Genomic DNA, 144,179 nt, shown 5'->3' on the forward strand with positions numbered 1-144,179 from the left:
GTGGTGTTCGTGCTGAAGAGGGGTTTGAAAAGTTTTATCCCCCTGTCAATAATTCCTCCTCATGGCTGACCTGCTCAAAGCTAACATCACCTTTTGCTTTTATGCACAGTTCAGCGACGTTACAAGCTTGCTTAGAGTTGCACTGTTTAAGATCAAATATAGATTGACCTTGTTGCCATATATAATAACAAGAGATAACACTAGATGCATTTGGAAAGTGTGTGTGTGTTCTGAAAGTTAGCAAGTTAACGATGCCTCAGGAGAAAGATATCCAGTTACTGACATGTCGAATAGTCATGAGCTTTATTTTAGTGTGATACCCTGGTGAATTCAATTCCATTATTGTCGCTCTCTTTAGTGCTGGTTTGGTTTTCAATAACAACACGAGACCATACTTGCTACTGCAAGCTCGCTTTGTCTGTTTGCCTTTCGGTCCTGGGCAGATACAGTGACTTTAAGTGAGTTTTTTTGCTAAGGTCTCAGACTAAAGTAAGTATTTCCATTTCAAGCAATTCAAAAAATGAGTAATGATCTTTAAGATGTGTTTTTTTTTTTTTATGAAAGAATATACCTTTTGGAAATGAATATTTTTTTTGCTGTGTGATCTTCTCCAGGCCTGTGCTCCCTTTCTGGCATAAACCGCTGCCTCATATAACCCAGAATAACATGTAAACCTGACAATGAATCATGCTCCTAGTTTACAATGTGCATATATCTCGGCCTGATCATCCTCTTTGTCCAACTCAATTGCTTTTTCATTGCAGGCTAAAAGAGCACGATTTGTCTACATCAGAAAGTGCCTGTAGAAAATGCACACGCTTAAACAAGCTCCCTCCATCTGAGCTGTAGAGAGCACTTATTCATTCTCTTGCTGGCATATTTTCAAATCCCAATCCATTAGGATGGTGACAGACTATATCCGCGATGATGAACACATCTCTGACAGACAACTACACCTCCTCAAAGTGTAGTTGTGTGTGTGTGTGTGTGTGTGTACCGTGCTGGCTGCGTGTCTGCACGACTGTGACTGTGCATGTGACCCATAGTCAAGTGTCTAAAATGCCTCGCTCCTGAAGTAGGAAAAATGGAGGGTGATGACAACCTCAGTTGTGCTCGAGGCCGTCAGTCTCTTGGGTGTTCGCATCACTCCGCGCCACTCTGACTGTGCAGGAGACAATGAAGGAGTGTTGGGGTAAAATGACGGATAAGCACTTGAACAAGAGAGGGAGAAGCTGGCAGGGATGTATGCACAGACGTTACGCTATAGCACTTGAGCGGGCGACACCCTTTTGTTCCACTGACAGCTGCGCACAGTTTGGTCAAACTGATGTCCAAGTGGTTGCTGCCTCTTTTGTGCGACACGCTTACAAAGAAAGGCAACAACACTTAAGTGCAAAGTGAGATTTGCTGAGCACGAGTGGTGAGAAGGACGTTATGCAAATCATGCGGTTTCATGAGTCAGGTTATGAAATGTTGTTAGGATTAAGCCCTTGAGATAGAAAAACACGAAACAATGAGAAGAGGAAAAAAAAAAAAACCACAACAATTCCAGAACACAACAAACGGAGAAAAGCAATGCCTGACTACAACCTCTTTATATGCCCATAAATAGCACTCAGTGATCAGGCCCTATCATATCTCAAAGAGCTGATTATTACTTATGACCAAAATAGACTACTCCACTCTGAAAATGGAGGATTGCTTGCGGTTCCCAGAGTCTCTAAGAGAAGAATAGCTTTCAGATACCAAGCTACTCTCCTGAATACCAGCTCCCACATTGGGTCCGGGAGGCAGACACTCTCCCTACATGTAAAGTTAAAGTTAAACTTTCCTCTTTAATAAAGTTTATATTTAGGGCTGGTTCAGATTAACTCTGAACCACTGCTTATTTATGCTGCCACAGGCCTAGTGCCAGCACTCTCACACTCACTGTCTCTTTTAGCTCTGTGTCTCTTATTTTCTGTCTCTCCCGGTGTCCACATCAAGATCTGATCGTTATCCGATCACGGAACCCATCCCCTCCCCCCCCCTTACGTCAGCTCCCCCTCTTCTTCTGCAAGGATTTCCAGCAGCAGACTACAGTGTCACATCCCGTGCGCTGCCATATCAACAACAACATGTTAGCCACACATGAAAGTCTCACTATTGTATGGGACGTCATCTTCCAAAAGTGGAAAACCAGCGCTTTCACATTAGCTGTGCTTGTAACCACTAACGTATTTCCACTCCAATGGTACGGAATATATATCCAGTAATAAGGGGCAGCTTTGTAACTTCAATCACAAAAATATGACTAAGCATATTTAAAGAGAATGAAGAGCAAGTTCTTGAAAATCGCAGCCTTCGTTCTGCTCAAGGCCACAGTTCATGGACAATATTTAATGTAGGAAACAGATAACAAGTGTTTGATTGATGTGCTTCATCAGATGGTCACCATCCATCAGTGCTTTCTCAGTCACGTGTCATTTCACCTGAAAACATTTATCTAACTTTCCTGCACATGGCGGCTTTTGATAATGAGCCATAAATATTATAATAGTGTTTGTCTGAACATCACAGACGACTGACTGTTAATGTACCAGAGCAATCAGCGCGTGTGTGTGTGTGTGTGTACCTGGTATTGCTTATGTTGTGGGGACCTAAATCTGTTTTCACAGTCACATTATGGGGAACAATCAAGTCCCCATAACATATATTACTGCATTTTAAGGTGAAGACATGTTTTAAAGTTAGGCTGAGGTTCAGGTTAGGATTGTAGGGTGAAGTCAATGCAATGTCTTCTGAAGTCATGGAAACCAGTGTGTGTCTGTGTTTCTACCTGTTATGCAACCAGAACTACCATTTAGCCTATATCTTTAAATGGAGTGTCATGCCTACAGGGACTTTGATGTAAAAGCATACATATGGACGGACACACAAAACCTCAATGTAGGAACGATGTCCCGGTAGTATGTGCATTTGTTGACATGCCGTTGAACTCTGAAGCAAACAACCACCATGTCTTCAGAACAAAGTAAATTAGCCTATGTTATAGCATTTTATACAAATATGATTACGTAGTTTTATTTTTCAATGTATTAGAAACAAAAACCAACCCCCCAAAAAACGGCAAAAGAAAAATATTGCCATAGTTTGAATAGCTTATGTTTTCAACCCAGCTTATATAAAACTATTGCTTATTTTATGCACATTTTTGTGACGAATGCCGTAAAGTGCCAATGCAGGTGATATAGACCTGCTCAGGATTTAGCAGAGGTGCAATTCACTCTGTCATGAGTCGATGTACCTCTGTTATTTGAAGGCTGAAATCCTACATCGCGTCGCTTTAATTGGATATCACATTTACGTAATTCTCACAATGATGTGTTGTATTTGGTGATTAGATCGATCTGTGCCTCAAAGGCCACAAGTTTGGCTTTTTTTCAGGCTGAACCAGTGAATTATCTCTGGTGACAGTTTTAATGAGAGCAGTGTGCAATAGAAGTCACAGAGTGGAAATGGTAATGAAGTGCCATGACAATAGTAATAGCTCCGTCACTAGGAGTAGCACAGAAGTCATGCACAGGGTGCAGCTTTCTTTCACAGTCCCCACATCATTAAATCCCAACGAAGTGAGGGATGCTCAGATGAAACTAGAGGACATTCACAGATAGAGTGGGTTTTTGATTAAGGAGGCAGGGATTGACAGACAAATGTCCTCGTGTGGAGAATTTACCAGGCATGTGTGTGGAGGTGGTGAATACACATGAACCAGAAAGTAAGACCAGAGACAGAAAGATGCTGCATTGGGATTTGTCATCCATCTATTCTGGGATCCTTCCATCAAACATGAGGTCAACGGTGTTTGTTCAGCAGACGCATATTCAGAGCGGCATGTTCACCACTGCTATGACAAAAAGCCACTTAGGCATTATAAAAGAACATTTTTATGGCTCTGAAATCAGATGGAGCGGTCCATCAGCGTCAGTATTTGCCACAATTGTTTGTTCAAAAAAACAATTTTTCTTACACTTACATCGATCAACAAACCACTTACTGTAATAGCTGTTTGGTTGTAAAAATGTGGTGATTTCTCACGTCTTTTACGACATGCTCATGTTTCTTGCTCTGTCGGTTCTCAGCAGTTACTTTATAACTCTATTATAGTTTGTAAATGTCTTATTTGACTATAATCTTCGTTGTTAGAGAACAATTTACACAAGAAAAAATACCATGAGTGTAAATGGGATAAGGAGTAATGATGTAAAAGGGTCTAAAAACACGACATCACCAGCATTCGGCTTTACCTATGTGCCTTGTTGTTGCTGCTGATAGAGGGAACTGAGAGGCATTTGCAGTGACTGTGCATTCTGGGTAGAGCAGAGTCTTTTTTGAGTCTGAGTCCTGAGACTGATCCAGCTCGTCCTCACAGCCCAAGGAGATGAAAGGGGACACCTCTTAGCTACGGCCTTGTGTTGTACGTAATGCTCAGCATGCCTTCCACTCACATCACCCAATACGATCACACCGTCAAGGACAACATTGTCTGTTTCCATCTGTCCTTAACTCTTGCCAGTTGTCTCACTCGGCTTAACTTTCTCAGTATTTCCCTCGCTCTTGTTTACTTGTCCAGAGGTTGTTTTGACATATCTGCTGTTTATATTCTCCACAGACACAACTATCTGTGGCTGATCCTGACCACATTGTGATGTCCCCCAGGCGGGAACCTATGTTATTATCGTCCAGAGCAATATTAGTGTAGTGGAAAGTGATTGTCAGGACCACAACTACACCGGTTTCACATTAGGGTTGCAGAGGGAAGCACACACAACCCCATCATCCTGGCTCCCCGGCTCTTGGTCGGTAAGAAAACAGCAAAGGCAAATGGCGAGCCTGTGCAAGGATGGGTCTGCTGATAAAGATCTGTCAGTGGCGCATTTCCATCTGACACAGCATTGGAAGGAGGGAGAGTGATGCATGAATGGACAAAGAGATGAGAGTTGAATGCATTTTTGGTGCAGCGAAAGTAACCAAAGTATTACATTTGGGGGAAAAAACTCATGCTGTGTGATGACAAACTAGCAACTCCAAATGAAACACGATGTTCTGAAGCCGGTTGCCTAGCAAGGAACTTGGAGAATGGCACAGATTCCTCTGAGGGGCTGCTACCTTCCTCCACTTTTCCAACACCACACCCACCCCCCAAAAAACCTTCCCCCCATCAGCCCATCTTACAGAGGTGGAGACAGACTTGAACTGGCACAGCCCCAGGTTGATGATCCTCAGGATAGTGATGTACAAGAGCATGAAAAATCCTTGCATATACAGGCACCTTTCATCAGAGCAAATTCCATGACCATGGTGCCACAAGTTGAAGGGAAATGCATAAACCTGTGCCTACAAGTGCTGATAGTACAAGCAAGCCAGTCAGTCAGTCTGGTTATCTGGTCTTTTTAAGCCCCAACAAGTCTGTAAAAAAGGCATGTGTTGCCTGCAAGTTTGTCTGGCCTCATTTTTTGCAAATGTATATTTTTTTGTGGCGGAACAAAGCTGTTGATGGTATTTTAGTGGAGCAATATGACCCAGCATTGAATTCCACAGGCACACATTAAATTACAGCCTAGTGCTGCTGAAAGCTGCACAGGATTGCAGTTGAAGATGTTACAGCACTGTTATGAGGGAAACAGACACAATCCACTGGGTTGGCCCTCTGCAAATAGTTCCCATTGCCAAGTTAAGAGTGGATAATGCTGTAAAGGGATTATATCCAGGCAGGGTGAAGAAGAAAAAAAATCACAAACAGCTTCCAGGCAATAGCTCTCAGCCATTTCAATTCTTAAGCTTACTCATGCTGAGTGAATAAATTCACTAAAATTTCAGTATTGGTTGTCCAAAAGGAGGTGTCAACAGCCCTGTTTCCTCCAAGTGGCACAGTTTGGAACGCTGTTTGCATTTCCATTATCAAATGTTGAAGTGTACTAACAAACATTTCGACATGTCCCAGCTTTTGGCACCCTTCCATTGGGGTATCAAGCTCATTGGTTCATCTCCTACAGGGTGGAGTTCGACACACTGCAGTCTGAGTAGTAAAAGAAGGCGGTGGTTTTTTTCTGTGCAGTGTGCCTCCTCTCAAACAAAGCTGGTCTTCTTCTTGTAATAACAGGCCACGAAGAACATGGTATGATGTCCTCCATTGTTGCTCTTTGTTTACTGTCACATTATTCTTCTTTGTGGAATTTATATTTATATACATATATATATTTAAGTGACTGCGTAACTAGCTCTATAATATACATATCCGGGCCCCACCTTGCTGTGGAAACAAAAGGCAGATGGCGGTCTACTATTCCAAATGGCAAACCGAACTGCAGATTACCGCATGTTTGAAATGAGGCTAAAGTGCCGCCAAACACTAAAGTCAGATTGCTAGTTCTGACTGGACAAAGTCTGACAGATCAGACACAAGAAGAGAAGGAGCTAATCCAACCCAAGAGCATCAGGAGTCCTCAGAGAAGACAGAGGGAAAGAGGAAGGAAAAGAGACATTAAAGAGAGAAAGCAGAGGTCCTCTCATGTTCCTTATCTGGGTAACATAAAGAATCTTAATCGTAGTGCAAGTTGTGTGCTCTGCGCTATCTCACAGGCGACAGAAGACCGGGCTGGGGAATGCAGCGCGCCTAAAGGAGCTTCACTCCTCTGCTGGGGAATTAATAGCAGAAGCCCTGCGATATCTGGGATAAGACTGAGAGGCTGAGGGAAGACACAGAGATGGAAAAAAGTCTCTGGTTGTCCTGCCTGGAAGCAGACAAACCTCTCTTAATCAGTAAACCTGGGAGTGGGAGTGTGTTGCATACGATCAGCTGGTCCCTCAGACGTTCCCCTGCACATGCACAATACCTGCAAATACTTCCAAATTAACCAAATGTTGATGTCTTATTGTACAGATATAGAAGCACCTTCATTAAACCAGCGTTAAATGTAAGGACACAGGTAACCTGCGAGAGTGCTTATTGTACTTTTATAAACAAAACCTTCATTTTATTGTCATCATATTTCTATCCATGCCTATTTTGGGGGGTTTATTCACCTGTATTGTGACATCACAGACATGCCATAAACAACAAAAACTTCACCCTCTTTGTCTCTCAATCAATCATTTAGATGATCTAGTGGATAATATTAACTATTATATTCAGCACTGATCCCAGTTTTAAAAAGTAAAGATCACTACAAACATTAATGCTAATGGCTGGAAGAGCATGTGTAGCATTGTACTAGAAATGGCATCTCTGACAAAAACAAAGTATATGAAGACAAACTGAACGTGCCGAAACACATTGCATATGTAAACTGTCTTCTGGGTACAGGGAGACACCGCAGCAATCTCACAATTTCTAAAGCTAATTAATAAGTGCCTATATCTAAGAATATCTAAGAGTACTAATGGTGTCATCGAACCATTCTTGTAAACATTTCTAGCATTAACCCTTTACCCTTTAAGTATATTTGGTAACCCCCGCACACATCCGAAACCATGCTGCCATGCATTACCGCGGCCATCAGCAGAGATCCAGTTACATAACAAAAAAATGTGACCAATCAGCAGAGGCCTGCAATGCTCAAAACGACAGTGCAGTTCCGGAAGGCAAGAAGTACAGTCATATGGCTCCATGTTCTCCTGTATCTACGGTAATATCGCAAAAACAGGTGTTTTGGAGCATCTAAAAATGCAGGACAGGGGCCCCCAAGGGTTAGATGGGGTTAGTTAGATGGTTACACTGTTCTATAATGTTCTGAAATAATATTCCTTACATTTTATTTGTTTTTCTACTATATTCTTATGTATACTCTTTTGGGATGTTTTTTTTTTTTTTAACCACAGACGGGCAAGGAATATGGCACCTTCATGGACCTTGATTTTCTAAATGGAAATTAAAAAAAAAAAAAAAATGCAACAAAAGGAAAAGTCTTGTTATATCATCCAATAACACTCCAGTGTTGAAAAGTTTAATTTCCAAGTATTTCATACTCTAAAGGATTACGGTTGTCTGATTTTCATTCAGGTGAGACTTAGACAAATATACGTGCTCATACCATGAAAAATGAAGGCATTCACCAAATGTTTGAAGGGGTTTATTGCATTCCCTCCTGCTTAGGCTGTGGAGAGATGACAAACAAACGATAAACCCCAATAGAGGTGTAGGGATGGAGGCCAACAGCAATTACGTCAAGACCTACTGTGTAACAATTCCATAATTACCATGCTTTATGCAAGCCTGCTTTCTCTTGTTTCAGTGTTTGTAGTTATTTCGGGAGAGCTTGAGCAAGAGCCAGTTAGAGACTACAAAGGCTTATTGTGGCATGTCAGTTTTAATGGTCTAGTAGTCACAAAATGTTTGATCAATGAGCCAAACAGAAGGCAAAAAAGCATGTTATTGTGGCAGCACTTCATGTAGAGACGAGTGGGATCTTTCAGATACAATAGAAACCAATCAGGACCAAACTGACTCACTGCATCTGCAGCCCATGAATAAGCTTATTTGGTTTTGTAATGTGATGCCATTTGTCGTTCTGTGGCAGGTTGCTCAACAATTTGGGTTGACTGAGTCGAGTTCGGCCTTTTGGGGCTATGGAATGACCAGTGGTCCCTAATTGGCCAGCAGTGTTTGAGTATGGACAGCGGCCATGTGACTGGTCAAGAGGCCCAGCTGCTCTGTTGACCAATCCTGCCTTCGCCTTCAGCCATCAGTCTCTGTTCTGGTCACTTGTTTGTTTGTTTTCCTGCCTTTGTTTGGACTAGAGATTTCCTGTGTAAACTCAGAAAAAGAAAGACACACACACACACACGCCGAAATTGTTTTGTTTGGTTGCATTGAAGAATGTTGGTTTGTTTTCTCTCTTTGTGCCAGCAAACACAAATCCATTAACAAATAATGCAAATGGGGTTAGAGTGAAGTTTGTTAATTCAATTTGTTTCTGTGGTATATATCTTTTTGTATAATTGTTTTTATGTTTTTTTTCACCATTGGGTTTTGTTTACACTGTTTTACAACCTATATCAATGAAACATTACATAACACATTTATTTTGTGTCAATACATAAGCAAAATTAAACCTTATCAAGAAGTCCCTACTTTGTAGTGAAACAAACAACACTTACACAATCAAAACTACACAAGACAAAGACCCTCAATCTATATCACACACATCTAGGTCACAGGAAGTCAAAGTCTGCATGGTTTGAATGAAATACTTGCAAGTGTACACACAAACTGTAACTTAATGACTGAGCGCCAGCAAAATGCAGACATACAATTAGAGAAAACATGTAGAGCAGAGCAAACCTCATGATAATGACCACACTAACACTTAAATATCCTCACCCAACCTGGCAACCAAAGTCATAGTGATATCACAGACATGTATCTCCCAGACGGCTAAATTACTGTCATTTTGTGCCAAATATCAAATAACTCTAGGGGTGAACATTTTACACATGGAGAATATAAATGTAGCTGGAATACGCCAAACCCACAGGCTTAATAAAGCTGGGTCTTCAAGTCAGTGGCGTGACTTTGAGAAATGTCCTGTTATTGTTTCTGCACAGCTGAAAACACATGGGCTCACATTGGGAATTTTCTTTCAATAATTAATAGAGGAAATCCTCCAATAAGGAATAAAGTTCAACTAGATACAGGCCGAAGAGCGAAAAGAACACACAAAGAGTTGTGCAGTAAATGGGAATTATGAAATAAATCAATCAATCTTTGATTAAAGCCGATTTGTAGGTGAGAAGAAGTTGGCTTCGGGAGTTTACCTTGGCAATGGGACCTAAGGTCCTAATCTCTAAACCAACACATGCGCCGCTCTTCTGTCACACTGCATAACAAACACAAAACAGCTGTGGAAGGAAAACTATTTTGGTTTGATCACCAATGGATGCTCTGACGCTCAGCTATTCCCCAGGATTACGTTTGATACACAGCAATCAGAATCGAGTTCTGTGTCATTAAAATCAGGAGGAAAAAGAAAAAAAAAACATGCCACGTGAAACGTGTGATGCACTTAAAAAGTATGCTGAGCATCTTTATGGTTCAAAGCCATGCGAATGATGCTTCTTTTTTTTTACAACACCGCCATAAATATCCCATTAGATAAGCTGGAGATAATCTCTGAAGAAAGATGAGATAAGTGACATTCAGGTCTAGCCAGTTGTACATCTTGTTCCAAGGCAAAATGGCTCCTCAAACTAATGAATTGGGCTGAAATGATAGTAGCTTCAGTGCGGTGTTACAAACGCACAATATACACACCTCACTACTCAAATCCTCCTCAAAGGGGCAGTAACAAACGGTTCCTCATCTCAGTGAGTGTGTTAACATACATGTTGTAAGTCAGATTTCAGTTGAGCTAAGATGATAATTCGGTTTCTTAATGTAACGTAAACAAGCTAGTCTGACTAAAATCGAGCTAGTCTTAGTCGGACTAACATAAGCGATTCATAGTCCAATTACTCCTGCATGTATGCGTTTAATCGGACAAGAGACTGACTTGCAGTTCTGCAGAAGGATGGACGACATCATACCATGTTCAGAAGGAGACGACGTATAGGCTGCAGTACCGTTGCCGGAAATCATACAGCAGTGGCGTGTTTGGACAACACAGCAACTACAGCCGCGCTCCGTATAATTTGTCTCACAGAAGCACGGCACGATCCATCTCACCATTTGCTTGTTTGTTTTTCTGTGACATAAAGGTCAACAGATTCAACATGCACTAGCTTATAGAGAGATACAGCGCCATCTACGGAGGCAGAGTCAGGCGTAAACACGGCCAATGAATCCATTTTCTCCTCCACATGTTTACTCTGACTCTACAAGTTGTTCGATTGCCTGTCTTAGTCGGACTACGGCCTCAGCTCGATTAAACTGTGCATGTAAACATAGCGCAGTGCTGCCTAGAACAGAATAATCAAGTCCAATATCAATAAATCCATGTAAAATACTTGGCTCTGGTGTTAAAATGACCTGTATTGCACATAGTATTTTTAGGTCTGCTTGACTATGTGTGTGTCCTTTGTCACTGTCCACCTGAGGTGAAGGATGGGGTGTGAAAGGGGGAAGAGCCCCACACACTTAAGTGTAAAAATGTGGAAACTCTTTAAATGCGGGGCCATTTTGAGTTACGCTGCTCACAGACAGACAAACACGGCCAAAAACATAACCTCCTTGGCTGAGGTAATTATAAGTGTAGCGCTGATAAAGCTGAGTGGTTGCAGTGAAGTGTTATAATAGTAGCTGAGAGCATCTGGTCTGCATAAAATCTGTCACAGTGCTGAGTTCACTTGCTTAATGCCCAGACTCCGTAAAGAGAGACTGACAGGTTTGAGCTGACTAAACCTGTTCTTACTTAAGACACATTCACGCACGCTCAGACATTTGTGATGGTCACTCAGTCGTAACCCGTCTCGGCTGGAGATGTAACGCACTGTTTTCCGATGAAAGAGTGAACCATGAAGGCCAAAGGTCACACATTAAATCGATGGCAGCCGGTCAGATGGCTCTTTACAGGTCTGCCAGACAATTTGTTTTTGTTTTAGCTTCATTTATGTTGTCATCACATCGGCTAAGTTGCATCACTGATGTGCAGAAGCCACAGGAGGTGAGTTTAATACTTTGGATCGCGATGATGTAATGAAATGAGCGCAAACGTCAGGCTGAATCAGTGCAGAGAAATCTACAGAGAGCAGCTGTGCCACACAAACCTCAGTCTTCAATACTGTATTGTGGTAACTGATTTATGGATAATGGCTATTTTTCTCAGATCTTTGATCATCCTAGAACATTGTGTCAGTACGGCATCTTTTCAGTGGATTGCCTTACCTTCCCCTCTGTACCTGGGGGGTAATATTACACAGACTGTGTGGGAAAATATAATGTGCATTGTCACAATACCCTATTGGTGGCAACATGGACAAATGGGAACACATTGGATCCACATGCTTAGCATTGTTCTAAAAATCTAATCTCTAGAGCAGGGGTGTCAAACATACGGCCTGCGGGCCAGAACCGGCGCACCAGAGGGTCCAATCCGGCCCACAGGATGAATTTGTGAAAATTTCACATTATGATTAGAATCTAATTACAATGAGAAGTACAATATTTTTCAGTTCCGAATACCTGTGACTAAATGTTTTGTCCCTTTGTAGCTCCACTGTGATCTGTACATTGTAATGCACATGTGTAAATGGTAAACTTAGGCGTAATATTGTTGAAATTGCACTTGTTTTTCTCAAGGGATTTCAGGTTGTTTATAGTGTGTTTCGTAAAAAGATACTTCATAGAATGTAAAACAAAGGGAACAAGGCATAGACAGCATGCCCAGCTCAAATGGACTCACAAGACACAATTATTTAGAAATACAGAGTAGAATATATTATAAATAATAGTAAACAAATGAACATTCTTGATGTTTTTTTCAGACTTTGGGTTTTTATATTGATATAGGCTAAGGCCAAACGTTTATATGGAGGTGAAGATGGTCTAAAGGTTAAGACAACAACTAACTTATTATTTCCCAGGCGCTTAAATTACGCAAACAGTTCTCCTTCAACTCCTCTCTGCAGCAGCAGCAGCAGCAGCAGCAGGCGTTTAAAACTCAGTCACAGGAGCATTTGTCCGCGCTGTGCCCCACAGTGGTCCGTCTCTCCACGATTGGTGGGAGACTGCTTGTTTAAGCCAATAGGCAGGGCGCACCGATAATGTCATTTCACTGTGACCGCCGAGAGGAGCAGCGCAGCGCACCGTGCGCCACTGGGATCATGACTGGGATGTGGTGACAGAGTGTGAAGCCAGAGCAGAGACCAGCCTCCCTCTCCTCTTCAATGCAGACAGTATCAGGGTTTCAACTAATCGCATCGCACAGCACTGGGTCCAGCTTTGCGGCACAGAAGTGCGCCCTCCCGGGACTTTGCACCTCATGCCAATGAGAGGCAGCGCGATTCGCCTTTCTCACTTCAGGAATATTGATTCTGGATATCCGTTTTACTGAGGCTGATCGCTTTGGAGGTGAGTAGATCAAATGTTGTTGTTGTTTTCTTTTCTTTTGAATTGTTGTCTTTGGACACCGATTTTGTACTGATTTTGGTCAATGGGTTTTTAGTTTGAACTTTATTTTTTTTAAACTTTTTACGCTATAAAATTGCTCTTAATGGACGCAAACGATGCTGTGATGAGGTGACCTACATTTGTGATGTAGTTGTCGAAAGTGTTTAAACGTGAAAGGCATGAACACAAGGGATGGAGCAGTATAGAACAGAAAATACATCTATTTTACATGTCACCAATATCTGTGCGTCAATATGAACATAACGGCACAGAAAACCACCCATTAAACTCACCACGAACTGAACTGACACCATAGGTGTCTTAATGTCAGCCCAAAAACGTACAAACTGGCTTTAATTCCTTCGTGACCTATGTTGCTTTGCGCTTTTACGCGTGGAGCGAGAAGAACCTTATTTCTCTGGCCATGGTAAAAGTCAAATAGACCTACATGGGCTGGTGAAAGTGTGGAGTCCCCCCGGGCCTCCAGATGTATGGACTCAGCTGTCGCCTGTCACTTTAGTGACAACTGGTCGGTGCTCAGTGACCGCTGCCTGTCCGGGACTCCATAGCTGTCATGAGGACTGTTGAGTGAAGGAGAATGTGGTCACACCGCCCACATATACATTATAACAGTGTGTGGCATCACTCTCACTCACTTCACTCCTAACCTTAATGGATGCGGTAAGAATTTTTTATTTTTTTAACACAGGGTCTGAGTCTATGTTGACATATGTCTTGATACAATGGCTTTAGTTTTAAAAGAAGGAATGGCTCAGCACCACTAGTTCTTGTCCATTAGCAGTTTAAATATCACACCCTGGAGTATTTTAGTCATCTGGAGTAATACCCAATCCTAATTACTAAACTGCTCCAACATAATAAAACACAATGTTCCAACTGTATAATAAAAGTTCTGCTCCTTTAAAGAATAAATAAATGGCCCACATTTCTACGATGGAAATTTGTGGGTTTTGGATCTTATCGGATTTGTGGTTTTTTTGGTGATTTTGACCAGTATTAGACCGATATCAATACTGGGTGCCCGGGTGGCCTTATTCAGATGCTCATCTCTGTGGTCTTTGAATGTAATTACAAAAAGTACTGCACCCTACTTGAGTGCACTCCTTGTGGAGCTCTCACACGGCTTAACATGCCATGCAGCATTTTTCTTCTGGAGATCAATCGTGTCTCATTTAAATTCTCAGCTGTGATAAAGTGTTAAAGCTTACAAGACTCAGGAGGGCAGACACTGTAAAAGAAAAAGTCTAAAATTATATTTTGCTCTCATTAAAGCACAGTAAATATCACCATAAGCCATTAAGTCTCGGGGCTGCTGTCCTCGTGGGGTTTGACTAAACGACAGACCCACTTGGCTCTGACTGACAGCAGGAGCTGAAGAATTTGACTGGCCTGAAATCTGTCACTTCGACCACAGGTGACATAAACAGATCGAGTTATAGATGACAGAACGGACCGACGACATAGCCACAGACTGGATTCAGATATACAAGATTGCGGAAGCAGTTAAAGTAGGACAATAAACGTGAATAAAAGGGGGGGGGGCATGGTTATGGTAACATATTTAACCCCCTTACTCCAGACACTGTCCAGTGGAGGAAGAGGAGTGTGAGGAAAGAAATACATGACAATGACTGTGAGCAGAGGCAAAAGAGGCACAAGGAGGAGAGTGAGAGAAAACACAGAAACAAGGTGGTAGTGTCACCTAGTGGCTGGAGTGGAGGTAGACGGCCTCACAGCCAAGGATTCACAGAAACAAACCTGTACCGTTGTGTTTACTACTACAGCCAGTCAGATTGTTTTTGAGTATGAGGCCTCACTTAGTAAAATGTGGATTCAGATTACGGTTCATTTGAATGGTTTGCTGATAAAAAAAAATAAAATAAAAAAAACTTGTTAATTTAGTACTGAGCTGCTGATACAGATAACTCTGCTCTGTGTTTTGGATGAGCACCACATGATGCCGTTTTCAGCGAGAGAAACTAGATATAACATGTGCTCAGTTAGTGTCTGGCAAGAGAGGAGGAGGCAAATCAGAAAAACATGAAGCCAGCGTCAGACATTAACAGTGTGGTATGCTGTGGTGTGCGTGTGTACTGTCATAGACTACATTTGGAGACAAGTCTCAGGCTATAAACCAGTCAGTTGGGGATGATTGTACATTGGGGAAAACAAATCTATGTCTTTATCAGTGAATAAGTTGGGTTTTAAGTCTCCTGCACTTCACACTATGATGTTCTAAGAGATGGTGAACATAAATAAATAAAACGAATAAACCGATGCAACCGTGAGCTTATTTAAGTGTCCAAAACATATACAAAGAAATACAGTTCCACTCTAATTGCTCTAACTACGATAGGTGCTTATATAAGACATGTGGAAGAGGAGCCAATAATAATATCCTCAGTGCAAACATGCACTTTACAATATGGTTAGAGCCACATGGCGTTGCAGTGGCTTGTGTTGTTGCCTCGCAGCAAGAAGATCACTAGTTTGGATTCTGGTTTGACCGAGGGCCTTTCTGTGTGAAGTGTGCATGTTCTCCCCATGTGTGCTTGGGTTCTCTCCGGGTATTCCAGCTTCCTCCCACATTTCAAAAACATGCTGATTAGGGATTTGGTTAATTGGACACTGTAATTGACTGCAGGTGTGAATGCTAGTGTGAATCGTTGTCTGCCTCTATATGTTTACTCTGCAATGGATTGTCCATGGTGTTCCCTGCCTTAAGATTTTATGGCCTCCTGCTTCCTCTGTTGGCCCTCCATCTATGGTACACATCTAGGGTTGAGGTTGGCGTTAGGGTCAGGCAAGTGTTATGGCTAGAGTCAGCGTAAGTGTCCCGGAAAAGAATGTATGCCTATGCAAAGTCGAAACCACCACAGTGTGCGCCAGTATTTGTTTGTGAGAGACACAGACGGAGACGAGATGTTCGGCGATGTGTGTGCACAGATTCTCCGTCGCAGATTCACCCAGCTGAGAGTGAGTGAGCAGAATCTAAGACCCAGTGCCCGTCTGTATACGTTTTCCACTGTTGATTTAAAAGCCCAGTACCAGTGAAATGTACACACAGGCCTGTTTGTGCAAAGCTAGAATGAATCACCCTCATGTCCGTGTAAATTGCCTGCAAGCCAAACACTCTGGCAGCCTTTTATCCCCAGACGTGGTCCAGCTCACCGCAGCAGGGCTAAAAGCAGAGCGGGACAGGGCCGTGTGTTGTGAGGAGCTGTCAGAGGAGGCCAGTCTTTCATGGCTCAGGACACAGAGATGTGGCATGGAGTCGGGTTGCCATAGACAAACTCCAGAGAGCAGAGCCCATTGACTGTAAACTGTTTGTGGTAGGTTGGCAGGAGGCTGGATAAAATATGGCTTGTTTGAACGCCGGTGGTCCCAGAATCTGTGGGCACTTTGCCTGGCTGAGTGGACGGTGGCCCTGATGGTCAAATTTAGGACAATGTTACACTGTGGTTTGTGTAGAATGGGAAAACCACTGTCTGTGGATTATTACTTTGTGCTTGCCATGTGGTAAAGTTCCCCGTCTGCAGCTTTCAAACGACATCGTATGAGAGTCAGTGGTATTTGCCCAAAGCGGTGGCACACATTGGATCCACATGCTCAGCATTATTCTAAAGTGATTAAATGTAGTTAGTAATTTAGTGCCTTCAGGCACAACTCTGTTTATTAGGAGCTGCAAGATGATGTTAGAGGAAAACGGCTTTGGCTCGCACAGTAGAGTTTAGTGCCCCAGCAGATCTCTTGTAACCACACGGCATAATTGCGGGACCAACCATCAGACCACCGCGATGATGAAAGCCATGCTCCACGCACATGTTTCATTATCACTGTCATGTACAGACACGACGCTGGGCTCTGACCGAATACTGGATAATAACCATGATGCTGTGACACCGAGGTGGTTATTTAACGTGTCTGTCTTTGATAAGGGGGAATAACATTTGCGAAGATGACAAATGTCAGCAACCTTTGTGACGGAGTTGTCGAACAACACAATCATGGCGGCCTACAGGTGGCCATGTTTGTCTGTCCTTCACATCCAAACAATCACAGCATCACAGAGCTAGCAGCGAAAGAAAACATATTACCCTGAGATAGTCATTAAAAAGCACAGCTCATTTCCCCAGCACACAACAGGGGATTCAGTTAAAGCTTTCCGGACCTTTGGCTGGAAAAATGTAAAGTACCCCCTCCTCTCTGTCTCTGTCTCTCTCTTCTCTTCCTCTTCCTGGCTCTTGTTCCTCCTGCCCTGTTGGCATTGTCAGACGGGTGGAGTCAGTGAGCGTAGATGATATGGAAAAGGTCAGTGGGGGTTAAAAAATGGGCTCTGCGGGCCAATGGATTTTTTTTTCTTTTGACTGACAACAAAGGTTTTTCAGAAGTGTTAGCGATGGAGGGAACAGCTGTTGGAAATCAGCCCAAATCTTTCTCTCAGAGCATTTATTCTTTTAAACTACCTCAGAAATCAGGTTAAGAAGTGTATGCACAATAGTTTAGGGCACTTGCCAAAATCTAAGATAAATTATATCTGTAACGTTATCCTCAGTTCATAATTTAAGTTGCTTCTGAATTCTGAACAGGAATCACCTGGATCTGTTGGGATCTGTTCTGGAGCCAAGTATATCCCCGGTTAATCTTGACTTAATGCTTTACAGATTCTGATAACAGCAAAAGTACTTTCATGCACAGGAGGAATCAGAATCAGTGCAATTTGAAACAATACTAACTTGTAACCAAGGTGATGTACACAACACTGTTTGCACAGAGCTACCGAGGATAGGTAAATTCAAATGTGTGGCCCGAACCACAAATATTACATTCCAGACATGTTGTCTCTGTCTCCTTCTTTGATCATTTTTTCATCGAACATTGTATTCAAATGCAGTTTTCCTGCACTCGTGTTCGTCTCTCAAATGTACAAATGTTTGATAACTGTAATTAAGTTCCCAATCACTATAGTTAATGTTTTTTTTTTTTGTTCAGCTCACTGTAATGTTCTTTAGTTAATCTCAAAAATAATGATCGGAGATGTTGCAGCACATAGTTGGGTCAATATTTACAAAGGCCAGCTGAGGACATGTCTTGCAGATCTGCAGCCTGAGCCCACACTGAGCTGACACAGGAACCGTCCATTTGGCCACACAGCAACCTGACTGCAGCTCCTGGTGAGAGGCCGGTTGAAAGAGTCGCGCTCTTGTTTGCTATGTTGTCCACTGTCTTCCTGTTAGGGGCCGGGCTCCCAAAGAAAACAAAAGCGGTGGCTCTCTCCACCAGATGTGGACATCAGTGCAAACACGTGCACTCTTGACTATGACGGGAGTACGTTTTATGGTGTTTAACGGGAATAAAAACTAGAAAAATGGGAGAGGTCCCATTTTATGGAAAGTACTGTTTCTTTCAAAACACACACACACACTCACAGTGTGTACACCTCTACTGTGTCACATGTTCCTTTATACTGGCTGAAAATGGTACTGTGTCATTAGTGACCTCAGTATGAGTCGGTCCAAAAATAACACACACATTACATCCAGTATTTCTCAGAATAAGGGTTGCCCTGGAGGACTGGTGTCCCGGCGAGTGGGGGGCAATGATAAGGCAGCTAGTTATGTCCTCTTTTCCGTTTTGCACATGCACGCACACACACACACACACACACATGCACACCACACAGCGTGTCAGGTCTCTATATTTGTTAAACTGACTGACGTCACCACTGCCACTCTATATTTTCCTATTTGCATCTGAAAGCTTACATTTGTGTAAAGAGAGCCAGTGAAGTTGTGCAAAAATGTTGTCAAGTTACTGTTAAGAGTTTAGATGTGCCGATCTGATCCAAACATTTTTTCCACCGCCAGTCACAGTAGCCCCCGGTCATAAAATAAAAATAGAAGAAGAATTTCATGGAGTACGGTGTATAGATTTCAAACTTTTTGGAAAATGAGAGAGAGCAGATTAGATGAGTTCAGATAGAGAAAAGGTGAGCGAGTTGCATCCAAATGTTACTGTAAATATAAGCTCTGTGTTTGTTATTCAAATCGGACTTTAGTTTTTTACCAAAACAACATGTGTTCTTAACTTGGAGTCTGAATACAATTAACAATAGACCAGAACAGTTAATGCACCATGCAGACGACAATCATGCACAGTGCACATTGGCTTTTAATCAGCTCATTCAATCGTATATTTGTTTTTGGAAACATTAAGTATGCTCTTTACATCAGACTAATATCAGTACATTAGAGATCTAAACCAGTAAACATGTTGAATTGTGGGGGGGAAAACTGCTTTACCCTTATCAGAAATATGATTGAATTCTCAAACTAAAACAAATGCTGACGGCACGCTACAAACTAAATGTCCAGCTCACAATGAAAGTAAATCAATGGCATTTTTTTGTCCAGTACATTTGAATGTAAGGAGGTGAAAGGGCCAACAACATCAGAGCAACAGGGAGCCTTACAGGAGAGATCATTGGGCCTCTCCTCTGGTCTTTCTGATGTTTTTACTACCACCTTAATGACTTAAATTGTGTCCAATTAAGCAGATCTAGAAAGAAGCGTCCCCGCTCTGAGTTCCCTCTGTGCTGTGGCACTGGAGCATGTGTTTAATTAGAATGCTCTAAAAAGACTGTTACGGAGCGATTCTCCAGGAATGTTAATCATTAGTGGGATCCTGACTGAGCAGCTCTTAAGTGTTTTAGAATATTGTTAGATTCCATGGTTTGCCTTTTGAAGCCATGCGGCTCAGAAAAATGCTTCCACGTGTGGGAATTGCCAACTTTTCCTTCTTCTTTTCTTTTTTTTTTTTTTACACTGCATCCTGTCCTTCTACAATGATTTTCTCATAGTGCTCTTGGCTGAGTATTCCCCGTTTTGTTACGGTGTGCTCGTTCATGTGTCTGTTTGAGCCTGGGGCTCTAAATACAGGAAACAGTTTTCTTTCCATATGAGGGATATTCTGTTGAACTTTGAAGAGAGTTGAGGAAAGAAGCCCAGATGTGCGTGACGTTTGAGGTTTAAGCGTCGCACGAGTTTTCACTCTCTGAAAGTGTAAGGTCATAAGCGAGAAATTTAGAGAAGTGTCAAGGGTCGCGACTGCTGAACCTGGACATCGATGGGGTAATGTTGCAATTAAACCCTTTTTTCATGGAAATGAGGCAGGGAAATGTTGGCCGTTCCCCTGTTAATGGGGGAAATGGGTTTTACTGAACACAAAAATGATGGTGAAAACAGACACTTGTTGGCTGAATTCATTGGCTCAACGTGTTGGTCTCACTGGTTTGTAATTTTTATGTCTACATTCATCCCAGTTTTGTCTACTGAGACCACACATGACAGGGTTTGTCCTTTACTGATCCATTGCTTTTGTCAGTGCAAGTGTGTAGTGTCAGAGCAGCCCATTCATTCTTGGCCAGCTCTGTGTGCAGACAGCCACAGGCTTTTGTTGAGTTATAGTGTCCCCAAATAAAGGGGCTTCCTCCCGTTAACTGCCCCAGGAGCTCTGTCGCTCCACTTCCCATTGTTCCCAATGAGGTTCAACTTTTACAACTAGGTGAGAGGATGTCAAATTGAGGGTAAAATATGACCTGTCTTGATTGTGCATCTCTGCCGTGTTTAGAAAAGCAGTTAGTGAGCAGTGTACTTATGACAAAGTGAGGAAACTGCCAGTGTGCTGACACCAGGTGTTGTTCAGGACAGATGTGTCGTGTATCACAGGTGTCACTGTGGACTGGACATTCATGTATTCCATCTCACACACACACACACACACACACACACACACACAACAGAGCCACAGCAAATTATCTAAAGCCCAAATAAATGGGTTGCAAGTTAATACTGTATGTTTATTGGCTGCTTTCATGAAAGCAGGGCCATTAAAACTGACGTCATGTGCTTGGTAATTATTGTTTTGTTTCCACTCAAAAGCATCATATAATGCAGTTTAATAATTAGATACAGACAGCCTGGTTATAGGCTTAAGATTTGAGTCACACATTGTTTTACTGTGGTTACAAAATTAGATTTTCAGTTGGAGTTGAAGAGTTCAAATGCAAGCGTATCTCATTACCAATTACGACACGGATGAATCTTGATTTCTCTCTGTTTTCCATTTTGATCGAACCTATTCAGCACTCATGAAGACCACACGAACTTTCGTAAAGTGTCAAGTCTTTCATTTTTACAAATGTCTCTCGTCAGAAACTGAGCTTGGATCGAAGCCTCAGCATCATCTGCTTTTAATGTGTCAGGGTGAGACAGTAAAAAAAGGGGTTATGTGAGGGTTATGGGGCTAACAAGCCCACAGTCTGACCTGAGTTTGTCAGCGCCAATCTAGCTAAGTCAATATCAACGTGCAGACTGCTCCACCAGTTGACCTTTTCCTCCTTCTTTCAAGGCGTAAAAAAAAGGATTGTTGTTACAGTAGAGTGATAGGCTTTTATTGGCCTTTATAACTGAGGCTTTTGTTGGGCCTGTGTCCTGCTAATACCCGTTGGCAAGTCATTTAAACCTTGAGAATGCCTACTTTTTATAAGGAAACTCACACACCGGTGAGAGCTATTCTCCACAATGGTCATCAATAAAGGTAAGTTGGAGACAGAAGCTCCCTTTGGCCCTTTGCCACCCCAATTTATGGGATGTCTTAGGAGCAAAACTCCATTGGTTTAAACATATAACACAAGGCTTTAGTTTATGCTTGTGTGTCTGTGTCTGTACACTTTCAAACTACAGGATTACATCATTACTGTGGGATATACTTAGCACCCAGCGCTGACTAGATGCTCTGTTTTATGGGTCCCCCTTCGTCATGGACATGTTTGGACCAGAGAAGAATGCAGCTTTATTGTTTCTTGGGTGTTGGTTCTGGTGATGATCATCCCTGTCTTGTTACTGTCAGGGCATGCTGGTCATGCACTGCTTTGCTCTTGGTGTTTTTTTTTTTTTGAGAAGGTGTAGACCAGGTGTGAGGTGCTGTTCAGGTCGTTGTGGCTATGACAGGGGGAATGGGCTGTAAAGCCCTGAGGCCATAGATTTATGGGTCATCTGGTGCTCTCTGCGGTCAAGGGTCAGGGATGCGTGACTTGTCCATCTTAATATATTATTCGGCTATCTGAGGCGAACCTTGAACTGTGCAACCTGCAACTTCTAACTATGGATTCTTACAAATGCTTAATGATTTTCAGAATGTTGCTCTTCTGATGCAGGTTTCCCATTGGAGAACCTAAATATAATCCATGCAGATATCTTTAAACAGTTGTCTATCCCTTATTTCATTGTCAAAGGCCGTCTCTCTTGTGCAATTACAGCGTAAGAAAGCATCACATTTGTGCCTCAAAGATGTCATCACTGCCCTGAAGTTATAAACCTTTCTCAGTTGTGTTTAAAATGACCAACTTTTAAATGTATCTTAACTCCTTTTCATTTAAGCCTTACAGTCTTGCGTGGAATAATCAGGATATGTAACTCGACCTTTTTCAGCCACTGAGAAGAATTCTGTTACTCTGGAGTTGCCTTAAATATACATCTTGCAACATTTGTCCAGGTTGTTTACCATCTCAGCTTTGCATATCATTAATGCCCCCCAGGACAGGATGCTGAGTTTCCCCTCCCCTCAAAGACTTGCTAATGTAGCAGGGTGCTGAGTACTTTGGTGCAGCACAAAGGCCTCAAGTTTGCTGAGAATGGCTGCCTCTCCTCCCTGGCCTTGGCTGCTACAATGGCATTGTCCACACAACCACAACCACACACATGCAGTAAATGTAACATTCAGAATTATTTCACACTGGCTGCCAGTTTGTTTACTTATATTTGTTCCTTTTTAACCACATATTGGGGGAAAATGTGAGTTTGTGGACATACAGAGGACGGGGGAAAAGTGCAGATGCTGCAAGTCATTCCGAGTTTAGCTTTTCCTCTGCGTGAGTGACACAGTATGTGTGCTAAACAACACATGCTAATTATATTAAAACAAGCACAGTTTTAAACATCCATGCTCTGATTCAAGGAGTAAATATACTGTGGATGTGTGTGAAATGGTAACAGCATTGGTAGGTTTTACCACCGTTAATGCCATTAGAAGAAACAAACCATATCACTGCTAAACTCAATAAACCCTGTTCCAAAAGCCCACTGTGTAAATGCCTCGTGTGTTCAAGTTCACAGAATCGCATCCTGACGTCATTGCCACAAAATTCAAGAGCTCCTAAAATGTTTACAAAGAAAGCAATTTTAGCTGTTTAATAGATTCCTTCGCTTGCTTGTAAAATGCTCCACAGCTTTTCTTTTTTTTTACGGTCTTAAAGTATGTTTAAACCCCACAACAAAAACCTCGCACTGAAAAGGACAAGCTTGCAGTTATCTAAGTCTCAATTATGTATGCAATAAACCATGCCCTTTTGGGAGAGAGTAACTCTTTGACGTTGCAATCCAATCAAACCACAAACTGATGCGAAAGGTGCGACTGTCCAGGATTTGACCTGAACTGGCCACTTTGGTTCTCAAAAGCAATAGGAAGGGAATCACGTTCTTGCATGCCTGCAAAGGTGAAGGAGAGGTAGAGGTCAACCGTGTCATTCCCAGAGAGTTTCTACAACAAATCAGAATGTGCCAGAATTGCATTTATTGTAAGGTTTGTTTTCCATTCTAATGAATTAGGTTTTAGATGATGAAAACATCTGAATAAGGGCTGTTTCCAGAGGCCAAATGGACATTTTAATTTCTATCATACGAAAAATGCACTAGGTCATCACATCAAAGAGGAATGAACTAGTGCATTTATGCTTTGGAAATAATTCAGTCAGTTGGCTGATCACTGTATGGACTCAAAGTGTACGTCCTGACCTGAATATAATGTAGTTTCTGTGGCATTTCTCTGAAGTCGGCGAGTCCACATATGTTTTCAGGAACCTCGCATTACATTAAGACTCCACAGATGCCCCGTAATACATTTGTGTGGACACATTTTGTTCAACTTAACAAAGTTGAGCACTTTTAACCCTCATTCAGACAACTTTAAGCTGATGATAACAGGTCTGTGGTGGTACAGGATTACTGTGATATCTTAAAGCCGGTCTCATCCAGACTTGCTGACATCATATTCAGTTAGAGAGAAGGGTTATGTGAGGCTGAGCCAGGATGTTGTAGATGGTCGGAAGCAATCATCTGAAGGGATAAATAAAACATCCTTTGTTCATTCAAGCCAGCAGCCTCTATGTAATCATAAAGCTGTAGTTAACAAACAATTCTCTGTAACTTGGTGACATTTTGGGGTGTAAAAAAAAAGAAGACAGACCACCAAATAAACCGAAGCCTGTCTGTAACATTCACCGCCCTCCCCACATCTCTGAGCTGTTGATAGTGACGGAGAAAGAAGAATGTCATGTGAAAGCTGTTGTGGATATGGGGTGGTCAGTGTGGTTAAACTAGCTCTGCCATCACTGATGTACTACTAAAACGCACAGTTCCTGTAAACTGGAGCTCCACCAGTGGTTCTTATTTGGAAGCATATGTTTCAAGTATGAGGGGAGGGTCAGCGTTAGAGAGAGACGCCTCTCTCTTCCATGCCCTGCTTCGACTGGCTGCTTGGAGGTGAAGGGGGTGGGCTGAGGGAGGGAGGAGGAGGAGGAGGAATGACCATCTGGTTGTGCTCTCCTCCATGAACACGCACGTGCACACACCCCTCTAACACTCTCGCCCACGCGCTCAGACAGACATCACCCTGACTGTTCACAGCCTCAGCTTTGATATGGACTGTTACTCTTCTGACAGCTCTGGTGGAGAATGCTGGCTGCTTCTGTCTTGGATTTAGAGCTCTGAGGATCTTACACAGATATGGAGCCCAGAGGCTGGTGAAGAATCTAGGGCTGGATATAGTAGTAATAAGATCCATTTACCTGCCTACTCCAGGAGACTTGGCCTTCACTGAGGTAAGACCAATAGGGAAATTAAAGAATCAAAGACGGAAAACTTTGGTACAAAGTTGGGATATCAAGTAAATGTAAACGGAGTACTTACGAAGGAGTCTGAGTTCAGTCTGGCTGGATCATGCAGGTGGTCTCTCTTCTGCAGATCTCTTTAGGGATGTCACTCTCATCCGTCCATGCACCACCAGGTCACAGATAGTCTTAACACATCTGATGTGGTCCGCAGTTTTAAATCACTAAGTGCCTACAATGAACAAGCTGTGATGTGATTTGTTTACACAGGTAAAAAATTAAATAAAATACCATCTATTTGTTTTGCAGTTGAAATATATCTTGTCTGATATAATGTTTTCTGAGTTAACTCTCAACGAGACAAGGAAAATCTTGTTTATCTCTCCATCTAGAGCTTGTCTGGCATCGCAGAGCTTGCAGGAGCCAAGTTAAACATGTTGGGCCAGTCCAAACTGACAGAGAGCACTGTTTGGTTGTGTGCATATCCATCATCTACTTCCTTGAGGAATATAGACAGTAATTCAGACCAGAAGCTGCTTATTTTTCCTGTGCACTCTCTCCAAGGTTGTTAAGCCGTGGCTCCGGTGTCTGGATTTTGGGGTGTTTTTGTATACTATTTTAAATGTCACCGGTGGCTCTATTTTTGGTCACAGTATGGGGTCTGGTGAGAGATTTGTATTTGTAAAGGTGATTAATAACAATACACTTTAGTTTGGACATGTGCTGAGTATCTACTTGGGTTTCTTAAGGATCATTTAAAAAAAAAAGAAGTTTAATTAGTTATTTTGTTTCCAAATTAAACAAGTTTAAACTCAAGTGGTTCACTGAGCCTCTGTTACATACAGCTAATTGCAATCTAAGCTTTCTGTGAAATTGTGTGTTACTTTTTAAGACGGATCGTCATTATTTGCAGATAGCTGTGTGAGGCTTTAAAATCTTCATTCACTAAAAACCTGAGCTTCTCTCTTTCAACCAGCCACAACTCGAATTTCTTCCCTTTTGTGCAACAAGACAAATTAACACTTACATACATGTCAGCTACACCGTTTTAGCTCAGCCTGATAATACCCCCACACTTCCCTCTGGCCCTCTGTGGGTAAATGAGTCAGATATGCAGGCCTGGAGCTCCCAAAGTCATGTTAACAAGCACTTTTACAAAAGAGCAAGGAGCTGTTAAACATTCGGGACTGCAGGGGTCTGGCTAGAGTGGGAGGAGGGCAGAGCAGGGGGAGTGGAACAGTGAGAAGGGGATAGTTTCAAAAGTAGTCTCTTGTTGGGAGGAAAAACCTTAAAAGCTTGCACAAGTGCTGAGTCAGTCAAATTAGCATCCGATCAGATTAAGGGCTTTGCCCAACACTGGTGGTGTGCATGTTGTGTATTACTCTTTGTGAGCCTGGCTGAAGATCAAGCCTGACATTCCTGCGAGTCAGGTTTGGCTGTGTTAGACATCCTCACGGAGACTCGGCTCGCATGTAAAAGCAAACATCTTTTGAAGAGATACAGTGCATGAGTGAGTGTGCCTGATAAAAATGTGAAGCCGTGAAGTCGCAGTCTCTCGGCTCTGACTGGACCCGCCTATAGTTAGCTATCTCCCATGTGAAACCCTAGCCACTTTCAAACAAGGACACATTTTTGCAAGTTATTTTTGGTCTCATTTGAAAGTCAATAGACATGACAAGAACAAGAGACCGTCTTATTTGTCACCCCACTCTCCAACCTGACAGGTTATCTGGGTTTGAGGGCTTGAACTATCATGCATATGGAGATAACACACCACATCTTTTGGACAAAAAAAGGGAGATAAAGAGGCTCCTGATGGAACAAGCCTTTACTGGATTCCTTCACAGAGGATCCATTGTTCAGGACAACAAGGGCATATTAATGTGACACGCCATTAACTAATACACCTGACTTGACACTTTGTGGTCATGAATCCAGAGCCTTGCCAGTGTTATCATTCACACTATCATTAACTCAAATTGTCTTTGACTGGTCAACTTAGATGGGGGCATGTCAGTAGTTGTCAGTGGTGAGGCCACTGGGGCTACATTGTCCTTAAGGGAAGATGAGTTGATATGAATAGCCAGAAGCTGCCTGGACTGTCATGCGGCGTGTGGAGCGGTAAGGAGGAAAAGTTGGCTTGAAAAGGCCTTTATGACATTGTTACCTGTGTGGACCAGCATAGCCTACAGTCGCCTGTGTTTATATGTCTGCACACCTGTGTACATGTTGGTTTCAGCGTAAATGTGTGCATTTCCCTTTTTTCGTGTATGCATAGAAGCAGCACACTCCCAAAGGCCAGCCAGGGACATATATCATTCCAGGAGAGAGCACAGATATTCAGGCCCCTTTGCTGTCACCCCTGTGTTCAAAGGCTGCATTGGAGTGTGTCTAGTTTTCTCAGCTGTCTCTCAGCGGCCCCTGTTGCCCTCTCTGGCCATAGGGGGTGGAGGCTGTGGGGGAGGTGGTGTTAGAGCCAGGCTGCTGGACACTGGCTGTGCTTCCATTTGATCTCAGCTAGAGCACTTGGCCTGTGAGAAATGACCACAACTGGACACACATTCATCATCTTTGCATCTGATTGGCCCTGCAGCAGCTCAGAGAGTGAAGTTTGAGGCTGTGTGGAGTGATTTAGTCAGGAACTGATGTATTTTTTTTTACTTGATCGGTTATTAACCTTGGGTAACTTTTCCTTCTGTTACACAGGATCATTACACTCACCAAACTAAAAAATAATAAGCAACAACATAAAAAACAATAATCATTAATGATTTTATCCAGCTAGACTGCAGCTTTTTCCCATTTCTATTCTTTGCTACTGCAGTAGTCACGCATTATTGACTATTGCCACCACACACATTGTGCCTGTCTTTAATCGCCTTGATCATTCTTTTCCCTCCTGTTGCATTGTCAGTGTCCAACTGAGTATCAGTTGACCCTATCCGTTCCATCGCCTGTCTGCCCATTCCTCCCTATCCCCGTTCTTCACCTGTCTGGCATAGCTCTGTCTGTCTTAAAGATGAAAGGATGATCAGACACTCACTGTGGCAGGTTGGAAAACAAACAGTCCAAAGGAAAAGGGGAGATGAAGGGAGAAACCAAGCTTGTGGACATTCTCCATATGTTTGGTCCTGTCTCTAAGGCCAGGCTTCTGTTTATACAGACCTCATTCTCAACTGATCAGGCCAGCATTAGATCTCATGTGGTGGCCCTTCTTTGGACAAAGTATGACGCAGCACCTTAGCAGAATGACTCAATCAGACCTAAGCATGACAGATAAGCAGAAGGAGCTGCTCTCTGGTGATATTCTTACTTTGGTGCCGGTGGCAAACTAAATTACAGCATTAAGAAAAAGGAATGTGAGGTCTGTGCAACATTCCCCACAACTGGGATACACAAAGAAACCCTGACTTTCCGGTGTGTATTTATGAATAGCTAACTTGTTGTTGTCATTATAATGAGATCAGACATCACCTTGTAAAGGTTTGGGGATTTCCCAGTGCTCCCTGTGTTCTGAAATGCCACATGAGGAGGGCACATGTCTCACTGCCACCACAAAGGCAGTGAAAGAGTACAGTTCTTTTTATGAGTGAATTTATGAAGTAAACTCATCACCAGAAGTGAACCAAGAAAAGCTTGCTCAGCCTCCATAATTGGCTTTGGGGGGTGGCCTCAAGAAAGAGACAGTGGTGTGATTCAACTGGCGGTTAACATTTAGTGGAATGGTACTGGCATGAGAGAAGATTAGATGGAGTGAGTAGAGCATTAAGTGAGGACTGGCTCATGTAATGGCTTGTTAACCAAAATTTCATTTCCTTGCCCACTTCAATGCTCCCTTCTCTTCTTTGTCCTCACCGCAGTTCATTCTCTGTTGCCCTCATTCTCACATGTTTTTGTATGTCTTACATATTGTGTCTGTGCAGTAAAAAAGAGTGTCTGATGAGCCTGGCGAGTGCAGCAGTGTCGGCGGCGAGCTTCCAGGGCGGGACACGCCAGAGAGACTTGATGATGGAGCACAAAGTCGGTAAGCTGACCTCTGGCTTTCAACGCAGCTCCACATCCGATGATGACTCAGGCTGCGCACTGGAGGAGTACGCCTGGGTACCACCTGGACTTCGGCCGGAACAGGTGAGCAAAACGTTGCTCACAAAGAGCCGTCCTTTGTGCTATTATTCATGAAATTCATGACAGTGTTGTGAGCAAGTTCAAGCAAGCATGCCAAGCCTCAGAAAGACGTGAATCACAATATTGTACACTTAAACCAAGGTATCTATTTCCCTTGTCCACAACTCATTAATTCCCTAAATCACAAAAGTGAACCATGGTGTATCCTCTGGACAGAGAATAAAAACAGCTCTGACCTGATTCTACCTCCCATGTAGCCCATTTTCCTGGCCCAGATAAATGCTATTCAGCACATAACTGAATAACTTCCGAGCTACAGTCTTTGGATATGGGACAAAGTATTTAATAAAAAAAAAAATGCTTAGTTTAAGGCAGACCTATCCAGCTTCACCAGGCAGCCACTTGCAAGCAGGACGAGTGTACATTTATTTACTATCTAAATGTGGTAAGTCTGCTTGTGATTATCAAGTCCACGGTAAGGGGGAGGACTCGATGGGTTAAGCTTACTGCTGCTGGCAGGATGAGGAATCAAGGGGCCAACTTCTAATAAGCCTTCTCCTCCACAAACACAGCCAGGGCTTTTAGTTGTGTCTGCAGGGCAGCCAGTGTGATGTGGCACTTTTCCAATCCCTGTTCACTCCTCTCCTTTTCTGTCCATCCTGCTCCCCTTGTTAAACAACATGCACAGAAGCAGTGAGGAGGAGGGGCTGAAGGGCAAGACGAGATGGGTTCACAGCAACGGACAAAATGCATTGGTCAACTGTAATGCCTTTACTGCAGCCATAGCCCTGAATAGACATATTATGGCTCATCATTACAGTGAAGAAACACATAGGGCCAGGGTGATAGCCGACTGTTTCCCAGCCCCTAAGGAGCTGGATGAGGGGTAATAGCAGCATGAAAATGTGCATAATTTATGGTGGGGGGCAAACTTTGGCTTGATTGTCAGGGTAAATTGCTGTTAACACCCCCTCACAGAAGCCAAAGCTGCAGGAAACCCACTTACACACAAGACAAGCACATCCCACATCTTTATCTGCCTGGCTGTAATTGGCCCTGCCTCATAAAGTTTAGTTTTTAGTTGCCAGCCCCAAGGGTCAAAGTGCCACTGCAACAGGCTGCTTTGTCCCGTCCTCAAAGAAGCGTATGCCTGGAAAAATGCAGCCTTTAAACGGATTTGACCCGCTGACCTGTTTGGACTTGTTTAGTCCAGAATAAAATGATTCCTTCAATGCCATGATCAAAGAGAGCTGCTGAGAACCTCCACCAAGCAAAGTCTTCCTTTCATTTTTGTGCCAGGTTGTGTCTCATAACAAGTTATTGTGTTTGATATTTAGTGCCCGGAAAATAGTGTATAATGGCTGCTCTGTCCAAGATAATAACAATATTATATTTTTCATGGATAAATATAGGTGTAAAAAAAAGTTTGATGTTTGTACATTCTCATTCTCTGGGCAAGTTTTACTTCAGAAAAGTCTTGATGTTAATTGGTGTCAGATGGGTGTGCCTAATACTTCATGTCACTTCATCCAAAGGTACAGTTATACTTCTCCTGTTTGCCGGAGGATAAGATCCCCTATGTCAACAGTCCAGGGGAGAAGTTCAGAATCAAGCAGCTCCTCTATCAACTGCCACCACATGATAATGAGGTGAGAATATATTTGAGTGCATGGTTGTAAAATGACACGCAGTATCAGAACATTCATCTCCACAGGTTCTCTGATTTATGTCAAGCTGCAAAAATAATCCACTCTACATTTTGAGTAGCTGGAGCTGCTGCTGCTGCTGCTGCGGCTGCTGCCAGCTAAACCCACAGCACTGAGAGCCTTGCAATTAACATGCCATCCCACTACTGTGAGTCCTTGGCATTCAAGTTGACATCACACTAGGGGATTTTTGTTTCACAATGTTGTAGACATGTAATGTGGGCACAATGTGACTTTTGACTTGATGATTTTATGATGTTTGCTGGGAGCCCCCACCAGTAGGATTCCTGTCATAGCACAGTTTTTTTTACGAGGACTGCTCAGCAGGCGACAGGGATGCTTGGCTGAAAGAGGCTTTATGTGATGCCACTACCACTGTGGCACCACAGTTCGGCTGGGTTGTCTTTCTTCTTTTGTTGCCCATCCTCTAAGTTTCTTTCTAAACACAGCTCTTGTTTGTGTAAACGTCTGCTTTTCCTCTTGTTAGGGCTTTGGGAAACATCAAAGAAGCCTGTTGTAAAAAATGAGATTCTCAATCACGGACTGTGGGTGGAGATATGTAGGGGGTTGTAGGAAGGGCAAGCTGGGGTCAAGAGTTGCCTTTGTTCAGCATGTTCTGGTATGCACTCTGCCCTCTTATACTTACCAAAGTGTCTTACATATTAGTCCAGGCTTTTAATTTGATCTCACAGGGAGCACAACACAAAAAGTCACTTTAATGACTTCATATCACACTCAGCAAATCAGGGTTGTTGTTGATGATGTTCTTGATGTGAAAGTTCGGCCATCTCCTTAACCATGACTTATCACCTTTCTTCCCAGGTGCGTTATTGCCATTCCCTCAGTGAGGAGGAGAAGAAGGAGCTATATATGTTCAGCATCCAGAGGAAGAAGGAAGCTCTGGGCAGGGGCACAATAAAACTGCTGCCCCACAATCTCCTGAACAGCATTTGTGAACATGTATGTCCCTTTACACATAATCTTTTACAACTGTAAATATACAGATCATAGGTCAAGTAACAGCAGGATGGATTTGTCTCGAAGTGAAGAACAGGGTAAAAGTTAGCCACACCTAAAAGTTTTTTTTTTTTTACTCTTCCTTGGGTAGTTGGCTGATCCATGGCCAGGTTAAGCCAGTGTTGCCCAGAGGGAAAGCTGAAATAAAGATCTCAGTGTCAGCCATGCTTTTTAAGAGATCCCTGAACACAAGCTGGATTTAGTGGCTGTATTGGCTCAGTAGTGTTTTATTTAGACTTATCGGTAATAGTGGAGCAGTCAAGTCGTGCCCACGAACACTGTCCCATTGTTGCAGATCTTCTCAAGAAATCCATACTTTTTACTTTTAACTGTCTGTCCTTTAAGTCCCTGCTGTTGATTTGATAAGTCATGTCCTCACATGTATCAGTATGCAACAATTAAAAGGATAGGTTGGTGTAAATGGCTGTGGAGGATTCACGTAAACTTTTCACAAAAGCATTTGGAACGACAACTCATGTGCAATTTCATGTTTGTATATTTTGCAGTGTGGTGAAAACATGAACCGTGGGGAAATGGCAGTGTTCACCTCAAGGGCAGGACCCACGCTTTGCTGGCATCCTGCATGCTTTGCCTGCTCCACATGTAGAGAACAGCTCGTGGATTTGATCTACTTCTATCACGATGGAAAGATCCACTGTGGAAGGCACCACGCTGAGCTACTCAAACCACGCTGCTCAGCCTGCGATGAGGTAAGACCACAAGACTGAAACAGTGAGAAAAATAAAGTACCATAGAGAGAAAAACATTCAGTCTAAGGTTTATTTTTTGTTTTTGTAAAAGTTCCTTTGGAATAGCAATAACAGTTTCTTTAATTCTCCACTTACTTGAATTACTTAATTGAACTTAAAGGGGACATATTACGCAAAATCAACTTTTTAACCATTTTAATACTTATATTTGGGACTCTGGAGGCCCTACCAGTCACCAAAGTGTGGAAAAAGAATACTCCGTCATGTTTTCGTGGTTCCCCTTAGTGTAAGTATAGGCGATAAAACACTCGATGTTGAATTCCCTGCGCTTATGACGTCATAATGCGCATTTCACCGCGAATGTTACCGCCCCACCAGTAAGTTTACTTCGAGAGCTCCACCTTAGCTCCACCTTGTCCCTGCGAGAGTGCAGGCGAGGGAGGAAGAGCGGTATTATGTCAACGCGGAGGGACAAGTGTGCTGTTGGTGGCTGCACAGTGGAGCACAGTGTTTTACACAAACTTCCACAGAGGATTTGATATATGACGCTAATGTGCCGGATAAAGTCAGCAAACGTGTGTTTGTGTGTTCGCACTAGACTGCGGTCGCTGTATTTAGTCAGGGGACGTATTTCACCGACGTACAAACACACACACGTTGTTAAGAAAAGGTCACATAGATCTCATAACTGACCATTCTGACACGTCCTAATTAAAAATATTTGTTCAGTACGTCCTCCATGACCGGAGCACAGACTCAGTCTGATACAATCACATATACAGCGGCCGCTCGCCACTGGCGATCAGCGGTGCTGCACTCTCTGTGCAGAGGTGCTGCACTCTCTGTGAAAATCAGCTGATCGCCACCGCTGATCGCCAGCGGCGAGCCGCCTAAACGGCCGCTGTATGCGACTGATCGCCAGCTCCGGTGCAGACCGGTGACTATGCTCCGGAGACCTCGCCACCGCGGCACCGCTGATCGCCACCGCGGCACCGCTGATCGCCACCGCGGCACCGCTGATCGCCAGCGGCGAGCCGCCTAAACGGCCGCTGTATGCGGCCGTTTAGGCAGCTCGCCGCTCGCCGCTCGCCGCTGTGACGGCACTCTGGCTGTTTTCTGCGCACGCTGCCATGTTGATATTGTCGGAGAACTAGTGGAGGGAGGGGGAGACGAATAGAGCTGTAAAGCGCTGTAACGAGGACAAATCAGAAACCCCCTGGAAGAAGTGGGTGTGTGTTTGCCTGTGTCTCATTTGCATGTAAAGGGACCATGCACGAAAACCGAGCGTTCTGAAAGGGGCGGGCTTAGCAGGGTTATTGAACTGCTATGATGCTTCATCCTTATGGTATTTTGACCAAGGCATGTCACTGACATGTTCATTAGGACACCAGGGAACTATTTTAATGGGGGAAATAGGGTATAATATGTCCACTTGAACTTAAACCAAACTGTTGACACATTGAAGGGTCACTGATGTGTATTCTCTTCTGTCAACAGATTATATTTGCTGATGAGTGCACAGAGGCAGAGGGGCGCCACTGGCACATGAAGCACTTTGCCTGTTTTGAGTGTGAGACAATTCTGGGGGGTCAGCGATACATCATGAGGGATGGCAGGCCATACTGCTGTGGCTGCTTTGAGTCACTCTATGCAGAGTACTGTGAGGCTTGTGGGGACCACATTGGTAAGTCAATGATTTTCTCGTCTTCTAAAATAAAATCCTTGTCATGACTGTCTAGCCTTTATATTAGTATTGCTAACAATTTCATCTGTTCCCTTTTTTTAGGTGTCGATCATGCTCAAATGACCCATGATGGGCTCCACTGGCATGCAACTGAGGGCTGCTTTAGCTGTGCTTACTGTAAGAGCTCTCTTCTAGGTTGCCCCTTCCTGCCACACCAGGGCCGTATTTACTGCTCCAAGGCCTGCAGTCTTGGGGAAGATGTGCACGCCTCAGACTCTTCCGACTCAGCCTTCCAGTCTGCACGCTCACGCGAATCCCGGCGCAGCGTGCGCATGGGCAAGAGCAGCCGCTCAGCTGATCAGTGCAGACAGTCACTCCTCTTTTCACCTTCTGTTAACTATAAGTTTCCTGGCTTCAGTGAAAGCACCTTGACCAATAAGCTAGCTCACCTGAACTTGTACGATGAGCATTTCTGGAGAGGACGTGGTGAAGAGACTGAGGCGCCTGAGGACCAAGAGGAGGAGTGGGCTGAGCATGAAGACTACATGACTCAACTGCTGTTAAAGTTTGGAGAGCATGGGGTCTTCCAACATGCCAATGACTCCAGACCAACAGATTTCTGGACTGCAGAAAAGGATGCAAAGTTGAAGCAGGAATCAACTAAAACCAGTGGTGCCAGTGGAGAGGGAAGGGGGAGCCTTGCCAATAAGAAATACCAGGCTGATATGTACTGGGCTCAGTCACAGGATGGGCTTGGAGATTCAGCCTATGGTAGTCACCCAGGCCCAGCGAGTAGTAGAAAGATCCAGGAGTTGGAGCTAGATAACAGAGCTGGAAGTGGGGTCCAGGGAGAGGAGACACAATGGTATAATGATTCTATGGAGTGTATCACAGACGAGTTCAAGAAAACAGGTCAGAGTGTTCGAGACTCTATGGACTCACTGGCTCTTTCCAATATTACTGGTGAGTGTCCCGATCAAATGTTCAAAGAAATATTTTCCGAGTTGTCCGTGGTTTGTTGTTGATTCTTGAATCCATGTGCAGACATCCCTTGACTATTTTCTCTCTCTTCTCCAGGGGCCTCAGTAGATGGTGATAGTAAAGATAGACCTTTGGTATATTCTCTGCAAGGCTTCCATGAGCTGGAGACAGAAGACTGTGACAAAACCAGTAACATGGGCACCCTCAATTCCTCCATGTTACACAGAAGTGCAAATTCCCTGAAGAGCCTTGTATCAGAACAAGATGAGGTGGAAGAAATTGTTCCAGAAGGTGTGGTTGCTCTGCCAGTGAACAGTCCAAAACCTCACGTCCCTGCTCTGAGGAGGACACGCTCCCAGTCTAGGCCTCAGCAAGTCAAATTCTCTGATGACGTGGTGGACAATGGCCATTACTGTGAAGTCCCAGTTCGTCAGCCCCCCATGAGCGAACGGACTCGGCGGAGAGTTTACCACTTTGAGGAACAAGGTCAGGACCCTCAGACTGGTCGCCACCATCACCACCACAGGAGGCGTCGCAGTCGCAAGTCTCGGTCTGACAATGCTCTTAACCTCCTGCCAAAGGAGAGAACACAAATGTGCTACAAAGTGGACCACAGAGGCAATTCCAAGGGGCATCAAGCCATCCATGGTCAACCCAGTTCTCCTGCTTTGCCAGGCTGTGGGCTACAAGGCCCAGCCATGGGGAGGTTTTTGGGGCTTTATGGGGATGATGATGATGACTGGTGTTCTACATGCTCTTCTTCTTCCTCTGATTCTGAGGAGGAGGGCTTTTTCCTTGGTCAGCCCATCCCTCAGGCCAGGCCCCATAGACACTACTACACAGAGGACTTGCCCAGCCCTGTAGTAGCCATGTCCTCTTCACCCTATGGCCAACGGACTAAGTCCAAAAAGAAGAAAGGGCACAAGGGGAAAAACTGTATAATTTCATAGATTTTCATTTCTTTTTTATGCTCAGCTTTGGGTGATGTGCTGCCATACAGCCACCACTGTTAAAAATCTAACAAGTGCTTGATATGAAATGCTTCACATTTCACAGTGTGCCATGGTGGTTGTGTAAGACATAAGTCCTACAATTTGTTATCATAGGTGCCTGCTTCTGTAGCATTAGAACCATTATAAAAAGGTATTTCCAAGTCATGTGTATTTATAAAACATCATCTGAACCATGTTTGACAGTGCAGATATTTATGTATATATTGTAGAATAAACAAATTAATAAAATGGCTATTTTTTATTTTTATACCCTTGAATTAATGACATGCTTAGTACCACAATGCCTTTAGCATTAACTACTGGCGAACGGTACAGAGACATTTTCCAAGAGAGTGGTGGAAATGTAATGACAAATCAACTATGACTCAACCTCCTCCAACGTGTTTCTTCTATGCTTGTGCACCACTTACTATAATAAGAGAAACACTGAGTGTATAAAAAGCCCAGGTCGAGTGGCGTATTTATGGTTCACTGTATTGTAAGCAAATCATTGTAATCTGTATAAATGTACAAACTGGAATATAAAGCTTAAATAGATAATTATAATAAAAAAATTATCAAAATATCATGTTTTTTTCAATTGGAAAAGTATTAAGAGAATATATAAATACAAGTGGTAACTTACTTCAATGGCTTAATTTTTATTTACAAACAGAAGAGATTTAACTTAAAAATGACACGAATGTATGATGTACATATAATGCATGGTCATCTCTATACAGAATACAGATGCTTAACAACATTTAGACCCTTCAATACTTCTTTGATATAAAGGCTAGTAAAAGTAGAAATTTGTGATGAGAAAACTTAATCCCTTAAGCCCCTAACTGGTAAAATGGTCAAACTTAAATCAAATAATAAAAATTAATGTAATACTATTTCCCTCATTTCCAAAACATGGCTCATCAAAGATCTATATGAAGTGCCTTTACCTTCCTATAGATCCATTCCTTTCATTTGATAAAAATACCAAAAGTAACATAATCCTTATGTAAATACTTACGCTGGTGCGTATGTTCTCAAATTATGTTGCACCATGTCCTTTGTTTATGACAATAATGGGTATTTTTGGTAAATCATTCTCAGCTTCTATATTAAAAACACTAAAAAATATTTACAAACCATCTCAGAAATCCGATTTTAAGACTCCATATCATTACTCCTGTGTTTTGAGACTTGTAGCTTTTGCCGAGGCGTCCGGTTGCACTACAGACTCGTCCAGATCTTTAACAAAGTGCCTTAGTGAGTCCAGGCAGCGCTGTTTTATCTCCAACAGGTTCTCATCCAGTGGAGCCTGCAGCAGATTATCCAAACTGGGCTCCTTTGCCACCAACATCTTCACAACCATGCGAAATGTCTCACAGTCTAGCCTGTAATGCTGCACATAAAAAATGGTGTCAGGAACGTTCATATTCGTTTAGATGTATACAATTAATGATAAACCATACACAAGCATCAATAAAAGCGTCACTCGTGTTTGTCCAAGCCTCAAAAGGCACTCAAAATATTTACAGGTCATTCTGAAAAAAACAGCATTATTGGAACATTTTATTTACCATTAAAAATAATGATTTTGTATTTTCCATCTGATAATCAACAACATAAGCTATGAAAAAAATCTCACCTACCCACATCTGCGGTGCATGCACACATAGACATGCACAGGCTTTTACACATTTACACACACACACACACGTGCATGTTCTTCTTCGAGCCAATGGCAATAAGAACAGTTTAATGCATTCAACTGTAAGTGAAATCCATAACTTTATGATTTAGTTACATTATTTAAATGGTCCATAAAGCAGTAATTGGAACAGCCCTCGTGAACAAGTGAGCAGTTCTTTGAACTCTACAGGTGGATCCATGCAAGAACCCACTTCTAGTTTATATTCCTTGAAAACAGGTGTGTGAATGTGTGTACACAGCCTATACCAGCGCCTGTCCACCCGAAGCCAAAGAAACATGAGGCGTTAGAGTATGTTACTGGTGCTATTGCATTCTTTCACAGCTCATTGTAACAATCTCTCACAAGCCTCTCGGATTTTACTGCCAAAAAATGGCTGTTAAGTTCTTTATTAGAGTCCCAGGTGCAAGCTCACAACATCTTTATCACCTGGGGAGAAAAAGGCTTAACGTGGGGCCCTATGCTGAGACTGCAGAGCGATTTAGGGCTCCACTTGGTTGGTCAGGGGGCACAAGGTGACAACAGGGTCCTCCACTGCTGAATTTAATGCAGCCCAGACCGACAGCGTCTGCAAATCAGAGTTACTGAGGCAGAAAGAATGTATTTTCTGTATTTAAAAAAAAACCCACTCAATATTAGACAAAAATTATTAAATAACATCTTCAAAAGGGCAAATATGCTTTATGTATCTAAAGGGTATACTTAGCTTCATAAATAATGTTCATCTCATTTCTATTAAGTTGTTACAAAATCAAATCAAATTCCTAGAAATATTGTATTATACCTGGTTCATGTTGGACTGCCCACAGTACACAGCTATTTTAGGAATGAGGACTGTGCAGGCCTTTATTGTAGAACAAAAATGAGTTGACAGTATCTCATTTAACATTTACTTTTTGTTAAATGCAATAAAAAAAGGCATCGGTTTTGGGTAATTCTGACAGGAAAAACACTGCCTGTCAACTTTAATCAGTGTCCAGTCTTAAGCAGAATGTGAGGTTAACCAGTTTAATGGTTTAATTCCAGGGTTCTGTCAGTTATGGGGAAAATGTTAAACCGCAACTGCCATTTCATTGCCTAGACACACATTATATAACATGTATCGCGGCTAACTCGTGATCATGTGTGAGGTGAATTTTAAATCTGTCCCATCACAATCACATAACCTTTACTTGATGAAAGTTTCCCATGGGTTCATATATCGGATAATGTAATGAATCAACATTAAGTGAGAGAGAGAAATCTGGGTAAAGCCCGAGACAATTGCAGTCAACAGCTTTACAGCTGATTTATTAATCTCTAGTCAGGAGAGGAGAGGAGAGGAGACACGGAAATGATGAAGCAGGCAAATGGTGGTCACAGTTATCAAGGGCTCAAATATACTGTTTATAAACGTCCTTCATACCGTCCTTATTTAATTTGGACATTTGGAATGTGAATACAGCTATGACAGGGTTGTCTGGAGCAAGCATCTGTGTTAAAACTGAGTGACAAGATAAACAACTGCTGCAGTTTATGTATGCTGCTGCCAAATAGGTCTTTTCAGTTTCCCTTTTTCTAAAATGAATACAGACTCCAATCACCTGCCATTAAGGAAAGTCATTTTCTCTCACACAAGAGCAGAATGCACTGTATGTGCTGGTTTCTCGTCGTCTGCAGTCGATGCAAGTGCATTCTGCGCAAAATCTGAACGGACATCAGTTCACCATTACTCTTTGATTTACTGCCCCTGATTCCGAGTGTGGGATTTGCGGACGATCATTAAGTTACACACTCCTCACAGACTTCCTACCCACTCACCAAACATACACAGAGGTTCAGGTTGCAGAGTGGAACGGAAAGAGGTGACCCAATGACCTATCAAAATTATTTTCAGTCTGAGGAAGGAAGAAATGTACAACGGTCAGTACCAAGGCGGTCTTTTCTAGGTCATTGGGCGGGGGGTTTGAACCCAGAAGAGGTCAGAGACCAAAATACTATGACATTCAGTTCAATCAGTTCTCCTTTTTGTTTACAAGCAAACAAAAGAGTCAAGCTTAGAACGCTTAAGGATGACAAAGGCTACTGAGAATACCTTTAAAAAAAAACAAGACTTTGTTGCGAGTCTCTGACTTCGACAAAAGTAGATTAAAAACTACTACCATAATAATTATTGGACTAAATTAGCAACAGCATGTTCCAATAACTGATAATCACTCATATTTTTATTCCTATAACCTTAACCTCAGTCGGAATAATTTGCACTAGGTACAGGTAGAATGCATCAAATGTCATGGTCGCAACAAATAACTTTTAAGTATTTTTAAGTATAATACATATTGTCATTGTACACATACACGAAAAAGGCAGGTCAAGAAAATATAGACCAAAATATCCCAGACTGTGGGAGATATTTGGACCAAGGCTGATGCTTTAATGTCTGCAGATCATGTCAAGCGAATGTCGTGGCTTCACATAATGACAGGCCTAACCGCCGACCACAAGGAAGTGAGAGACTCACGACACGTGTGGGCAGCTGAGCTTAGGGTCAACTTCACTGAACAAAACAGGTTTTGTTCTCTGCCTGCATACAGTAAAAAAATTGTCCGCCTTAGGTTATTCCCAAGTTTTCCTAATGCATTTTCTTAATTGAATTAGACACAGCCACAATTTCAGGTGGGATAATATGGCCACCCCCTTTGCGGATGCAGATGTATCCTTTAAAAAACGTTTTCACTAAATGAGTATTATTACATCTTTCAAAACAAAACCGACCCAAGCTTTCTCATTCTGCAGCCAACATCGACAATGATTTAACTACATTAAATCCTATTTACACAGATATACACACTTAAGTTTCTTAACAAGATAAGAAAAGACTGGGAAAGGTGACCTTCGTGACCCATGAACTCATATTAACACATACAAGATAATTGTGCTGAACCACGAGTGTGAACTTGATTATGAAAATGCATGTACATTTGTTTTAGAAGATGAGTATAACCACACATTTATTAAAATACTAAACAAAGCAGTGACTTCAAACAGCATACTGTTTTTGAGAACACTGCTCCAATGTTACTTGAGCAAACAGGAAGGGTGCTTTTGACCCGAGTGTGCTCTTTATACTGTGAGAAAGAGGTTGCAGGAGGTTCCCCTTCCCTAGAGTGGGAACCATGAGCTGATCTTTAAGCCTGATACTAAGGGGCCACACAGGATGGCCAGGAGCCCCCCAAGAGAAACAGCAACACTGAGGCCCTTAAGGAGAAGTCTTAAAAAGTGGGCTTGTGTCCAAATCGGATGTTTGTGGAGGTCCAAATTGTGAAAATACTGACATGAGTGTGCATCTGGATACCGTTGGGAGGTTTGACTGAGATTTTGCATAAGGCACTCACACTGATATTTTGTGAGGCTCTGTTCAAATGAGCACTGATGCAGGCAGGGGTGCTGCATAATAAGGGAAGTAGGATAATGACTTGAGGGCTGGTACACATTAGGGGATATTAAAAGGGCCATTTTAATCACTCAAGCTGCAAACCGGACCTCTTGATGGAGGGGCCAATAGTTGAAATGGATATGTTTCATTTGCACTGATTGAGATGATGAACCAGACTTCTCTGATAATCACTACCAGGTACTTAGTTTCAATCTGACAGGATGTTTTTGGAGCGCCTTACATGTTTCAATTTATTCTGTGGTCACTCCAAAGAGTGATAAATTGTCCATTTGTTATCTGTTGCACCGTAAAGAAAAAGAGGTGTTGTGATTATGGTTTACAAAACAGCTTGCTCATCATTATGGCATTATGTACAGTGTCATAAGCAAGGATGTTTACCGTGTCAGTGATTTTGTTTGAGGTTTTGGAGTTCTTTTACAGCCATAATAAAACCCACAGAAAGTGTGCTATTTCAAGTGCTTGGCAAAAATGTTATGTTGGTGTGACAAATCAATTTTCAAAAAGGAGCCAGCTGCTGCTAGCAGGCTGATATACACAGTATGAAGTACTTACTGAAAATGGGATTTAGAAAGACAGAAAATAAACAAAGATGGAGCTGTAGTTGTGTATGTGGCAGACTTGTATTACAGTAACTGCTGTTAAATGAAACATTTTCTTCAAATGCATTCAAGAGGATCTGAGGTCGAGCTCTGCCCTCTACCTGATCCTCTGTTTGGCAATCACAGCAGTGATGGATGGGGCAGATGTCACAGTAAAGTCGTGTACCACGTCTGTAGAAGTATTTGAAAATGGCAGGGTGAGCATGTGTGTGTGTATGCCAAGAGACGTACCACACTGTGGGTGGGCCACATGCATCCTGCAGGGCAATTCCTGCCCTGTTTTAACGGGAACAGATAAGTGGCACTGTAGTGAAGGGCTCTGAAGGGGAGGGGAAAAAGAAGTGCAACTCCAAATAGTAGGCCACAAGAGACGTTTGACTGTTCTGCTGACTCATCCTTCTCCTCTATACCAACAAGTGCTGCTCACATGCAAAACTCTCAGCCACGCCATGAAGCTAGTGTAAAAGAGTTGTCTGGACAATGATCCGCCCTGATATCAGAGGGAAACTTGCATGCAACAAGGGCAACCACATAATGTAGTGAAGCCACTAAGAACCGTTTAGTCTTTATTAATTAGTGCAGTACCCATACAATGTGTTGTATTTCTTATCCAAAGAACATCAAGGTCGGCAGTGCACACACTGGTAGCCTTAGTAAGTTTGAAGCCTGTTAAGTCACCCGTTTGACAGTTATGCAAGGAACAAACAGATGATTTACTAATATCTCTTGGGTTTCAACAAGAAAAGTCACCTCAATAAGTCATCTGTCAAGTTTAAAGCCTATCACTAAATCCCAGACAAGTCTGGATGGTTGTAAAGGACAAATCTGATTGTGCCTTTAAAAAGGATCTGATTGTTTGACAAAATGAAGAAAAGGAAAAAGATCTTGTTGTGTAGACAAGAAAGACAACTCATTGGCAGATTCCTCACATTTATAAGAAAATACAATTATTATCTGGGAATGAAATGAAGCATTTTACAATATGTAAGAGACATGGGCATTTTACAGCAGAAAATTACCTTCTCAATTTCCAGAGCCTTTGCCTTAATGGCTTCCAACCGGAGAGCCTTCGAGTTATCATCCTCTTGTGTCACCTTTAGCTCCATGCTGGATGCCACCACCTCCTCTGACTGCACGACAGATGCTGGAGTTTGTTCCTGGCAGGCCAAAGGTTAAGGGTTAGAGCCGAGGTCAGCAAGTTTAGAAACTGGTTCTGATTTCAAAATAGAGACGACTCTTCTCTACTACGGGTGTTGAGGTCTTGTTTTTGTACACATCTCATTATGCATGCCTCCTGTCGACAGCAAGCAGACCGTACCAAATACAGTGGCACAAATGTGTCAGTTACACTTGAAATTGAACGAAGCATGATCTAAATGTTCCTGTTTCAAGGTACAGTTGTTGCCATTTTATTAGTTTACTGTAGTAACCTCTACTAGTCTTAATCCCAATGAGGAGTACATTTATTTTGGAACTGTAACAACAGTAATAGCATGTAATTATAGTATAGCCGTGCAAGTGGAACAGATTATTCCACCTTTTTAAATTCGGATCAATAATGTCGTATAGACGTACTTTTAATTTTATTTTGATTTTATTCACGCCTTTTACCTTTATAGCTTCTGTGCTGTTAGGAGAATCCTCCCCAGAGTCACTGGGAATGAGGCTCACTGGCACACTGGGCTTTTCTGGAGAGAAAAACATCAACAGCTGGAGTTGGAAATGAATGGAACATAGAGCAATCAATTAATTGTGGAAAATACAATGTTCTGGTAAAGGGAAACAAGTATAAAAAGGGGCGGTGTGAAGAATAGATGAGGGTAACCGTAGCATTGTTTTATTTAGTTTTTCTCAGTCCTAAAACCCTGGGGGAGCATACTGATGGGTTGGTGGTCTGGGACGAATGCACAGTGCACAGTTCTTCTAATGACGGTAAAAGGCCAAAACATGCAATTTTGAAAATACAGCAGGGAACAATTACTTTCTACTGTGAGACATTAAATAATCAATTACTTATTCTGAACCAGCTAATGCCAAGACATGATGCAGCAGCTGAAATGTATTAAAAAATATTTTACTGCTCCTTCATTCTAGCCTCCCACACAACAGTGGTTAAGGAGTTCGTCAGTGCTTTAATTAAAATAGCATTCCTTTTGCTGGCTCCAATGTGTCTACAACAGACAAATATGGTCAAGTTATTAGATTTATATGTTTATTTCTCCCATTGTTACTGGAGTGAACTTAGCCCACACATTTGAACTGGGGTGTCTCAGTGGGACTATGGCGTACACACAAACAGTGTTTGAGGCTAAAAACAAACCTATTTACCTGACGTTGGGTCAAAAGGCAAACATATTTATACCAAACATAGGAGACTGAATAATTATTCACATGGGAATAACCGTCAGCTGCTCCTCAAAGGTTCTCATGGTGTACAGACAAAAAGTAAATTAAATAGTTCCAAAAAAAAAAAAAATTATATTTCTGAGTGTTAGTTGCAGTTCACTCTGTTACATGGAGCAGTATAGAGGGTATTCCTTCTTTAAAAAGAGAAAAACAAAACACAGCAGAGCTAAACAGAGCTACACTAATGAGCCTTAATGTCAAGTATTTGATTCTCTCCCCTGGGAAGTTTACTGGCTATAGTTTTTTGGAATTAATGTTCAGGGACATTAGTTATTGAGAGGTTTAAGTTTGTGGGCCTCTTGATAGAAATACCCCTCAAATAGTATTCACATCGTAGCCAGTTTTCACCGGAAGAGTCCAGCTCACCAAGGCCTCAAATGCCTTCAACTGTACCCAACAAAAAGAACTTAGAGAGGGGTAGCAGCAATATGTGGCAGCAGCTGCAGTGTTAATACCCGACAACGGTCATTATCAACTAAAATTTGTGCAAAGATGTTAATAAGAGACTGTGAGGCACAGCCTAGTATATATACACCATCAACAAAACCCTGTCTTTGTATGCTTTGCTCTGCTGTCCTAATTAATAACCCAGAGGGAAGCGGAGGGGGAGGTCCAACTGCTTTCTCACTATTTTATAGCAGCTTCAAAGGGTAGTACGATACACGGCTGTAGCAATAATTTGTTTATGCATCCAAGAAATCAAAGCACTCAAGTTTTTCATTTCCGTCTGTTGTATAATAATGCTTACATCATATTACTCTGATGCAAGTGTTTGTAAAAATATGAAGGCATCAACTTCTTAGTATTGTTAATTTATTAAAGTTCTGGAGCCTGTAAAAAAAGAAATATGACTCCCACTGTGATTTTGGAGACAATAAATCTAACCATTAATCACTTTCTCTGTGGAGAAAAGGGTCAGGTTCTGAATCCAAAGCAAAACCACTCCAATAAACCAAGGGTATCCTTTTTCCCAGCCTTCTAAAAAAGGCTGGTATTGGTGTAATTAACATCCTAACGTGTTTCAGCATACCTTGACCCTCACACTACACCTCTAAAAACAGATGCTTCACCTGGAACGGCTTAATTCCTTTGCACATTATAATTATACACATGTTTCAAATGGGAAAATTAGGTCTCTCTCTCTTTCTCTGGCTGTCATTAAGCAACAGCTGCAAGTACAAACACTGTATGGGATAAAAGGTAAACTTACAGCTCTACCAGCTACCAGCAATCTCATTACTGTGCTCTTTCAGGTTTTCCATGCTGTAGCCAACCACAGGCTGTCATGTAGTTTAGTGTTATACTATGTTACGGAATGTCATTCAGTCCACTAGTGCAGCAGATCAAACAACTATTACTACTGGCTGCTCCTTCTGTATGTCCTTTTCTCTGACTTTCTTTTGCTACTTCCAGACATGCACTAAAAGCTGCACATTCTGTAGATGGGTAAGTGTGAATGCATGTCCTCAGAAGTCAATTAGGAGAGTCTCCAGGGATTTTCCTGCTCATGTGAGCCCACAGAAAGAGAATGGGTTTCCTTCCTCCTATACACTCAAGCAAGGCACCATCTCCTTGTCTGGATCCACCAAAGAACATGTCTCACCCAGACATTGTTCCGCTGAGTTCATCATATGTTAACAGTAAACTATGGAGCAATATAGGACCCAAATCTCTGGACACTTCCAGGATTTCATGTCTGAAATGGCTAACGATTAATGAGAAAAATTGTATTGCTAAGCATTTGTTTTGCTCGTTGTTCACTCCATTAGGACTTCATTTCAGCTGATCTGAGTGCAAGGTTGTGACTCATAACTTACGTTTCTGCAGGGCCTGATGGGGTGTGCGGTTCTGGTCGTTGTCAGGGGAGGAACTCTTGTTGCTGGTGTTTGACCCGGAGCCTCCAAGGGTAAGGCTTTTGCTTCTTGCAGGGGAGCGATCCCGTGTGATGATAGTAGAAGAGATCCGGAAGTCTTGGTCACCTCTACAACAATTGTCACAAATCGGGAAGTTCAGAGGTCAAATTAATACTGCAAAATCATAAAGATAAAAAAGGTTCTGTGCAGCATGTGCAGAACATTTAGAGGGTACAATATATATATATATATATATAACATTTATATGTACTGTATGGCAGTGTACTGATGTTTGTTTAAAAATGTTGCACCTTTAAGTATTGTAATGTTTGTTTTGCACCTTAAAGTACTAGGTTTGCTGAAAGATAAAATGTTCCCTTAAGAAAATAGCCTACAATCTGGCCACTAAAAACAGTAAGAGGGGGAAATAAATGTGTGTGTTTGAATATCAGCTAAAACAACAACTCTCGATCAATGCTTTATAAACTGAGGTTGTCAGAACTGACTGGTCGCTCACAACAAGTTAAAAACTTGACATCTGATTTCATTTCCACCCTGTTCATAGACTTGGTGGTTTTTAACTGTAGTACACAGAATAAAACCACATGGATGTCAGGGGACTGACTTGTTTTTTGTGTCCACCACTTGTCTCCGACGAGGACCCAACCCTCGGCCTCTGTTGCGGAAATTGGGACCATGTCTGCCAGGTTTTCTGAAAAACATTAAAAAAAAATACAGATAAATCAATCTAGCAAAGCTGCGGCAACATTGCTGGTTTATGAAGCAGACAGTGTTTAACTTCAAATGGATAATAAAGACAGAATTAAAGACCTCAAATCTGAGCTGTGGCACACTGATCAATTTGTAGAAATGGAGGCAATCTTCTACTCTGGCACAGGCAATATCTGACAGTTGGACCAATTTTGGTCTTCCATCATTAATGGCAGGTACAGCTATGACTATATATAGAACTAAGGTAATAATGAACTCATGCAGTCACTCTACAATGACAAACTTCTCTGCAGTTATGAAAAATGTGATGGCTTACATAGTGAAATTTCACTGCCCTTAGGTTGTTTTATGATTCTCTACACTCAAAGAAAAAGTCATCTGTGAACAACCTTTAGGTTCTCAGGTATAAATGACCCAGCAGCACCTGGTTGTCATGACCTCTGCCTGAACTCAGGCCACATCTCAAACAAAGAGCAGGTCTAACAAGGCCTCCAACTTTTACGACTCATGCTGTGTTTGAAGTGGCCTGCCATTTGCTACAACACTGAACTGCCTTCCATGCAGTACAAAACTAACATCAAAGGATGATACAAAAAGGCTGTGTACTTTATTTAGCTAAAGCTCAGGTCTTATCGAATAACAACAAATAAATAAATTAACCTAACAAAAGGTGTTAACAAATAATTGAATAATCGAATAATCAGTTTGAGTGTTTTTAAATAATTAAAACAAGCTCTCTGATTTCCCTGCTTGAATATGTTTTGTTTTGGTTTCTTTGCTCCATACTACAAAGAAATTATTGAAATAATTTTGGCTTGTGTTTTCTTAATATTAACAGTCAATATACTAAGAACTGAAAATGTCAATGAAATAATTTGGTATGCAAAAAATAATGAACAGGGAAATAAGAAACAATTACTATTATTTTCATTGTTATTATAAGCTGGTGTAGCCATGAAGCCCATGAAGCTTCACTAATACCGTCCCATTAGTGGGTGTCCTGTATGGGCTTACAGAGCCTGCAGTGCTTGAAATGCATTGTCCTGCATATATGTTAAAACTTAAGGAACTTAAGCCTGAAGCGTTATCCGTCTATTGCCAGTATACCAGGTGTGAGAATCCAGAACAATCTGGAATGTTTGAAAGCACCGTCACAGACACTGCATCAATGAAATGTGACCATCACCTCAAAATCCCCACTAGTGCATGTGCAAAACTGTTGGGAGGGAACGGTCATTTTTGCAGCGCATACAAATAGTGATACCACAAGAAACTCAAGAACAATGGTATACTATATGAGCCAACATTTGCAGTTAAAGATAGACAATTGTTAGATATGATATTTTTGAGAAGTGTGCTTCTCTACACTTTCCTACATGCTTTAAAACCAGGAGTATGAAATGCTTTAAATAATTTGACCAATACACAGCAGATAGATTTCAATATATTTTATTTAATCCAGAATGTGTATGCTGCTCAGAATATCTGAGACATGTGTATGTATGTATGGGTTTGAATGACTGAAGAGGGAGTGGTCCAGCTGTTTTTCCTCACAGGGTGGGGTGGTGGGTGGGGGTGGGGTTGTTTGGCAGAGTGAGTAGACACTAGTGCCCTTTGTCTGTCCCTCTCTCTAGCCTGGTATGACTCCTGGAAAAAGGAGGCCTGGGCCTATTAACTATAAACTTTAAAGTAAGAAGAATGTTGGTGTAAGACTTTTAACTGCTGGATTCCACTGCTACATGTTTGGTTAAGTCCTTGAGCTTAGTTTAAAAGTATTGGGGGTCACAGATAAGTGATACACGCTTCCAAATATAAAACAAATTTCTGCCAATGCATCAGTTTTCCAATCATAAAATGTTATATCTCTTGGTGCACTGGGGAAAATAATCAAACATTTTAAATTACTAAATGCTTATCATGGTTTACATTTTTCCTTAATGATATTACATAGAAAGAATAGGATAAACAGTGGCCAATATATCTATCAGGCCAATATTTACTTTTCAGAACACAGACCTCTACCTCTACCTACTGGTCAAATTATGCATTACACAACCAATTCAGTGACAGCTGCCAACATATATATACACACACACACACACACACACACACATACACACATATACATACACATATACACATATACATATATATATATATATATATATATATATATATATATATATATATACACACATACATATATATATATATATATATATATATACACACACACATACATATGTATATATACACTGCCTGGCCAAAAAAAAATTCACCACCTGGATTTAACTAAGCAAATAGGTAAGGGGTTGCTGCAGTTGGTCAGGTCTAGGTTCAGCAACATTATGTGCCCAAAGAATGAGGTCAGCTGATTACCTGAATATAATGAATTACCAGATTATTCCATCAATGCATTTTTTTCTTCCCTGATGACATGGGCATATTCCAAGATGACAATGCCAGGATTCATCAGGCTCAAATTGTGAAAGACTGGTTCAGGGAGCATGAGACATAATTTACATACATACATACATACATACACACATATACACACATATACACACACACACACACACGCACACACACGCGTATAAACTTACCTTGATTCTCTGCTGTGAAACTGATGGGAGTGATGGCCCTCCTGAAAAGATAATCACAATCACAACAATAACATTAGGAAAGGCTGATGGGAACTACAAAAGGCTTATTTAATTAGCCATGTTGAGATCAAATTTATGACATATATTAGTTAGTCATGCACATTGCTAATCCATCTGTTAATGGTATTTGGTCTGTAATGCTATGACTTAATATTCATTTTCTGAAAAAAATAATAATACTAATTTAGAACCATGGAGGAACAAGTTATTCTTACATTTTCTGGAGGTGGGGGATTTCCGAGAAAACTGAGATAGTTGGGGTTCTCATCACAGTAAGTCTCATTGAATTGGTAATAGCCCTCCTCACAAAATTCACGAGAATCACGGTAATTTCGAGTTCCACTGCTCCACTGGTTATCTTGAAACCGTCTGTCATAGTCCGCCTCTTGCCGAGGCATTTGATTCCTCTCATCAACAATACTGACAAGTCGATGGACAGTCACCTGAGTAGACACAGTATCACATGTTATATTTGCTCCTACGTCTAGTGAAGTCTGTATCATCTTGAAGCTGGGGGCATACTATGTACAAATTTAGAACTGTAGATGTCAACCCACGCTTAACACTCTCACGTAAAGACAAAGCTCATGATTTGTGCTCACACTGCCCACTCCATCGTTAACCCATGGCCTGACTTCTCACACCGTACTTCTGGAAAGCTTCTATGTAGTGTATGTCCATATGTGATTTCCTAAGATGTAGCATCTTATTCAAAGCAACTGCAATGAGGAAAAGATAGTCCACTAGATACTTTGAGGGATATTATGATTGTGATATGATCCACAATTGTGAAGACTGATCATCTTTGAATAATAACTATCTTGCTTGATAAAAAAAATTTGGCCCAGTGAATTTCTGCAGCACTGAACAATTTGATCACACCATGGTATCAAACAATTGAAGTGTCGTCCAAAATGAAAATAGCACTAGGTTGTATTGCAGTTTATTATGTCATTAATTGTATCGTCCTAGTGGCCACACACAGCAAATAAGATAATAAATATTCCCCTCCCCAAAGAGCATATCCATCTTTTTAGTTGGAAATTTCTGATTGATGTCTCATCACAATAGCTCACTTTCAGGACACAGTGGTAACTAAGAAACAAACAGATTATTCTGGGCTTATCTGCCTAACTTGTTTGATATATGGGGCACAAACTAAACCAAGAGACAGAACAGTACATTTGTGTGAACAAATTCAAACTGGTATATCTTGACTATGCAAGAAAAACTTGACTTACTTCTCTTGCATCGATTCCCGAAAAACGTTTTTCATATGCATCTCTTATGCTTCGACCATGTCGGTATGCCACTGCAAGAAAGACATTTTCTTCTCAAACATGAACTGGAAAAACATGATTCTGCAATATGAGGGAGCAACTTTGTCATCTCTAATCAGCAAGGGAACAGGCTCTCTATTTTACTTCCTACTCCAAACAATTAATAGTCAAATAGAGACAAATGGGTTAAAGATCTAAAGATGAGTAAAGACAGTTGAAAATGTCGGCTTTTATTTTCTGGTACTTAAATCTACATGCGTCAGCCACTTTAGGACATTGCACCTATTATACTTAACCACGTCATTACAAATGAGCAAAATTAATTGAAAATACAGTTCTTTAGTAATTTGAAGTAAATAATGAATTAAAATAATATACAAGCACAAGAACAACCTACAAAACCCACACAGAACAAAGTTTGGCTGAACCAGGGTTCAAATTCAAAACCTTCCTGCCATGAGTTGACAGTGCCCCTAGTTTAACACATTAACACCCAGTTAGGTTTAGTATCTCAATATCGATGTAGTTACTTGTATTTCTTATGCATATTTATGATTAATTGAGCTTCCAGCAGCAGGTCTCCTGTAGAGGTGGTGATATAACGGCATCCTTCCTTGTGCAATACAATAATTGATACAGCAGGGCAAATATTGAAACTTTAATAAATAAATTAAGGCGCTCTAAAGTAAACCGTCCGTGCCAGTTTCACTCACTGAAAGTGTCTACTTTTTGTCTCCTTGTGGCAGTGCTGCTCAAATGAATGAGGGAAACTTGGGCAGAAGTTACCTGGTCGAGGAAGAGTTTAAAGTGGAATAATGGCGGAGAAAGCTACGTTAAGAGATGCCCCATACATTATACTTCAATATATAGACTGTATGCACGTGGTTCTATGTTGTGAATAAATAGAGAAATCCTGCACTTTTCATGAACGTATTGCTTTCTTCAATTAGATAGTTATTGTGTATCGCTAAATGAGATTGTGTTGCAATATATTGATTATCACAGAATTGTTGTGTCATGGACTATTTATTGCATAGTATCGTGAGGTACCCTGTGATTCTCCTAGTCTTCTGATATGTGATAAAGATTGAAAAGGTAATCTTTCACCAAACTACAGAAAAGCAAGAGGGATAACAGACAAAACATCACAGGAGGCAAGGCAGCAACTGATAGATAGATAGATAGATAGATAGATAGATACTAGACATTCTGATTGTAAAATGATACAACTGCCCTGTTTTAACTTACTGATGAGTAGATGGGTTGGTTCCTTCAGTAGCGACACTTCAATGGTGTAATCTTTACACCTCAGAGAAAGACGAACCTGAGAGAAAAATTAGAACATTCATGTATATCTGGCTCAGTATACCTCCCACCCTAAACCAAACAGGTACAACGCAACTCACTTCACTTCAAATATACATTTTCAAACCACACAAATTCGGGCAACAACTGCTGCGCTTTACTATTTACACTAACATGAAAACATGGATTCGCATGTTGTTAGCAAACCCAGCTGTTAGCTTCTTAGCAAAACGGGCAGTGTAAAGAATCTAGCCCCCCTCAAATAACGATGTTACCCCTTACTACGACGTGTGTCTTACATATTTCTCAAATCAGAACAAACCTTTAATTCGACATCTGAAGCCAGTGGTTACGCAGCGGTAAAGCGCTCTCTATGCTCACAAATGAAAGCAACCGCAAAGACCATCGGACTTGCCGCGTTTCTATTTCTTCTTTTTTAATCTGGCACACTTGACGCTGCAATAGCTCACTACTGCCCCCTTATTGTGGACTACTACTTCTACTACCACTACTACTACCACCACCACCACCACTACAACCATTACTTCTTTTTGGTATTTATGGCGGTTCGCAAGCAACGTTTTGGTACATTACCTCCACCAACTGGTATGGGATGTGGCTCAGGACTTCTTTTATTCAAAATAAATAAATAGCTTTAAGAAAAAAAAAACATAAATATATCAAATGTGTTGTCTTGAGAAGTTGAAACAAAAATATATCATAATTGTGAATAAAATGTATTTGCAAAATAAATCTTCATTTCATTTTGTTTCTTGTAATCCTCTACATTGTACACCTCACTGTAGGATGCTTCCCTATTCTGAATGTTCAATAATGACCATGCATTTCCAAACTGCAATCTTGATATTACAGATTATCCCTTCCTTTTCCTTACAATGACGCTCATCTTATCCACTTTCCTTTGTGTTTTATACAGACTGAGCCAGTCCCCAGTTGTTGATTTTCTTCTCACTGCTTTTGACACTGCTATATCAATGATGTGGACATCTTCTGGTGTGTTTAAAAGGTTTTCATCGACACACAATGTAAAATAATTATACTGAAAGATACCTCTTTGGAGTCCATGTCTTGTCCTGGGTTCTGCATCATGAGGGGGTACAAAGTCTGTAGGAAACTATTAAGTACAACAAAATTATTATAACAAAATCACAAACTGCTGTGTGTGATAATTTTGAGTTAAAGTCATTCTTAAATAATGCCAATATTTAGTGCTGTCTTTTTTTTTTTTAATGGAAACAAAAGTTGCCTCATCAGAGATTTTTAAAGGGGCCCCTCAGTCACTTAAACCAGGTGGGCCTGTTTTGTCCCAAAATGCCCAACTGAACAACGAAATCCACATTGCAATCGCACATGGAACGGAGATAGAGTTCGTTTAACATATTCTACTAATGTTTCTATTGTTTACACGAGCAACCGACAAAAAAACTAAGTTTTCTCACGTGTCAACTACTTCTCTGTGCATTTCACCGTCAGAACGCCTTGTGTCACATTATCAGTGTTCCCCTCTGTTGTGATTACATCAGCAGTGATTGGCTGAGGCAGTGTCACGTGTCCAGCCCTGGAGTTTCCACCACCACAGCTGAGTAAAAACAGCTAAATGCGTCTGCTCACCTGTAACATTCAACCGTTTCTTCTCCGCTGAGCCCGAATTTCACCACATGGGAGACAAGAAGAGTCCCACAAGGTAAAACTGTCGCGGGTGTCGTTGAATGAGGACTTACTGAGCCGGTTGAAAACGCAAGCTTGGTCAATGGATGGAGCTGTTTTACTCAAGTGTTCATGGCGGCTGGCTGTTGGTGTAACACGGGGCAACTGCTAGTTTATACTGAAAGCGTCTTTCCCAGCGACTGTGGCCTTTGAGCTGAAAATAGTCAATTTAACTGTCTCTTCTTTCCGGTTACAGTACCAACCAACTTGTCTCTGGTCATTGCTGTCGTTGAAAACGGTGCCGCTACCAGTGTGTTTTTGTTTGGTTTTTGTTTGAAGGCCAAAGCGGCAGTCCAAGCCATCCTCCGACGATGTGTACTGGGACTGTAGCGTGTGCACGTTCAGGAACAGCGCTGAGGCGTTCAAGTGCATGATGTGTGATGTTCGGAAAGGGACGTCAACACGGTAAGGGCACTGCACCCTTCGTTTTCGTTCGTTTTAATGTCACGACATCAAAACCTCACAATGCGACATTACCACTGTGACAAGTCCGCGGTAGAGGTAGTCTGATTAATCAGCTAGTTGTTTTACTTTGTAATAGTCGACATCAGCTTATTATTCTTTAAGTAATAGGCCAAATATGACTTAAGTATGAACATTTGTGTTGTCAGAGATTTGATAACTGCTATCAAATGCACTAAAAAAAAGTTTCATCCAAAAGTTTATTTGACAAATTTTAGTTTTTGTGATGACAACCTTATATTTAATTTAACTGGTGTTTTTTAGTTCCACTTAGCCTTGATTGTTGGACTGTTAACGTCTATTACATTGTAATGATCCTAGCCACTGTATTTATGTAATTGTAGAGTAAATGCTGTATGCCACACACTTCTCCATGTGAGGCATATTTGTTTAAAAGAACTGCTAACCACATCATAGTGACTATGCTGCTGTGGTATTCTGAACCCTCATAGTAACTAATGAAATGAAGTATTAAAAATGTACGTATTTACGTTACAATGTCCCTTTATGTGTTACTCCTTAGGCCTATGATCCCCAATGTATCTCAAAGGAAACACTGTTTTTTGGGAACATAAGGAGAACATGTATTACTTCTTCTGACTATCTCTGGAAGATACCCACTTGATATTTGATGTTGTTGGGTTTGTGTTTTTTAAATGATAATCCACCCTCATTCGTATGACTATAGTTGCCAATAAGACCGATAACACTTTTTTTGTCTCTTACAGAAAACCACGACCTGTTTCTCAGCTTGTTGCACAGCAAGTAAATCAGCAGTTTGCACCACCCACACACCCGAAAAAGGAGAAGAAGGAGAAATCGGAGAAAGATAAGAGTGATAAAGAACCAACACTGAAAAAGAAAATCCATAAAAAGATGAGGTGTTTAATTTATTTTTGACCTTTGTTAGGTCTTTTTATATGTAACTAACATATTTACTATCCTCCAATGAGTTTTTTTTAACCCCTGTTTATTTCTCTCCCTACTAGGCCCAGGTTAAAAAACATAGACAGGAGTAGTGCCCAGCATCTAGAGGTCACAGTTGGAGACTTGACTGTAATAATCACAGACTTTAAGGAGAAAGCCAAACCCACATCCACTTCAACAAGTGCTGCTTCAGCAGACCAACACAGTCAAAGTGGCTCGAGCTCTGATAACACTGAACGAGGGGTCTCCAGATGCTCATCTCCCGCGGAGAAGGCTCCTCAGTCAATGGAGAAATTCACTAACCTTCATATACCCAATTAGCACAACTTGCTCTTCTGTACTCGCAACAGCCACAACCAGAGATTACACTTAATGCACACATTTTAATAATACTATAACTAATGGTATGATGTCAATCACTTCCATTTCAGGTTGGATTTTTCACTGCCTTCCCATAGTGATTAAGATTTCAGGTGACGGGACAGATCAGAATTGTTACAGAAAACCGACCATGATAAACTAAATTGCACTCTGTACCACATGTTGTGGTGTGGTGACTTGTTTTTTTAGCACCTAGCATCAAACTGTTGGTCGTTGCTGCTGAGATGCATTATGAAAAAAATGTGAAGAAATCCTCAGAATTGTAGTTTATCCTTGATTGTTGTTTTTGTTGATGTTTTTTATCATTATTTGCACTTAATGGCATCCTATGTTCATGATAACATGTTTTAGCATTATCTCCATTTCGCCATTAACAGTAAATTCATAACACTGTTATTTGCCTTATCATTTTATGCAATTGGATGCAATAATACTTTCACTGTCTAACATTTGAGTCAAAATATTGAACAGTTATTCTAAGTATGCTTTTCCTTCACTTAGTAGATTCAAGCACGATTTAATCAATAGAATGGTTTATATTGTAAAATAATGTTAAATAAAATAAGCTGTAGATACTTGATATGTTTTTTTATGTCAAGCAGTATGTAAAAACATGGAAGTTTGCATATAAGGGTTTGTATGTTGAATTTGTCAATGACTGATTTTTACATCATGAATGGTATGTTCCATAAAAGGACAACATGACAAGGCAGCAGACTCTCAACTTGCACATTTTTCACTGTGCTCTGTTTTATTATTACCCATTACCATTTCACACTTGTTGCAAGAAGTGGAAAAAAAACATCGCAAATTGTGTCTTAATTTAAGGGTCATAAAAGCAGTGGCTGAAAAGTAACCCATTGCATTCACTGGCCTACTGTTTTTTTTAAATCACATCCTTTGTGTGTTTATGTCTCATTAATGGACAGCTAAGTATTTTGTATACTAAACACTAAAAATGTGTTTTGGAATTAATTAGAAAATTCAACAATAATAACATCACTGAATGCTGTGTAACATCATTTATATACTGCTCCAGTGAGTTTTCTATTGTTGGGCTATTTGAATCATGCATCCACCAAGTGTATGATTGTTCTATTCAGATATCCCTTTTTAAACTTAAGTAACTCACTTCTAATGTAGCATTGTTCTCACTATCTGGTCACAGTTATTGAGTCACTCACACACAGGTTTGCCCAGTTTTTCATATTATCATTTTGACAGCCTAACCAAAACCGTATCCCTTAGCTTAACTGTAAATTAACTACAATTTACATCTTAACTCTTATTTTAAAAAGTCAGAAATTAGGTGCCACCTCTTATGGACTAGTGTTTCTACCAGGTTTTCACCTATTAAGTATTTTTATTTAGTGTGAGGAATTTGGGATCGACATAATGAATGTAGAGCTTAATTTACCTATATATATTCTCCATATTTTTTCTATATTAGAAATCACTTGAAACTTGACATGAATAATGCCATTGGAGTTTTTGTTTTTTTTGAAATTCACATACGAAAGTTTTTTATTTATTTTACAAATATTTTACAGTAGGAAGAGGCGGATATCATTTTTAGATCAAAAATAAACACTCACATGTAACGTGTTCAGGAGTGGGTGGGACAGAGAGGTGTAAACAGCAACTGTGCTCTTCGTCTTACATCCTGACTTGTGAGTTTGATGGGAATTAGTAGTCCATCAGGTAGTAGCACAGATGGACAACGATGACGCGGTAGCGTATTAAAAATTCGTATCACAAAATGCGATGCTATTTCCACGCATTTTTCCTTTGCGTGGTCTTCACCTTCTGCTCACTGCTATATGTGCTCAGTAAAGTAGCCTCTTCCTTGGAGGAGGGAGAGGAAGAGTCGAGTGTAAGAAACCGGAGAGTACCGCACAGGAGCAGCCATGACGCCGGGCACCTACTCAGGAAAGGCCCGGGACTGTTAGGCCTTCGACAACCTGAAAATGAGCTTGACAGGTAGCTTAGCCGGCTTTATTGTCTCATTAAATTCCACACGTTGCACTAAATGCACTTAAAGTTGCTATTTAGTTAAATATGAAGTAGAACTAGCTGTCGTTATGGTTCACTTGTTTTATTTGCGACGTCTGACGTCATTAAATGTTACAGTCACAGACCTGACGTAGTTTAGCATAACCATTGAGCTGCCAAGCTGGATAGATTTAAAACTGGCTGTTAAAATGTGCTTCTGCTACTCACTGCTCGGGTGTAATGTAATGTGTTGAGATTCAGAATCACCATTTATATCTTTATTACTTCAATTAGCTACCATGAATGACTTAGCATTTACAGAATCATTGATTAACCATGAACACTGATGCTTACCAGTTTTGTGCCTCATTAGCTTTTGATTTTGGCTGGATTTGAAGGACGGCCATCTGGTGAACTACTAACCCTTTAGTCGCTGCAGCTCAGGGCAGATCTAATCCTGAAGCATGAAGCTCTAATTTGTAAAAATAACTTCATTTTAAAGTAACTTTAAATGATGGCAAAGCTCACATTTTCATTCTGACAGGTGTAAATCACTGTCAGTTTCTTACTGGAATCCATATTGGAGACTGCCTGCTGATGTTTGTGGAGTGAACTGCTTATTGGAATCTACTCTTGGGTATGACTGGTTTATTGAATCTCTCTTAATATTATGAGTGATCATTGTTAATCCGTGAGATTTTTATTTTATGCCTTTGTATTTCCACACTTTATATCCCATTGCTGCCCTTTCTGCCCAGCTGTCAAACATGCTAACATCTCTGTGACATCACTTGAATTTATCAGTGTAAAATTTACTCTGCTAAACCACCTAATGATCACTTGCATAATATTGCACTTGACAGCCTGTGCAAACTGTAATGCCACACACAGTAATTCAGTCTCAGATGGAGCAGTAGCTATAGCCTTTCTTGTATTACAAATCTGTTTGCAAATGAAGAGACAAAACACATAGGGCTGCAACTAACAATTGTTTTCCTTATCAATTTGAGTATTTTCTTGATGAGTCGTTATGTTGTTTGGTCTATTAAACCAGAAAAAAACTTCCTAAACTTCTAAATGATGGCATCCTAAAATGTTTTGCCCACAAACCAAATATATTTATCTTTCTTCATCTATTCACTTGAAAAGGCTGAAAAATTAATTATTTTTTATATTTAGTTAAAGAAAACCTCTCAAACCAGTTAAATAGTTGGCAATTGAATGAGCAATTGATTATTGTTGCAGCCCTTAAACTCGGTCTTACTACAAGTTACTACTTACTAAAGCAACATGGCTGAAAGATTGTGTTACTGTGTAATGATTTCCGAACCAGTTTACAAAGACACTTGGAGGCACCACAAATAATAACCCTGTTCTCTATCTCTTCATTGAATCTAATGGCAGTTCCAACCTCAAAGGACTTCATTCAGCTGAGCTGAGCCTGCTGATATAATGACTTTGTTCTCTTCTGTGCATGTCATAAAATCCATTATGCATTACCATTATTAATAAAAGCCAGGGTCAGTGACTTAATCATTTAATTTGTCTTGGTTCTTAGAGAAAGGCCAGACTCTGCAGTCAAGGCACATAGTGATGAGAGGAGTCACCTGGCTGTGGTGGCCTGTGGCCCCAGGCTAGAGGAGACTCTCACTATGATGAAGTCTGCTGTTCTCTTCAGCCAGAAGCCACTGCACTTTTACATCTTTGCTGAGGACAATCTACATGAAGGATTTAGACATTCTGTAAGTGTCCTCCTGTTGTCGTCCCCAGCATTTCTTAAATGTTCATTGACTTGATTTCCTACATTTTTTTTGTTCTTATTTGATCTTACAGCTGGATTCTTGGCCCAGCACAGTACAGACCAAATTCAAGTTTACACTGTATTCCATAACATTTCCTAAGGAGAATGCAAATGAGTGGAAGAAGCTCTTCAAACCTTGTGCTTCTCAGCGGCTCTTCCTGCCAGTATGTCTAGAGTCATCTTTCATATACATGACGATTATACATATACGTGATGATTATATATTTGCAACATGCCCTCATTATTTTTTTTTATTGCTGTCTTTTTTCCAGCTGATCCTAAAGGAAGTGGATTCTTTGCTTTATGTAGACACTGATATCCTCTTCCTGAACCCAGTAGAGGACATGTGGGCTCTGCTTTCACAGTTCAATTCAAGCCAGTTGGCAGCAATGGCCCCAGAACATGAGGAGCCACGCATTGGCTGGTATAACCGCTTTGCCCGTCACCCATATTATGGCAAGACAGGCATCAATTCAGGTGTCATGCTTATGAACATGACTCGCCTCAGGGAGAAATTATTTAAGGTAATGTGCAGGTAGATTTTGTGCATGTGTGTGTGTGTGTGATTTGTTTAGTCATCTAGTTCAGCTAGTTTAGTTTAATATTGTTGTCTATCATTATGGCCATGATATCATTAAAATACAGAATAGGGGTAAGAATTTCACATGCATCAATGTTATTAATAATATCTTGGAAATTTGTTGAAAGGGAGTTAACCGTAGTAGCTGTACCACCAATTCTAACCAGGAGATGTCACTCTTGTCATCTCTTTTTAAAGCCTCACAATGAGCATTCATTTTGTCAAACAAATACAGTGTTAAGGTGATTATGGTTTCCTGAGGCAAACAAATACGAATGTTTTCTGATTACCTTATTTTGTATCTCCAGAATGACCTGACCACAGTTGCACTACATTGGGAGCAAATTCTGATGCCTCTTCTCCAGAAGTATAAACTCAACATCACCTGGGGGGACCAGGATCTTCTTAACATCATATTTCATCATAACCCAGGTTTCTGCAACCACATACACATATTTTGAGTCATTAATGCTCAGGACAAGAGCAAGGCTTACTTAAAGACATGTTGGTTGTTGGTGTTAGCTTTAATTTGACTGTTAATGTTGAATAAACATATTTTCCATTATCCTCATCCTCCTAACAACTGCACCTCTTGCTGTGTTACAGAAAGCCTGTACATGTTCCCCTGTCAGTGGAACTACCGTCCAGACCACTGCATGTATGGCAGCAACTGTCAACAGGCTGAGCAGGAAGGTGTCTTCATTCTCCATGGTAACCGGGGAGTGTACCATAATGACAAGCAGCCAGCATTTCGAGCTGTTTACGAAGCCATCCAAAAGGTAGAGAGTGCCTCAGCTTGTCAGCCGGCTGGGGTTTATCTGAGCCCTGCAGTAATATAATAAATATAAAAAAAATCTATCAGAAGGTTTCTGTATAAAATAGAGAATATTCATTATTTTAGGAGTCCTCAAGACAGACACAGGCAATAGAAAATGTAACTATTGAGTGATTATTTTATAGACTTTCTTTCTGTTGCCTGTCTCTTTAGGGGACAGTTGTGGAAACAGACCAGGCTATTTGGGCAAACATTTACGAGTCATTATATCATCAATAGGCTCTCCAGACCATTGCTTTCCTCTCGTGGATGCTTCAATCCACCAGTGTTTTAATCAATAGCCTGTTAAACATTTGTCTTTCTGTCCAAACCAGATAGATCAGCCTTACCTAGTTTCGACAAGGGAATGGGTTGCTTGCAAATTTGTTGCCCATGTGATGCATCCCATCCGATCATTAGCAACATGTTAGCATTGTGTTGTTCTAATCAATGACAAAATGAAGTTAACAAAAATACATGTATTCCTAAGTCATATATTTCTACTATATATAATACTATAATAACTTTTCAAAACAGCATTACAAAGTGCTGCACAAAGAAAGGTGATAAAAAGCAAGGAATTTGTATAGATGTATATGCAAGTCAGAAAAAAAATAACTGAAGATAATTAACATGAAAGTAATCACACAGTAGCTTAAATTGATGGTAAAAGAAAGCTTCTAAATAGGTATGATAGTATGTTTATATAAAAGGTCATTAATAAAGTCAAACTTTTGCAAAGATTAACAAATTCCTTGTTTTTGTACATTGTATGTAAAATCTAAACAATTTCAAAATTAGATCAATAATTGAGTAACAGATCATTGTCACTCAAAAGAAGGCAGCATTTAAAAAAAAAAAAGTATGTCATCTGTCTCACACTTGCAGTGACAGTCAACTTTTCCTGCTCATCATTAGTGACAGACTTCACTGATCAAGCAAGTCAGCTGGAGAGCTCTTCGCCTTCGATCTGCCCCTGTTGATTTCAGCACACTGGTCAACGTGCAGGCGGAGGGAGGGAGCATCATTAGCTGGTCTCCATCTATTACTGCCACAAGGCTCAGCCTGGCCACTATCAGTGCAGGCAATGTTCTCAGCCATTAAGTAAACGAACAGGCTTCATTATGGGGCACTCGGCCCCCGTGCCTCAATCAGTCTCTCTGACAAAACGTGCTATGGTATTTTTATTTTTTTGTTTTTGGAGTCGAGGGATGTTTAGGAATGCTGTGGTTTGTCATTTGTTTTCCCGAAACATGCCCTGTGTAAAGTAGATGAATGTGAGCTATGTGGCTTTGTGTTAGAATTAGCTAATCAGAGTACAGGCTGGTGTAATGGAGGAGGGTGTTTTTTGTAGTTATAATCTAGTCTTTGTTGAAGCTTTTATCAACCCTTACTGTTGCTCCAGCTCCTCGGGCCCCCTCCCACTTTGTTCCACTCAGTCCTGTGAGGACAGCACCCTGAAGCCTGGAGGAGGCAATTCTGAAGGAAACTCATTTCTATCCCACTAGGAGCTCCTTAGTCAGTCTGGCTCCCATGACTGGCTCTCTCAGCCAGCAAAGGAGCTTGCAATAAAAGGCACTACCATTACCCAGCCAAGCCCACAGAAGAGTTGTAAATTTTTAAGTGCTGATGCTAGTTTGAGACATGATGGCTGTGTGGACAACGCACCAGCAGCATCCACATAAAAATCAATAGGAGGCTGTTAATGGTGTTTTATTGCCTACTGCAGTATATGAATGATAATAAAGAAAGTGTGCTTTGAGTAAACTAATGTCGGGGAAAATTACAGTCAAATTAAACACTAAAAAATTGTGTTTTTTCTAGAGTGACAGAAGAAAGGTTTACTTCTCTATAAAAACAAAAGTCCTGCTTCTTGATTTATGAACTCACGTGTGTGACAAAGTGCTGTGGACAAAGTGGTGGAACAGCTAAATTATATATTATTTCTGTTTTACTTGTCACTAAATGATAAGGCATGTGTGTAATCCTGGGAGTCCAATGTATCGTACAGTATCGCCTGATTTGACAACTGTGTTAAATACAGAATGTTATTTGGGTGAATTTTGAGTGACAAATGCCATAATGCATGATTAATTCAAATGATCTGAATGTAGTTAAAATAAGAGGTTAAAGCATGAAATGAAACGTGAGTGCAGCCACTGGTGACCCCCGTATAAGTGAAATCAAATCGTTCATACTTGCACTCTTGTCTTTCCATCGTAGTACCCGTTTGGCGAGAACATGGAGGCTTTGCTGCTCGAGCCACTCGAAGAGTCGCTGCAGGCCGCCACACACACCTACTGTGGAAGAGCCAGTCATACTTTTACCAGGAGCTTAAAACAAAGTGTCACGTCTGTTCAACAGGATGTTACACAAAGACGACAATCAGGTCACCATATTGAAATCACTCCATGAATGAAGGTACACTCCTGTGGAGCAAATACGTTGGAGGAGAAATGAACTCGGACTCACATTGATCCCTCACCTTATGATGTGACACTAATGTTGTTAGATGTCTGTTCATTGAACACAGCCAGGTCACAAAATCTCTCTCGCCATGCTGAAGAGTATCCTGTGATTCCACTTTGCCCTGCAGAGATTTAAGACTTCATAGTTGATGAAAACGATCAGCTTTTTATTTTATGAGAAAGAACCTACAATCATTAGTATATTTTATCTAAGGTCTTAAGGGGGGAAAAAAATCCTCAGCAGGGTACTTAATCATTTAGAGTATTTTTAATTGGAGTTGTTTTGATAGAATTTGGCATAATGGCTTTTTTAATGCATTTGTCTATGCAGAATAACAGAAGAGTGGTTGTTTTCAGGTACTTGTTAGCGATACAAGATGAACAAAACCTGTTCATTAAGCATACCTCAAACCCGTAGAGTAGAATCTGACCAGTATTTATTATTGATTAACATCCGTGACTGGAAGCACTTTTGATGTTTTACGTGTATTATGGTACCACACAGAAATCTCATGACACCTCCGCAGATTTTCAACAAATGTGAACTCATCTCTGACCCCATGTTTACACATGTTCATCCAATAAAATGTGGCGAGCAACTGGCCACATCAGTCCAGTAAAATTGCACTTTATTATTCGAGGGTTATAGTCGCTGGCAGAATGTACAGTAAGTTTTTGATTTAAAGCCTCTTTGTAATTTTACACTGATCAAATGTTCTGTTTCACTGAGAAATGGACATCCGAAGGGTCGGTCTGCTTTGACCTGTGTTTCACTGGGAATATAACATCAAAGTTAGTGGTGTGAGCATTCAGAACATTTGGACATATACTGTAGCTAAGGTGTGCAAAGAAAAGAAGGAGGCAACAATGCATCATCCACGACTGCTGTAAAACACCAAAAAAGAAATAAAAGACTACGCTTTACTACCAAGGACGTAAGAAGGAGACTTTTATTTTTTAACATAACTGCCATCTATAAAATAATTCACATTTTCTACTGTTAAGTAATTATTTATTGCACATTTTGAAGATGGATTCATTCTGAAATATACCATTATCACCAACATCAGCACTTTTTTTCGTTCTCCAAGACAAAGACTATTAGAATTTAAATTTTTTTTTACTGGAGATTGCAAAATCTGTAGATTTAATGATTCCTGGAACAAAACTGTTGCACAAAAGTCTCAGGCTACCATTAGATTTGTTGTTTTAGCAATGCTATAATGTACACCATACAGTGTATTATTTGCCAAACAATTAATTGGAACACATCAAGAGAATATGGGAGACATGTATGTAGTTTTAAAAAAAGCTTCTACAGGTTAAAGTGTTGAGTTTGTCCTACTATTCGATGTCAAAAAATATCAGCTGTAACACTGGGTTTAATTAAGACACATTAGACGTTAGACTCAAAAGCAACTTGCTAATTTTTTATTTTTTTGCATAGTACTATAGCTATCTAATCATGTGTACAGAATATTTTATAATAAACTTTTAAAACGGATTCCTGAAGAATGGTCAGTACTTAATAATGCTTGGGGTGTGGTTGCATTTGAAATGTCACAGCATTTCAAATACAGCACGTGTCACTGATATGCTTTGTAGTTTTAGAAAAAGAAAATATGCAAGAAAACTACTTCACCTTCCTAAAGTGTTGCTGAAAAATAAATGGATTAGGCCTGCAGGCTACTTGTTGCCCACTCACTCCGCACAAATGAGCTTGAGCCATGTCCAAGAAGGCAGAGCAAGCTGAAAATAAGAAATCAATGTGTGAGTATGAAGACTTCAGAAAGTGTTAGATGTCCAAAAAAGGAGCTGATGTGTTTGAGTCGGTAGCCTCTGGCTCTTCATTTCACAGACAGATTGACAGACATGACTGGAATAGGTAATGTGTTTGCATGAGGAATAGCGGTGTGCAATGGTTTTGGAAAAACGTTTTCAATATTTTAATAATATCAATGGCTTGGTTTGCAAAGCCAGTAACAACCACAGCTGAGGTTTTCCATTTTAGACAATTAGTGGTTTCTTTGCAATTTTCTGAGCAATAACAGCGAAGGATTTTATTTATTTTGGTTGTGGTCAAAGTGGCAGATCATTTCAAGCCTCAGGACATTTTACTCCTACTCAGACTTGGGAGATCTGCTACAGTTGAAAAGGTTCAGGAATAGCCTCCAAGATAGACCTTTTTCAATTGCTCTGTCCACACCCACTCATGAAAGCATCTTTAATGGCTCAGCAAGTGCATTGTATGATTTGCTGTGTGGTATACAAAACCAAAGTGCACAAACAGGTCAATTTATTTCTCATGTAAGGTGATTATACATCTGCCGCGAAATGCTCGGTGATAGTATTGAACACCTTGGAGCACAATCCTTAGTAAGATAGATGCCTACAACTTCAATAACATGCAAAGCATATTCAGTTTTTAGGTAATGCTCTTACTGCCAAGTATCACAGTAATTGAGCTCTCATTCTCTTTCAGTCTAACAGGAACTGCCAATGGATTATTCATGTTATTGCTTGCACCACTTGGCCTCTGTGATGTTCAATAGCAATTTAAAGCCCAGGCATAAACTGTTGGAGGCAAATGGTCCACCACACATATAAAATATGTCACAAAAAAAGGGTTTATGTGTTATTAGGCAGTGCAAAGTCATCAACCTTCTCTTTACTCGAGATACAGTGGAGTGAAGAGCTTTCATCATCAACGTTTAGGTGCAAAGGACATAAGACGGCAACATGGAAACGGCTTTCTGCTAGAATTGATGAGAGCAGCCATCATTTCCCTCACTCACTCACTCACTCACTCACTCACTCATCTTCTATAACGAAAGGTGGGGTACACCATGGACAGGTCACCAGTCCATCACAGCCACATAGAGACAAACAACCTTCCACTCTCACACTCGCACCTGTGGTCAATTCAGAGTGTCCAATTTGCCAAATCTGCATGTTTTTGGACTGTGGGAAGAAACCACTGCACACACAAGCTCTTTCTTACTTCTAGCTCTTTCTTACTTCTAGCTCTTATTTGTACCCAAATGTTTAAATGCACTTATTGTAAGTCGCTTTGGATAAACGCGTCTGCTAAATGACATGTAATGTAATGTAATGAGTAGACCATGCAAACTCCATTCAGAGAGACCCTTGTTCCGACCGGGTCACAAACCCAGGTCTTCTTGCTGCAAGGGCGACAATTGAAATCTTCAAGCTGACATTCAGATATGTTAAAAATGTGTGGAGATATTAACAACGATGAAAAGCAGATGCAAAAGTAAAAGTGTGAGAAAAGTGGATATGTCATAACTCCACAACACTGAGTTAAAGGTGCATTTACACATCGAAACAAAATGTGCTTTCAAAAGGCATGCACTTTCACATTACAGAGGTGTTACGAAGTTCTGAGACCTGTCAGAGGACAATTAAGGTGGTCTACTGAGGCTTTCAAAGAGGAAAACGTGTTACTCAACATGTCACAAGAAAAGTTTAACTCGTCATAGATGACTCTAACACCTCAGGTCTTCAGTCTGCTCAATTTGCTAGACAGCACTTCTCAGTGAGGAACGAGCCTTAATCAAGACATGAACCTGACAGTGAGTCGGGTTTCCTGTCATTTTGATAAACACGATGAAATGACACATCCAGAGAAGATGAGAGGGAAGGTAAGTGGTTTATCAGAGCTGAGCAGGAAAGGTAGAAAATCTATTTTCTCATCTCTCTGCTCTGCACCTTTCCTGTTAAAGAATGATACCATTTTTAATCGATCATTTATTGGCCCACGCTGCTGAGACAGGTATAATTGTGCTGATATTTCAAGGTGTAAAACAATTAATGTAATTTCCTGATAGACATTAGCTATGCATGGATCTTTCAGGATCACGCTGAGAAGTGAATTTGCCACTGTAAGCAGAACGAGACGAGAAATATGTATATGCAAATATAATGAAATAGATACGTCAGTGCATAGAGTCAGATGTGGATATCATCTTGTCAAGTAATGAAGTTCAGTTTAATCAATTTATGAGAAGGTAGCTGTGTGTGGTCTGGATGCTGACTAAGCTTTCTTCATTCGGTAAAAGGTCTCAACCGTAAATTAAGATTCTTCCTAATTTCCCAAATGTTGGAAAAAGATTTAGAGTCTACGGCTCTGCTAGTGTCTTTGAATCTAATACTCTCCAGTCAAAATATACTCAATTACAACACTGACATGCTAATATTTATCAGGTATAATATTTCCCATGTTCATCATCTTCATTTAGCGTGAGCGTGATGGAACTAAGATTTCGAAAGTGGCCATAAATCACAGAAGTGGACGAATTAGGAATTTGACCAATGACAACAGGAGATAAAATGTCAAGGAATCAATAAATTTTCACAATTCACTCCGTTCAGGACATGAATGTCACGGCAATCAATCCAGTGGTTGTTCACGCAACTATCAACCTTGTGGTGTTTGGGATTAGTATGGAAATTAGACGACCTTGTGCCTGGGGAACAAGAATGTATGTGACAATTTATGGGCATCCATGCCAAGTATTTCAATCTGGACCAAACTGGTGGACGGACCAACTAACACTGACATTGCCCCACCCCCAGGTCTCTAAAATCATCTACTTAGTTAAAAATGTCCAGTTCACATGGGGAGTTACATTCATGAAACATCACCACAAAGCTTTACTGTGTTGATCAATATGTTGACAAATAATCCATGGCCATCAGAGTTCGGCGGCCGTTCTCCATAATCCACAGGTCAAAGAGCCTCCACATGGACGCCAAGGACTCCTATTGTCACCACATACAAAACAGCGAGGCTGTGTTTTATAGATGCATAACATTCAAACATACAAAAATGAGGATGTTATTACTCGGCCTCACTCTTATATTGGCTTTTTATGACCAGTCTGAAGCAAATGTAATACCATTTGTATTACCACTCATAAAAGAAGATATCAATCACTTCCACTGACCTTTTTCCCCCTGATAAAGTGCCTCATTGATGAGCTACAGCCCAGTGCCTGTAGGCTAAAGGCATATTGGGTGAAATCAATGCCATGCCAAGTATTGTTAGTGAACTACATGCCCCATGATTCAATACCCCACACTTTCTTGATTGCACTGTTTACACCGCTGACGCGCCGCATTAATGGACGGAGCATGTGATTCACGGCCACTGACTGACTGCTCCGACTATTACGGGATGTCCGCTTTCATGCACAAGCATAACGGCGGCATCAGCGGTCATAAATAGTCCAAGAATGTGTTCGCGATGTGCGTTTGCATTCAAATGAACGCGTGGCCATGTCTTTGTATAGTTGTTGACTTTGGCTGAGACATTTGAAAGTTCGCAGGTTGTGTTTACAGACGTTCTGCTTGACCCCTTTCTTGTCAACACAGTGACAGTAAGTTCTTTTCTTTGACCCCGATTGTGTTAATTGCTTAATAATTACAATGAACCGAGCACATGTTGTTCTGTACACATGCAGCCTCTTTTTTATCCTGTCCCCTGAGTCCTCATCCTCATACACTGCAGGTCATTTGTCTTCTGAAGACATCCTTCCTTCCTTCCTTCCTTCACTGGCATTTGCTAATGAGTTTATCGCTCCTGTATAGGCTCACACTGAGATGTTGCCTCATTGACTATTGGAGCGGCTCGACCCGTGTGTGAAGTCTTTAATTGTTTTCACCAGCTTTTGACAGCACATGACACACGATGGATTTGCCAGCGCAATTGTCTTTGACACAGGAAAGGACAATTTGTGTCTACCCTGGAAAACATTCATGAGTCAATGGGGACTTTTGCAAAAATGCGACATAATAACGTCTTTTAATGAAACACACATTTGAATGGGTGGATTTTCAAGTTCCAATTCCTCCCACAGTCCAAAAACATGCAGTTTTGGGGATTAGGCAAATTGGACACTCTAAATTGAATGTGAGAGTGGATGGTTGTTGTGTTTCTCGTTTGTGGCCCTGTGATGGACTGGCGACCTGTCCAGGGTGCACCTTGCTATCTGTTCTATGTCAGCTGAGGACCAGCGTCCCCCACAACCCTGATGTGGAGGATAAAGAGGTAGAAGATGGATGAATTAACAGATTTTCTAGTTTGTACATGCAAAAATCCCCTGGGCTAACGCTGTTCCACAAACTCCATGACTTATCACACAAGCTCTCTCCACCTCATGAGCTGTTGACTGCAATGGAAATGTTAAATGAGTTCCTTTTTATTTCATTTATTTATTTTTCAGACTGTAGGCATATCCCTCATGTGAAACCTATTATAAAAACCTAATCTCAAACTAATTTTAGCATTATACTTTTCCTTTTCACTCTCTCAGGAATTGGAAACACTGAAATAGATTAATCAGACGCTTACTTTCGACGATGCAATGTAAGGTTACCTAGCTGAAAATGCATAATGAGCTGTAGGATTCAGCGAAGGAACATACCACAAATAGCTCCAAGAAAGCCATTTTTCAGATTCCCTTATTATTTTCAAGGGCACTTTGACCACCAAAACACAGAAATGGTTCCTCATCAAAGCTCCTACAAGTCATTATCATTATTTATGCATGCTTGGAGAAGTGAACGGCCCGATTTTTCAGCCATGCGGCTTGAATGTGGTTGAGTGTAAGCTATATCAAGCTTAGATAAGATATTTTTCAAGAAAAAAAAACCTCATTCTGAGTGAAGCAGATGTCATTTTGTGAAATGAATTACACCAAACTGAAAGGATAGCCTTCATCTCTTCTGGTAAGAGTTTTAAATGAGTATGGAGGCTTTGATCGTTAAGTTTTATTCCCTCCAGCATACATGTCCATCGATCACTGTATCCATCCATCTGTCCATCTGAAATCATTAAGTTTCCAGAGTAGAATAAAAAAAAAAAAAACATTTGCAATTTCTGATGAAACCACACAGTTGTAATAATCAGGTGGTAAAGTGGTGTGTTTTGATATTTTGTAATTTCCAGGGGGATTTGTCTTCTCCTGGTATTACAGCAGTGGCTGTTGGGGGATCAAAAATCATTATTACACGCAGATATGTTGGGCATGTTTCCTGAAATCCAGACATGTTTCTCACTGTCCAGCTATATTCCATCCATCCATCCATCCTCTACCACTCTATCCTCCACACGAGGGTCGCGGGGGGAGCTGTGCCAATTTAGAGTGTGCAATTTACCTAATCCCCATGTATGATTGCATGTTTTTGGACTGTGGGAGGAAGCACACACTCCATGCAGAAACAGCTATATCCCATAATACAATACATTGTTTATATGTAACAGTATAAGAAGTATAGTAACTGTTGTAGCTGCTTAGGGTGCAGCTATTTTTGATCACATGAGATACTGCCAGTATTCTGTTTAGTACACAGGTGAGCCCAAGAGCTGTGTTGTCAGGGGCAACAACCCCTCCAGGCCCTGGATAAAGGTCTTCTACAACTCCCACACCCAGAACTTCTCCTCCACCCAGAAGGATAATGGCAACATGACATTCAAATATCATGTGTTCAATGTGTTGAATCCTTCTGAAGGAGATAATTCAGCTTTTTTTCTTTTTTTTTTCAATGGTTGTATAAGGCAGACTAGTGACAAACAGAACTGACAGTGACATGTACACGCCAGTCCAAGAACCATGAGACAGTAGTCGGCATGTTTGCTGTCAATGAAAAGATGACTGCAGTGCCAGCAGGAAAAACAGATTTATTTAGTCATTTATCAAAAGACTCACCTGATCAAATCTGCACCTGCTGAAGTCTGCGATACTAAGAATAGGTTCAACTACTTGATCTCGCTGATAGACGTCCATTTCTGACTTCAGGGTTGAGGTTCAACGTGGTCAAGAAGGTGGTGGTGGCAATCTGAGGACCTGCAGGTGAATATCAGAGGTCATCAAGCTGAGGAGGAAAGCCTTTTTGGGAATGGTTGACCCCAGGTTAACCCAGGAACGGTTAATAAAACTGAGGATTGGAATCCACAGGTTTGAATCAACAGGTATCATTTTAAGAATATAAACAAATTAGAAATGAAGTGTGTGACGCATACACAGTAAAATAACAACCACACTTGACAAAATTGACTTACTTTCCACTGTTGTCAAAATCGCAGAATCACAAGCAGGAGAGAAAACCATCTGCAAACAATCAGTACCAGGTAAAGCGTTTGTAGTCCAACGACACGCATGTGAATTTATTAGTCCAGCATCTTGTTCTGAGCGATATTTTGCTTTTTCTCTCTCAGAGTTGTCATATCCTTGAGTTGTAGTGTAATAGCTGAGCCACATTAACTCAGCTGGGCTCGTGCAATTTGATGATGAAGACAGGAGACACTGTCTTTATTCAAAAAGTTGTCCATGACTAGAAAATAAGCAGATTTCAATTAAAGAGGACAATCTTTATTGTCATGGGACACATCGAGAGTCCCTGGTATGTGCCTCGAGGGTCTGACTGCACTCTATTTCATTATCTCTCTCCTGCATGCATGGATTTCCTTTTACCTTTACCCTGCAGCCATTCAATGTTCCATTTACTCAATATTCCACCTATAGAGGTGTTCAGCAGCAATCAATCGAATGCTGTGATGTGGAGTCACTTCAAAATTGTTATATTGAGTGAAACGTTTACACTTTGTGCTCCAAGTGTTTATGAATTGGCCTGTTTTGTTGCAGACACTATTCACACATTTGATCCAAAATTAGAAGACTCGAATGCTGGGTGCCCATCCAGGAGCTGTGTTTGGTGTATTAACCAAAAATAAGTTTGTTTCATAGAGGAAATCAAGTCAGCAGCTTCTTCCATGTACAAAAATTCAACTTTGAAGGACCAGTCACTCTTACTTAAAGCATGTAGTTCAGACGTTTTGTCATTCTTGACTGTCACTGTCTTTCAAAACATGTTTCCAGGGCCCAGTGAATCCTGGGAATCCACCTGCTGATTCCCTCCATCATGGGATGGAGGAACAGCTGCAACACAGTGAAGCGAATGGCCATCGAACGCAGCCTCTGAAGGCTGTGGCCTCTGGATTGAGTCACAGCTTAAATGTGACTTGAGGAGAAAAAAAACCCCCAATAGAGTGATAAATTGTTTAACATCAAACCTGAAATAACCTGTCACTCTTTCATACAAAATACCAGGTCATCAAATTATCCTGACACAGTATGCAGTCCATAAATGCAAATATCAGTTGACATTTCTGATAAGGATTTGAGTCCTTTTGCCGAAGTGCTGCATGACTGACAATTTAATGAGAAGATTACTTCCTAATTCTTTACGCAGACCACTGACGTCTACCGTGTGACAGTGAATTATAATCCAGGAGGCTTCTCTAATGATTATCTCACCAACACACAAACAGTGATTTAATAATCCTTTGCGTCCTTGCTGTGACTGATATATATTAAGTTGTTCTACTTAAAACTTGATATATTCATAGGCTGCTGGCAAGACAAACATGAGCAGTCATATTTTATCATGACGATACACCCCAATGTGAAAAGTTTACCCCTTTACTTTATCACTTTTGTATGTTTGTTTGTTTAGGGGCGCGTATCATGCCTGTTTTAGCCTTCCTTCACTGGTGACCAGGGAATTTCAGAATTTATTTTTAAAATCTTGATCCTAACTTTTAGAGCGTTGCATGGTCAAACTCTTCCATACACCTCTGACCTGCTACAGCTTCATACCCCGGCCCACAGTCTGAGGTCAGCAGGTCACTGTCCCAAAGATCCATTTTAAGACGGGAGGTGAGCGCTCCTTTGAAGCAGTAGCACCAAGACTCAGGTTCTTATTGTTTTATTCGTCTTTTCCTGTTTTTTCTTTAAACTATCAGTATTTTAGGTATTTTACTTGTATCGCCCTGTGAAGCACTTTGGGATTTCATATCTGTGAAAGGTGCTATATAAATAGAATTGACTTACTTACTTACTTACTTATGTCTTTACAGTACTCAGATTGTGTGATTTACACAAACGCCACATCACTTAATCAGGGTCGTGTTCCACTTGAAAAAGCATTAGAATTGAATGCTCGCAGGAGTCGAGATGAATGTTACCTGTAGACAGCTGCCGTCTCATAGGGATGATACTTCATCCAGTGATGGGCTGAGATTATGGGTGAATGATTTCAGATTAAATCAGCCATATTTTGGATGAAGGAGCAATCATTTTTGTGATGTTCTTGAGTGAAGATTTATACGGAATTTTACTTTTTATTACGTGTGTGTGTGTGTGATGCACGATGTGAACGGTTCTCTTATTTGCTGTAAAATGAAATTATAAACAGAGCATGTTGCTCTGTTGTAAATACGGTTTGCGAAGCTGCAGTAGATTCGTGTTTGGCCGCGCGATCATTTATACACATCAAAGCAGTTCATATGGAAAGTCATGAACCTTGTGAGTGCAAAATAGTTCTCAATTATGTGAGGAAACCTGACGGGGCTTTTCTAAATGAAATGCATGCAAAATGATTGGAATCCAGATTAAAGATAAGGACCTCACGTTCCCGCTGTCAGCCTATATGGGCTTGTCATGCGTTATGAAATGATGGCGCTCTCCTGATTGTGTGTTATCATTTAGCAGTGTGTTTTGTTTTTTCTTCTGCAGTGCTGTCCATATGTGTTCTCTAATGAAGAGTACTTCCATTCACCAGAGCAGAGAGTCATAAAAGTATCATTAGGCTTTTTATGCAACCAATTTAGACAAACTTTCATGTCACTGTATGTGCCTTTAATTTCAGTACAAAATGTGTAAACGCAAGGAGATGAGACTATAACAACTCAGAGCAGATGCAGGTCCAAATCACGACGGCTTTACATCTCAAGCTCTTCTTGGGCTCTGTCAAATGTCCCACTTCAATTAACCACGGCACCTTCCCCGTATCATAATTATACGATCTAACATTTATGGCTTGTCCACAAAGAGCACCGGCCCATGTTATCTCCCACAGCACGTTGTCTTGCCAGTTCCTCTACACCGAGTGATAACTGTGATGGAGCCACACACAAGTTAAGAGCAGTCACTCAGCTAATACACTATGATTTTTTTCAGCTAAGCTAAAAGTGTGAAATGGGGAGAACACGCAGCTAAAGTGAAGCCAGCAACAGCCGTTGTTATTATTATTATTGTTGTTATGATTATTATTATTTTGTGACATATATTAGGCATATTCGCTGTTGCATTATTCATGAAAAGCACAAATGAGAGGCATGCGTCAATAAACATCTGTGCTCACTGACAATTTTGAGTTGAAAATGAAAAGTGCAGGAGGAATTCACACATTCTAATGTTGCCAGTCTTTAAACACCATTGCCTTTGTCTCTGTAGTGACAGGGTTGCTTTGTAGAAACCACTCCTCCCTACTCCATTGTTACGCTGTGTCATTATTATTCAGGTGTTGGTGTCCCAAGAGAAATCTTCCTGTCAAAGGCAGCATCCACTGTTTTTTCCCCACATATTCCTCCATTATATAGTGAATACCACTGAGGAAAACACTAATCCCTCTGTTTTGTTTCCGGCCTCCTCTGCAGTCTTTGACAGCAATACATGTTGCCACTGAACAGAAATCCTCCTTTATTATGGTGGGACTTCACCTCCATGGGTAGCAAAGGGAATCTAGTTCCCTGCATCACTGTGGCCAGAGTAAAAAAAATCCTCCGATGGAAGAGAGGTCTTTTAGAGTATTAACCTGTGGTGTAAAGTCACAGGCCACAATTACTGCACATGCATTTTCAAGTATGTGATCATGCTGTGACAAATGTGTAACTATGGCAATAATGGAATAAAAACTTAGTGTAGCTGCTTCAAACCCTTGTCATTTTTCCTATGCAGAGAAAATCCTACTGCCTGACCGACTGATGGACTAACAGAAACCCCACTGCTCTTTTTAACCTTGATTATTATTATTTTAATGAAGGATGCATTAAGTATATTTTTAATTCCCTGACTTTCTAAGAAAGTATCTAGTATATTTAGCCGCTCACTTCTGCTGTGGACTCATTAGAAACAAAGTTCCGTGGTAGAGGAAATCAATGTTGTCCACATTATGAACAGTAATTACCCCGTTGTTTGGACAAGTTTATATTCCCCACAGTTTAACTTAAATGAGTCGACAACAACAAAGAGGTCAAAATGGGTCAAACCCTCATATTGACTCAAAAAGTAATTAACTTAAGTGACTCGAGTACTTTAACCAACAGCAGGTGTGCTCAGATGAGATGGGGGGATTTTTCTATATTGTAAAAGACACAACATTGCACGTCTAATTTCTCTGTCATACAGACACTATAGCATTTCCCTGCATTTAGTGGCGGACATAATGATGTGAAGTTGCCATTTGCACATCTTGCACTATTTAGTAACTCACATTGAAGACCAGTCATAGTAAAAATACACTGTACAGCCTCATAGTACATGTCATCTTTTCAAACTATGACTATAACACCACTACATAATGTGGTGTTATAAGGCTGTCAATACAGTATGCATCTAATGCATTCTAAATGGTTGGTACAGGTCTAAGAATTTAATGACACTGTATTACCAATTTTTCAAACGTGGTATTTAGCAGGGTGGTCCCAATAACAGTTAGGACTCCTTTTATAAATAAACAGCCCTTAACCTATTGAAATCACCTCATCATGCCCGAGGATAGAGCTAAAAAAAAAAAAAGAAGTCAGCCAGCAATTTGCATTTAGATTGTGCTTCCCCTACTAAAGCACATGAATGAGCTTACTAAGGAAAGAGATAATCCAACCCATTTGTTTTTAGCCCAAGTAACATCTTTGGAGAGGGAGAGGTTTCTCTGCCAGCGCGACGCTAACCTACGTGTTCAGCAGATGTAAAGCCTGAATGGATTGACTGAAATATTTTGTCGCTGAGTTAATAAACATGTCGTCTGTTCTCTTCTGAATTTAATGAAATGAATATTCACTAAGGAACTGCTACTGCATACGGGGTGTGTGGGGGGGGGGGGGGGGGGGGGGAAGTCACATTATAATTGCAATTGAGATGTTGTATTTGTGGAAACTGACATTTTTAATGGTAGAAAAAAAGAACTTTTAGAGCATTTTTAAACTTTGACTACATTTGACACTCTAAATCGACCATAGGTGGGATTGTGAGAGTGAGACGGTTGTTTGTCTCTATGTGGCCCTGTGATGGACTGGCGATCTGTCCACGGTGTGACCCCGCCTTCTGCCCTATGTCAGATGAGATTGGCACAGCGCCCCCTGCGACTCTCATGTGGAGGCTAAAGCGGCAGAAGATGGATGGATGGACTACTTGTATATAATTTGTCATGCTGCTTTGGTCCATATGGACTGTGTCATGTTGTTGTCTGAAAGCAGAATGCTGCACATAAGATGAAAACACTGACGTTATTTCCATAGAGTGTCTCACTGGGACAGCAACTCCAGCATTCAGGTTGTACAGATCTCCCCATCCATTTTCTTACATTTCTTAAGTGATACTTTTCCAAGCTCACCACTCTTTATATATATATATATATATATATATATATATATATATATATATATATATATATATATATATATATATATATATATATATATATATATATATATATATATAGGCCAAGAGTCACTTTATCTTCTACTCTCTCTAATAATCTGTGGCAGGCTGTACACTGAGAGAAGTGATGCTGCCCAAATCACAGTCAAGCTTTTCTTCTTCAAATATTTTCCAGCAGGCTGCACACACCAACAGCCCCAACCACTGCTGGAAGCTCTCCATCACAGTTCTTTCTCCTCCTCTCATCTCCTCTCCGTCTCATCCTATTCTCTCCCATTCTTCTTCTTCATTGCAATACAAAGTTCTCAAAGTTTGCACTTGGGTGGTTTTCTCATCCTCGTCTCATCCTTCATCCCAGTGCAAAGTCCTGCAAAGTCATGTCCCCTGGTATTTTCACCTTCCTTAGGCGTAGTTGTGAGGAACTGTCATATTGTCAGTATCTGATACCTGGCTCTTCCAGTACACACTGATATCAAAGCAGTTCTTTGTTGTAGTCCCAGATTATCAGCGCTTTTGTATTACCATATTTACACCTACCTAGACATCAGATGGGACTTTTTTTTTATTGTCTGAGCTTTATTGCACTGCCTATCTGTCTCATTACATTCTGATATCGGGGTAATTTGACAGAGAATGCGTTTGGAAGAGATTTGCTTCTTTCTTTCATTTTTTTTTTTTCTTCCAGGCAATGTCACGCCTGCATATTCTGCTTCATACAAATGTTTCCTGCTCTGCTCTGCCTTCTGGCTTTTCTGAATATGAATAGACAGGTTGAATGAAACGATGATATCTGCTCATTTTGAATAGTGCATATTTCTGAGGACTGAGGCAGACCATAAATGACCCGCACCAAAAGGCTAATTATTCCAGTCAATTTCAGTACTTTCATTATTTTCACTCTGTTCTTCTTATCACTTGTGTAGAAAGGTATTATCCATGTCTGTCTGTGTTGCAGTCTGTTAAAATAGTGTCAGATCTGTTCACGAGGGCTTCAATGTTTCTCTCTGATCCAGTCAACAAACCCACTTCAGAGGATCGCTAATGTGATAATGGTGTTGTAATACGATCCTCTCACACGGTAGTGCATTATTCTAAGAGGATGAAGAACAACATGCAAAGGAAGTTACTATTGAACATAATAAGTTCTCATTTCCATCTTCTACGTTCACATCTCTATCTTCAAAGACCTAAAGTGCAGAAGTCCCAAACTTGAGAAGTGCTGTGAGGTGCACATGGGAAATACAGAATGTTGTCAGTATCCAAACAGAGATTGTAGAGTTGTTGTTATTTTGTGAAAACATTGTGAAAAGAAATGATTATAGTGGCCCAGTGAATGCATCAGCTGACAGGTCCCTGCAGTATAGACGATGAATGAATGATTGAATGACTATAGTGATACAGTAAAGGACAACTGGACACTTACATTTTCTCTGTAGCTATAACCCCATTCCTCTCTATGTCCTACACCAATCAGCAACAACGATAAAACAAGTAACTGCTTCAAATGAAGAGACAAAGCTGCGTGCGTGACTCGATTAAGTCAATACTGATCAGTCAAAACAATAAAACCTGTCACCTGTTTTACTGTTGAATAGTGCATTAATCATCAACCTAATTTGAGGTTACAATTTCAAAATGATATCAAAATTGACTTGATATCACTCACTCACAGAGTTACACAAATATCAAATGCAAAAATCAAGAAAATGAAGGAAGAAATGATTGCGCCGTCAAACAGTCAAACCCGTCCTTTCAAATCTGCATATTGATGGGAGGACTGATTATCTGTGTAGTGTTTTGTACCGACGGTAGACCTTTACTTACCAATCCGTGTCAGCAGGCAGACCCTTAATAACTCCTCCCCTGAGCTTTTCACCTGAAGCAATGCTTGATTAACAAATCTCGCCTCATTATACCCTTTCAGAGGCTGATTAATTATGCGTTCGTTTAACAAAAATAGCGTGGTAATGATAAACAAAATTAATTAATGCAATGCAGAAAATTCAGCTAATGACAGGTGGTTACGTTATTTTTTTTTTTAATGTGTCGTGAATCAAAGCCATAATTCCAAAAACATTTAAACCTGTTCAATATGTGAAACTCATATTTATGAGTTTCACAAGTGTTGCTCCTGTTTGTTTGCTCCGTGTTGTAAAAGTATGAATCTGATTTAAAGCGATCCTGCAACTTCTGTTCTTTGCATTGCTCCCAATATAAAACCAAGCAGAATTCAAAACTTCCGGCGAGGACCGCGTCTGAATTCCCACGAGGTTCTCCCACCCAAACTCTCCAGTCACACATCACTGATGAGATATGGAATATACACGCCGCAGAAGAAACACAGCCATATGATTAATAAGAAAGCAGATGGCAGGAGATTGGAGGCTGGTGGCAGAGGGAGAAATATGTATGTGGGAAAAGGCGTAAGCAGCATAAACAATAACAGCAGCGAGTAGCGGCACGGGAGACAAGCAGCAGCGTGTAGACCCAGGAATTTAATCATTTTAAATCACGTGTTGAGATTTGATAATGGTCATCTGATGTGATGTGATGTCACGTCTCTGACTGAATTACAGCAACAAATCACTGTTTAAAATGTGTTCAAACTGAAGGGTTCTGTTATTATTCAGAGAAGACATCCTCTTTTATTATCATACAAAATACTGAACGTAAAAAAAAACTTCAGGAATACAAGAGGAAACTTGCTCGGGGGAAGAATGATATCACTCTTTTGAGCTCACGGATAAAAGCTAATGTTATTTTGTCGAGCATGTTGCTTTCAGTGCCATAAACATGCTGCTCAAACAAGACAGAATGGGGGATATTCTTAATTAGTGCTGTGTGTGCAGAATCCATTTTAAAATAAAAGTTTGGACTCACACAGGTCACATTTCTCCATCTGTTGTGAGGCTGTGCTGTGGAGTTCCGGAGGGCCCCGTGTATGTATAACCCTGACAGGTACAGTTTCCCCATCCCATGTGCAGCAGCCACTGAGCCCCATCAGCAAACAAAGAAAGAGTTGGCATATATGAAAGAACAGCTGGTGAGCGCTCATATATCGGCCTGCTGATTTGCCAAAGCCTCTGCGGTTCTCATACGGACTCACAGAGACACGGTCGACCCCAGATTCCTGCCCCCGCAGGACCTTCAGGCAGCCTAACTGACTTAATCCTAAATCTGGGTTCATACCTCCACCACCTGTTTGGCCATACTTGCATCCAGAGGGTGATTTAGACACAGCCACTGCTGGAGCTAGTGTGTGTCTGGAGGGTGACGAGTATGTTTGTTATGCATCCAACATTTGACAATTAGCAGGGTAACTGTGGTCAACAGGAGCTTGAAATGCGACTGAAAAACACAAGTCAAAAAAGGCAAAGGTACATTTCATTCAACCATCTGTCCATTTGTCTGTTTAAAGGAATACTTTACTGATTTGCATTTAGCATTGTATTTACTAGAATAGGGGTAGTATTTTTGAAAAATTGTGCTTCCCAACCTCAGATTCCCCTGAAATAATTTTTTTTTTTTTACATGTGGTTATTACGGCAATTTCACTTGCGCTGTTGCGGGAAGCTGGCGAATCAGCGTCTTTGTCACCAGAGACGAGAGAGTTGGAAAAAAACACCTGGACATAGTTTCCAATTTTCAGCCGGTTTAAATAACTGTCAGATATCGAAAGTTATTCTGAAAAAATGTGCAAAAGCACTTACACACAGGACATTTTCTGGCCCTGTTATGGGTAAAATAATTCTAAAAGTCCAGACGGACATTTTGAGGCTTAGGTGTTGAAGTGTTAAACCATATATCTATAGACAAACTCTCCAAACCGGACTGTAGGATCTCAGCAAAGCACACAATCCTGTGATGTGACATCAAAGCTGCAGGTGTCTGGGGAGCTAAGGGGAGAAGGAAATGGAACATGTATGGAGAGGGTAAAATCATCTTTAAAACTCCCTCTTGGGGCTTTGAAGGCATCTTCACACACGACTAGCCCACACACTTTGTACAGATGCAAGTCACAATGGCTTTTGTGATGCAACACAGGAATGATAAGAGGGCTCTGTGTGTGTGTGTGTGTGGCACGGAGAAGACTATACATCTCAATGCAAATTCTCTGTCCCCTGACAGAATGAAAAGACTATTCGTTAGGGGAGAGCGTGCTGCTGTGGCAGGACCGGGGCGGCTTCCGTGGGGTGAAACAGGGAGGCTAGTAAACAAGAATTAAATGATGCCGAGTGTGCACTGAGGCTGCCGGCATGACATTTCTGCTCCGTGAGATTAATAATAAAGGAGATTACAGGCACCACGATGGGGACCCGCAAATGAGACAAAACCCAGGAAGATTATGAGAAGGCTGACAGCCCATGTCAAATAACAGAAAGCCCCAGACAGCTGTTGTGAAATTAATATTTTATGGCCTTCCATCAAAGACCACACGGAAGGATGTTGTCACTCACAGCGTATTTTACTTTCTATCAACCAAATTGGGGCGGATGTGAATTGAGAGGACGCGCTGGTTATCATGCTTAGCCATATGATCTAGCGGAGTGTGACTGTACTACAAAAGGTGAAAGTGCTCAATTATTCATGGGGGAGACAAAATGTTATTGTTTCTGCAAAAGCTCACCGCTAAAGCGATTGTCCTGGAAATGAAATAGGACACCTGGTTTGCCAAAGTTATCAAACAAAGCAACATCTGAGGGGACAGGAAGGAGAGCAGCTGGAGAGCAGTAATGTTATTATGCTGATTAGGAATACATGGCAGGGATGGGAAAGTTAAAAAAAAAGAAAACGGTCTGAAGCAGACTAACGCGAGCAGAAGTACGCTCTGTTTATATTCTGGGGCGGAGACATCTTGATGTAGACTGACAGTGGGGCAGGATCAAACAGATGGAGATTGACAGGAGGATTTAATTTGCAAGATTTAGCGCAAGGGTTGATTTTGATTTCTGACAAACGCGTCAGCAACCAAGACTCTGCAGATAGGTGTGTGTGTGGGGGGGGGGGAGTCACTCCTGATGATTATCTTGTAGACCTGCTCTGTCTTTTTCTTATACATGATACATGTAAGTGCAAGAAAAGCCCAGTGGGTGTCACGGCAGAGCAGGGTAACATGTTTGTTTTCCCCATCGCAGGGGACTGGGGATGTGCATTTAACATAGTGTACCCACACGATCAGCTAAACATGTCACCACAGAGAAGTAATTGGCAATTTTGCAGATGTGGCCATTTTCCCCTGAATGGGTCTGGTGAAATGTAAGGCAATATGGCCGCATAGCATCCCCGGCACTTTAGCGTGAAGCCAAATGTAAATAACTGATGATGATGGGTGATACACTGTTATGTCAGGCTCCATCGCAGTGTAGCCGGAGGTCATTCAGCTTTACATGGATTGTTCATCATCCAGCGTATATATATATATATATATGCGCTGTGACAATGGGAGATAGAATAGAATTCATTGGCTTTTATTTGGCACATGCATTTCATTTCACCACACGATGAACCTAATAATGTACCGAGAAATGCAGCGCAGGCACTCTGGATGTGCACGGCACAAAGTTTGAAGCATTGTTGCACCAAACAAGATGCAAGTGGAAGAGTATTGTTTGATCCCCTTTGTCTTTGATATTTTACCATGTTATAACTCTGTAATATGAAAATAAATGAAGTAGATACAATTGGCATTACATTCATTTTACTATGAAGCAATGAACATTTAAAAAATCCGTCAGATTTTTATAGTTAATGTCACATTTTTTGGCATAAAGTTTCACACACTGTTAAAGGGCCAGTGATTATAAATGGACATAATTATAGACTTAATGCAATGCACCAGTCCTCCTGACTGCAATGGCTAGTCAGGAGGAATATTAGCCCAGATATTGAGCTTCCACTGTTCAATGGAATCTAATATGTTTACAAGAGCTTTATGTAATAATGAGAGGTGCACATGTACATGAGTGAGGACTAGAACAAAAGAGTGAATATTAAACATGCTGTATTTTATCAAAGATGTCAAACAGTCTGTGCCATAAGGCCTGCGATGGTACACCCACTTGTTTTTTCTATACATGTTTCAGTGTTAAACCTTTCAGACAAAGACAAAGTAATACACTTGTCTCTCATTTGTTTATTTATTTTTTTCATCATCTGTTCAGGCAGGGGCTAGTTTTGATTGTTTTATTCAATCATTTCCTGTTTTATTTTGGTATTGACTTTGTGTTTTCTTTTCAGATCATTTACTTCCTGTGGCCTGATTGTTAACCCCGCCCTTATTGTTTGCACCTGTGTCTCGTTATCCCAACCTCTCTTTAGTTTTCCAGCATTTTTTTTTAAAATTAATCTTTAATTTTTTTTGTAGTGTACGATTTTTTATTTGCCTGCTTTTGCCTCTCGGTTTTGTTTTTGTCTTTTGTTCACATCGATGCACAATACTATTGTTATACTATAATAAACATCTTTAGATCAGATTTATAAAAATGGAATGTGGAAAAACTCACTTTTTGTCCATCCATGCACTGATTATACCACTTATTATACCAACAGCAGCCGACACTGGGCAACAACTGTCGCACTCTCAGACTCAGACTACTGTAACAAGTTTGATTTGTGATTAATCAAAAAACAACCCCAGCTCGATGCCTTCAGAAAAATCCATTTGAGAAGATGTGTTGGACGTAGGACTAACAGTACAGCTAAAAACCTTCCTCTCCACACATCAGTTCGTCCTCCCTGCTGCAGATTTGAGTTGATTGAACACAGCCTCCATGAGTTAATAATGCTTTGATATTTTAATTGTGCCGCTGTGATCTGTAATTTCACAAGCAGTCAAGCGCAAGCCGTCTATGCGCCAGCGTGTGTTTTCAACACGGCATGGCTACATATACCAAGTGTGTATTCGCTAATGCAGAATGAATGTTTACTGAAAATTATTGACTAAATCATTACCTCATATTGCACAGGATCAAACACAACCCGGAGTGAATAATGGAATGATAATGAAAAGGCTCATCATGTAAATATCAGACTTGTACATTATACGAGGACAACAAACTGTATCTGCCGCGTATTTGGTGAGGAAATTAGACTATTAGTCACATTTACAGACCAATCTAGCGGCCAAGGCTATGACTGACGTATCATTCCAGAGGCAATAAGCAAGTAATAGATGCGCCTAGTTACTTCATTCTGCTGGCCTAAGCAGAATCACGTACACTTAAGATGATTAAAGCATCCTACTCTACTATAATGGTGCTCTCCTTAAACATGACTAACACTGCCCACCACAAGCAATTTTAATTGATGGCACTGCAGCACAGTAGTGCACACTAATAACTTGAAAGATGTCTTTGTTCTCCTTTTGTTCACATCCCCACATGACTTAAGAACGGAGGGCACACCTGAGAAGTATATAAGTATTGTATATCATTTTTCTCTGAGCAAGGGATCGGCACAGCACCCCCCCCCCCGCGACCCTCATGTGGAGATGGATGGATGCTACTTCTCTCTGTAAACTAAAGGTCCAACGTGAAAGTGTGTGTGTGTGTGTGTGGTGTTTCATGGCAGCAGCACTGATGTGGTGCATGTCTTCTGCGCACCTGCCACGAAGCTTCTGTGCAGCTTCTGCAATGGTTTGCACAAAGAAAAAAACAAAAAAAAAAATACACAATATACCAATATTCGTGGCCTTTGAATGATTACAGAGGAGTACATATATATATATAATACAAATACTCCTCTGTAATCATTCAAAGGCCAGGACATCTCTCAGTGCTGCACATGCAGTAGTTCGCATAGAAACGTGAACGACAAAATGTCAACAGCAAAAAGCAATGTAATCAAGGAACGGAAACGCTAAGAGTGTCAGGTTTGTGACACATGCGAACGATATGGACTTTAAAACTGTGAAAAAAAGATCATTACCGTTGTAAATGTTTGCTGCGAGAAACGTGCAGCTCACCTGAAAAATACACAAAAGGTCGGTTCCCAAAAAGGAGCCGCGTGGCTCACTCGCTCGCGAGAGGCGTGCATCTCGGGCAGCCAGTGGGAGTGGTCTCATCAGTTAACTAATGGTCTAATTATTAGTTAATCAGCATCTAATGGTGAGTTAGCAGATTGACTCCTAAACACATCGCTGTTTTCTAAGCACATAAGGAAACTTTGATGGCCGTCACCGACCAGAAAGCATGTTATAAGCTCCTGCATCAAATTGTACAATGCCATTGTAGAATTACAGCCTGTGTAGAACAAGGCCCATACATAAAGTACATATAGAAATCTAAAACTAAGGTCAGTAAACCCAAACAATTATAGTTTAAAGCGGTTATACACTTATGCAAACACACTTATGGGTAATATTTTACTGCAGGAAGCCTGTGACAACAAAACAATCCACTGGAGACACAGCCTGAGCCTGAATGCCACAAAGGATATTCAAAAAGGAAGATCACGATGACAGTGATGAATAGTCTTGCTATTGGAAGCTCTGGTACATTTTGTGGTGTGTGTGTGTGTGTGTGTGTGTGTGTGTGTGTGTGTGTGTTGCCCCTAATAACGAATCCACTGCTCCACTTTTGTAGTATTTGTGTGACTGCAGGGGTTGATCTATTAAAGGGACTATAGCAGTGGCCTGTTGTGCATCATTCCTGCTAACCGTGGCCTGAGAGAAGGCCGAGGTGTAGGTACAGCGTGCTGTGATGTGGCATTGTGACCCGTCTGTTGTGCGTGTGTGTGTGTGTGTTACTTAGGTCACATCTAACTTAACTTTTTGGCACCAACACTAACCTGAACTAACGTAGTTGTCCTCAGTTGCTATCACCAATGTTAAGTCATAGTTTATTTTCATTATAAACCTAAAAAACCCAGTGAAATCCATAGACGTGAAGTGTAAAGCCTGCACAGACCGACTGCAACCTATTGGAATAAAGCAAAATGATGCACTTCAGCCTGAAGTTCAGCCACTGTGAGATTCTGCTGTGGAGTCAAATGCATTCGCCATCACCTAAACCCTCCTTTGACCACAGATACCTTGTTCATTTCACCTCATAGACAATGATACTACCAAAGATACTATAGAGCAGCTATTCCCTAATTTAAGAATATTGTGGTGAAATTCAGAAAAAAATCGACTGCAGCCCATTAAAATATTAAATAAATCACAACTCGAATCCACATTTTCCTTCTTCCACCTGACAACCATCACTCCATCAGGCTAAACCCAGCACATGATAAAGTGTTCTGTTAATTACAAGAGCTACATTTAAGGGATCAACAAATCCAGTTCCCACCTGTTACACTCAGAGAGAGAGTTATAGAGAGTTAAAAACTATGTTATTCATATTTTATTGGCCTCTCATGACCGAATCACTGCTGTAGAGGATACTAAAAATGACACCATAGACAATGCACATCTCAGTGGAGGACAATGGTTTAAGTGTTGATTAAGGAACTTAGCAGAACTGATTTCAGGTGATTTACTGCGATTGAGCTTTGATGAAGGAGGGGGCTACACTCTGTGACAGGGAAATTAACTCATTTGCATAATTAAAAATCATTTACTACAGGTTTACTGATGCCTGACTGAAGACCTTTGAAATGTGACACTTGTAAAGGAAACCGATGTTCGTGTCCGTAGCATAGCTGATGTCGTTTTGTGTGTATTTATCATTCATTCATTCATTCGTCTTCTACCGCTTTATCCTGCACATGAGGGTCGCGTTGGTGCCAATCCCAGCTGACAAAGGGCGAAAAGTCGGGGGTATACTACAGCACAGAGCCACATAGAGACAAACAATCACACTCTCACCTACCGTCAATTTAGAGTGTCCAATCTACATGTTTTTGGACTGTGGGAGGAAACTGGGAGAAAATGTCTAGATAACTGTAGAATATTAATATGGTGGCATGATGTTAGCATTGTTGCATCTCAGCAAGAAAATAACAAGTCTTAGTCCTGATTAGATCACAATACAAAGTTCGATACCTATGTTCTGTCACTTGTAGGTGGTTCAACTGAAGTGTCTCCATGTGCATGTAGGATCTCTCAGTCCAAAGAGGGAAAATAAACAGAGAAATATATCAAAATAAATGTGCTTTTAACATATTAACAAGTTTAGGCCAAGAAGTTCCAATTTCCCTTAGATGAACTATGAACGTACAAACATTAGTCAACACAACTTAGCTTCAGTATCTTCTAGGCCACATTTCATTGATCAAAACGCAGCACTATCTAAGTTACAGTGAGTGGTCATTACTCAGTGGCTGGCTCTCTGCAGATGCTCCGCGTGTATCATTTCCAGCTTAACTCGCCTGTGGCAAAGCCTAGAAGTTGTAAAGTGCTGAGCTCTGAGCAGCGAGGCCTCCTGGCAGGATTCTCATTACTCACAGTAGTGCACACGTCCCCCAAACCAGAATGCAAGGGAACAAGTCAAATCCCAACGCCGCTCGACGCTGCAATGTATCAGCAGCAGAAGTGCAGAGATATGAGTTCACTTCACACTCGGCATGCCAGGGTTTAATTAGGAGGCACACTAGGAGTCCGCTAAAACAACGTAAAGACGAGGCCAGGGATGAAATCCCTACATGACGGGATTAAAACGTGTGCCACGGCTCTCCTCTAAGAAACAATACGGACACTGAAGCACCGTGGAAACAGCGAGGGGATCAATGTGTATAATAAACGGGGAAACTGTGGACATTACTCACTGGCTACTACACGTTATTTATCAGTTCTCAAACTCTGTGAGGTAATCATAAATTATTTATGTTGGACACAGACTCACAAATATGAAATGTTACATTAGTACACAACGTAAAGTTTGCATGGTTGTGTCCAGTCTGTGTCCACCTCCACATGGATGTCAAAATAATAATATAATTAATATTATCCATCCTGCCAAAACTGCGATATACACTTATATAACATCTCTATTTAAACTCAATAATATGAGTGTGGTTTATGTGTCAGGAAGAACTGATTGTTTGAGACCTCTGCAGTATACGCACCGCAGTGCGAGTCAACCATTTTATGAATAATGAATTGTAATTAGAGCCATAATTGTGCGCTGAAATATTCACGGGTTTTTGCATAATGGGTCCCCAAGATACATCGAAACAACAAATGACAAATAAAACAGGCGGGAATGTGAACCTAAAAAAAAAGTCCAAATGGTCCACAACAGCAATAAAAGGTCTTCGCCAAGCATGTCCAGCAGAGAGTTTGAATACACAGATCTGAGAACAGATCGCTGCTGTTGTGGTGCTGGAAATGATCTGAATGAGAAGCTCTCTGCTGCTCAACTGTCAGTCACCAGGCTCCGGGGGTCATAGGTCATGGAAAAGAGAACATCTTAATTATAAGGTCGCCCCCCAGAGACAAACACACCAGCAATTTGGCTTTTGAACATCGTCAGTCTTAGTCAGTCTGAACATGGTTTATTGTAGCACTACAGTATTTAGTGGACGGCACATTTACATATTTTATTTCTATGAAATTTCAAACTTTTATTCCCCCTTTGGAGAAAAAGCCCAGGTGTTCAGGATAAATGCAAACCTTCACCTGTGAAATTGAAATGATGGCACATTAAATGACATTTCTGAGGACTGTATTTAAAATACCCAACTATGTTAAGATATTAATGGAGGTGTAAAGTGATGCACCATTATCTCCTATCCTATCTCTTGGCATTTCTAATATACCAGTGTCTTTTGTCTTGTCTATGGCTAAAAAAAAAAAAGTCAACGTGTCATCATTTTCAGTTCAAATAAAACGTTTTATGGGAGTTAGGTGATGAACATTAGGGGGAAAACTCTAAGGCAATGACGTACGCTGTCAAATGTTTTTAAACACGGGCTTTTTTTATTGCTGCAGAGGCTGAGAAATAAAGGTGTCAGTAATGTCATTTCATCAATCTTTTATATGAAGAATTTTTTTTTTTAAATAAATGCAGCTGTGGAGAAGAAAACCAAACAAAATGCATTTTTATGAAACACATTTCACCGCCCAAACATTAATTTCAGAGGTCCATAAAGCATTTTATTGGTCACTTGTCTTAAAAACTACATTGCAACATTAAACGTGCATATTTTTTATTTGGCACTGAAGCCTTTAACAAAGCAGCAGAAATGAAACAAAGAGAATACGGATCTTTTTGTGAAGGATTGTTTTAATTAAAACTCTACAGTAGGGAGCAGTGTTAGTGTTCTAATATTTTTTTTTTGATTGATACTTTACCTGCACAATATGTTAAAGGCCAGGAACAAGAGTCCAGTAAAAGTGTGTCTCCTATTAAAGAGGATTTTAATGAACATTTTCTGTATATCATATCATAGAAGGTCGAGTTGCCTTTTCCTGTAATAGTCTGAATGTTTCTGAGGCAAATTTGCTTAAAACCTGACTGAAACAAATGGGATCCAGCACTCTAACATAACATGTACATAATATGCATTTGTTGCATTTGATTGATTGAAGAGTAGCAGCCACTACATCTGACGTGAGAAGAGTCACAACAGTCACAACAGATCAAAGCTTCCGTCAGTGAGAGATAAATATTTGCAATCTGACACGATGAACAGCAGCTATTATGCCTCCGAGATTAGAAGGGAGTGGAGAGACACTGTGTGTCACTATAGAATGAGCCTCCGCGGACGAATAATTAGAGGGAATTTGTAGTTTTTGCTGTTCAGGGAATCCTAAAGGTTATCAACAAGCATTGATAAGAGAGACAGAGCGCATGGTTGTGTGAGAGAGGACCACTGAAGAGGAGATGAGCCTCAGCCTGAGTCTGTTTGACATTTCTGTCAGAAGTGGTATTTGAACTGCCGGGGAGCTCTGACAAATGCCATGACTGTCACAGGATCAATTTTAATTACACCTCACTGGGTCTTCCGGGGGCTCAGGGATGAACTTAATTAGCTCGCGAGGCACTGACCACTTTGGTTGTTGGTTGGTTGGTTCAGGCCTCGCCGTTCCTTCTGTGGCTTTACATGGACATTTTATCGCTCTCTGTCTCACTGACGGAGAGAATTATCAAACGAGGGGAGAGCAAATGCAAACTGCCACGTTAATGTTTGGTCATTGTATTAATGTTGCCGCTTTGCACCTACACAGTCGGTGGTACGACGCGCACAATGGGCTTTTCACACAAACACAGATGGTCTGCTTGTGCACAAAGTGAAACGGAGTCCTCTTCTGAGACACATTCTCCTTCTTTTTTTTTTTTAAAGCAGTCTGCTCTACGATGCCTAAGCATTCCAAAGAAAGACTTTCTCAGATCAGGCACACTCGGCTCCTTTCACATTTCATATAATGAAATAAGTTTTGAATTTGTGCGGAAACAGAAGTACAGAGTCGTCCGCAGGCACTAAATGTGTCACTGACACGCCAATTTCTGCAGCAGCACACTGACGACTTCAGATAACTCTGAGACCAGAGTATCCCACCAGCTATCCCCTGCATAAATGACGGGGCCGGAAAGTTGATGAAGTGGTCGGTTCATTTTAATGAACACAAAGTCATCCGAGTGGAAGGTGATTTTAATTAAAATCGCCTTGTGTTTAATCATTTAACACATTCAAAGGAGGGAAGGGGGGGAGAAAAAAAAGTACATTTGAGAGGAGATAACCGAGGTAAGCATTTGTTCAGTGAGTAAGTAATTTGGTTTCCCTGCACAAGATTGCCTGTACGACAGACTGACTTTCAATAGTTTTGTTGCTGCTTTTGTGATATGACGGCTATTCCCCAACACTCCCCATCTCCTTTATTTTATCCACCATCTCTGGGCTCCATGAAAGAAAAAACACAGAGTGTTATTGTTCACTCATGACACACAGTTCACACCAACCAACTTCACAGGAAGGGTGTCATTTAAAAACAACTGAACTGTTCTAGTCGCTTTCACAAACTGCAAAGATGCAGCAGTGTGTCACGTTGAAATAGTAATCGTCAAATGAGTCTGCGCAGTACTGCAAACGACTCTCTCTCTCTCTCCATGTTTCTCAACACAGCAGTGTTTTGTTTCCGTGTCTGTGGCGACAGAGAGGCGAGTGCAGTGAGATGGCAGCAGACTCCAGGTTAAGGAATTAACCCCCGATTCTCTGAAACATGAGTTATGGACGTCGAGACTCACCTGAGGCGTGAGGGGAACACACAGAACACACTTTATCATCTCTAGATAAAATAACAACAACAACAACATCAACACAAACATGATTCGGTGCCATGTTATACCAAAAACCAATAATTTATTATCACTTCTTTTTTGCAAAGTTCACCATTAGCACACATTTTTTACTTGGCTACAAAGGTGCCAACTACGCATTACTTGAATCAGACATTTACTCAAAACAAATACTGGGATTTGTTGAAATTGAAATTTACAATATTTCAGCAAAACAAAATTGGGCGTTTGGGAACGGTGTACTGTACAAGTAACGGAACTGTAACGTCTGCTGAAGTTTTCCCGTGAAGGTAGTCTTGTGTTCTGAGTCCTGCTCAGTGGCAATCATCCAAACACCAGCGCACGTGACTGCGAACATAACTCTGTAAACTATAAAATAGTCATGAAGGTTTCCCGTTATTATGAAAAGTATGAATAAGGCTGCGTGATACCTCTCGGGTTGCTTAGTTTATTGTTTGTGTATGAAAATCATGTCGCCACACACCGCTGTGTCATCACTTCTTGCTGTTAAGGCGACGCATGTGGAGAGTAAATATTTCAAAAATACTAGGATGTAAAAGGCATGAGCAGGTCCATGATCTGCTTGAATATGTAGAAAATGTTCAAAAATAGGAAATCAGAAGAGAGTGAGTATAAAATATATTATCCAAGGCTGTAAAGCAGACATACAAGGATGCAGACCTGATCACCATCTTAATTTTGCTTCCTTTGTTACAGAGAGAGGACACGACAATCGTCCCCGCAAAATGAGTTTACCGCTTTTAAGATGTGCTTTTATAAAACTTCTGATAATACGTTTAGAGAATTTTATCAAAGTTTGCTGCTGGCCGAAAATCATCAATCTAATGCCGTGTTTCCACTACATGGTCCCAGCTCGCCTCGGCTCTACACGATGTGGTTGGTTTTCCATTACAATAGTACCTCCTCAATGTGGGCGGAGTCATCACTGCACGACCGTGACTTCATTTTGTGTCTTTTTAACTGATCTACAGTTCGGCTCATGCCTCCTCGTGTGATGACACTCTCTGACCAATCAGTGGCCGGCAGTCTGACGACGTCACGCCGAGTATCAGCTCAGCTCGCTTGGAACCTCGGCAGAGCAGGTACTAAAAAAAATCGCTCATGGAAACGCAAACTAACCGTGCCTTGCCGAGGCGAGGCGTGCTGGTGTCTAACACCTCTCCATATGAGGTGACATTGAGGTGAAACACACCAGTTTATGTTATTTGACAAAAGTACACAATTATGGTTTTGAAATACACAAAAGCCTTCAGTGTTACCTTGATCTGTATTCATGTTACTTCGTGACAATTGGTATTATGATCTATAGTAGCCGACAATTTCAACTTTCAAACACCGAGACGTTGCTCTGAAAACGTAAATATGAAAATAGAATTGAAAAGTCTGAAAAGATACATGTCTAGTGTGAGGTAATAAAATAATTATATTGTCGTAACTTTATAGAAAAAACGTTTTTTGTTGGGTTCCCCCCCGCCCCACAGAGTGATATGAAAAAGAAGACTGGGAAAAAAGGTGAAGAAAATGTCATAAACACCACCGATAAATTCTTTACAAAATGCTTTTTTTTGGATTACAAAGTGTGAAAAATATTCCTATTGTCCTCTTAAAAATGCCACATTGAACGAGGCAAGTATATTATACCGCATGGGGTAGAATGTGTGGTTTTTATTTTTATACAGTAGTGACTGATAGGAAGGCATTGTGCACCTTGGCTCCCTCTGGGGCTTTAGTCCCGTGAGTCATCAGCTCCTGGATCGTCATCCAGTTGTCAAGGATTTTCTTGTTGCGTTTCTTCAACATCTTCTTGTGGCTGAGCTCGATGATGCTGACTTCCTTGCGCCCCTCGCTGCTGCTCTGCGGATTCTCCTTCAGACTTTCCAGACGACTGCGCTGCATGAACTCCCGTCTTTTCCTCTGTTCTTTTGCTCTGACCAGGTGCTGCTTTCTTTCCTCTTTACTCCAGTACCGCCCCATCTTCATTTCACTCATTGCGTCGTCATCCGTGGTCATCCCCCCGCTGCGCTCTTCTTTAATCTTCAGGGCTCGCTCCTTCAGGATCTTGTCTCTCACAGGTCTCTTGGTGATGTAGCGGGTGCCGTCGCTGCGGATCTTGACCTTCCACTCCATCTTGGGCTCATGAAGGGGCGTCTGAGGCTCTTTGCACACACTGAGCAGGCTGAGCTGGCTCTGAGCGTACTCGACAGCTGAGCGCTGCTGGATCAGCTGCATGTAGCTCTGGTAGTGGCGGGCGTGAGCTGGAATGTTTGTCTGTCTTTGCTGGGAACTGTGGGACGGGGAGAAATAGGGGATCTGGCAAGCATGTGTCCTTTTTAATGTCCCTCTGCTCGCGTCCTCGGCCTGAGTTGTGTGGTCGGACTCAGATGGATTGCTGTGGTCAGGGCTGCTGCTCTTGCCTGGGACCGGAGCATGGCACGCTGGGATAGGGCTTAGGCTAAGAGAATGGGCAGTGGCTAGGCTGCTACAGAGGTTCTTCTGGTTGGTGAGACTCACCATCCTCTGGAGTGAGTGCTCCGGAGAGCGGTCCATTGCCAGAGGCGTACTGCGTGAGCTCTCGGCTGTGTTATAGGCACTGGAGCTGTCCTTGTCTGATTTCTCCAGCCTCTCATTAACATCAGTCAACTTTCCCCGCGTGGGGTTGCCATGGAGGAGGCTTTGGTTTTTGGTGGCGGGAGGAGAGCGGCCCGTTTCCTGACCTTTCCGAAGCTTGTGGGCCTGCATGATGTTCTGACATTCGAGCTCGATGCTGCGCAGCTCCTCGTTGAGCATGCGCAGCTCGTGTTGTACGCCGCCCTGCTCCACCTTGCTGCACTCAATGGTGCTGCGGCGGCTGTAGAACAGATCGTACTCACCACTGTTACGAATCTGACACTTCAGCTCCAAGAGCTGCTGAAATCGATCGCCTTCCATCTCATCATCGTCCTCTTTGTCCTCTTTGTCCTCTAGCCGCGTGGAGCCAATGGTACAATGTGTGTCCCGACTGTCTCTCAGGCACTGGGACAGGCGTCTCTGGATGTGCGCCAGGACGTTATTTTCTGAGCTTTCCATTCTGTCTTTAATACTCAACACGCTGTTCTTGTGATGAGGGAGTGTGGAGCAGGTGGGCTTCTCATCCTCGGCTGTCTGAAATGGACAAACAAAACCAACCTGAAACAATCTGAAATATACATATAAAACCGTTATAGTTTCCTTTAGGTTATTTTGTATATAAAATAGCGTATAAGCTCAAATAAGTATTTGTAACAGAACACGTATTTGTGCTGTTCCATTCGGTCAAGGAAGTTTTGTGCAGTTTGCATTGTGACACAATGGCAGAAATAATGGCACTAATATTATTATAATAATAACACATTTTTTTTCAAGCACCTTTTCAACATTCAAGGACACTTTACAAGGCTATACATATACTATGCCATTGGGTAAAGTTTGCTTTTGAATCACAACACAAACAGGACCTAATGTGCCAAACAGACTGGCACAAACGTGTACTATCACAGCTCTATTATTTGCAGTTTGCAATCATGCTTGTAAATCATTTTTGGCTTATTAAACAAAGGCATTTTTACAAAAATGTTACTATTTATTTGGACGGACATTATTATTTGTGAGGACAACCTAGCGTATGCTAATTGGACTGCTGCGGTTCCTCGTAAACATGCTATCACACTTCCACAGTTAACATACTTCAGCTATAAACATTGTGACCTAGTCTTATTGTAATGTCGTTTTATGTTTTATTTCCCTGGTGCAATGAGGAAAAAAAAAAAGTTACAAATATTTGGTTCAGCAAATATTATGCTGTTTGCTGTTGTTTGCTGTTGTGTGTATATGACGCTGATATCCAGCACCACTACTTCAGGGATTATTCACTTCTGTTGTCTTTGAAGTCCCATTAATATGGATTTATGGATTTTTGTGGCATGTTATCATTCAAACAAAAACAGAATTTTAAATTATGATTACTAATGTTTTGAATTTTCGAACGGTTGACTGGCTCCCTACCGTAAATATTCATGATCATTATTCCGTTTTCATATTTCAAAGGGCAATGCTTGTTTTTGCTCAGTTTTGTAAGAAAAAGTCAATGACGGGGTTTGATTCCATCGCCGCCATTTGGGCGAGATTGCGAGTAATCTCATGGAAAAGGTTAACATTGACTGTGAATAACGACCTGATTCTGTCAAAGCAATTAATGGTCGGGCGTGATGGTATGATGTGGAAAATGCTGCGGGTCCTGGGATCTGTCAATTACGAGAAGGATACCTTAAATGACACCTAATAAACTTTTCACAAAAGCCAGATAATAAAGCTTTGGCACTGACTCACTTATCAAGTTACAGGTAAACAAAGTGTGTGTTTTCTGGCCATCTAACCTGTTCATTCTCCTGTTCTTCCTGCAAGGCAGCTAATTCCATCTCCTCTCTCTGCTGCTCCTCCAACATTTCCATCTTCAGCTGCTCCAGGAACTCACTGTGCTCATCATCCAGCCAGGCCTCCTCCAGCTAGAGGTGAATGGAGAGGGACAGTGTATGACAGTATGAGAGCGAGAGAGAGAGAAACAGGTGAAAGGGGTGAATTTCAAAGTGGATTTGTCAGGGTCTAAAGCTTGTGGCGACACAGTGTCTCAAAACAAATAGTCTGGTGCCTTAATGGTATTTTCTGCTAAAACACCAGGCATGGTTTTGAAATAAGAAACTGGAGGCATCAATATGTCAAAACACTGTCCCTCATCTTTAAAACATGCCTTCTATAATCTTAAAATCAAGCCAATGCAATTTAATGGACATAAGACGACCTTTGACCTATTTCCTCCACACTATCCATCATCTGTTTGCTTGATGCGAGTCAAATGGGATCCGTATCTGAGGACTTCAGATTTACTACTGAGACACATTTAATTACAAAGAGTCTGCTATTGCTCCTGGCTCATCTGCACTGCGGCAGAGTCCCCTCCACTTATTTGCCATCGGCCTTGGGCCTGAACTCACTCCACATTAGCATGCCATTAGCTTTTATGGCTTTGTGTTGGAAGTCAATTACAGTGGCGCTACATAAAAATAAAACATGAGGTGTCTCCACGGTGGCCGCCACTTGGGAGTGGTTGTGGCGGTGGCGAGGGGAGGGGAGGGGAGAGGGCTGGCTTCCTCAGAGAACACTACGTTTCACTCTGAACAAATATCAAGTAAATGACAAAACACCAGTTATGAGTAGTTTTGAGGATTTATCAGTGTGTGTGTGTGTGTGTGTGGTAAATTCTAACCTGCATCTCAGGTCTGGCAACCAGCAGTACGATGTTCCGACACTCGTCGCTGGAGAGTGCAGCCATTGCTTCTTCTCTGTCCTGAACATCTTGGCCATTAATCTGACGATGACACACAGACGTGATTAACACAAACACACAAAGTTAATATCGGGCATATCTGCATACAGCACAATGATGACGATTTCACCCTCTCCACAACAAAAGACCGTAAGAAAAATGAACTACAATTAAAGTGACGCGAGACAATAAAACCTCTTTTGTTCAGGAAAGTGTGAACACTCGCTCTCTAATACGAAGCAGGGCCAGAGATTATGAATGGAACAGTGGTCGTGGAGCGACGGAGCTGTTGTATCCGGCAGCGTACATACATCCAGCCGTACAATTAACTGGCCACTGACAGGGGGCGTCCATCTTTTTGCGGGCAGACTAATGGCCCTGTCACTTCTGGATAATAGTGCCAGAGCACTGGTCTGCCTCACGAACACGCACCCACCTTCTCCTGGTTTAATTCAGTCACACGGCACATGGTGGACACCAGAAGACAATTAGATTAAAAGTGCTTATGCATCTGCCCCCTGCATCTAATGACTGTTCTGTAGAAAGAACTGTTCTCTCATAACGCTCTACTGTACTATAAACACATGTTCCTGCATTGAAGACGAGACTTAATATTAATTTGTAATTCATCTGCCATATTTATTGACAAGATAAAATGTGAAAGGTAAATATGTGACAAAGAAAACGGTCTTGATAAAGTCACAATACCAGCCTTCCAAGCACAAACTGCAGACAGTTTTGCTGTTTTTGACCAAAGTGAACACAAAGTGAACACTTAAAGGCCTTTTGTGAAATTTCTTCACACGTAAATTAGATTTTTTATTTTATTTAAAGTTTTTTGAAGTTTTGCTTCCGACTGTAAACACAGTTATCAATCACAATGAACGTTGTTAATGACATAACATCAAACATATTCCAAATATGAAATGTGCACAGCAGGGAATGTTTAAAGAAACAATTAGGACCTTCCTTAAATCATATTGCCTGAAGAGGTGAAGTGATAACGTTTAAGCTCTCCTGTCTTCTCTTTGTTCAATAAATGAACAGCAGCTCATGATCACCGGATGCTGACTTCACCTGTTCCTTCCCATGAAGTAAGGCTTCATTCAAGAGCTGACATTCCCAGGAGGTCAGACGGTGACCCAAACAACACGACTTTCTAACATGTTGCAGTATTTCAGGTATTTCTGTGGTCAAAGCAGTAGTTGTGTACCAACAGTTCAGCTTCACATTCAAAGCTGAGACCGAAACTCCACTATGACAAACAATAATCAACTACCAAATGGACTGAGGCAAAGCTGCGGTGCCCTTCTTCCCCCTCTAACATTCATAGCGGGGGCGAGTTCCCCCTTTAATGTGCTGCCATTAAAAATTAATAGGCTTTCATGCTGGGGGACAGTGGTTGTGTGTGACAAAATAAAAGCCGATTTTATGATTGAAATTAATGACAGTGTGGAGCTGGGGGTGAGGTGGCGGAGAGGTTGTGTCCTACTGTACCTGTAAGATGCGATCGCCCTCCCGGATGCGTCCATCTTTGGCTGCGATGCTGTTTGGACTGATCTGTCAAAACAGGAGGGAGAGGATTCACCTTCTTAAACACTTTTTTATCTTCATTGAGAGCAATGTTTGAACTCCTTTTAAAGGCATTATTAACAATATGAGCAACACACGATCCGTCGATTTTAAAATGCTTTTTCCTGCTTTTGCCTGGTCAGTTTTTGAAGAAAAAGCCAGAACAACCTGAGTTATCACCGTAATCATTTAACTCCTCAATTGTATGCACCTCAGTAGCTACATCCTGGCAGGTTGATGGAGTGCAAGCCTCTGCATATGGCAACTACGGCCCATAACTCAACCCAAATACATGATGCACCTGCTCCTCCCATAACAAATGTTAGTGAACAAGGGGGCAGGACACTCTTTCATTGGCCAATCAATCAGTATCTCCAATCAGCTGGCATCTCTGGAGATGGTGAGCTGCTGTGGCTCTTCATCTTCATGATAGTCCACTCCTACATAGAGGACCACTCACTAAAGTGGGGGAGGTCACCGGACAGGAAGAGGCGTAAGATTGGAAAAAAGGGAAAGTGAGGGTAATGTTTCTGAGAGTATGAGGAGGACACCCACACCATGAGCAGTCTACAAACTAACACTGAGGGAAAGGACAATAGAGGAGAAGGTTAATAGTTGAAGACAAGCTGAACATATTGATGTTCTAATCCCTTTATAGGATCTACAGCAGTGTCCTGGTTTTATGGCATCAATGGTACAATCACTGATTATTATCATACACTGTATTGTATGATTGTTTGTTTATTTCAAGAGGGATAAAATTGCAAATTGAACTGTTACAGACACACGTTAGTCTTGGTCTGACCACATTTAGAAACCCACACTCATTTTACTCATTGAGTAACTGTAATTTTTGTTACAACACTGTCTAGACATGCTTTTATTACTACCCGTCTAGACTATGGTAATGACCTTTCTGTTGGGGTTACTCAAGCCTCCCTTTCTCGTCCTTCAGCTTGGTCAGAATGCAGCCACATCTCCCCCAATCTGGCCTCCCTCTATTGGCTCCCAGTGTGTTACAGAATGGATTTTAAAATCCTTTTATTTGTGTCTAAATAGTTTAAATAAATTGTTCCGTTCTACCTCTCTTGACATGCAGCAGCCATAATGTGCCTCTGCGGTCTCTAAGATCAGCTGCTCTTAGTTGTTCTTAAATTGCAGCTGAAGGTCAGAGGGGTTCGGCCTTTTGCAGTTGCAGCCCCCAAGGTGTGGAACGTCCTTTTACTGTCTAATTTTAAAACTCTTAAAACTGTGTTTTATGGGTTATTTAATTAGTACTGTACATCACTTTGGTCAACTGCTATTGTTTTTATAAATAAATGGGATTTTTGTGTCCTAAGAAGAAAAGCTACACAAAACTGTGTGTGTGTGTGTTGTGTCACATGATTTATATATTGCTTAAGAGGCAGACAGGAAACTATAGCAGAGCAAATTAAATTTTATTTGCGTCTAATACTCCCATACGGGACTTTCTATGAAAGATGTGTCCAATTTTGTTTGATCAATAAGATAAAGGGCTGTTACGTGATTGAAAATCGCTCCCTTTTACTGAGGGAATCTGATTCAGCTGCGATGATATTCTGTTACAACAACAGCGTATGACACACATGTAAATGTGAGACTTCAAAGAAGTGGAATATAAAGAATCTGTAGAATATGCATAAATTATATTTCCATTTTTTTTTTCTAACTGCATATATGATGCATATTTTTACAGCATCTCCTGGAGCAAGGCAGAGGGGAAAAGATAAAAGAGCAATGATACGGTCTTAACTCCGATATGAAAATGTGAGTGCTTACTCAGGGAAACACAAGTTGAAAGATGAAGAGAATAAACACGTTTAACTCAAGTTATTAAATTCTCTCGTCTTGCACAGAAACCTTTTCACTTACCTCGCTGACATAGATGGCTACATCCTCCTCCTCGTCCGTCCTGTAGCACAGAGTCAAGCCCAACTTCTCTTGGCTGTTGAGTCGATACAGTTCCACTTCCTATATGAGGAAACACAAAGTCGGGTTAGGTCTGATGGGTGAGAGGTTCATTTCACCCATTAATTTGAAGGAGCCATGAGTATCTGCACTTAATTTCATGTCAGTTCAGCCAGGAGTTTACACCGTTTCACTGTAAACTGTGTTTTTTTGGGATTTCAAACCATGGGGATCATGAAGGTGGTCTGTCTCAACACTTACAGGTAGCGTTGTTACAGGGTGGGAGAGCATTTTTTACTGTATTGCTGAAAATCCTCTTCACACCCTGATTGCAACCAATTAATAAATGCATCGTCTCAAAAATGAAAAAAGCTTTTTCCAGGGTCTCCAACCCTATCTTTAACAGCAGAGAAAACCTTTTATTATAATTATTGGACAAACTTAATCAGCCAATGAAAATCAAGTCAACTGACCAATGAACAACAACGACTTTGAGGTGCAGCTGTTTTGTCAATAAGAGGAAGAAGTAATAAGAAGTGTCCCTCAATTGACCTTAACTTCAAAACATTCTGTAACCTTCAAAAAAGAAAATGATGAAACCTAAAACTACAATGGCTACACAAATGCATCTGCTTCACTAAAGATCACATAACAATTTTCTTCTTTTCTTTTTTTAAATTTCAAACTCTCCTGAGGTTTTTCATCATGAGTGTTTGATCATGAAAGATATTCTTAGCGGTGATGATTGTCAAAGGACCTCAATTGTTTTTCAAGTCGCTGCTTGTTTCAAACTGTTAGACTGTAAATAATATAATAAGGAACAGAGAGAGAAACAGAACGAGAGTGAAGGGCGACTTCGATCTGTGTTAGAGAACTTCGAACTGTGATTTCAGGCTTGAAGATGTGAGGAACTCCAAGCTGTTGAGGGCAGCATCGCACCTCTTAGTGTACAGCCTGCCAGTAATTATTATTATTAGAAGAAGAAGAAACTTCCCGTGAGGAGAGCTAAACAAATTAATACGAGAAGCTAATACTACAAGTTAACCAGATGTTGTGATTAATGTTTAATTGTGAGTGATAAAACCTGTTTAAAGGCTCTTATAATGTAGTTGTAATGTAATATAAGTGAAAGGGGAGAAGAGTCGGAGGATTCTAGGATAAAGTATTATTCAAAAGTTGTCCTAAATGACATGATTGGGTGATTGGATGAAATGTTTGCACATTGTGACCAAATGTAGCTTTTCAAGTAAGTTCATGAATGAAATCCAAGTCAGTTGATATGATGTGAAAGTAGAAGACGAAAGTAAGTGTGTTCAAAAGCACTGAACAACATGTATCAGGGCTTTTCCAAAGTTGTTTCAATGGAGAATTTGATTGTGAACAATTAACACGTGCAGCGTGCTCTGAAGAATTCTACAGCTGTTTCCGATCTGAATACAAGGAGAATGCAAATACTATCATTCCACCGTTGCTCATTGGGGTTTGAGCTGAGAAGAACGATGGAACAATGAGGAACACTCCTGAAGGCCAAGTGATATTTCTCTCTCCTGTTCCAGTTTTCTAAATTTAACATTAGGTAAGGTAAGCCCCAGCACTTTTTTGTATTTTATTTATTATTATTATTTTCATGAAATTTGAGAGTGGCTTTTGTGTCACTTCCTTCAGATGCGTGCAGTAAAACCCAGGTTGCGTGATAACAATTCTGATGGTTCTTAATGGTTTGTCTGGTTAATAAATTAAACAGATCCCTGGGACCTAACAAGGTCTCTTAAACTTAATCTGGCAACTAACAAGAGCCTGAATCATGAGAGCTGAGCTGCCGTTAATGGACACTGGTTGATGCTGTATTATACTCCTGGGCTATTCAGTGTGGTGCAGTGTCAGAGGAAGTGGGATAGATGCTCAGATGTAGGCAGTCGAGTCGACCGGCTCAAGCAGTCATAGAATCTCTGCAGAAGCTGCAAACATTAACCCTTTAAACATAGAGCTATATAACCTGGGATTTTTACAAAGCTCATGTATACAAGAAATGAGATTTTATTAACCACAACCAGAACTTGAGTGAGTGCCACAGTTCCCATCCATCTCATAACAGAATCATCCAAATCCAACTTTTTCCCCACATAATCCTCCTCTCCCAGTTTCCCACAGTACAAATGCTGCCTCACACCAAACAAACAGCACACGCTTGCACTCCACCTCCAAATGCTGAAACATACCAAGGGTGTTGGAGGGAATCAAGTGTGAAATGGCCTCTCCTCCCAAGGTCTTCATTAGAGCAGAAACACACCAACTCTCAGCAGCAGGGGTGAGCTGGTTGAGTGGAGCAGAGGGTGGAGGGGGCAGAGAGAGAAATGAGGCAGCATGCAAGGGCTCTGGTGGGGCTCAGAGGGGCCTCACACAAAAACACTGAGAGATTCATCTCTTCTGTGACAAGTGTGGGTTGGCTAGTTACACGTGTCAAATGTGGCTTGGAAAGGGGAAAATGGGGAGAGACTGACCAGGGTTGAATGAGATGAGGGGAAGAAGAAGGGGGGAAAAGGCCACGTCCGCTGCCAGAGAGTCGACACCTGGTGCCCCTGGCTTATGCTTTCAAGCCGTTTATGACCGTCTCCACCCAGCCACTTCTCCATACACACTCATAAATACACCTCTTCTTCCCCCGTCACTCATTTCGTCCTACACTTCTCTATCTCTGCTTTTATATTGACAGATCATCATTGTGTTTTTGGACCGGGAACATGCTGTGGCTGCGGCTGCTGCTGCTGCTGCTGGGCCACCTAAACATACACTAAAAAGAATAATCCCTGCAAAAACCCCAAGCTTGCACAAACAAGTATACTCAGGAGAGTACACATATAAGCCCAGACACAAAAACCTGGAGAAAAACCAAAAAAAAAAAATAGGAGAAATCTTCTGAAGCTCATCGTTTTATCTCTCTCGACAGTCTCCGCCTGACAGGGAGCTCAGATCTTTAATTGACTGTCTCAGAACTGGTGACAACTGCAAATCCCCAGCTCATATGCAAAGAATACGATGTAAAAAAAAAAAGAAAAAGAAAAAGTGAAGAGGCTTTGGTGCCGACTACCTGAACAAAGTGAGCTGCAAAAATCATACATTAGCTATATTTAAAAAATGTAACTAATGAGTATTTTTCCGACCGTTTCAGCAGAAGTATTAGTGACACATCCGCTGATGCAATAGAGCAGTCATTGAGGTAATGCAATCTATGGAAACGGTGCACATCCCGCATGCAAATGTGAGGTGAGGAATATCTGTGGGAAACACTGAAATCACAAGCAACGTCTAGGAGACGTCCGTCTAAAAATAAACCCCACTAATTAAGTGCTCGCTCAGACTGAGACCGAGCAGGTAGTGCATCGTTCTTCATTCCTGCCTCTGTAAAGCAGAGAAAATCATTTAACTGTAACTGTAACAGCACACATGTGCAGCCATTTGGCCGGGGTTTTTTTTTGGTTTCTTGTTTTAGTACAGTAACGTGTGTGTGTGTGTGTGGGGGGGGACACACACACACACACCCACTCATGCTCAGATGCCTCAGTCAAAAAGAAGCGTGTGTCTGGGTCCATCAAACACACATTTGCCAATCTCTATCTCTGCTCTTGCCTTTTGATTTTTTTTTTTCTTTTTTTTTCCCCCATCCATTTTCCAGACGAGCTCTCTGCCTCTCAGGCAGGAGATTGCTGCGTGGCACCGGGATGAGAGCTGATAGTAAATTAATGACTGCGATGGCATGATTAGGGGAAAGATTGGTGTCTACCATCAAAGCACATTGGGTGATCATAATAATAGCACCTTTCATTACCAGTAATAGAAAAAGCAGACACAGATGCATGGGTGGCTACCACTGACTTATTTTTGAGCTGAGAAAGCCATCGGAATACGCTGAAACTAATCAAATGTATGGTTAGTTACAGGCTGTTGTGGCCATAAACACATCAAGCAAATGTATGGGTGTTTTTTTTTTTTATGTGTGGAATTCAACCCTTTAAGACATGGCTTGTGTGTTCTGTTTGAACAAATATGTGACAGGCAGGCTCGGATTCTTCTGTGGAAACCAAGCTTTTACAGAAGTGAAGAAGCATCTCTTTATTTCAGGGTTTTATGGTAGTCCAACTTTTCCATTTTTGGATACAACTGTGTTGCTTTCTTCTATCCTGGTATTGGACAGATAGGGCAGTGATATTCTCCCTGTCAGCCGTCCATCCTGATAACGTGTATATGAATACATGACGATGGTGGTTTGGGGGACACATCTGTCCACATTCCTAAGCAGACATGAATGTAATCCGTCCCCAAGTCGACTCCTCAGTCTTTAAGCAAACAGACGCGACTTATAATGTGTATTTACATATGGATGCCCATGGATGTGAGATCCAATCACAAGCTGTCGCAGGATACGAGTGATAAGAGTGAACACTACATAACAATATTTGTGATCACATCTCTTACTGTGGCTGTTAACACAACTCCCTTGTTAGATATGCACCGCGAAGAACACTGCGATCGTCCGCTGTTGTTGCTGGCCGGTTTATTGGAGGTTCCCCACAACAGTTGATAGAAAACGTGTTACTTACGCGCCTAAACTTTGTAACACGAAAGAAGAAGACTTAACTTATCTTTTTACACTAGCCTTCAACAAGCTCCTTTTTTTATTCCACCCTGTGTTGTGTTTTATTTGCATTTTTGGATCATTTGAAAGTTAAAACAGGGTTTTAACCTCTTGACTCGACCCTTTTGCTATTTTATTCCACCCTGCGTTGCATTTTACCATTTGATTTGCATATTTTCCTTCATTTCAAAGTTAAAAGATTTTTTTTTACTTTTCGACATTGGACTTTTTCTTTTCATTCCACCCTGTGTTATGTTTTCTTGTTCCATTTGCTTTTTAAATTTTATTTTCCTTTTATTGTGAAGCAATTTGAGCTGCAATCCTTGTATGAAAGGTGCTATACAGTTTAGTTTACTAGTATTATTATTATTGTTAATACCAGGTCTGTACAGGGCCTAAATATCAGAATATCATATCACAAATACCTGTTTTGTTTTTCTATGAACCTACAAATAAAATGTTTAGTTGTATATTTCAGAGGCATCTCCCTCTCTTGATGACCCACTAACAGGAACATCAGTGTCCTAGTGTATTAGAAAGGTGAATTGAATTCTTCTGTGATGTTATGTCAAACTGCTTTATCCCACTGTGCCGTTTCATCTAACTAAGGTCATTTAAATAAATTACTTTCCTTCACTTTGTGAGCACCTCAGCAGGGAGTAAGGGACTGGATGGACGCTGAAAAGATTTTCAGCTCTTTTACCAACACTTCCCCCCCCCCCACAATGTTTTCAGTGACGTACAGTAAGTAGGAATGCATTAGTATCTAACCCCACCAAGCATGAAATAAAACAATAGGCACAACGCATACATGCTATAATAGGATTTATTAATCGCAATGAGGCATAAAGAGAGGATTTCATATATTATATTTATTACAACTTGACACTGGATCCTCTCTCCGATCCAAGTGGGTGCACAAATCTCTTTAGACGTGAAGGAACAGCTCAAGCTCAGTTTGTGGAAGGATTCCGAACAAATTCAAATGAAACAAACAGGAGGAGGGAGGGGGTGAGCAATCATCATACATCAAACCACACGGAGCCCTTTTGCTGGCAATAGGCTCACAGCTCAATGACTCAGAAATAAAGAATATCAGACCAAAGCGGAGAGCGGTGACAGTGTGTGTTTATCTCTTCCCCTCACGTTTGAAACCAGTGTATCTGCATGCGTATCGCCGCGTGTTCAAAGATTAACAGCCTCAAAAAGATCACCTCTCCCACTCCAGCTTGTTACTTGCACTTTAACAAAGATGCGAAAGAGACAAATGTGATTCCCTCACTCACACCTCGCCTCGCTTTAATTGGGTTTGAGGGACCTCTGAGTCCACCAGCCTGCTGCGGCGCTCTTTCAGAGTTGTCGAGACAATTAACAAATCTCTGCTAACACTGGCACTGTTATAGGAGCAAATCACTGCCGTCTCCTTTTGCTTTGTAGGAAGTGGAGGCGTGTCTTCGCTGCCACTGGAGGCAAGGGATTTTTCAAGCTGTCTGTGGCAATGTGGCTGATCATGTGTTACTAGGTACTGCTCCCCCCCTGAGAGCCCACTGTCGAGTCAATGTGTGCTTGCACCCTTGCACTAACATGTGAGAATCATTAAATATCATGTGTTGAGGGAATGAGTAGACATTTGTTGCAGGCATGTGTTTCATGTCTGTACCTATGTGTGTTTTTTTGCAGTTTGTTGGTACTGACACAAGACATTAACCATGGTATATGATTGAGAGGGCCTATTAAGATATATCACATAACATAACCAGTGTTATGTGGCTCCAGGGCTCCATTAAAATATCAAGATGAATAACATAGCAGTGAAAGTATCGGGATACCAGCGCACAGACTTGGGCTTCGGGGCCTCCTGAGCCCTTGGGCCCCTGGGCCTGAGCCTCGCGCCTCACTAATCCATCCTTGTGTACATCAATATATACAAAATGAATCATTAATCCTAGTAGCAAACACTGATGTCATGTGTGACTCTTACCTCATACTCAAACTCTTCTGTCCTCTCTCCATCAGCAGGAACGGGGGAGAGGTAGTCCGTCCCTTCATAGTAATCCTGGTCCATTGTATGAAGAGAATGACAGCTGTCAGGAGAGAGACAGAGGAAGGAAATGGGGAAAGACAAGACACACAGAGGGAGGAAGGCAGAGATATGGAAAGAGGAGGACAGCTGGGTATTAGCGAGATCCCTTCTCCTAATTTTAATTTTATGTGTCAATACCGTAGAGTGACAGGATTTCCTTGCCTTTGTCTTTGCCGGAATCCGAAGAATAAAGCGTTTGTCTAATGCTTTTTGTCACTGCCACGAGTGTGTGTGTGTGTGTGTGTGTGTGTGTGTGATCAAAGTGCAGCCCCCTTGTTAACAGCGTCGCCACATCATTTGCTTCCTGCTCTCGACAGACTAAACCCTCCACATTGTGCGGTGTTATTCTTATTATGCCTCCCCTCAGTCACTGAACAAAACTGCATTGTGAGGGCGTAACGAGACAGGCAGCCGCAGTGCCACACAGGAGCACCGCGGTGGACGAAAACTTCACAGCGACAGAAACTCCGTTTAACATGTTGAACGATGTGTTCGGGGCTGTCTGACTCTCGGATCGCTCAGCGCTTGTAAACCTGTCTCACAAACAATCTTCCATTCAAAAAAAACCAGCCTGGTAAATGTCAACGCGATTTATGCCGTGATGCTTTGGATATTACACACACATAGCAACGTTTGGCAGTGGGAGCCAAGAACACAATTACAGATTTTACAATCTCGCCACAGAAGTAAGAGGGACAAACATTTGCCGTATCTGTACAATCTGCTGTATATCGAGTTTTGCACCTGATCTCAGATGAAGAGAAGAAATTGTGAGTTTTATGGGACACATTGATTACACTTGGGCTCGGCCTGAGGCTATAAGTATAGAGCAAGCACACGTTGTACAGTGTTGCCTAGTTTTTTTTATTAGCCCATTTGCTTTAATCACCTTCCAAGGGCCAAAATGGATACGCCAAGCAGCTCCAATTATGGCAGTAATGCCCCCTGGGGAATTGTACGGTGATATTGTGATAGGATTGTGATCAATTCATGTATAGTATTTCATGTGACATTGACAATAACACACTTTTGATGATGTTCGTAATAATGAGGTACACAGATTAAGAACCAAACCACTTGAAATTCCATCCCTGCATGCTGAGCGAAGTCTCCAGTGCCAAATGACAACAGATACTCGGGGATGTTTATCATTGCTGGAATTAATTATCTACTGCACTGAACATATTTGGCTCACCAAGCTAATTCTGACTTCCCCGCTCTGTGCTATAAAGCGGTTCTCACATTGCTATTGCCTCATTGTTTCACTCCCAAGAGGTGAAACCCAGATTTTTCTTTATGCTAAACTTTTTCACTGTATTTCTCCTCCGAGACCAACAGAACATAAACCAAAATGAAAGAGGAGAATTTAATGTACCCTATTTCTTTTGTTGTTTTCCAGGAAACCTTCATGTTGCTTCTTAAAACTCTCAGTAGCCTTTTTTTTATCTGCATTTTGTTAACAATAAATAAAAGTATTCATAAAGTACAAAGTCACTTGAGGCTGTGACTGTGAGGGAAATTCAACTGCTTGTATTCTTGGCTTTTGTAAAACTTACTGTTTATCTTAGGGACGTAGTGATGCATCGTGAGACAGTTCATAATCGATTGGTTGGTTCATAAATCAAATGAATCGATTTTATTGTCTACCCTTAATTAATCTACCTTGGCCGTTCAACTTTCTGGCTACTTTTTCAAGGAAGGAATCACCAGTTCTGCCACACGAGTGAGCTGCATCTAGCTCTGTTCACTGCGGGCAGAGAGTCAGTCTGGCTATAGACTATGGCAAGTGGTTTTAACATTTAATCGGTAGACAGAACATAACCCATATCTGCCATTCAGTTTTTACTCGTCAAAATGACGTCACTTCATGCAGTTTATCATTATAGATATCTCTAATTCCAGTTTCAGACATCTACAACAGCATTATGACGTTAGGGTCAGGTTGAAGATATCTACATTGTCCTTTTTAGATACCTTGAATTAAAGTTCAGATAGCCAGAATGAAGTTATCTCGAACTTGAATTGAAAGGAAAGGCAAAGGTGACCTAACCCTGTCAAATATCTGTAACTTGTAGTTTTGAATAGTGAAAATGGCGTCACAGATATCTACAACTACAATTCATACTCGTCACGATGAAATTACAATTAGTCAATGTCCCGTCACAGATATTTGTAATGGTAATTCCATACATTATAGTCAAACTTTGTGATTAAATGTTAAAACTACATGACATAATAGACACAGAGAGGGAGAGACACTGTGACCACACAGCCACAAACAAGAATGAGCTGCAGATGTGCATTGCAGCTGATTGTGTGCAGACCAGGCACTAATCTGTAGAGTTTATCCATTCAAGTAAAAAAAAATAGTCTCTTTGAAGAAGGGTTTTGTCTTCTCCTCCCCTTATTTTACGATTCAGTTTCATCTATTAATCTTCAATTTTGTTTTCTTCTCTCCCGTGTCTGAACTCGCTTCACTGCTCAATAACTTCACCTGCACCTTTAAGGTAATTAAAGGTGCATTCAATGTGATCAAATCACTGACCTGCTCAAAACTTCACAATCTGACTGAGCATTGGTGACTTGGTGAATTGTTCACTCACTACACAAAACACATTTCCTTCTGTTCTCACCTGTCAGAGAGCAGGAAGGGACAGACGTCAGGCACGGGAGGGGTCGAAGGGCGCAGCTTTGCCAGCGCCATGATGTGTTCGAAGGTGATGTCGGTCTGAGTGCACACGTCCATCACGTGGATTTCCTGAAGGGGGCCATGGGGTCTGCCGCTGGGGGTCCGCCTGATGACCTGCACCACGACGGGTTCCTTGGCACTGCAAAAGGCCTCCACTGTCTCCTCATGGTTGGACTTGGACAGCTCCTTTCCGTTTACCTGATGAAGACAGGGACAATATTTGTGAGTGTGATGTACATAGATGTTTTGTGGGTATACACTATCTTATCTCTATATTGGTTAAAGGAATACTATTACTAGAATAGGGGTGTCAATGGTGGGCACGTAACTTTGGAAAGAATGAAGATATATCTCGACTCAGGGGAAACTGAGGTTCACGAGCACACTTTTTCAATAATACTACCTCTATTCTAGAAATACAAAGCTAAATGCAAATCAGTGAAGTATTCCTTTAATATAAAGTGGAGCAGGCAGAGTTAAGGATTTTCTGACAACATTATGTGATCAGACATTTATCTAAAAGCCAGCAAAGAGCCATGGGCACAGTTATTTTACTCTTACTCTCAGTAAACTAAGAGACACTGGTCTGGGTTTGTGAAATGTATGTAAAACCTCTCCAATCTACAACGTCTATGACCGATTTACTCTCCCTACATAAACTGTGTAATTCAAGCACCAGAACATACAAACACATACGAACACATAAGGACAATGTTGTGCCTTCAGGGCTGTTTCCACACACCACCACAACTCTTCATATGTGCCCAGCGTGGATCCAATCAGGAAGAAATATAAATTGTTTATTTTTCTCCTTGGATGCCTTTTGGACAGATGATCGAAAAGGAATCTTTGGAAAACACCCGCACAAATTAATCTGATGCTGCAGCGTTTTCAGAACGTTAGATCAAAGCCACAATGATCCCCACAACAGCCCATTTCTTAACCAAAATGAACTAGATTTTCTGGCAGATTGAAAACATTTTGCACCACGGCTGCCTTATGAAGAAAATAATTGCTTCGTTTAGCATCAATAATATCTGTGAAAGACACCCTATTGGATGGTAAATGCCTCAGAATGTGCGTTGGTACGAAAGCTAATATTAGATAGATATAGATAAGAAGAAGAGTAGCACAATTACACGGGAGCATTTTCTTTGCACAACAAACAGAAATGAGTTCAAATAATAAATAGAAGAATTAAACAGACCATTTACATACACAAGGCAGGCGAACTGAAAACAGTAAAATGCTTGATTCATATGTTTTTGCTTTTTCTTGCAAAACAAACACACTCAAACTGCAAGCCTTAATTAGCGAGGAGGCAACAACTCCAAGTAAATGAACACTAAAGACACAGGCCACGAGTAAATTCCTGAAAAAAAAGAGTTTATATTTCCATCCCATAATATTCCACTACTGCTTCTTCCGTTTTACACATGGCTGGGTTTAAAAGATCCCTAGAAAGAGTTTTTTAATGTCTTCACTTTACAGTCTACAGTCCTTTCCCATGGATGTGTATAACCCTTTTTACTACCGCGTGGCTGGCCACATGTGGTCTCTGGCCATGCGAGAGACACGAAACATGGCGGCAGCTCCTATAGTGAAGGCATCGCCAAACCTAAAGGCAGGTGTTCAAAAGTGAAGTGAAGCAAAGAGTCAAATCCAGTATTAATCGTGTCCCTGGAATCTGGATCGTTTGAGATTCAAACGTATTCTTCTAATCTCAGGGACTACAGCATGGCTGACAGAACGACCTGCTGTTACCAGAACACATTTAAACATTTATAATAACAGTATATAGGATATAGAGTGTGTTACTCTTATCCTGGTTCATACCCATTTGTGTGCTTGTGTGTTGCTTGTGAGTGACGGCCAACAAAACTACACACACACACACACACACACAACTTCTATTCTCAGCTATAACAGAAGCACTATATAACTCTGTTTGCTCTTGTTGTGCTCTGACCTGCTCCCCTGCCTTCTGATGTGACCTTTGTTTGTAGTGACGTTGCATTAATCACCTGAGTGGGAGATAAACTGGGTCAACACCACTCCTGTGGAACTGCAGGGCAATTTGAGGGGTGGGGGCGGTGGGTGTGGTAAGAAAGCTGCTTTCTTTATCCCCCCTTTTTCCTCACAAGTGCTTTATTTGGGCAGTCAGCAGTTGTTAAATACTGCAGTGTGTAGCCTACATTACACTTTAAGTACTGTGTTAAAGAAACATGGAGCACTATAATAATTATTATCTAATATAATTCCTTTTACTGTCTCTGTCTTATTTTCCTGCTTGTTTCCTGCTCCGCAGCCTAATCCTGGAACAGGCAGCCGAGTGGAAACAAAGGAGGTGGACCAGACAAATGAGGGAGCCTATGGTGTATGACAGTCTCAGAGAAAAATGATCAAATTTTCCTGCTCTCCCTCTGGTACCGCCGTGTCCAGCCCCAAGCTCCTCCTTCTCTTTCTCCAAGCCTCTCTGCTTGCAAGTCATACTCCGTAACCAAAATGAAACAAGGGTCAACGGGAGACGACATTTCCCGCGGCAAACACACAATATCAAAAGGCACCATTTCGGTACCTGAATCACAGAACTGTATCGTGCATCATGACAAAAACCCTGCTCCAGGAACTACATAATTGCAGAGGCTTGGACCAATGGACAAAGACAGATGGATGCAGGGACACACAGACATACGAAGCGCTATATCCCTCCACTTTAGATGCCGCAGGGATAATGTGAAAAGGAAACAAGTCAGGAAGAAGTGTTTTTCTCGTCTCATTGCTAGTTTTCATGAGAGCCAGATGGGACAATTAATTCCCAATTAACGTGGGAATATTAAGTAGCCTCAACTTGAGCATGAGGGATTTTTCCCATCCTTTTGTGTCCTCTTGGCTGATGATGTCTATCCAGATAAAAACAATTCTTCACTTAGTTGTTTGGGATCCATAGCCATATCTGACAGATGGGAGGGTTTCTATTAGACGGGTTGAATCTTGTGAGATAAGCATTTTAAAGTCACTTAAAACCCAACAAAAGCACGTGTGCCCATAATTGCACTGCCTCCACACAATAGAAGCTCTAACCTCATAAAGTTTCATCATACACATTAAACTAATATTACCTATGCACTTCAAGTGTGCAAATACATATTCACTCGTAAACACCTGCTGGTGAACAGTAGCTGCATCAGATTGTTTAGCAGCTGCTGCTGTGGATGATGATTCATGGCAATGAATGTGCTCCACGTGCAGCATGAATTCCTTTGTTCTTGAACATAACCAAAGTGTTCATTTACGAGAGATCGATCATTTGTCAAGGCAAGTCATCCTCGAGATGATCGCTTGAATGTGAAGTTGGGAGGCAGCGGTTGCTAGGATGGAGTAGCTGGACCAAGACACATCTGCTGGCTGTTTGCACATGGATGTGCAGCAGCTGAATCCAACACCCCCCCCCCCCGAGACACCCACCCACAGCTTTTTGACAACAAATGCAGTCGACCAGCTTAGTTGAGTGTAACTAAAGGATGAAAACTCTTTTCCGCGTCTTAAACATTCTCTGTGGCACCAATCCCGTATTGACAAAGACATTGAGGCATTGTGTACTCGCGATGCAGCCGAGTGCGTCTCCTCTCCTCTCGAGTAAATATCTCACATCACACTTTAAGCGGTTCTGAGTCATTTCAAGAAAATAAAACAAAAAAAAAAACTTCACTTCAAAGTGTCTGTTTCAAAAACGACGCCCCTCCAGTGACACACCGTCTTTAAGGTTCTCTCATCTGTGTCTGATCCGATCATTTATCCTCCAGGTACGAGGACAACCAACACGCAACAACTTAGCCGGACTCCGGCAGGCGTCTCTTCTTTCAGTGCTTTAGTCTCATTAACCTCATTAACTGTAGCCTACCATCAATATCTCCAAAGGCCAAGGGCAAAATGTAGTGACAGTGGTAGTAAAGTAGGGCCAGTTTATCTGTAGAGATGTCAACTTTCAGCCACATGTGATGCTGCTTCTGCTTTGGGACCGTGTCTCTGGCAGGAGACAAAGACACTGCTGGCAGCTTGGAGGGGATTACTGATATAAGTGATTGATGTACCTCTTCTGTAAGAAGAAAAGGCAGCCTTAGGCAGTCTCCTCTAATAGTCCATTAGCGTTTTTCTTTTTTATGCTTTCAAATTGACTGCACACATTTCTTTATGACACACGTAGCCCTCTGAATCTTAATGAAATGTTTCTGCTTTTAATTTTATGGTGTTTATGCTGCACACGAGGTGAAAATATTTGTTTTGCTCATATCCCAGTTAAAATGGAAATGCAGCGCATTGAATGAGGCAAGGTCATTCTTTGTACTGCTGCAACACTGACAAATAAATAAAGGCTTTCAGTGGGGAAAAGAAAAAAAAAGAGCATCATACACAGACACATTTACCCAGTGCATCTAACACTAGGTGCTGTGCTTAAAGAAGACCTATTATGCTCAATTACAACTCAATATTTTTTATTCCGAGGCTTGACTAAAGAGAACACTCTTTATTTATCTTCAGGTGAATGACACGTTATTAGACGAGGGCTCCTTCAAAGTTCACTTTGTTCTGCACCTGCAAATACCACCTTGCATTCTCAGCAGTGTGGGGTTCTTAAAAGATGTGTTCAATAGCACAATTGAAGGGAAATGACAACATGTCAAATTCACCTGTAAATGGTTGGACTAAAATCGGATAATGAGAGTGGACAGAAGCAGCAATGAATACAGCAATATTTCCACAAATAATTATGTTCCTGTTAATAGTTGCTTGTGTGGGAAATACACTGTGTTCAAATGCCAACTGAAATGGAAAATGTCTGCAATATGTCAGTAAAATGTTATTTAGCTGTTGTAAAATGTATAAACCTGCAGTCAGTAATTTGTTTGTGGGAGTGGAGCAACAGTTCTGTGACAAGCTTCCTCTAGAGGCACAGGAAAAGTTAAGGGTTTAACTCCCACAAGAATTACTTTTACATTTGTAAAACATTTCGACTAAAATACCTGACCTGATTCTTCTTCTTCTTCTGTATGACAGAAAAATAAAAGCCAAACAAGTCTCCCGTGCAAAACTGTAATGAGGTTTATGTGAAAGTTGTAATGTCTCGGCACTTCTGCAGGTGCTGCTATAGGTGGATGTTATTAAATCTAAACTAATTACCAGCTAGCTGTAAATTCAAGTTAATGTACAGAGATGAAAGCCCATATTCTGATCCAACTCTTGGCAAGAAAGCAAATAAGCATAATATTCTCAGAATGGTGAAACGTTTTATTTTTTCTATGATGTAGCTGCAGGGAAACACGATTTTACATCTGTGAGTCCCAGTAGATCAGCCGGATCTGAGACCAGCCCATCTGGCACCAATGTCATCTTCACTTAAATATTCACTTAAATCACCTTGCTTCCCCATTCTGATGATGTGTTTGAACTTAAGCATGTCATCTTGAACCGGACTATTATGTAGAAATGCATCGACTTGCTGCCATTTGATTAGATATTTACATTTCAGTTGGAAAGCAGTAATGCAGGTGTCTCTAATAAATCCTGATTATTATTATGTTGCAAGTGCACTGACCGGTGAGACAGGTGCTCCTCGCTGCTGCACTCTGCCTCCTCTACTCCAAACAAATGACCCACATCCTCTACACTGCAGCTCCAACATCAGTGTGGTGCAATTCCATCGTGCACAATGTGAAACTTGATTTGTATTTTTACACATAAAAAAAAACTATAAAGACGGAGAAATGAAACATTCAGTTGAGAAATGGAATTAAGGCGATTCCCAGTGATGGAAGGATGTGAGCGTGGCTGCTACTGTACCTCATCCCGTTGGTGAGAAAACTGCTTGAATTCCTTTTAACACCCAAATGTCTCATTTCAATAATAACTGTCAGAATAAAATACGGGCCACGGTCCGTTACAGTGCAGCCCTTATGACTGCATAAATCACTCACAGACTATCAGTGCAACTGTCTGAGCGACCCAAGCAATGCACTGGTGACAGGAAACAGGTAGGGGGAGAGAGAGGGAGGGAAAGAGAGAGAGAGAGAGAGAGAGGGAGAGAGAGAGAGAGCGACAGGGGGAATCTGACAATACCCTCAGCATCTCTAAATGAACCAATGTACAAGCCTACAAACCCCTCTAACCACATAAAACACACTGCACAAAGCCCTTGGGCTATTTTTCACATTTAAGGTCCTGCACATTGCCATTGAGGTTTTATGTGCGCAGAACATTTGATGAATTCTGCCAATTTTCTTCTCAGAGTAACAATCTTGCCTGGACGACTCCCTTTATTGCGAAACTCATTCAAAGTGCATTGCCTGTTTTAATCTCCCCTAAAATTCATTGTCCACCTTGTAACACACATTTAATGTCCAATCTTTTGCCATGTTCTCGCAGTACAAGGGCGACCGTTATAAAAGGACAAAGATAGAAGGGCTATTTACCCAGCCAACACAGAATGTCCAATGTGACCGGTGCAGCTCATGCGTGGATCTACCACCATCATCGGTGTTTGAAAGTAAACCCTCTCCTTTACACCGGTCTCGTCTGCTTTGTTGTGGCTAGTGTTACCTTTAATGCCTTCCAGGAATCAGATTACTTTTCAGTAACTCTGATTATAGACTAAGAGTTAGCCTCTATTTTGTCAACACTTTTTCTACTTCACTGTCATAAGCCTCCTTTCTATAAAGCAGTACAGTGCAGTTCAGCTGTGGTGCAGTTTGGAACACCACAGCGGAGGTGGACTTTCCACCGTGGCGTGTGTGGGCCAAATATAAGTTACATCGCTATTTGTGTAATATGCATCATATACCGAAGTAGCCAATAACGATTGCTCTGAGACAGCAAGGGAAGTTCAGCTTCCTCTAAAATGTACTGTGTTGTATTTACATTTCAATACTACTGTAAAGGTGTGCTAGAACACAATTAAAATTTGTCACTAGTTTGTTCAGAATCAGCTGTACGTTTCGTAACAGCCTCCGCATTAAAACCACTTGAAGCTCAGCTTCAACGGTTCTCTATGGATCGACACAGAACAGGTTTTTTTCACTGTGGTGAACTCGACGCTGATTGGACAAAGGCGGCAAACGATTTCACTTCCATGGAAGCTTAGCTTCTCTGGAAGTCAACGAAGCAGTTGTTGGGTGTGGACGCTGGGCTTCTGCATGATGATTGGAGGGACTGTCTGAAAGGCAGAACCAGTTTTGGATCGACAGCGGTGCAACGGAGTCCTGTGTGGATTGTGTAAGAGAAGTCTGTGTACAAATAGCTGGTCATTGTATGTTATTTGCTCTGCTATATAGCCAATTTTCATTTGTACATATACACCGTGAATATAAATAAATATAAAGAAATATTATTATAGCATTTCAATTTCGTATAATTATTGCATTTCCTTGTCCTAGTTGTTCGTTAGCAGAATTTATGTATACATAACTGGCCCTGAAATGAGCTTCCCCTGTTTCAAAGACCAGCAGCAACCACTACTGTAAGTAGCGACCAAGAGTAACTCGACAATAAATTCCACAAAAAGAACAAGGCAACACCCCTTAAAACAAAGAGGAACAATAGGGGACATTCATTATTCTGTGTTCTTTCTATTTGACATATGTCTGTTTATCATGAGAAGAAAAACTAAATATTTTGAAAGAGGGGCTGCCGGCATCGAGGAAAAACACAGCCATTTCTGCAAGTGATGATTCTGTGTGGACAATCAATGGACTGCAGGTTATCTAGCATGACATTGGAAATGCCCATGAACTAGAAGCGGATACCAGTTTGGTCTGAGTGACTTTTTGGGAGCAGTATTGAAACATGTCTAAGCCCTGCTCTGGTTTCCTGTGTGTCTTTTCCTTTAGCTGGCTTTCAGCTATAAGAATTGGAGTGTGTGTGAATGGCTTCTCAGGTGTTTGAAGCAGAGGTAAAAATGTAGGTGGCTGCTTGCTTGTTAATATATTAGGTGTCATTTTCTATTTCAACATGTTTGAATTACAGAACAGGTGACACGTGGGTGTTAAGGATGTGGGGTTGGATGATGGCATCTTTGAAGGAGCTGAGCCGAGTGGAAGGAGGGTAACAAATTCATTTCCACATTGACTTTTAATATTGCAATTGACTTAAGGCAGATAAGACTGAGATTCTCTTGTGCTGCTCATGAACAAACATCTAATCTGAAATCTTAATGTTCCCCAATTCGTAAGATGTGTCAATTCTGCTTATAATCACCTCCCCATTAAATAAGATCAATACATCATTCCATCATCATCATCATCATGCTGTAAGTGACTGAATGCATGATACTTGAAGCATCCTATTTTAGCTGGACTATAAAAAACTCTGCGGTGGATTTGTGCGGAGAAATTAATCAGCTTGTTCAAGGTTAATGGCACATGCAGACTATATTTGTTAAAGAGATTTAGAAATGCACAGTTAATCTCTGTGCTTAACTTTGAGATCTTGGGGCGAGTTTTTACACAAAACAGAGAGAGAAATTGAATTAGAGTAAAAGCGACACTTGGGTGGATGAAGAACTAATGGATGAACAGCCTCCTCCTTGATGATAACTGGTAATTGGTTTGGGGGAACGAGAGGAGACAGGGGGCGGGGGGGGACGGTGGCAAGGGATTCTTTGTGCTGTGCAGATCAGCAAAATGGCCTGGCTGGTGTAAAAAGAGGTTGTAAGGAGTAATGGTGCCATGCATATGCTGACTGAATCAAATCAAGTGGGCACTGCCATGGAACACTTCTTTATGCACCGAGAGTGAGCCAGAGAGTAGCTGCGGCACATGAAAGACAAGTACAGTATTTTAGAAACATGAGGAAAAATGCACCAAAAAAATGAACAAAAACATACCGTTCTGCCGTTAACAAAGACAGTGCCATTTCATCTTTTTTTCAACTTTGCTCCTGGTTTTGGTTTAATGCCGATCAGTAATGATCGCACAAAGCAATAGCTAACATCTGGTGATGAGCACCACTGGCCCAGCAAAGTGTGATGGGGCAAGAAATACAACCGTGAGGATAATGAGGCAGGTTGTAAACAAGCTGTTTTGGGAAGTGGGGTAATTTGCTTTGAGAAATACTACTCTCATATCGGTCCTTTAAATGTGAGGCTACAGCCATTTTCTGCTGGCGCATCCCCCTGATCATTCATCACGACAAACCTTTTTTATACTTCCAGTTTTATACAGATTAAACAAACACAATATGACACATAAATGAATGGGCTAGCAGAGAAGCTGATTTAATGACTGAGAACGGCACGAGGCACGCTAGTGTTTACATCGCAAGTCTTAATGGAAGGCTACGCTAAGCTAAGCTAAGCTAAGCTAACCACCTGCTGGCTGCAGCTTTACATTTCGCATTTCGCATTCTTGAATATCAATGTGCATTTCCTGTCTAATGACCCCTCTCGCCTGTTATATTGTATTTATATTACATTATATCTGCTAATAAATACATAATAAATCAGCAGGTGTCATTATGTCTCCTCTATTTATTTATTTATTTATTGTAAAAATGTACAGTACACATAAGATGACACAAACATGTAATGCTGAAGGTCCAGTCTCATTTACAGTAGGTGGACTTTGAAGGTGGTAAATTGTTTCCTTCACATTTAATATGCTCCTCCTGGCAGCAGAGGCAATTAGCGCCTGATAAGCACTATTTACATGAAGCCGTACACTCGTGATCACAACAAAGGCGTCTTATCAGACGTCCCCCTTCCCTCCCCTCTCCAACTGGCTCTTTGTCTGTGAGGCTGTCACATGGTCACTGGTTTGGGAATGAGAGCTGAGGTGAGACGGTGGCATGTGGAGCTTTGACGGTGAAATAATAAACTGGGAAGGGTTTGAAAGGTCAGTCAGGACCCCTGCAGCTGGCCACTGATCTGCCTTTTAGCCATTAACTGACACCCAGTTCAGGTGGGGTGTCAGGAAAGGAGGGGAAAAACAGGCTGGGAAGAATAAGAAATGAGGATGGAGGGAGAAAACAAACAGCTCCAAGTAACCAAGAAACCATTAATTTTGTTTATATTATGTGCATCATGGCTGCTTTCCTCAGATGCAAATTGAGTCATTTGTGTCCCATAGCAAACAACCAAAGGACTTGACAGGAGAGCAGACTTGTACAATAAAGGTTTTGTCACTTCTGCCAATGTCAAAGTTGGCAAAAAAGACCAGGTGATGATGATGGGATGAGACAAGAGGGATGAACTCACATTAAAGGTTTCTGTGTACCACACTTCCCCTCAAAAAGGAAAACAAAATATTGCAGCGAAAGCGAAGCTAGGTGAGTGTCTGGCAGGTAAATTGCTGTTGTTATGGTGAAATGTCAGTTTTTTGGATTTGGAGGATTATCAGTGAGTAAATGCAAGTTTACTCAGGCTTATGCCCTCACTGACAATGCACTGATTTTACAAAAACATGTGAACAACAGCAGTGAAAAATCTTTCAATATAGAGCTGTTGGAAAGTGTATAAAATTATATATTTTTTTTTTTAAATGTAAGAGCACACAACAAACAGATAAACGAATGCCTCAACACAAAGGTGATCTCAGCTGAAGGACACAGTGGTAAATAAGAGCCAAACTTTCAATGAAAAGCAGATGTTCAATTAGGACAGCATTCACAATGAGACAGTGATGAAGTTGCTGATGATAATCTTATCCTTGTACAGAGCAGGGGCACAATGCATGATTAGAAGGAGGGACGTTATCTTGGAAGAGTGATCACAAGCATAATCAATCCACACCAAGGCTCCCCATTGTGTTGCTCATGGCACCGCGAAAGTGCCAGCAAGAGGTTGGTAAAGTCAATGTCTCTGGCTTTCCCTCACACCACTTGAGTCTTGCTCCTTGTCAAGACCTCAAGTCAATAAACAAAAGGAAGTGAGCGGAAGTTCAATGCCTCCCACTGTGTCCTGATTACACAGGTATTCAGTTTGCTTATGGTTGGGTGGTTTTAGTGGGTGTTTCACTCAGATGATCTTCCGTTTAATTTAATTAAAACTTGATCGCAGAGATGGAGGTGTAAAACTTGAAAAACATGAAGTTGTTTTCTACTGCCACTTTATCCCTAAAAGTGGTTTAATACCATATGTGATATTATCGCACGTTTTTACTGCCTCTGTCTTCCCTCTCTAATATCTTTTCATACAGTGTGATTGTGTAGAGGCCCGTTTTCGTCCGTTTTACATCCTTCCATCCCAAACGTTATCTCGAAAAGGGCTTACTTTTATTGTCCTTGATCTGAAATAGACTGAAAAACAAGCAGATTTCGTGGTGGTGGGACGAAAACCACTAAATGTAAGTCGCATTCATCGTTGGTGTCGCCGATAATAGAGATCGATGATGTGCGGCATTTCCAATATTTATGTCCGATACGACTTTTGACAACTTGCTTCGCCGTGAGTGAAGCCGAGCACCTGGCAGCCAGTCACTCTCTGTTTTCTGGCTGCAGCTTCCTTCTTCATTAACTTCCTGAATGATTGGATTATTGACTCTATACTGCCCCCACAATTTCTGGTGGTATGGCTCATTCCTCCATTGTGCGCCAAGCAGGGCAGCTTAAAATGACGGAATACTACAAACTTCTTCCTGTTTATGTCGTTCACTTTCACAGTGTTTGATTTCACCCATATCAATGAGAGGGAGAGTAGCCATCACTGCTAAGCTAATTGCTAGGCTACGATCGTGACCATATGTGAATATGTGTGTAACACAAAGCTAACGAGAGCTACGTAACTTCATCATGATGCTGAATCTGTTGGACCTACCACTCAGATCCACTTAAACATCAACTTTGGAGTGGGAGGTTGGTAGTTCAATCCCAAGCTGCATGATACCAAAGATGAGAAAATGTGTACCTATAGCTTTAAAGGAGGTGTAGATAAGGTACACTGCAAATAAAGTAGTGTTCAATCCTAGTCAATTCGTGCTGCAGAAATTGAAGATTGGTTCTGTAAATCACTTCAAGAAAGTTTACTTTAAAGTAAAATTACCAAAGAGAGCTCAGTCAGGGAGTGTTGTCAGTTGAATAGCACTACAGGTAAACTACTGTACATAGTTTTAACGACACAGCAGAATGCCCCAATGAAGGTCACCGAGTCCCTACATTGGTGTCTATCAGCAGAGATTAAGTTACCTCTAATGGAAATTACAAGAATGTCAAGCAAATCTATTCTAAATGTAATGAAACACCTGTCAAAACATGTTTATATGACCCGAAGCGTTGCACAGTAAATGAGCTGTAACATTAACTTGCTCTTGATGGAGAGTACATTAATGAAAAAGAAGTCCACCTGGCAATTTTAATGTATGCAAAGCAAACCAATATTGATTAAAAACACCTGGCACTGTTGTTTCAAAAGTGCATTCACGAATAAGAAGAATGATTTACAGGCAATACACAGCAACCTCCCTGATTAATGATTCTGCCATTTACTGAAGTTTCTCCCAAAGAAAAAGAAAATATGCTGATAAACATAATGAGCTGGTGGAGGCGCTCCAGAGTCACACTTATGAGCTGCCACTTGAGAAATATTTTGACATTACATGGAGTCTGTTGATGATGCTTAGACATCTGCTGATTCCACAAATGGATGTGAGACTTGGAGGAGGCTGATAATGTGGTAATTGTGTACATGTGAGGTGGCGGTGATGGCGGAGCAGGGAGGTCTTCACATCGTCATGGGAACCATAAATAGGCCACATATGTGACAACTGTGCTGTGTTTTTGAGGTCCCCTGTTCCGTAATGCTCGTGTTCCTCTGGTTAATGGGTGTAATAAAGGATTGCTCATGCCAGAGTCCGCTCATTTATTCTCATTCCTGAGATTAAGAAGGGCCCGCTACAGCAATCTCCCCCTACTCACTCGCTAATTCCGAGACAGATCTATAGCCCAAGTGTTTAAGTGATGCTCTATGTGCACACAAGTGACTGGAGCGCACACACACACACACACACACACACACACACACACACACAGGAGCAAACACTGTATTATCCCTGTACAACTGCAGGGCCAAGATTAAAATTTAATCAGCTGTTAAGTGCAATCACAGACATGGTTTCGATCCCAATAAAGCTTATACCCAGAGCCCACACCTGCACCATACAAGCTGCAGAGGGGCCGTCATTCGTCCTGGCTTGTCGTAAGGAACAGGTCACTTGTGGCTGTGGTGGAGAGGAGAGACCCTCCTGCCAAACTGAAGTGACAGCTGCTCTGCCTCCCCACCACGGAGTTTGTGTTATGAGGGGTAAGGAAGCCAGGAAAAGTGAAAATACTGGGTAGAGAGAGACAGCTATCTTCATGGGTTTGGCTTTCATCTCATCTGCTCCGTTATTCTCTTTACATTTCAACAACAAGTTCCCCAAATCAAAGAGGGGTCCCAGTCAGCTTTTTTTTTTTGCTCCCAATCCCATTTGTTTTCTATTGAGTATCTGCATAAACAATAATAAACAATATTCCTAAGAGAGGTTAAGGGAGAAAGAGGAAAAGAGAAAAGAGCAGATACCTGCTGTGAGGCTGCAGGTATGACTGGTAGAGAAACAGTGGGAGAGAGGGCAAAGCTGATGAAAATATTGCTTCTCTACATGCTTGGTAAACATGTGGTTTGTTGCTGCATCGTTTATGTTGTATTCTGTACAAACAGTGAAGAGTGTTGCTGTAAACCTGAGTTACAGCATCATTCACCTGCTTTGGTCGCCCAAAAAAAGCCTGTATGTATTACAGTGTGTGTGTGTGTGTGTCTAGGGCAGAGTGGACAGAGTGGAACCAAGGCAACCTACTAAAACACAACCAATTATATCAAACACAGGTACAATTAAATAAATGCCACTGCTGGTCAGTCCCAAATAAAGCCCTGTTACAGTCTAAAGCTGAGCTCCAGGAAGGACCTGCTCACCACAGTGCATGTGGAGAGTTCTGCAGCTCCCTCATCATTTGATCAGGGAGAGGTGATTGACATGATGAAAAAATGCCCAAATTGGCTCTGATCCGATACTTGAGATCAGGATTGGGGACATCCCTACTTCTAGCCATACAGTTTATGATTTCTCCCTGAGAAAATGTGTGCACAGTGGCACCACATCAGCAACTCGTCCAAAAGTCACAAAATCAGCAGCAACTGGACTTGAAGACGTTTCACCAGAGAGAGATAAAAGGTCTTAAAGGAATCGAAAAGTCCAGTTGCTACCAATTATGTGACTTTTTGATAATTTTGACCTGAATCGGAGTTTTGACCTGAGTATCTACATAGACATCCACATCAGCATGTGTACTATATTGGAAAATAAACAGACTTATTTTACTTAAATTACACATCATAGCAGGGCGGCAACATTATTTGATTCATCAATTACTAAATTAAACGCCTTTTATTTTGATAATCGATTAACTGGTGTGTTTGTGTTTTGTTTTTTTTCAATAATTCATTTTCTGATTTCTCTGCTTCTAAAATATGAATATTTTCTGATTTCTTTGCTCCATGTAATAAAGAAATCATTCAAACGGAATCATTTTTGGTTTGTGGACAATTCATTAATTGAGAAAATAATCTACAGATTATTTGATTATGAAACTAATTGTTGGAACGAGATACGAGACGGAATAAGATCCAAGGAAAAGATGACTAAAATTAAAGCGAAAGAGAATGAAACGACCACAACATGTGCAGAGGACAAAAGCTACTGAGCCATTCAATGCAGATCTGCGAGGTGAAGGTCTCAAATATAAAGGTCAGAGGTCGCAACGGTAACTGGCGAAAGTGTCCACCCTCCTCCCTATGGTCAATTTTCCTTACTTTCCTCTCAACAGATGCCTAATTGTGGCGTCGCCCTGCCAAAAGCAAAGCACAAGGACACTGAAACTATTAGTCATTAGAGGGCAGCATGGCGTCCTTCGACGCCATCACACTCACGCCTCCACACTCATTCACTAGCGACAAAACTAGACACCACACGCGGAGTTAAGCAGAGAGATCGGGCACCACGGAGTGGTATAACACGCCACTTAAGCTGAAGAGGAAGTTTTTTTGTTCTCCTTCGCCGCACGGTTTGTTGTGTTGGCAAGTGATTAGGTTCATTTATACCAAGGCAGCCACTTGGCAAGGACCAGCACTCCATGTGGAGCCAGTGTAACACTAGAACAAAAACCAAATGGCTCTCTCAATTGAAGGAAAGAAAGGGGGGAAGGGGGTATTAGTGGAGGGCATCTGCTCAACATTTACCTAGTGTTTTTATAATTAGATGAGTGTGAATGCTCAGGAGCAAAGCTTCTGTGCCACTGTGCTTTTCTGATAGCATTCTCTGACTTGGAAACAGGCGGAGGAGGACCGTAAGGGAAGACAATTAGTGGAGCTAATAAAATATGAACCAGGTTGCAAGTGAAAAGAAATCTGTGTTCAAAACAAACAACAAACTGGAGGCAGGGTGAAAGTTAGTTGTGACAAATGCTAATTGGTCCCAAGCAGCAGTAGGGCAGCCTGTTAAAGCCTGCTCACATCTGGCACTTTGGGTTCCCTCCTTCAGTCTGTTTTCACACATTTCATTTTCTGCAAAACAAACATTTAGTGCAGGAGGATAACAGCTCAGTGGGTGCAGAAATAGTGAATATGGTATGATCCGCTGTGCAGCACTGCTTTGTGGCTTCAGTCAAATAAAAACAAATCAGTGACGGCAGCATGTACGCTTTAGTTAAGTGCCATACAACAGGAATACCTGAAATATGTAGCCATTCTTACGTTATTAATTACAATCCAATGTGTTAAATCGCACTCTTGTACACACTCCGACAGATGTCTCCGATGTCTGCAAATCCATATGAGAGTTATCAAAACCTGCAGCTTCGACGGTTACTGTGAGGTACAGCAAAAATCACACTCTTTGCCCTCACTAAAAATACCTGGCTAATGTCAGAGGACGTCAGCGGTCATGGGGTTTGTTTATGGAAAGACTGCATTCAGAGTTAAATGTTGGCAGGACACGAAGCATGAAACCCGGCCGAAGTCAAACGCTGCTCGTTTCCAATCCCGCATCACAACCTCACCTTTTTACCGTATAATTTTATTTCATGCCGACAGCTTTGGTGCAACAGCACGTGAATAGGTTTGGATAAAGACTTCAAGGAGGGAGGAAACAGCCTGGGTCTATTTTAAAGTTAAACGGAATAAACTATTTCTGAGCTGAAGCTTCACTCTTTTTGCAAATGAATAAACTCATTGTCTGTGGCTCTTATTCAAAATTGGCATTTAATAATGTATTCTGTATTCGACGAGAGCAACAGCGCAACAGATTTTCTGGAAAGAGAAGTGTAATTCTTCGAAATATCCATCTATAAAAATGCTGTTTTGGAAAACAACAGATTGTAATTTATAGTCTTCAGCTAATGGAAATTCTTAGAATGTGGAACAGAGAAAGTGTCTGTCATTGACTTGCAAATGAATCCACCTGTGCAACCCGCAGAGACAGCGTTCATTACTAAACATGCTGATTTAGCGATTTCTCCGAGACAGGTTACACCGAAGATTGTCACTTCAGATGACAGAATGATTCTTTCACCCACTTTTCTAAATTTAAACTCGCCGCTAGTATTAGTCTGTGTCGAGTCCATTTGTTATCATCATTCATCCATTCATGGTGGCTTTTATTAACAACCCAAGTACACATTTCATTTTATCCAGCATGCACACGTTTCTAGTCACTTTTTTCATATATATATATATATATATATTCTTATCCGATTGAGTAAATCACCACAACAGGCAAGATTTGCATTCGATGAGGTGTCAGGCATTTGAGACAAAGGGCTTGGCTGTTGCAGGCTTCAGCCATGAGTGGATGATCTCGGGCATAAGAAGACTTGTATATCTTAGATTTACCTGAGGCCATCACTGAGTTGTGGGCTGTAGACTTGTCAGACAAAGGCAGAGCGGAAAACCGCAAAATTCATTTTCCCCCAAGCAACTGAGATATTTCCAGACTTTGTGTTTCCTGAAATACAACTCCCTCCCCGGAGCAGGGAGGGAGTTGTATTTCCCCTCAATAACTCCACAGACACAAACACACAAAGTGTCAAGTGGAAGCTTTCTCGTTGCTCCTTGTCCTTTTTGTTATGCAGTATTCTGTCAGGCCTCTGATGAATAGCATCCCTCAGGTGGAGGAGGTATACCATCTTCATCCCACCCCCTCCTTTTCTCTCTATCACACAACATGTTCTGCTATTGATTAATTCACAAACTAAAATACACTCAGTGTATAAAACCAGACATTCCTCTATTGATTACTTTCTGCGCTATTCCCTCAGGCTCCGTTAGTTCCAGGGCTTGCCTCTAGGGAAAATGCTGCTTTTAAATCAAATTCACTTTTTTCCCCGAGTCAATATCAGACCTCTTACGCAGCCATATACAGTGTATGCAACTTGCATAAATCAAAACAACTGTTAAGTAAATCCTCATTTTCTGCCTTGTGCTTGGCCGAGACACTACTTTAAGAATTCGGAGAGCTCTTCCGATAAAAGTCAAGTCACTTTTCTGTGTGTGTTCTCAGCTTTTTAGGAAGTGTGCCTCACAGGATGACAGCAGCCACTCCCACTTTGACAAGCGATGGAGAGAAACTTGACACGGACCAATGACACTCGGAGTTCGTGACATCCCAGTGACACTGATGGACTCCCACTCAACACTCCCCTGACATTATCCAGTCTTTATCTCATTTTTTCTTGATCCGGGTTTGTCTCTCAGCCAATGTACAGAACAGGACAGTCACACTGACAAACTGAGGAGAGGAAGTTGTACACTAGTCAAAAATGACTCAACTCCAGCACAATTTAAGTATAGGACCTATGGATGCACAATATTATAGGCACAATATTGGTATTGTCAGATATTGTGCTTTAAAATGTATTATCGGATATCGGCAAACACAAGATCTGCTCATTATGACCAGTGGCTGCTACCTCCTTGACTTCTATGCATTCTTTTATGTTTATCTATTTTGCTCAATGAAGAAAATGTATATCTACGTCTGCTGTGACATAAAAAGTCCAATAACGTGCATCCCTAATAGGAACAATAGATACTTTATTTGAAAACTCAATAAACAATATGACAGAACCATCTGACCAAAAGTCTCTGAATAATATCTGGCAGGTAAATTGTGTTGGCAGGCAACTCTTAAGAGTGTGTGTCAGAAACTGTTACACAAGTGCAGTTTCAGGCTTAATAAAACGATAAGGCCTTATAATGAGTCAAAAATCAGAGTCCCTGGATATAAGATTTTGCAGAACAACGGGCTGATTGAGGCAGGTGGCCCCCACCACAGAGCGTCGGTCTGCCGGCTAGTGTTGAGGCTGTGAGGCGGGAGGCCCGACTGTGAAAGGATCTGGGTTGTGTGGGAGTTGCTGGGTCGACTCCAGTGCTGCAGGGGAGAGAGTGCGCGGTCCCTATTCCAACCTCATAAAGATTGCATCTACTTCATACTGTGAACTGCTGCTCGCTGCACAACACTGTTTTATGTGTTATGTTGGAAAAGTGCGTTGGCATATTTGAAAACAAGTCCTTTAATTGCAAAATGAAGCGGCTTCATTTTGCTTTTAAACATCAACAAATACGCCACTCATCCAACGGAGGTCAGCATTTAAACGCCGTCTTCCACTCGAATCATTTCTCACATATTAATTAACCCACACGGGCACATTTACTTCACATTCAAATGTGACGGCGTGTTTAAATAGACTTTGCCATCCAATTAAGTTGCATTAACACCGCGGTGTCAACTGAACTCACCCTACGTCGATGCGGCATTGATTTTATTCGAGAGAGACTAGAGGTTTTAAAAAGCCATTGTGAGGATCTCATTGTTGAAACAGCTCATTAAAGGCTAGACCTTCAAAAGTGTGTCAGTGTGTCAGTGGCAGCAACAAGCCACGGCTCCGGCTCAAACACTCTGTAACCTGAAAACAGCTGAAAGGCTTGTCGTATTTTTGCACTCTGGCTTTGTTAAGGATGTCTGATATGAATGGCTCGTGCCTCGTGTTTTCGGACTGGAGCCTTTAGGAATGACTGTTAGATCGCTAATGGAACTGCAGCGGCCACAGTCATGGAGCTTCTTATCACTTTCCTCCCCGGGGCCAGGCCATGTGGGCTGTGGAGCAGCGAGGTGTGAGTGTGTGTGTGTGTGTGTGTGTGTGTGTGTCCCTTCCCCATCAAACGGCTGTCAGGCCGAGCTTATCATTGGAGCTGCAGGGGGGTGACGGGTGACCTGCGGGGTGACACGCAGCACCGCCGCCTCACCCGGGGGGTACTGTGTCACCCTGACACCTTCCCCTCCTTCACCCCCGCCCCCCACCACAGCCACACACTGATCTCCTGACCTGTGCCAGCCTCTCTGTCACGCAGTGCATACGCACCATACACCTGTCACACACAATCCACTCTTTTGAGTCACAGGATGTGCTAAGTGGTTGGAGTAAAAATGTGAGAGCGATGTAAGAAAAAGAAGTGCAGGGCAGAAAAAGATGGACAAAGAGTGAAGAGAGGGGAAAAAAAGGGCTGCCTGTCACTGAAAGCATCTCAGAAACTGAGGCCTTTTCACCCATTTTTATCATCTATAGATCATGCAGGCAGCCCCTGCCCTGACACCATCCTATTTCTCCAAATGTCAGCGCTGATGTTAGGGCCGATATCTTAAGGCTGTGGAGTAAGTGGATGCTGAACACAACGTGTGGCACAGATAAGAGAAAGAATGTGTATTTTGTCAGCTTCTGTCTCATTTCGCCCCGCAGCGAAAAGAGCACAGCTTTGTTTTTGTCAAAATCCAACATTTACTATACTGTCATTTCAGTGACATCATGTTGTGATTTCATGGCCAAATATATATATATATATATATATATATATATATATATATATATATATATATATATATATATATATATATATATACACCCAATGTGCATAATGTTATCATCCAAATAACATAAAAAACTAAGAAATATGTAAATATTGAAGCGTTTCTTTCACACACAATGTGATTAATGCTGTGATGCCAATTTCAATCATATCACCAGAACACTTAGCAAGAGTCAAAAAGGACAACTACTGGTGTGATTAAAACACCGGTCTAATGCAATCAGCAAATAAAGGAGAAAAAAAACACACACCACAACTGTGATAATACTCTGATTTTCATTCATGAATTTCTAATCCTTCTAAAACCACTGGAGCCCCGTCGTATTAGAAACACCAAGACAGATAACACCGAAATAAATATCCCCACATCACATCACATCATGAAAACTGTTTTAACTGCAATATAAAGTAGTGAGTTTGTATCAAATCTCATTACTGGACAAAGACCGTCAGGGAAGAAATTAGCGACATCACCACCATTGTATTTTTCTGGCTGAAATCTTCCTCCTTTCCAGCACACAATCCCCACTAAATGGGACGAGAAGAGAGGAGGCAGTCTGAATGAATGGCAATAAATTAATGAGGGCCCTTCTGTCCGCTTAAACAAAGAAAACAAGCTAAGAGGAGCCCTGGATGCAGATGCACAGCCCCTCTATACATATCACAGAGTTCTCGGTTTTTAAGCAGTGTTTGTTGTGAAAACCACAAGCTGTCAGCACACATGGGCACATGCGCACCCACACACACAGACACACACACAGAAGTTGTGTGCACAGACAGCCTGCTCACAAAACAAATGAGGCACACACAAAAAAAAAAAACACAGACTCAAACCAATTTAGACAGTGGCAGAGATAATGCTGTGCATACACACATTGTCGATTCACACGTACATATTCCCATAGAGTTGTGATGTGTATAAATGGAGACGGCAGGTTTTTAATGATTTTTGAGTCTGGTTCTGTCACAGATTTCAGGGTTCCTTCCTCTCCACTGATGCCTAGTGTTTGCTCATTGTGTGAACTGTTGGGTTTCTTTTTGGCTCTCTATAATATTGTGAAGGATTCTGCCTCACTATGTACAGTGCCTTGTGATGATGTATGTTGTGATTTGGCGCTATGCAAGTCATGTTTTGAGCCGCATTGACAGAGATAATTCATGGCTAATGAAGACTGGAAAATATGTCTCCTTTGCTCACGCGCAGAGACACTGACTTAGAGCTGAAACGATTAATCGATTACCAAATTAATCGACAACTATTTTGATAATCGATTAATCGGTTCAAAGCTTCTTTCATGATTAAAACAAGATTTCCGATCTTTTAAGCTTCTTAAATGTGAGGATTTTCTTCATTTCTTTGCTCTGGATAACAAAGAAATCATTCAAAGTTAATCATTTTGGTTTGTGGACAAAACAAGACATTTGAGAACATCATCATTTCCAGGTTTGATGAACACCGATCAACATTTTTTAAGGTTTTCTGATATTTTATAGACCAAACGATTAATCGAGAAAATAATCGACAGATTAATCGATTATGAAAATAATCGTTAGTTGCAGCCCTACACTGACTGCATCGTCACAAACAAAAGACGACGACAGTGACATGCTGCGCTTTCCACACACACACACACACACACACACACACACACGTGCATGCACGCACAACAACTGAGTCATCACACACAGGGTTCACTTTATTAAAGCGATGTTTTGGTTCACTGGGCATTGAGTTTCTCAGGCATGCAGTTCATTTTCTCTTATTGCCCCCCCAGTCTGACTGAAGTTGACGGCCTTTGATCAAGACGAGCATGTGAACACAAAAAGACCACTGACACTAAGACCAGGCTCAGTATTGCTCATCGATGACACCATGCTGATGTCATCTTCGTTTAAACGGAGACTTACCCAGAGTGAAATGAAATGAGCGCGAGTACGATGGCCGACAGGACTTTGCTTTCATTATTAGTTTCTTTTCTGCGCACCGAACACAATAACGTCACACAATAACCTCCAATGTCCCAGAAGAGAGCGACGCCAAACAAGCACTACTACATTAACACTGAGAATTGAAACGTGAAGAAATTTGCTCTCTGATAAATAGATTTGGTTCCTGAGGAAAATTGTATGTCACGGTTACTCTGTGCAACTTCGTCTCAACGATAGCCATGAGTGAGACGGAGAAATTGGTACAGATGCGGGCGCACACAGAAGATAAAACACATTTTGAAGAGCTGTGTTCACACCGAGGTCGCTAAGGTGTAAGGATATGAGAGGGTCTAGAGTTGATATGTGGCTGAAAAGGTCAGCTTGAGTTCTTATTGAGATAAGAAACGGATGAAAGGGAAAAGGTCAATTCATCAGCTCCCTCTTAAATCCCCTATGCTCCTCCATGGTGAGATTAAGTGGACTGACTGTTTAAACCCATTGACTTGATGTCTTGTGGCAAACCATCTGTATCTGTGGAATACAGCGCACATCTCTGAGCCACAAATGTGCCATCTTGCTAAAAATAATCTTTATTTTCCTTTGTATTTCCCCCTTAACAAATACAGTACAACACTGTATCTAAAATAGAAACGGTTGCAAGCCATCATTGAGGCGCAGTCAAGCAAGTGAATGTGGGATTCACACTAAATTAGACAATGAAATCTCCAATTATATAGTCAGCGTGAAGCACTTAGGCAAAACCCAGTGTAGCACCTTTCACTGTTTGGTATGGGAATAGGTTTAGACTCTGAGAGGGGGAGCTATAAAGTGAGTGGGTATGTGCTGCTTACATGGCCTAAGTGGAAAAAGCTCATCTCAGCATATTTAGATTTCAATTGGAGCCACAGAAAAACTCAGTCACCCTGTTGTATTGTAATCAAACACGCTTGGCTGACGGCTCAGGCATCTGCTTCAAAGCTGCAGGACGATGCAAAAAGGAAGCACATGCAAACTGGTGATGGGTGCAGGCAGACTCAAAATGTGGCTCTTTGCATTACAGTACCAGGTACTGACAGACATCTATCCATGTCTGACAGCTTCAAAAATATGGACTGTTCCTACAAAAAAAATTGGAAAGCAGGAAAAAATATCAACAATGAATGTCAGGCTATACTTCGTGGATGGACACAAGATCAAACAAACAGCCCACTGACCCCCCCGCCCCTCCCCCTTCCTCCTCTTTCTCTTCACTCCTATCAGTTTCAATGGTTGAAGAACATCCTTCAAAAAAAACATAATGGGACAAGAAGATGGATGAGAGCATTTTTAGCTAACTGTCTTGGAACTGCTGCTGAAGATGTGGTGGCGGGGGTGAGAGGGAGCGAGGTTCAACAACCTTAATGTACCATCAAAGCTATCACAGACACATGAACAGCGGATTGAGAGGACTAGAAGATATCGTTTTTATTTCACAATAGGCCTGTGCTATCTGTTTCATCTGCAGATTAATAGTATTAGTCATTTTGTTTGGTTGGTACAATATCAAACTGAATGTTTTTTATATAAATCCTGAAATCCAATGCTCCTAAAATGTCTTGTTATGAAACAACAACACAGAATGCATCCTAGATGAACTCCAATTTTATTTTTTTCCAAAACACATCTGGCATGAATGAAGCTACCTCTATTCCTATTTACAAGTGAAACAAAATGTATTTATTAAATATTTTGGGTATTTTCTTTGCCAGAGAATGGAGAATGGAGTTGGGGGTTAACACAAACTGTCAAGTCCCATAAGAATATGAAGTTTTTGAAGCTTCCAGAAACTCAATTTGGGTTTCTGCAACCAGAGGTTCACAGGCATCACCTGCAACCAGGCTCTTATTGGACAATGCCAGTTGTCAGTCACACTGTTGTCCACTCATAAGTGTCATGCTTTATCATCTAGTTTCCTCCAAGTAGGACCAAAATTCACAAAGACCATTTTACTTTAGACTTCCATTCAAACTGACCTCTTTTTACAATCAATCAGTGGAGTCGTCCCCTGGTGGATATTAAAAATATTGCTACTTCCAGGTTGCCTTCAGGGAGAAAACTGAGAGTACCTCAGTTTTTTGTGATGTGGTAAACACACAGCAGAGGATCAAAAGACAGACTCAAACACGCATCAGGCAGGCCAACAACTCTACCATGTGAGCTGTCCAGCACCCAGGAGCATCTTTTCTCCATTGTCTACATAGAAAAACCTGCACAGCTAATTCATACATTCTGTCATCATCTACCCAAGTGTGCAATGGATGTATGCATGGATGTTCACAAAAAAATGGTGACATTCAAACATTAACTGTGCATCATTTTAGTACAAATAGAACTAAGGGCATTGCATGTGTGAGTACAACACATACGCAACTCACTGTGGACTCAGAATCAAAGAGTATGCCAAAGTCTTTAACTTTCAAAGCCCTGGTTGCCGAGAATAATTTGTACCCCACTTTGCAACTGCATAGACTACATGCAAAACGAATGCTCTGGCTTTACAGATGAAGACTCCGGTGCACACACGCTCTCTGTATGTGATCCATGAAGCATAGTGCGGTGAGCCAGCCCGTGTCCCAGAATGCCTGGCTCTTGTGATAGCAGCTCAGCCTTTTTTATTGAATGCATAACCATTACACACGTGGTTGGTGGTGTCTCAGAAGCGGCAGCAAGTCAGCTGTGTCCTCCTTAGACCTTCTCCGGTCTAACAGGTTTCACATCTTCTGTGCTACTACACAGAAGATCACACCGCCTACAACAGCAGGACTAAACTCCTGGGAATCACCTCCAACCGAGGAACAAATGAATTCCCGATGTGGTTCATTTCACATCTGCCCGTGCCGCCCCGCCAACCCAGTGATCCCCGCTCAACGCGACATAGCTATACCCTTGGATGTCATTACAGTGGGACTACGGATATTCACTGATTTTGGTTTTGGTTGCTCCTAATGAGGCAGAATCTAATTTTTGAGGAACTAGTTAAGTTTAGGGATACGATTTGAATAGTGATTAAGGTTAAGTTAAGGTTAAGCTTAGGTATTATGGTTAAGTTCAGGGATAATTCTTTCAGGCTGTCCAAATGGAGGTCAATGCAATGTCCTTACAAGAATCATTGTGTATGTGTGTGTGTGTCTGTGAGTGCCTGTGTGTAAAAACCACGGATGCTTCATTCTCATTCATATGTATCAGCAAGTTATCAGAAACTGCTGCGCCTCATTGAGCTGAAGAAGCTGCTTTCCATTTATTTCTCAGATTCAGCTGTGGGTGATTTTGCTCCTTTCTAATGCAACATAGAAAACTGTCTATGCCAACATCTAGTAAGAAGAGGGAAGACGGTCTCATAACTCAGCCACATTAATAGTAGCTATCTGCTACTGTAGCCTAGTGGTGGCATAGGCACCTGTTCAAGATTTGCTCTCTCTCTCTTCCAGGGCTGCGAGAAAAGAATGGCGTCATTATTTCCTCGCAGCTTGTTCTTGACACAGAACGTTTGTCTTGTGTGGTGTCCGACATCTTTTGTGCCATTGGCCATAAATTTGAAGAGGGCGTGGCTAATATGGGAATGTTGTCGTTCCCTATGAGGACTTCCCAGGTAGAGTTGTGCACTTGTGTTTCTCGTGAGGAATTAAATGTCCCGACCAGAACTAACTTTGTTCTTGTTCTTGCCACCTTGAGGAAAAAAGAACACATTTCGCTGTTCTTGCAGAGTACATACAGGCCTTTACTGTTGACTTCTGATACACAGTATTTGCAGCCTCTTCGCAGTCCAGTAGCGTATCAACACACATGCAGACGCCAAAAACCTCTCCCATACCCACATATCTGAGCTATGCTACGGTGCTGTTCTCATAAACATCTGCCGTCCTGCTAATTAGCCCCTAAAAAGCCACACCTCACTGGGTTTCAGTGGTGCACAGACAATGTGTGACACATGAGGGGGGGGGGACTCGCTGACATGATGGGAATTACAAAGCCCCGCCAGATCACAGAGCGAATCAACTACAGTATGTTATTGTCTCCAGATAATGGCGTACAGTCTGCTGGAGAATGCAAGGTGTACGAGTCGAGCCCAACGCGGCTCATTTCAGGTCAAAAGGCTCCACAAAATTCCATCCTCGTTGACCAAAGATGAGACATAAACTCCACAAAGGGCTGTCTTTGGAGACAACAACAAGGGTAACAAGGTTAAGCAGAGCAGAAACTAACAGAGAGCACCGTTGAAACAAATGCAATCAAATAAGGGATTAAGGGAGAGGAAAAAAAACAAAGACGCTCAAGGAATCATCGGGCTGCTGGAGTCTGGAAAGAGAGGGAACATGAGCAAGGCTAAATAAAGAATCATGCGTCCTCTTGTCTGGGCAGAAAAACTAATTCAATAAATAAAATAGAATGTCAGCCGTGTGATATAGCTTTGCATGCCAGCTGAGCGAGGTGAGCATATTTCTATGCAGAACACCCGCAGCCATGAGAATAGAGATGGGGGGGGGTGTAGAAAGTGGCCAGCTATAGTCATAAATCTCCCACTGCTACTGGGGTCAGGCAGACAGGGAGAGTGTCAAAATTGTTTCGGGGTGTGAAAGGAAGGGGAGGAAGTTGTCTAACCAACCACTGTGACTGACTCCTACTCCTGGAACCAACCTGCTGCAGGGCCGGTCAGTCACACTGAGACACCCAGCACACCACCTTGTACCTCATTTGCATACGAACATTTGGAGTAGAGCATATATCTGCGTAAAAAGACAAAATATAGAACTGAGAGAAAGCAAGACACATGAGAACGTATGCTGGAAGGAGGGTTAGGTCCTGCTCTGCTGTCACAACACTTTCTCTGACTCTGATGACACTTCTTTCGCTGTGAGGAAAACGCAACTTCTTGAAGGAGACTTTCCCTCCCATCCTGTCTTCTCTGTTTCTACCAATAGTGTTACTGTTTTTTTATTATTTTATTTATTAGGCTGTTGCTGAGGTATCTCTTGTTTTATGGTCTCAGGAAAATATGTATATGAAAGGAGGATTGTGAAGATGTTATTGATTGGTAAAAGACAATAAAAATAACATCTCCTTTTCCTTCTCCTTCTGTGTTCCTCTATTGATGTTTCACCTATTGGCTGTTTTCCTTAATTTCCCTTTTACCCTTTCTACCAAATGCATCTTTAACGGCACACTCTCTCTATTCCCATCCCAGTCTTTATCCTCCATGCTCTTTATCCTTCCTGCCTTCCCTCCCACGGTGGTGATCAGGATATTGGTGCTGATGTTGCAGCTCCTGCCTGAACACGCTCACTATATCAGTGGGTGGACAGACATGTCAGAGAGCTCCAGTCAGCGGTGAGTGCGCCCTGGAGACTGACCCACTCGGCGGATACTGATCCCTTTTGCTAAACCAAGGGGAAAAGGAGTCAGAAGCAATTTTTTTTTTTTGAAAACTGATATAGAGAAAGGCGTAAAAGCCAAGGTAAGCACAAGCACAGCAAAGCACTCTTTTTATGGTCCTTGTGAGGAAGCCACTGTGGTCACTGTCTACTTATTCTCTGTGGTCTCTTGACAGTCCTGTATGTTTGCCGATATTAAAACATTAATGAACGAAACCTAATTGTCCACTGATCTAAGTTTGCAGCACAGCTTTGTCCACTAATCATGCCATGTAACATTTGATTGGCCAAAAGGATTATGATAGAATTATCTTAGATAATAATAATTAAAGAAAGGTTTCTTTGCTCCCAAGTTAAAGGAGAATAAAGCAGTCCATTGTGGTTTTAAAAAAACAAAACAAAAACTACCCCATATTGCTGTAATTTATCCACATAAACTGAACTTTTGCTATCACAACTTGAAACAAACATCTCCTTTTTATTGTCCGCCAGAGTTCGACATGATCTCATGTTGCACATCGGGCAGTGGACAGGTCACGTTACCTCCCCTGCTTCTTCTCATTCAAGAGTAGACAGACATTCCACATTTAATTAATGCACAGGGCGGCTGTATAAAACAGCTAATGAGGCTGTGATCACAGTGGCGTGAACACAACACGCGCTATTTGAAGGGGGGCGGGTGAGCATTTCACTTCCAGGAGACACTGGGCTTCAGTTATTACTGTCATAAGACAGCACTGATGGAGAGACTGGAGGTGGTATGGTGAATACTTGTTCAACTGTTCTGCTTCACCTCTGTGCTCCACCGATCTCTGTTAAGTGACTAAATATCCACAATTACTTGACTTTTATAAAAAGTATTGATTTCTCATAAAAACGCAACATCCTCCCAAAGTTCCATCAATCCTACAAAGTGCAAATAACTCAGAAACTGTATGAGTTGCATAAATGTAGGTATATATTATGTTTGTGCACTAAATTCAATACCAGGGATGTAATCCATTACATTAAAAGAAAGTGCTGCCAAACGGAACTCCCTCGTCGTGACAGCACGAAGAAAACTTATTTACAAAAGTCCAAGCATTGAACATTGTTCAAGGACGGAGAAAGTGGCACAGATATGTCGTGTACATTTTTCTTCATATACTCCGTTGCTTATATTCACAAGAAGACAAAACTTGCTCCCTCAGCACAGCTCCTCCAGCAGGATGAATGTGCTGCACACTGCGTGCGCTCCAAGCAACTGCTCATTACTCAAAAACATGCATCTGCTTGGGAACAAGAACCATGACCCTCCAAAAAAAAACCATGCCTCACTTTCATTCTGTGTTAATTAATCTCTGAATTATACCTGCATCACTATCTCCTCCCTGAAACACTCACAAAAGGCTCCTCTTTTGATTTGGAACCTCTTCACAAAAACAGCAGCCGTGAACCACTCTGCAAAAAGGAATCACGCACAACAACGCACAACAACACACACACACAATCAGTGCCGGGGTCGGCCGTGTCTCCGCTCACCTGTGCAATCTCATACAGCAGCTTGTAGTGTTCCTCTCGTTTCTGTAAAGTGCACAGATTGCAGCCCATTATAGTTGTCGTGGAAACGCCAGGCGTCCAATTCTCCCCGAGTAGTGGTGGTACGGACACAGGGGGTCAGCCTCCACACCGGAGTGCTGGTTCTCATCAGTCACTCCTAAGCAAGCATCCCTTTCAGGCATCCCATTCACACACTGAGACAGACACTGAAAGCCTCGGCTTAGAGGAACAGAGAGCGCCAGCTGAGTCTCACAGATGAACGCTCAGATGTGAACGGTGTGGCAGCAGTGGCACAAAGTAGCAGCAGCCGTTTCAGCACCAGCGAGTGTGTGTGTGTGTGTGTGTGTGTGTCTCGTCTCTTCTCTGCTGTTTTCTCTATTTCACAGACTCTCACACGCGCACATGCACACACTGACTCACTGGAGTTGTGGACTCTCGCTCAGCGAGACATCCCCCCCCCTCCCCTTCCTTTCCTTTTTCCCTCCTCAGCCTCGGCGCACATGACTACGCTGATACCAGCTCATTAATAATGAGGGAGAGTGCCATCATATTCATGAGGGAGGTGGGAACAGGGGAGGGGACAGGGGAAAGAGGGAGGAGTGTGAGAGCGCAAGAGTGCTGGTTCAGTAAAAGTGAGACACAGTTGTAGAATAAGCTCCTTTGTGTGAGCAGTTCAGGAGGAGTTGATTGTGTGGAGATGACACACCGCGGGCAGGGAAGTGCTTCTATGGCTGATGGGTAACCTGGCTACATCTGATGCTATATTTAGTGTTTTGTCTGCTATGCAAAAGGAGGATGTATCATCATGTCATGTTTGTCTCTAATGTGGGGAAAAAAGGGGAGAGTGGATGCCTCTAAATATCAATGCACAAAATGTCAATAGGTTTAGTCCTGTAATTATTTGTTAATTGATGTTAATTTAGCAATTTTGATCACTCATTTTTCAAACAAAAATGCTTCTCATTTTCTGTTTTCATCAAGAAACATTATGATTTTTTTTTTTTGGATATATATTTTATATACTGTAAATGTATAAGGATGTCTATCATGTCTGGAACTATATAGGATGACTCAGTGACCTTTACTCAATATTTCAGTTCTTATTAAAATTAAATTAAATCATAATTTAGTAATGTAATTTTTTTTTTTTTAAGAAACAAGTCTAATTTTCCAAAGATATGAAGAATCAACCCTAATACCAGAATCAGTTTTATTGCCAAGTAGGCATTAACATAGTAAGGATTTACTTTGGTATCATTTGTTGCAGAACAAACAGTACCAAGAAAAGAGAATAAAGATTATTAAGATGCAGGAACAATCTTCAGAGTTCAAGTGTTGGCTGAACAATGGAGCAATCTGATGACATCATCTCATGAATGGACTTGATTAAGAAAATAACCTGTGCATTACTGCAGACTGTTTACGATAGAGATGACACTTTAGCTCGTCTTTCTACCACATCACAGTCTGCACTGCACATAGAGAACTCTGGATAAAAGGCGGTGTCATATTAGAAGATAATTTATTACATATTTATAATTTTGTTAGCACTACCACTCAGTGGTAAAATACTCAGAAAAAACTAACTTCCCACAAAGTGTGATAATTGCAAGACAATAGACCTCAGCTATTGTCTCGGCCCCATTTCCCTAGCAAGAAGCTACACTAACAAGCAATAATAGTTAATAAATTGGCCTCCAAGCCAACAGCAGGGCTTGCTGTGCAGGATACAGCTAAAAGCAGATGAGTGCTCATCAGCTAGTTACTGGGCATCCCACCTCCAGAGACGCCGTAATCCGATTTTCTGGGCTTTAATTTTGCTCGGTGCCTGGAGGCAAGCCAGACAGAAGCCTAAATCATACAGCACCATTACGGTTAATATATCCTGCATCCTCCCTCTACCTTTTCACCATCCAAAGTTGTGACTCGCACCAATCTGCTCCTCATCCTGAAGAAGCTACAAGGAGTAGGGTTTTTTTTTTGCAGTTGCCAGGCAATATCAAATCCACAAAGTGCTGTTCACTAAAGAGTCAATTGACATGAAAGGGTCCTATTGGGAGACTGGGGAGCGAGGATATAATATTGAATTTGATGAACACGGGTGCTACGTTTGCTTGAGGTAAAATGGACTGTGAAAAAAAAAGAAAAAAAAAAAGAAGTGAGTTAGGCAGACCTCTGAAATTGTATATCGAGGACTGAAAGCTATGAAGTAGTGCAGTACAGCCTGTCCGGTTGTCTACAGTCAGCACAGACATGAAATGTAAAACATTCAGGGTCAAATTCAACGTCCTCCCTGCATCGAAAGACAAATATTCAATTGTAAATCTGCTGACAGTGTCCAGTGTTCGAACACATAAAGACTTGCATTCAGGTATGAATGACCATGTTACACTCGCTGACCCCGGAAGGTTAAGATGCTCATTGGTTACCCCAAATGGTCTTTCTCATGATCTGTGAAGCAAGACTGATACAGTAGCCTCTGCCTGCGGTCTCTGCAGGACATGCAGAGTGAAGGATGCGCTTTAAAGCGTGCATTAAAAGCTCTCTTAAGGTGCTTTATGGCCGTGGGTTTTACGTTGTGACAGGGCAAATTTACCTGAGACTGCATTTCCAATGCAACCTGAGGGCATGATTGGCACATTATAGTTACAGTCCGTGGGACCATTTACTTTCTGACAAGGTGAAGCTTCACTGGGCGAGCCATTTGTCTCAGCGCTCGTCCCCGGCTAAACTCTTTATGTGGAAGTTATGATCAGTGCTAACAATATAAAAGCCTTGTTTAACATTTATATGGAAAATGAAAGTAGCCATTGTGTATTAAGTCTGTATATCATTGCAGTGTGTCTCCTCCTCTTGTCCTTTCAACTTCCACCGCTGTCCTTTCATTCTGTCCAGCGGCCGTTCATCACTGGGTCTGTCCTTTGCCTGCTCGGGTAGAAACGGGCCCTCAGCCTTGGTCATTCTCTCAGTTAATGGGCCCCACCTCACGGGGCATGGCAAAGCGATTTGTCCTCACCGTGATGGGTGTATTTTGAGGTTTCTTCAATTGCATTTCTGACAAACTGATATTTGAGCTCACCCTTTAACCAGGAGGTTTCACCTTCAGTCGAGTGTGTAATGCAGGTATATGGCCCAGTAGTAAACCCCTGTGCCCTCAGACATAGCTGCCTAATGCTTACGCAGCCATAATTCTGTCTGTCACGTATAAGCCCAGCACAGGCACACGCACAGCAAAATGAGCGTGAAAACAAACCCTCTCAGCGTGGAATATGAAATGTCACTCGGCACGCACGCCCTGATTTGAACGAAACTTAAAATTGGTTTCCACCCCCAGCTGCCACTCACCAGGAGGACAGATTTCCATCCATCACGTCCAGATGTCTTCTAAAGATAAAACACAGCGTGTTTCTGTTCCGGCAGCAACTTTTGGAGACGTCAGCGAGCCCATGATTGCTTTTGTCAGATGGAACGTGGTAACCAGCTTAGTAAGAGACTATACTTCCACATATTCCAAATAGGAAATGAAATCAAATTGACAAATATCTTGGATCTGACTAATATATGTCCCAGACTTGTGGGTAGAAATGTCTCTATTTTTATTTGACCTTGACAACATACAAGAGGGCTGGTGATTTAATATGAAGCAGGATCCGCTGTGAATACTCGTCTATGGCGACGTCTGCCAGGACTATTAAGTGTCCGCACAGAGTTTCATACATAAACAGGTTTAGGCCCCCGACACGCAGGGTGGGCAGAAATCTCTTTAGGTGTCAGTACTTGAAACTTGAAAAGATTGAAATCCTGCACACGTGAGTGGAGAGCCCCGGGAATTGAGCAGCGCTTTGTGATGTCATGCATGGCTCGGATTTGATCGCCCACTGCCGCCGTAAACCAAGTGCTCCTCCTGGGTATCTATCTGACCTGATGTGGGAATAATTAAATGAGGCCCTTTTATGAATGAATCATCGCCGGCGCACATAACTCCTCTGATGACAGTTGTGATGGGAGAGACTGCGGGAAGCCAACCAAAACATCTTCTTCACTGACAATAAATTATTAAAAAAAAGGATTCAAATCTTTAATTCATGTGGGGACATGACTGGAGAAATAGAACAATGTGGGCTACTTTACATGATAACAAAGTTGCTTTTCAAGCAATCAACACCATGACTATTTAATCATTTTTGCTCACACGGCTACATGCTACAGTTCTCACTACCTTGAGGAGGCACAAGCCTCCGTGCTGCCTCTAGTAAATGAACAGTGGGAGGTTAATTATGATAAACCTGCAAACCATCAAAACCACTTGATAATAAAGTTAATGCTTGTTTTTGCTCCAGTCTCCTCACAACAAACCACCTTCAACCCCTGCCTACACCTCTGCAAAACACAGCATTTGACAGGAAAACAAACACAGAACAGAGGCGATGTCTGGTTAAGGCTGATGCTCCCCGTTGTGTCGATGAAGATGAAACAAAATTGGAAACCTCGGAGTTCATGACGTGTGCTAAGAATTCAGTTAATTCTGTGGCAAAAAAAAGTGCAGAAATAGGATGGGGGAGGGAAAAAGGGGAAATACTAGTTTAAGTAGCAGTTAGAGCTGAAACGATGAATCGATTATTAATCAATTACTAAATTAATCGACAGCTATTTTGATAATGGATTTATCGGTTTGAAGGTTTTTTCATGATTAAAACCAGATTTCCGATTGTTTAAAGGTGACATAGAATGCTTGTATCACACATATATGTTAGTTATGGAGGTCTACTTACATATATTAACTTGTTTTCATGATTAAAAACCTCCTAATCGCTGCAAACGAGCCGATTAAAATATCTCCTCACTGACACTCTCGTCAGCCGCGCTGTTTCAGACCAAACAGTTGCTGTGATTGGCCAGCCAACGAGAGCTTTCCTACTGTCCTGTGATTGGCCAGGTACCTGGAAGTGACGTAATAGATAGGCCAGCTCTCAGATACACAGCTCCCCCTCTGGCACGGTGGATGCTCTGCATCTCAGCAGCTACAACGAGACTAGTTCTTCTTCTTCTTCTGCGGTTGAATGTACGCAACCGGATGTGCCCGGACTAGTGCCCGCACCGGGAGGCGCTACGGTGGTGAGGATTTCTGATGACGACATCAAATTAAGGAAGTGCCGATCCGCTTCGCAGAGCCCAGGAAAACAATACAACACTATTTTCTCAGCAGTGGCTGAACTGTTTGTTCTGAAACTTTAGGGTTTCATAAACGAGGTAATGACGCAGATACACACACAAACGCAGCGTTAATTGGAGCTTCCGGTCTATGTCACCTTTAAGCTTCTAAAATGTGAATATTTTCTTAATTTCTTTGCTCTGGATAAATTAAAAGTGAATCCTTTTTGGAACAGCGATCAACATTTTTTAAGGTTTTCTGATATTTTATGGACCAAGCGATTAATCGATTAATCAAGAAAATAATTGGCAGATTAATCGATCATGAAAATAATTGTTAGTTGCAGCTGTAGTAGCAGTTGCTGTGTATCAGCAGTACAGCATACAGAATTGCAAACTACCACATTAAATATAATATGTGACAATTAAAAAAATGCCATACTATGATTACTATTCATTTTATCTCGGGTGACATTGTGATAAATTACAATTACAAGTAACACTGGATTTAGACTTTTGCATAGACAAATGTTTTTTACAGGATTAAGCCAAACCAGAATATGAACACATTCAAGATATTTAGGTTAATAAGTAACCATCAAATATTATATAATAGATATTGATGCTTTATTGGCGTGCAACCGAATGCTTAAATCATTCTTTATATCGTCATATAGCGATAAGTCATTTAGTAGACTACTGTAGCTCACACAATAACAATAAAACTAATTGTATATGATCACGGGAGACATTATCTTTTACTTTTTCTATTTTGCCTAGGGGCCCATTGCAGTCATTCTTATCTGTAGCACCATAATGTAAGAATGTGACAGGTTAATGTCACTG

The 144,179-nt window shown here is 41.4% G+C and overlaps 5 protein-coding genes across 11 annotated transcripts in view; 3 read left to right on the plus strand and 2 right to left on the minus strand.

Moving 5' to 3' along the window:
- The first annotated feature begins 12,731 nt into the window (after positions 1-12,731).
- On the plus strand, positions 12,732-36,535 carry prickle1a (prickle homolog 1a). 2 transcript variants are annotated; one of them, XM_058646148.1, is made up of 8 exons: positions 12,732-13,045; positions 28,976-29,180; positions 30,713-30,826; positions 31,706-31,843; positions 32,407-32,610; positions 34,108-34,294; positions 34,397-35,257; positions 35,372-36,535. In XM_058646148.1, the coding sequence occupies exons 2-8, from the start codon at positions 28,992-28,994 to the stop codon at positions 36,223-36,225; spliced, it is 2,547 nt and encodes an 848-aa protein (XP_058502131.1). In that variant the 5' UTR covers positions 12,732-13,045; positions 28,976-28,991; the 3' UTR covers positions 36,226-36,535. The 2 variants fall into 2 exon arrangements, with proteins under 2 accessions (XP_058502131.1, XP_058502130.1); XM_058646147.1 differs by lacking the exon at positions 12,732-13,045 and adding an exon at positions 24,766-25,043.
- Positions 36,536-37,108: 573 nt separating this feature from the next.
- LOC131470372 (periphilin-1-like) lies at positions 37,109-54,296 on the minus strand. 3 transcript variants are annotated; one of them, XM_058646154.1, is made up of 11 exons: positions 53,882-54,296; positions 53,321-53,384; positions 52,193-52,268; positions 50,906-50,976; positions 49,880-50,107; positions 49,605-49,645; positions 46,895-46,981; positions 46,234-46,397; positions 43,622-43,698; positions 43,030-43,167; positions 37,109-37,666 (listed from the first exon to the last, which is right to left on the minus strand). In XM_058646154.1, exons 2-11 carry the CDS (start codon positions 53,357-53,359, stop codon positions 37,445-37,447), a joined length of 1,143 nt encoding a protein of 380 aa, XP_058502137.1. In that variant the 5' UTR covers positions 53,360-53,384; positions 53,882-54,296; the 3' UTR covers positions 37,109-37,444. The 3 variants fall into 3 exon arrangements, with proteins under 3 accessions (XP_058502137.1, XP_058502136.1, XP_058502138.1); XM_058646153.1 differs by lacking the exon at positions 53,882-54,296 and adding an exon at positions 53,710-53,747; XM_058646155.1 differs by lacking the exons at positions 53,321-53,384; positions 53,882-54,296 and adding an exon at positions 52,572-52,707.
- LOC131470373 (YY1-associated factor 2-like) lies at positions 53,816-56,616 on the plus strand. The gene is given in 5 exon segments (XM_058646156.1): positions 53,816-53,954; positions 54,257-54,382; positions 55,168-55,320; positions 55,429-55,628; positions 55,631-56,616. Coding segments are annotated over 5 exon segments (543 nt in total). The 5' UTR covers positions 53,816-53,928; the 3' UTR covers positions 55,669-56,616.
- Positions 56,617-57,349: 733 nt separating this feature from the next.
- On the plus strand, positions 57,350-63,956 carry LOC131470371 (glucoside xylosyltransferase 1-like). 3 transcript variants are annotated; one of them, XM_058646152.1, is made up of 8 exons: positions 57,352-57,727; positions 58,284-58,376; positions 59,298-59,481; positions 59,573-59,704; positions 59,813-60,064; positions 60,429-60,552; positions 60,727-60,899; positions 63,158-63,956. In XM_058646152.1, exons 1-8 carry the CDS (start codon positions 57,507-57,509, stop codon positions 63,347-63,349), a joined length of 1,371 nt encoding a protein of 456 aa, XP_058502135.1. In that variant the 5' UTR covers positions 57,352-57,506; the 3' UTR covers positions 63,350-63,956. The 3 variants fall into 3 exon arrangements, with proteins under 3 accessions (XP_058502133.1, XP_058502134.1, XP_058502135.1); XM_058646150.1 differs by having other exon boundaries at positions 57,350-57,727; positions 59,573-60,064; XM_058646151.1 differs by lacking the exon at positions 58,284-58,376 and having other exon boundaries at positions 57,350-57,727; positions 59,573-60,064.
- A 28,529-nt stretch (positions 63,957-92,485) lies between these two features.
- The window catches only part of LOC131470631 (PDZ domain-containing RING finger protein 4-like), a 113,485-nt gene continuing 61,791 nt past the window's right edge, over positions 92,486-144,179 (minus strand). The window contains exons 1-8 of one of the 2 annotated variants that reach the window (XM_058646585.1): positions 138,165-138,581; positions 109,315-109,568; positions 106,580-106,682; positions 99,930-100,028; positions 97,962-98,024; positions 96,405-96,506; positions 95,518-95,646; positions 92,486-94,267 (exon numbers count right to left, since the gene is read on the minus strand). In XM_058646585.1, the coding sequence (XP_058502568.1) occupies positions 92,798-94,267; positions 95,518-95,646; positions 96,405-96,506; positions 97,962-98,024; positions 99,930-100,028; positions 106,580-106,682; positions 109,315-109,568; positions 138,165-138,233 (2,289 nt within the window). In that variant the 5' untranslated portion in view covers positions 138,234-138,581 and the 3' untranslated portion in view covers positions 92,486-92,797. Of the gene's footprint in view, positions 94,268-95,517; positions 95,647-96,404; positions 96,507-97,961; positions 98,025-99,929; positions 100,029-106,579; positions 106,683-109,314; positions 109,569-138,164; positions 138,582-144,179 lie in introns of those variants that run through there. The other variant, XM_058646584.1, reaches the window with a different exon arrangement.

The sequence above is a fragment of the Solea solea genome, chromosome 12 (assembly GCF_958295425.1).
Source record: "Solea solea chromosome 12, fSolSol10.1, whole genome shotgun sequence".
Classification (NCBI taxonomy): Eukaryota; Metazoa; Chordata; class Actinopteri; order Pleuronectiformes; family Soleidae; genus Solea; species Solea solea.

What these genes read in the sequence shown, in the direction of transcription:
- prickle1a (XM_058646148.1), top strand. Translation starts at nt 28,992, where the DNA reads ATGAGCCTGGCGAGTGCAGCAGTGTCGGCGGCGAGCTTCCAGGGCGGG. An exon ending in GCTGCTCAGCCTGCGATGAG is followed by an intron (nt 32,611 to 34,107) that starts GTAAGACCACAA and finishes TTCTGTCAACAG; the next exon opens with ATTATATTTGCTGATGAGTG. An exon ending in GGCTTGTGGGGACCACATTG is followed by an intron (nt 34,295 to 34,396) that starts GTAAGTCAATGA and finishes CCCTTTTTTTAG; the next exon opens with GTGTCGATCATGCTCAAATG.
- LOC131470371 (XM_058646150.1), top strand. Translation starts at nt 57,507, where the DNA reads ATGCGATGCTATTTCCACGCATTTTTCCTTTGCGTGGTCTTCACCTTC. An exon ending in TTATTGGAATCTACTCTTGG is followed by an intron (nt 58,377 to 59,297) that starts GTATGACTGGTT and finishes CTTGGTTCTTAG; the next exon opens with AGAAAGGCCAGACTCTGCAG. An exon ending in CATATTTCATCATAACCCAG is followed by an intron (nt 60,553 to 60,726) that starts GTTTCTGCAACC and finishes GCTGTGTTACAG; the next exon opens with AAAGCCTGTACATGTTCCCC.
- LOC131470372 (XM_058646153.1), bottom strand. Translation starts at nt 53,732, where the DNA reads ATGCACAGAGAAGTAGTTGACAC. An exon ending in GTGGTGGACACAAAAAACAA is followed by an intron (nt 46,398 to 46,894) that starts GTCAGTCCCCTG and finishes CAATTGTTGTAG; the next exon opens with AGGTGACCAAGACTTCCGGA. An exon ending in AGGCTCTGGAAATTGAGAAG is followed by an intron (nt 37,667 to 43,029) that starts GTAATTTTCTGC and finishes TTTTATGTGCAG; the next exon opens with CATTACAGGCTAGACTGTGA.